Source organism: Patagioenas fasciata, chromosome 3 (genome assembly GCF_037038585.1).
Source record: "Patagioenas fasciata isolate bPatFas1 chromosome 3, bPatFas1.hap1, whole genome shotgun sequence".
NCBI classification, from domain to species: domain Eukaryota; kingdom Metazoa; phylum Chordata; class Aves; order Columbiformes; family Columbidae; genus Patagioenas; species Patagioenas fasciata.
The window spans coordinates 78,373,921-78,498,525 of record NC_092522.1 but is presented as its reverse complement, the minus strand read 5'-3'; the positions used below and the strand labels follow the sequence as shown (position 1 = coordinate 78,498,525).

The following is a 124,605-nucleotide window of genomic DNA, read 5'->3' as shown; positions in this document are numbered from 1 at the left end:
ACACAGTAATGCAGCAATTTCCTTTCTCCTCCACAAGTTGCATCCAGCTGGTGTGTCAGCTTGGGCAGCAAACCCTTCATCACTATGTCCTTTTGCAATAACTCCGCTTAGGACAGTCGCATTTCCAGTTGTGCTTGACTTTGAGACAAAACAATAAAACCCCTTTGTGAATTAATGGGATTTCCTACCTACCTGTATTGCATTTTCTAAATATACCAGTTCTTCATAGGCTGTGTTTGGAAAAAAATGGTCGCATTTAAGTACCAAAAAATTATAGGACCGGTACTAATAAGAGCAATAAGAGTTGTCTTGCAGCCTAAGGGTGAATGATGTAACGTCACAGAATCACAAGATGGTTGGAGTTGGAAGGGACAACTGGAGATCATCTACTCCAACCCACCTGCTAAAACAGGTAAGTCGTGGCTTATCAAATTAATGAAATATTTGCTGTATGGATACTTTTTTTCAGAAAAAAACCAAACAAACAAGCCAAAAAAAAAAAAAAAAGGAAAAAAAAAAGGAAAACCAAACAAAAAAACAACCAAAAGCCAAAAAACGTGCTCTTTTGTTAGTAAATATAATTAGCATTTTCGTCTGATTTTGATTATGTTAACTGACAATTTCTCAATATACAGTTCTTTAGAAGTCAGACTGACTTCATCCTCTACTCTCAGAGCACCTCAAGACAGTGCTCTATCATCAAGACGTCTGCTCAAGACAATGTCTGTCATTGTCTACATAGGCTTTTTATATGCATTGGTTATTTGTTTTACTGGTGGCTAACACTGTTAACTAAGCTATTAGAGCAGCGTGTATGTATATGTGTGTGTATAATTATATATCTATATATACTCAAGGACCTATGAATTGGTTTTGCAATCTTTGTGGCCTGTGACTGCTCCCATGGCCATGAGTTAAGGCTTGGTTAATGGACGTCAATTCTTGAATAATTTAGGAAATTAGTTATTGACATAATGAAGAAATTATCTGAGTGTATCACAACAACCCATACTTGAATACACCTTCGTCTGCTGACCCTAATAATTAACAGCCTTACCCAGCGCCCCAGAGGTGCTTTATAAGGCACAAGGCTGAAGGTTAAATAACTTCTATGCATCTGATGGGCTCATTAAATCACAACGTCTATAAAGGCTTTCCTGAAGCCACAGCAGCTTGTTAATTGATTGTTCTCATTTTACAGTCTTTCCAGGGTTTCCCTGTACCATTACAAAGCTGTGGCCTTATCCTTGCCAGATTGCCTTTTCCTGTTCAGCCTGAGAACTAGTGTACCCTCGCCGAATGGGGACCCACCTGCCACTCCTGCACTGTACGGTGCTGCTTGGGCACCTTCCGTTCCTCTTCCCCTGGCCCCACTCCTCCGCCTCAGCTCTTCCTTCTGTGAAACTCAAAGGCTTGATAGGCAGCAGCCTCCTTTTTAACCATCTGTCACTGCAGTTTAGCATCCAGGCAGCCCTGCGGTTCTCCTCTGGTCCACGGTTTATTCAACCTTAAGTTTTCCAAAATGAGAAGGGGATGATGAATCAAAGGCCAACTTGGTGTGGAAGGGGAACAAGGTTCGCAAGGAAAGCACAACCAACTGGTATACCAGCTGCTCCTCTGATCAACTGCTACAGCTGGAAAGTAAACAGAAAAACTTTCTGCACTGAGAACACCTTTGTCAGCTCATTTGGAGCTGAAGCCATTGAGCTATTATAATGCCACAAGATCCTGCCTATGCCCCAAGTGAGAAATGAGCTGCAAAAGCCTCCACCCTTGGGTTGAAATCCTCCAACATACCTGGGTATCTGGATAGAGTGGTGGGTCCCCACAAAGGAGGACCTGGACTTTAGCACATCTTTCAAGCAGAAAGATTATTGAATTCACATCTTTTGTGTAACAGCCTGAGCAGAGGCTTTTAGGGTGAAGTGAGCTTCACATTTCACATTTTTTGGCTTAAAACAAGATACAATCTCCATTCCCTTAACTCCACAGCTCTTCCACGGTCATGCAAGGAGGTTGCAAAAAGCCCTGTTGTGGTACAACTCTTGGGAAGTTTTTTACCATTTCACTTGGGCTGAGATGATCCTGATGAAGGGAGAGGCAAGACACAGTCAGGATTTGTAGCTCCCTCTCCCCTGGCTTTAGTGTGTTTACCATCAGTGCCAACGAAGTTCAGTGCTATATTTTAAGTGATTTGAGGCACTACTTTTCCATAATCTAGGCAAAATGAGAACCTGGTCTAAAATAGGGTAAGAGGTAAAGCAGTAAATTAGCATGTTTTGTAGCAACAGCTTTGTCTTGGGCGCACCATACGCCATCATCTAGCTCCACCGTGTGTTGGGATCTCTCCTCTCGCCACAGGGGAGAGGATTTATTTTCCTCACACTTTTCCCACAGCAACGAGCAAGCACCAGCAACGCTCTCTCTCTTCAGCGGGGTGTTTCAATAGTACCGAGCAGGCAATTTCACGTAAATCACGCTCATTATTTGTGCTCTTTGGTAGCACTTTCCGTTGAAATGTGTCCCCTGGTCCCACTCACTCACCCTCTCCAGAGCATGCATAGGCTGTTCTCTCCAAGGGTAAAAAAAATAGCAAGCTGGGGCTATAAAATTGTAGATTGGCAACGATGTATCTGGATACCTGTCCTTAGGCTAACAGAAGGAGACATCTGAGCAGTGCATAAGCCCCCCAAAAGCTTGCAAGCACTGCAACTCTGAAAACATGGCCATTTGTTTTGTAGTGAGTCATTTCCCTGACCATAAAATGGACTGTGTGGCCCGGGATGGTGCCTCAGGCTTTCTCCCACTCTGATCTTTAAAATATCTTTCCAATTTAAAAACTACTTTGGAAAACCCACGGTAACAAAACCCAAATCACGGAGGGGACCTGCAGGGAAGGCGAAGGCCACAAGATGGCAGGACCGCACCGCGACACACGGGGCCCGTAACGGAGGTCGTCGCACATGATGTCACCTGCTCCTACAAAGGTAATTCTGGAAATGAATGGATAAGCTATGCCCACTTTCACCTTTCTATCTGGCTGAGAACAAAGTGAAATAAATACTAAGGCCCCTGGCATGACACAGAACGTTGGGTCCCCTTTGGCAGTGGCTCTGGGGCATGCTGGATGGCTGGCTGGGTGCAGGAGCCACGTGTGTGGTGGCACCAGGCACTTTGGGGACACCCTGTATTCCATGTCAGGCCTGGCAATGGCAAAAAAAGGGAGCCAGAGGGATCGTATGGGGCTATGGGGAGGCTGTTGAATAGGGCAGAGTGGGGCAGGTGGGCCGCAGAGCCTCGTGCAGGAGGACTGGGATGGCTTGACCCTCACCAGGACACAGAAGATTTATGGTTTTGACACACAGCCAGTCAGTTATGACTTGGTTTTGGTAAGCGAGAGCTCCCTTGGAAGTGGGGCTGCCTTATACTCAGGTAAATTGCAGCCTTTCAATACTTAGAAGGGGCCTGTAGGAAAGATGCGGACAGACTTTTTAGCAGGGCCTGTTGTGATAGGACAAGGGGTAAAGGTTTTAAACTAAAGGAGGGGAGATTCAGGTTAGATATGAGGATGAAATTTTTTACGATGAGGGTGGTGAAACACAGGCACAGGTTGCCCAGAGAGGTGGTAGATGCCCCATCTCTGGAGACATTCAAGGCCAGGCTGGACGGGGCTCTGAGTAACCTGATCGAGTTGAAGATGTCCCTGCTCGTTGCAGGGAGGTTGTACGAGGTGACCTTTGAATGTCCCTTCCCATCCAAACTGTTCTTTAATAAATACAGTATTTCACATCACTTGATCCTATCCCAGCCTTCACCCCACAGCCAGATTCTGCCTTCTGATGGCTCCAGCAAAATCCTCCCAACCACACCACCATGCAGGACCCCTCAGTGCAGGATGTGAGGCACACGTGCTCCTGAGTAAAGCAACTGGCAGGCCCCCAAAAGCGTTTGGAAAGCCCGGCGCTTCCGGATGGCTACCTGTGACTCCTCAGGCAAGCATATCCTCACCTAGATCCCTGTCTCCAGCCCACCCTTCTTAGTATGTGTTGGCACCACGTTGGCTTGGTGCTGGGAGGCCTTCTCCACCCTGGAGTGCAGAAGTTCTTTGGAGGAGCCATTGCTGCCCGTGCATGTGGAGACTTTTTGGCAAGTGAAGCTGGTGAGTAGTGCCATCTGTGCCTGGGACTTGATCTAATTCTGGGGTGCTCGCTGCACATACCAGTGGCCTTACAAGAAAAAGAGAATTGCTCAACTTCATGTGCAGCTGTGAATTACCCAACTTCAAAGGCAGCTGCAATGACAAGATGTTCTCTGTATCTTGGTGAAGAAATCTCCTTAGCGTCTTGTCCTTCATCTGCTGAGATTCTGTCACTGCTCTCAAAAAATCATGACACTTGAAACAGATTTGGAGCTGATACAGCCTCATCTCTCCCCCAATAGCACAAGCCAGTGCCCTTCCAGCTGGGAGGAGCCTGGCTTTTGAAGCGGCCTGAAACCCCGATGCTCTGAGGTCCAGAGCACTCAGAGGATTTGGCTTACAGTGACCTCCTCAAAGAAAACCCCATGATTATGCTTCTATAAAAAAAGATGGTCTGGGATTGGGCTTGGGCTTGCTGCTGTAAGAGCTTCAGGAAACTCCCCGGTCCTGTTCTGCCACCCCTTCATCGCCACAGCCTCTCCACTCCTCCTCCTCCCACGTGGTTCAGCTTGCAGCAATCCTCCCCATTGCCAGTATCCCAAGGAGAACGTGCAGACTGTATCCTCTCCAAAACATGGACACAGAAGCAAGGAAGATACCAAAGAAGATGGGTCAACCTCTGGTTAACATTTCATATTTAGAGGGTTTTTTCATTTTTATTTTTAAACAAAATTTTATTTTTAAAATGTGAGCAGCTCTTGGCTTCACAGGCTTCCCCGTATGACTTCCCCTTCCAGGCTCATATCTTCTGCTGGGTGGTGCAAACAGCTCCTTGTGCAGTCAGTTTCTGTTCTTTTGAGGCATCCATCTCTCCCCATATGGAATACAAGTGCCCCACATGGCATCCAATGAGCCAGGCATTTGAATACTCAGTGCTGTGGCATATTTAACTATGTTTTAGGCTGCATCTCTTAATCCTCAAGCTCAAAAAATACTAAATTCAAGTGGAAAATACAGATGAACTTGCTGAACATTGGTCCCTCTTTGGCTTGCCTAGAGGTATAAATGATTTTGAGACATTTTCAAGTCAAACTATTGTACAAATAGGGCAAAGGGAGGCAAGTAAGAAGAGACTTTAACAGGAAAACTTCAATCCTATAAAGAATCTCCTGGAACAGAAGCCTGGTAATATGTATTACAGAAAAGTTGCCCCCTTGTTTCAAGAAACAAGAAAGATGATCAGTTCAGCTAGAGTGAAGAAGAAACAAAGAAAGAAAAAATCCAATCAAGCATGTCAGGGCATAACCCTCTCTGCAGATCTCTTCTCATAAGGGTCTAAGCCCACGAAAGAACCTGCAGTCAATGGAACTGAAGGATTAAGCAGGCCATTGATGTAACAGGTCAAGGAACTTTGATGGACCTGACTTTTCTGGAAAATTAGCTGGATTGCCAGGGTAACCAAGTTACAAAAGGACATCGGACAAAATCAACTCACAGAAGAGCACAGACCTTTGCCAAAAAGTTCTATGGGCATGGCAAAATCAAATGAAACTGGATGTCCTAGAAAACACTGTTCACTTTCATCATGGCTCTTGGCTGGATTCTACAACATCGCAGGAACATTTCTATACAAATTAAATACTTCTCACATTCTGGGTCTTTTTGAGTATGGGCTCAGAGGTGAGATCTAAGCCAGCTGGGCAAAGCCACCATCCTTCAATTACATGTTACTATGCATATGACCGAATCCTGTCATCAACAAGCTGAAAGAGAGTAAAAGGATTAGCCACTTATTTTACCTACATTTAGCAGCAGGATGTGCTTATAAAAACAGATAAACTGGAAGGTGACAAAAAGCTAATCTGAGGGAGAACAAAGGTAGATTTTTCCTGACACTGAGAATAACCTTAATCTGACTAGTGACTAAGCAAATGGATCTGAACTATAGAGTGAGGTCAAAAGCAACACCTCTCCAGAGTTTTGAAGAAGTCTTAAACTCACAGTTGGGTTCAGTTCAACATAAAACATGGGTCCTTCGAATCCAAAACTGAATGTTCCCCAAAGGCTGGGAATAGTCTGGATCAGTTCCTCCTTGGGTCTGTTTTCAGCTGCAGACTTTGCAAATAAGACCAGCCATAGCAACACTTCCCCTGGTGCCCAACTTAGCCATTCCCATCTCTCCAACCAGTCTTATTCTTCTTACACCCCCTGTATCTTCCTGCGCTGGAGCATTTTGGTCATGCAAAATGCTTCTACTGCTTAAACCATTTCTTATTTTTAAACAGTTTTTTTTTGTTTGTTTCGTTGGTTGGTTTGGTTTTTGTGTGTTTTTTTTTGTTTGTTTGTTTTTTGTTGGTTTTTTTTTTTTTTTTTTTGTTAAATATAAGCTTGGGGCTCTCTTGTGGCTCTCACTTACTGTTTGGAGATCTCAGTTCAAACCCCTGCTCTACCTCTAACTTGTCATGTTCCAGAGAGTCCATGCACCAGGTTAATGACTTGTGGCTATTGATGACAACTGGTGGACAACGCCGCCCCTTCATTGGCCTTTTTTTCAGCTCTGACTTTGTACAAAATCACTCTCTGGATCAAGGAGCAGCCAGCAGACTTGACTTAGGGTTTCAGAGAATAAAATTCTTGCATCATCCCAAGCAGAGGGGGAGAAAGTGAGAAAGCACAGGGACCCAGGAAAAAGCAACAGAGAATGAGAAATTCTTGATTTCCACCCCCAACCGGTTTTCCAGGAGAGAAGTCTTGTGTTTAAGATGAGATTAGAGCACTTTTCTAGATACAGATTGCAGGTATTTTGCAAAGATACCTCAGCACCTTCCTGTCAATAGCTACAGCATCTACAAGTTCATACTTCTGAATGAAAGGCACTTTATCAAAAAGTTCCTGACAACCTCCTAGGTACACACCACATCACGGATGTATCCATCCTGTGTGAAATCTGTGCAAGAAAGAGAGGGTTCATTTTGCCAAATTAGGAGGAACAAATGGTCTCAGAATGAGTAAGAAGCCTCCAAGATCTACTGCACCAGAGATTCTCAATGCATCACAGTGTACTGAGTCTGGTGGCAAAGGAAAATAATACAAGAAAATGGGTACTAGGGAAACTCGGAGATATGGAGAGCAGGCCAGCCCAAAACTCAAGATGAAATGACAGCATTCAAAAAGGAAACTGCTTATCTGAGCTATCCCATGAGCTGCTGAGCATCACGGATTTTTACTCAAGCTCTCCTCAGATGAAAGAGACGGACACCAATCCATACAGAGCACTTGTGGACTGGAGAAAGATCAGTATTGCAATGGGTGTTGAGAATAAATTGGTAAGGCCTCAAGCAGGCGAAAGACACAGTCCTTGCAGAAACAAAGGGCACATTAGTGTTCCACCGACGGGGCTGTCATGTTGATTTTTCCCTTCTGCTTTCTGCTCAGTGCTGTTTTTCTCAGTCTCTCGGAGGTTAAGGACAGATGGGAACCATTAGATCTTTGTGGCTCCTTTGGGAACTGTTAGTCAGACCTCTTGTATATCACAGCCCTTCAAACCTCACCTGCTTACCTTGCGTGAGACTTGACTACAGTGTCACTCACGCTTCTAACTGTGGTTAGAGCACATCCATCAGAAACATGCCCGCCTTGGCTCAGACACATCTGGAAAACACACCAGCTGCCCTGATAGTTTGTTACAGTGATTAATCACCTTCATTCCCATAAATTTGTGCCCAGTTTTTCATATGAATTTATCTGGTTTCAGCTTGCTGCTACACATTCCCATAATTTACTAGATTAAAGAGCCTTTCAGTACCTGATATTGTTCTCCCAAGGAAGTTCTTCACCATCATAATCAATTCCCTGCTCAGTCTTTTTTGATAAGCTAGAGAGAGCGAGTGCTTCACATCTCCCATTGCAAAGCATTTTCTTCAGGCTCTGAATCATTTTGTGTGGCTCTAATGTTCCACCACCCATTTTTCAACATCAATTTAAAACATCCAAGACATCCCAGTGCGGGTCTCACGAATATAATATGCGCTCATATCCAGTTGCCTGTCCCTTAGGAGTCTAAAAAAAATAAATCTGTGCAGGGTCTTAGGCACATGCAAGCTGGCATCCCTCTGGCTGGCATTTGGAGCACCCAAAAAACAGCCACCTTCACTGGTGCTGCCATCTCAGCAGATAAAGAGAAAGCATGACAACGCTGTCCACCTGCCTGTTCATTGTGACGTTATTCAGCGTTGGAAAGCAAAGCTGCCCCCGCACAAGGTACCGCTCTGAGCACAGATCACCCCAGGCACACCCAGACTGCATCTCTCGGGATAAACCAGCCACTGGGCATGAAGCAGCTGTATCTAGGCTGTTAAACTCTCTTACCCATCAAAGTGGGGTGGCCGCAGCCAGGCTTTTTACATCCATGCCTGGGAATTGTTTGGGAAGGTGCCAGCAGCCTAGGCCAACTTTTTGCAGTCTAGCCATGGACCCAGCTGAGTTTCACTCTCTGGAAGTGCTCTCCACCACCGTCCCCTTCACTGAGATAAATGCTGTCTGAACACAGAACCAGCCTCCAAGGAGGGAGAAAGATGAAGCAACTCCCTTGCTTTCTCATTCTGAACCCTCTTTCTTGACAGCTCAGCAGGACTTGGGATCAGAGAGGTGGCAACAGGCTGGGGCACCATTGTCCTGCCCCTTGATGGTTTAAGGGCTTGCACTGGCACTGGAGAGGCAAGATTTCCATCCCAGCAGAGCCTTCAGCACGCGCATCAGGCCTCTCAGCACAGCCTCATGCTCTCAGCAAGAGAAAGGACGCAGGAAGAAAAGGCAAGAAATAAGGAAGAAAAGGCAGTAAAGTCACTTTTGCGTACGTCCAGAGACAGCTTGTGTCAGCTCTTGCATCACTGTGCAGCTGGGACCAAACCCAGGCTGGTAACCTCAGGTCAAGGTTTAATTGCAAGGCGACAATAAACTGTGGCAGATACTCTCTGTTAATCCCCCTTCAACCTGGAGAAGGAAGAGAGTCTTCGCAGTTAGAAAGAGTCTTGCAAGTTGGAAAAGTTTTAAAGGCTCTACTGACACTACTAACAAATAGAGAAAATAATACAAAATAAACCAAACCAATCTTGAATGTCCCAGGGTAGAACAGCTTTGCCCGATGTGGATTTGGCGTGACTCCAGCAGCTGCAGGGCAGGCACCCAGAAGTCCTAGGTGGGACTGGATCCAGGGATGCAGGACCTGGAAGTAGGCCTGGGATTTGCAGGGACGACAGGCAGGGCCCTCTTCAGGTGCCGGCCATGGTCGAAGAGAGTGAGACCCTTGTGTTCTCTCTCTTTCATAAGGTGTATGACGTGGATGGGATGGAATACTTGGTCAGATTTAATCACCTGTTCTGTCTGCCCCTCCTTGCAAATACACCCCTCTCACTTACGGGACGTGTGAAATCTTATCAGTCTTCTTGGTTGCTATAGCAATAAATCTAAACATGAGCTTCTTCAGCATTCCATTGGTCATCTTATCAGTCCGGAGCAAGCAGCATCTCAAAAAACATGTAGCTAAATTCAGAAAAGTGCAGTTACTTAGAAGGTACTTAGAAGAACTTGGTTGAAAGGAAAATTCACCAAAAGAGAACTGGTCTTGTTTTTAACAAAACCAGGACACCTCGGGTGGGCAGACGATTTAGTCCTGGGGGGTGCCTGAGCTGCCCCTCCTGCATCAAACATCTGCCCTGCACTGGCACCCAAAGCTTTCTCATGGCAGGACCATCCTGCTGTCACTTGTCAGAGCCAAAACAGCAGTCACCCAGGTATCTAACACCAACAAAGTGGATGGCACTTCACACCTGTTATAGGTAGATAAGGAATTCAGGCTGAGCAGAAATACGACTTTTTCTATCACTTTCCAGGGTTCTCAGATGAGGAGGTTGAGTGAAAAGCTATTTGGAGAAAAAAAATAACCACTTCCCCATCTCAAAAGAAGGGAACAAAAATACTTGATAGCTAATATTTTATTAGATTTCAACTTGGAACAATAGGAATTCCTCCTTTTCCACAGAATTTTCCCCTTTCTTATATTCTGTCAGTGGCAGAAAACGCTGACTCACAAACCTGGAGCTTTAAAAAAAAAAAAAAGAATATTTCATATGCAGAAGAAACATATCTTACATCATTTCATGCTTCCTGCTCTGCTCGCTGGTGCTGCGTTCCTCATTTTCAGGCTGTTTTAAAGGTCAGCTTCACAGAACAAATCCTGACCTCAGACATGGGAAATATGCTGCCTCATCACTCCAGGATCTTTTCTCACATGATTAGTCTCAACATTCCTGCAAGTAGAACAGGCCTCATCACTGCTGCCACAGAAAAAAAAAAAAGGGGGGGATGTTTTTTCTTTCCATTACCCAAGTTCATATTCATCACCATCACAGCCCTGTTTCATAGGCCGGGGGCTACTTCAGCAGTGTAATGCTATTGCCATCTACGGGTAAGTAATAGTCTCACCAGCGATATTACAAGTCAGAATACATACCTAAATTGACAATTACTCTCAGGAAAGTTTTAAAGGACCTTAAAGAGCATTTTAGTTAAGATTTTCTAATGACTAAAATATAGGATCTGGATAAGAGTTATTCACAGATGACAGCAATTACTTCTCATGTTATTTGCCTTAATCCTAATTATGTACTCACCCAACTGGCTTCATTTTGCCTGAATAATTTTATTTTGATGTTATAATTTGAGCAGGCATAAGAGGTCACGTTAAGGTGTCGATCCAGAAGAAGCATGTGCACTCTATATATTTTAAACAAAAGATCTGAATTTTTGAAATTACTGCTATCAATTATTAAATGTTTAAAGAATGATGGAAGGCACAACAGTAATGAACAAGCTTCAGTGTTATAGGAAAGCTGAAGATTAATTTTCTTGCTTAATAACTCTTCTAACAATGTAAGATTTCAACCTGAATAAAAGAACCAGTCAATTAATCTACTGGTTATAAATGATTAATATATACTGACAAAATAGTTTGATTGAAGTATAAAAGCTACGGCAAACTCTTTTTTTGCTTGCTTATGCCTCTAAGAAAGATTCTGGCTCTTTTTCAGTAACCTAATGGACCATGTTCATATGAAAAAATCTTGTCAGTAAGAAATACAAAGCAAAACTGAAGCTCCTCACTCACTGGGAGACTCTACAGATGACATTTAAAAGAGAGCACAACATCAGAGGGACCAAAAAAAAAAAAAGGTTTTTCTGTTAAATTATAACTAGCCAGACGGTTACACTGCTCTCAGGTTTCAGATAAAGGCACAGAGATTGCCTCCCACGCCTGCAGAGCTCATTGCCAGGTGGCACGGATCATGCATGGTTAGCTCGTCAGCCTTGGCCTCTTCTTGGTCCCTGCTGAACCAGGGAAAGGGAAATGCCCAGGCCCTGGGAGCAAAGATTGTTCTGTGGCTTGTCATGCAGAAAACACAAAAAACCAAAATCAAAAAACCCAAACAAACAGTAACAAAAAAAAGCATCAGACCCCACCATAGCCCCTTGCTAGAGGAAGGACACTGGGAGATTGAATCTCATAGAAGTTGTAGGAAAAGAACCAAAGCACCAAGTTTTCTTCTAACCACGTCAGAACAAAAAATATTTGATAAGGATTTCTGGAAGAAAGGGCCAGAGGTGTCCGTGAATAAGCGCAAGAATAGGCACTTCCAGTGATCGCAGAACTATAAACAAAAGCACTTTTGTGCACTCCCAGATTACTTGCCCTTAATTTCTCTTGCAGTCACATGCTTATGTGGGCCTGTACTGTTTGAAAACACGATTCATTAAGATGGCTTAAATTGCAACCAAGTATTGTACTATTAATACTGACTTTGTTTTAATTTTCCTGTTACTTAGTATAATTTGTTTCATAACTGTATCTATTACATGACCAAATCCCCACTGAATCCTTTAAAAGTTTTTGTTGGTATGTGCACTACATTTCCAAAGCGTTTCAGATTTATGTGCTTCTCCCCTGCCCCCCTGTCATTGTTTCATTGGTTCAGGGACATCCCCTTCTTTTCAGCAGATTGAAACATCCAGTAATCTGAAACAGATTTGGTGGCCCTATAGCATTAAATTGTGCTTCCTGGTGCTTTCTTCCTGCTACAAAAGACTTTATGCATTAGTGGGTACATAAAATTGCACCAGAGACTGAATACATATTGAAAAGTAATAAATGATTCCATATGGTCTTAATTATTCAAAGCAGCGCACCACTGTTTTAAAGAAAAGGTGTTTAATTTTCCAATTAGGAAGATTTTTAAATAGCCCTTCTAACCCACAGATATGGAAACACTCTCACTTCAGATATTCTCCCTAACTGAGAGATTTGGGCGCACCAACAATTTTCACAGTCAAATGGTGTCCTTGGGTTGCTAGCTAGCAAGGGTACAATTAGCCAAGGCAGTTAATTTCTTCCTTTTATTCAAAAAAGCTTGTGTCATCATTACCGCGAAGACACAGGTCACAAAGCCTCTGTGAGCAAACTGAATAGCATAAGCTTCATGCTCTTGAACATCTGTCAGACCTCAGCTACAGTTCCTCCCTAGTTCTCCCTGTTTATTTCCAAGGAAAAAATCATTTTGATAAACCAAGGCTTATAAAACTCCTACTTAGATATAGTTCAGGTTTAATATGCCTATTATGAGCAGTAGCTACTGTATTTAGAAACAGCAGGTTCTTGGGCAGATCAGTTCTCAGCGTGTATTCAATTACGTCTGCTCACTTAAATGGTACCCACCAAAAAAAGTTAAAAAAAAATCAGGTCTCAATCTCAATGTCATTGTCTCTCTACATGTGAAATGGCAGTGAAAAACTTAAGATGCACACCTTTAACACAACAGTTTTCAAGACTGAAGGGAATTATTTTGCAGGGCAGGCAAGTCGGCATACGAATGGAAGAATTCAACTTTTCAGATTCCAGGAGGTGTCTGCAGGGCAGTTAGCTATAATTGCATGCTCTGAGCATGTTTAAGTGACATTCACATGAGCCACAAAGAATGTCAGGCCTTTAATACCAGAAGCAGGACTGGGGCAGAATTGGGGCATTAAAGTTCAGAACTGCCCTCCCAAAAGCCCCCGCTCAACTGATGTCTAATCCTGGAGGCTCTGGAGTCCTATTTTTAGTCTGTCAGCATCCCAAGATACAGGACATTCTGCCTTTTGCATACCCAGAACCACCCCACGTTGGGCAGCTCCATGACTCTCTTCTCACTGAGCCCAGTGCTGGAATTCAGAGCTCAGACACGTCTCTGTGCAAGACGAGACCCGCGGCCCCGGCTGTGCAGCCTGCTCAGAGCACACCCAACACACGCCAGCGGGCTCCTGCTCCTCACAGCACGCTGCTGTGATCGCTCTTCCGAGACGGGACAGCAGGTAGGAGGTGCCTGTCGCTATCCCATTGCTGGCTGCAGCATGTCTCAGGCACTCAGAAAATGTGACCCCCTTCCCATTCCTCTGGCCTGATGCAGCTCCTGAGTCAGCAGCCTCCCAGTTCCTCCAGGGTGGGAGAGAAAGAGAGAGAGAGAAGCAGCTGCAAATTCTTATCATCGCCTTCTCCACCATGTGCTGAGCTGCTGACTGCTTTTACTTAACACTTCACCAGCTCCTTTGAACCCTTTCTCAGCTCCCCAGGGGGGTATACTTCCTTCCCCCGTCTGCCTTGCAGTGCCCCCCCACACCAGGGACCCAGGATCAACATCTCCCCACTTCTGCCTGATGGGATTCAGATGCCTCTCTCTGACCTTCCTGAAGACTATTTTACCCAGGAGCTAGTCTGGCCTGAAGAGCATCTTCTGGGATGTAGGCTGGCCTAACATGCACTCCATTTTCAACCAGCCTGTTGAACCCATACTGCTGCCTGGGGGAGAGGGTGGTGAATTAGGATTCACAGGAGCAACGAAAGAAAGGCCGTGACCTGGCAATAATAACATTGCCGTGGGGAAGGGAGAGGGACAGCCTTGGATTTCAGTCCTCTTTTCCAAGTCTGCTCTGTGTACCTTACATCCAACATTTGTCAGATGACAAAACACAAACCTCTGGGAAAAGAACCATAAGCCACCTTTTCAGTTTTCTGATCACTGGAGATACAGAATGACGGAGGGAGGTGCTTGGACTTCTTCCTCCAGGAACCACATACAGGAGAAAATAATTATTTGAAGGAACTAAAATAAGCTGTATGCAGGCACCTGATGTCAAAAGGAGAGGCCAGGCTGCGATTCACAGCACAGGGAAATCCTTTCCTGCAACCTGCGTTCTCTTCACCTGATCCCTGAGTAAAGCCTCTGCTATAGGTGTGTGCCTTACATTTGCAGGTAGAGGGAAGCAGGACTGTGACAGGTGGTTATTTTAGGGCCGTGGTGTGTAAGCACCACTACAACAAGGCAAGGATCGAGGCTACATCTCTCTGCACAGCACTATGCAGACAGGACAGCCACCTTGGAGACATTACTTGTCCTATGAAGACAATCAACGCTGCCACAGTTCCAGAGGTGTAGCTTTCAGGTCTCTCTATCAGCACCCTATTTCTAAGTACTCAGCACAAGGGACCCCGCTGCCAGACCTGCACGTGCTCCCCTTTCCCTCACGCCTCATACAGGCCTGCGGGTCCCCTCCAGAGCTGGGCTGCAACTCCGCTTTGAGACAGGGGAACGCGAAAACCGAGAGATCGCTTCACCTGACCCTCGGTGCAGCCGTAGCTTCTGGCTGCAGGCAGTTTTTAGCTTATCACGCTACCTCCAGCAAAGGCTTTTCTCCCCGCGCCGCTGCGGGCACTGCCCGCAGCCTCCCCGCACCGCCCCGCTGAACGAAGGGTCAGCTTCTACGCGACGGAACCCGGGCAGGGCTTGCAGGGGCCACACCATAGCCGCCGGTTCACACCGCGCACCAGCGGCCGCCTCCCCGCTAGCCGGAGCCTGGTGACCCGCGCTCCCTCCGGGCCAGGCCAGGAGCAGGGGCGGCCCGGCGCTCAACTAGCGCTCCCGGCCCGCCGCCGCCTCCCGGGAGCGCCCCCCGCCAAGCCCGCCCAGGGCCATCGCGGCGGGTACCGGCGCCAACACGCTCTGCAGCGGGACGCGCCGGCCACCCCGCCCCGGGACACGGGACCCCCGCCACCGCCCCTCCCCCCGCCTCGGGCCCCCTCCCCGCGCCGCATTTTACTCGATTGTTTATTATTTTCCAAGGGGCGGTGGCGGGGTGGTGGCGTCTACCAATGGGAAGCGCCACTGCCCTGACGAGCGAAGGGCGGCAGCCAATGGGTGGCGAGGGCGGGCCCCGGCGGTCACGCGCGGCTCTAGAGCATGACATCATCTGTTTGCACGGCGCAGCCTAGCTTGGTGCGGGCGGGGCGGTGGCGGCGGGGCGGGGCCGCCGCCAGGGGGCGGGGCGGCGGTGAGGGGGCGGGGCGGGGCCAGGCTCCTAGCTGCGGCTCGGCGGGGCTGGCAGCTGGGCCTGGATCGGCGGGGCGGGGGGGTGTCGGTGTCCCTGGCGCGCCCGGCGGCCCTCCAAGTGGCAGGCGCCGCGTCCCGCCGGCGGGGAGCGTCTGCCGGCCGTTGGGCTCGCGGCATGCAGCCCAACCGCTGGTTAACACCGCCCCCTCTCCCCCCGCTGAGGTAACCCCGCCGCGGGCCTTCGGGCAGGGCCGCTGTCCACCGGTGTGTGGGCAAAGGAAGGTGTTAAATTATAATAATGGCATAATTAAGTGATAAGTGGGTCTAATTAAGGCCGCATGGGGTAACCGGGACGGGTTAAGTGACATGCCCGGGTTGCACAATGAGTCGGTGCCGGGGCAGAACGGACCTGCCCGAGCCAAGCGGGAGAGGTGTCTGTCTGTCTTCAGAGGGATTGGAGGGGTCTGTGTCCTGATGGGGCAGGAGCGGGGGAAGACATGATTAAGTGTCTCCTTGAATCTCTAACAGAAACTGCTGTTGTGAAGATTAAATCCTTTCGTATCATCTAACCTGAATTAAAAGGTGGCATTTCTTGCTGGATCTTAGCAGTTTGACTCATTTCACCCTAATGATATAAATGCAATAATTTCATGTATTCCTAAGTACTTAGAAATTACGATGCAAGCTTTTGAGTAGCATAATGTCAGCTGAAAAAACGTGTTGAAAAAGGTTTTAAAATATGTGTGGTTCTTTTTTCTCCTCCATGCTTTCTTCCTGGCCCTGAGTGTGCTTGGGTCACATCTATGGTGCATCAGGAATTTGGCTATTGGTTTAAATCAGATGCTGAGATGCTCCTTTAATGGGACTTTAAGAACAGGGATTTCAGGCAAACACCAGTATTGCAGGACTCATAAATAAAACTGAGAGAGCTGGCAACACTGCTATGCTCTGCTATTTGTGGCTGTTATTAAATGTATGGAACACTGTTAGAAACCTTCTACTTTGATTCATGAGAAACTGAGAGTCTTTCTTGGCCTACAAGGTGCAGCTTTTTGGTGGGCCGTGGCAAAGCAGTTTCAGCAGACGTGAGGCTGCTTTAATAACAATAGGAAACTGCAGGGTTGAATTCTCCTACTTGCTGAGCTTCACAGCTCCTTACTTGACCAGTTTTTTTGGAGGTTTCATTGTAAACATTGTTTCTGCCAGAAAAGTGATACTGTTTTTAATGTGACTGACCCTAGACACTGTATGTAGTACAGAAATGGGTCAAGGATTCCTCAGCAGTGGGTGCTCAAGTTTAGGTGTATACAGAGATGAATGCTTCCAGCCTTAGGGTTCGGGCCCCAAATTGTGAAGATGACTTGAGGAAAGAGTTTTTCTCTCCAAAATAGTAATATCATCATTACCTTCTGTTACTGCACTTCTCTTCCTTCCCCTTCCCTCCATTACAGCAGTCAGTCAACCAGTTCACAGGCTGAAGTCCAACTTCAATTGATCTTTAAATTGCTGTTCATCACTTTGAGGAAAATTTTATAGTCAGAACTCTGTACCCATCTTTGGCAAACCCTTCATGTCTCCATGGCACAATTTGGACCCTTGCTCTGTGTCTATCTGCCAGTCAGCCAGTCTCCCTGTAATAACTGTGGAATCCATTAGCCAGCTCTAGCCAAATTGGCACAAAAGGTTAAAGTCTTAAAGTATGAAGTTGGCTGGCTTATAGATGACTTTCTAATCAGCACACAGGTTGCTCTGAATCAGCCACACAACCTACTGCCCTTTGCCCAGTCTTTGTTTGAAGAACATAGTAGAGAACTGTGAGAAGAACAAAAAATACACTGAAGGAGCCGCTCTCTCACGAGGTGGCTGGGAGTGTTATTGCAGTGGACAAAAACCTCTTGGAGACCGGGCTGCAGGTGGCTTACAAAACGACCCACCACTTACTTGTTTGTGGGAAGTCCCTGTAGACAACGCAGCCATTGTTTAATGTAACGGAAATATAACATTGTTTTATTGGGCAGCAGTACACTGTACAGTGTACTGATTTCTATAACGATGTAATGACAAGGAGAAGTTCCATGTCCCCTACCTGCCATACAACTCTAACTGTAACCCTGCTTCTGCAGTAAGATATTTGTGTAAGGGAGACAAAGCCAGAAATGTGACTAACACTTCTTTAGCTACCAGCTCAGGAGAATATGGGTTATAGCAGAATGAAGGAGTGACCACATCTGGGTTACCACCATGAACTGGTGCACTCTTATCTTATGGGAAGCTGATGCTCTGAACTGACAAAATGGAAGAATGAGAATGAAAACTGAGCTGGTGATAGCCTGCTGTAGTTGAACAGAGCAGCTCAAAAGAGTTAAACTCCATGCAAAAATCACTTATGAGGACTTCCATGCAGAGTGCTGTCATCTGAACGTTACTTTCCCTGAAGCAGTATGCCACAGGCCCCACATCTCATGGGTCTTGTGTGGTCTGTGTATGGCTGAGATCACCCACAGAGGCAACTCAGAACTGCAAAGCAACCATGACCCTGCCAGATCCATATCATCAGGTACCGTGGTAGGTACACGTGTTCTCAATATAAACTTGAGCAAGGATAGTAGAAAAAAGGAGATGCAGAGGAAGACGCAGTACTGCCCTGAGATGCTCACAGCCTGAGTAGGCACAATAAGTGAGCGAGGCTTTCAAATGGCCTCAGGGCTGGCCTAACTTTATTCCTGTTGAAGTCAGTGATAAAACTCCCATAAACAGAGCCTTTTTGAAAATCCCACCCTAGGGTTACCGAAGTACTTAAAGGAAGAGACTGGAAATCGTGCAAGCTTTAGATTAAATTTTGATCAGTTTTTATATGTATTTCAGCCACAGAATAGCCATAAGAAGGGCTCTTTTTTGTGCATGCACATTTGATAAGTAAAATGTATCAAAACAATTATATTGTGGTTTTAATTCTACCTCTAAATGGCAATATCATGCATGCTGTGTGGAGTTGTGAAGAACTGGTACCGTGACTTATGTGATAGAGGCTGTATGGCTGATATACCAGTGAATTCTGAAGAGAGCAGATAATCTTGCAGTAAAGGCCCAGGGCTGGCACTCACGAGATCTAGTTTTATTTCTCAGTTCTGACATGGGCTTCCTGTATGACCTCAGCACAGTCATGTAATTGCTCAGTGCCTCAGTCCATCATCTCTTTAATAGGGTTACTACTTATTTCCTTTCTCCCGCCCTGGCCTGCCTTACTTAGACTGCAATTCTGCCAGGGAGTGGAGCATTTCTTACCACGTACATCCAGTACAATGAGATGTAATGGCAATGCCTGTAGAGTAATGCAATGCCAATTAAATAAATAAATGAAGATGATAATATCATTTAGGACTAGATTTGGAGCTTGTAATTCAGTCTAAGGTCAAAGTGCTACGCTTCCCTCAAACCTTGGGACCTAAGGAAGCGCTCCACAGGAAGGTTTCTGCACTGGTCAAAATCAAGCAGCAGCAGGTTTTGGGAAGGGGCTGTGTCAGTCACAGCTTTGCAGCCAGCCTTCGCTGGCTAACTGCTGAAAGCCACAAGCAGAGGCTGCCTGGAGACATGGTGTTAGACTAAGTATCTTCTCATCGTGCACAGCTTTGTCTGATCTTGGTTCCCGGCTCTCTTCAATGCTACTGTGGTTCTCCTGTCCTACCAACTCCTAGATCATACGCACGAACGCCAGTATCACAATTGCAGAGTAGCTGGTGTCTTTTTGAGCTGCCTTGCATTCCTGTAAGGGGTCACGTTACAACAAGAGTCGCAGCAGGGCTTGGCACGACAACATCATGACCCAAAATGAAGCTGCAGTGAAAATTATTTCTGTTACTCGAACCTGCATTCGTTCTGATTAATTCAGTGTCTCCTACTATATTTAGATAACTGAGGATTAATTGTATGCATGCTGGAATGCTGTCCCTTGTAATGAAATCGTGCTGAACTATTCCTAACTTGAGTGCCACTTGAATTTGAAACCTAACTAGACCCTGAGGGCCTTAGCCCTTACTTAGCAGGATGTGTAAGGCATGCAGGATCAGGGCCTTGCTGTTTTCTAATCAAACCAAATGGTTTTCAAATCTCATTGCTTGCCTATAATGCTAAATAAATGAGGAATAAATTAATTTGTCTGCTAATGCTACATAGCAATCCTCCAGAAGCACACCCACTTCTCAATACATGCAGTTGTCTATATCTGGTATCAGATACAACACTGGTTTTGTGCTAAATCTAGTCCATAGTTTAGGTCGATACAAAGCTAGGTGAGAACTGATACATATACATTGCTATGTAATGTCTTTATATTAATAGCTCTATATTCTTGGCTTTGTGGGTCAGCCCTTTATCCAACCCATAATTAACTATGTCTTCAAGTGAGCTACTTTGGAGGGCTTTATGCCAGGGCACAGCCTACGAGGAGGAAGGACAGCGGGATTACATTCACGTGTGGACATGTCTCAACATGCTCCCCTATCACCAGCAGATGGAATATCAGTTTCCAAAAAATGACTAAATTGGACTCCAAAATTAAAATTTACCAGAATAACTCCTGCACCAATAATTCATGACTGGCGGAAACAAGTCAGAAAAGAAGCAGCGCTCCATTCCTCCGCCGTGAGTGGCTGCCGGAGCTGGTTTGACGGTGAGGCGCAGGCGGCAAGTTCCGGAGCTGTGCTGCTTCCTGGTCAGGTGGGCCTGGCAAAGAGAAGAGGTACGGAAAAGTGAGACGGCTGCATCTATTTTTGCTGTTTAAAGTCTACTAAGTGCAGAGAGCCAAGGCTAATGTAACCCTTGGAAAGAATTACCGCATGCTTTGGGAGACTTGAGCTCCTCCCGCTGCCGCCGCCTTCCTGCGGCCCGGGCGGCGCCCCCAGGCCCCAGGCCGGCGCGGGACGCACAGCCTCGGCGGGGAGGAGGTGCTGCTGCGGACCTAAGAGAAGGCGAGCGGCCAGCCGCTTCCCCCACCTGCTCCCAGCGGCATCCCCAGGCCGCCCAGCCTCGCCGCCTCCCCCGGCCCGGCCCGGCTCGGTGTCCCCGCCCCGTCGGGGCGGCCCCTGCGCGGCACCGCCCGTCCCCCGCCCGTGGGCGGGCTGTGCCGTGCCGTGCGGTTAGGTTGAGGCTCCCTGCGTGTGTCTATAACTTTGTGTTGCTGCCGGTGGTTGTTAGGAGGAGGGATGTGGAAGTCGGCGGCGAGCCGGGTGACAGGCTGTTCGGGCGGGCTGCGGCGGCAGGCGGGCTCGGCGCGGGCGGATCGCTTGCTTCTCGTCGGCTGCTCGCAGAGGGAGCGGGCGGTTTGCCGCTTTCCCTTCCTTCGCCTTTAAAGGGAAGGCTCCTCGGAGCTGAAGGCGCAGGAGCAGCAGGAACCATGCAGCAGCGTTGCTTCTTCCTCCCGTGAATTCGGATCCTGATTTCTGCCGGTGTGGAGGTTGCTGTTGATTCTCTCCTCCCTACGCCTCCCTCCCCTCCCGATGTGGCTCTCCCTGCCTCTTCTGCCTGCGCTTTCTAAATGACTTGAGTGAAGGGGGGAAAAACTGTCAAGATGGCAGCAGCAGGAGCAAGGAGGTTATGAATGTGGTGTTGATGCTGGAACAAAACCTATTCTCTTGGGCAGCCCTAGGGAGGGCTTAAAGCTTCGGGACCTGTTGGAAGACTGGCCATTTGATTTGTTCCCGCTGTGTTTGCTTTTTCCCTGCGAGAAGAAGGATTTATTATTGTTATTTTTTTAATCGACCAGCCCCGGGGTGGCCTTCTCCCGCCCTCCTGCTCCGTCGGCTGTGAGATTTTGGGGGGCTGCTTGCGTGTGGCTTGGGGGACACCGCAAAGTGACAGGTTTACGCTAGTATGCAGTTGGATGTATGCTAAGACTTCAGCTCTCTTCAGGGCGTTTTGGAGAAGCAGAAAGTCTTTGGCGTAATCTGAAGGACTCCTCTCCCTGCCCTCCTGCCGAGGAACAGAGCAAAAGACCACCCCCCAAAAGGGAAGATAATCTGCGGAAGCGACGAGGAACTAGCTCGGAGGCGCCGGGGGCGGGGGGGTAGGGAAGGTCCTCTCCCGGTTGGATACAGCGCGGTTCTCGCTGGAGCTACTTCTGCATTCGCATGGAGTGAAACATAAACAAACACACGCACCGCGAGAGCGGCCGCTGCTCCGCCGGCGCGGAGGGCAGCGCCGCGGGCACCTCCGACGCTGCCCGCCCTGCACTGCCGCTCCGGCTCCTAATCTGATTTTTTTTTTTTTTCCCTTTCCCTCCCCTCCTCCTCCCCGCTCCGGCGTGCGCATCGCCCGCGGGGAGCGGGGCTCGGGGTGCAGCAGCGGAGAGCCTGCCAGCCCTTAGCGGAGCGCGGCATGCCCGCCCGCCGGTCTCCCGCCTGTTAGGCTCCCGTCGGCACCGAGGAGGCGGCGAAGGAGGAGCGGGGTCGGCGGCTGCCCGCCCGCCCCGTCGCAGCGCCCCGCTGCCGCCGCCGCAGCCGCCCGCGGGAGAGGCCAAGATGGCAGAGGCGTCGCCCCCCGCCCCGCTTTCGCCCTTGGACGTGGAGCTGGACCCCGAGTTCGAGCCGCAGAGCCGCCCCCGCTCCTGCACCTGGCCGCTGCAGAGGCCCGAGCTGCAGGCCAGCCCCGCCAAGCCCGCCGGCGAGCCGCCCGCCGACGCCGCCTCCATGATCCCCGAGGAGGAGGACGACGAGGAAGAGGGGGGCGGCTCGGCCATGGCCGTTGGCAGCGCGACCCCCGCGGGAGAAGCGGCGGCGACAGCCACCGCCGTCCCGGAGGAGGCGGCGCGGCTGCTTGCCCCGCTGCCCGGGGGCGGCCCGGAGGGACCGAGCCTCTCGCCGGGGGGAGCAGCGGCGGCGGGCGCTGGGGGGCTGAGCGGCGGCCCGGCGGCGGCGCCGAGGAAGTGTTCGTCGCGGCGCAACGCGTGGGGCAATCTCTCCTACGCCGACCTCATCACCCGCGCCATCGAGAGCTCCCCGGAGAAGCGCCTCACCCTCTCCCAGATCTACGACTGGATGGTCCGTTGCGTGCCCTACTTCAAGGACAAGGGCGACAGCAACAGCTCGGCCGGCTGGAAGGTGAGGCAGGGTCCCGGGGCCGCGGCGGACCCACCGCGCCCCCCCTCGACGGACGGGCGGCTGGCGGGGGAGGCGGCCGCGGAGGGGGTTGCCGGCGGCTTTCTCCTCGACGGCAGCCGGACGGGCGCTGCTGCTGGCCGTGCTTGTGGTCGCACAGTTGCCTTTGCTTTTATATTATTTTTTCTTCTTCTTCTTCTTTTTTTCCTTTTTTTTTCCTTTTTTCTTTTTTCTTTTTTTTTTTTTTTAAGGGGCGGGGGGGGCAGAGAAGTTCTGTCTCTTTCCTGTTGCGGTGTGCAAGCAGTGAGGACTCCTAACTCTATGAGCAGGAGAGACGCTGGAGCAGAGCTGGCTTATCTGGTGCACAAGCACATAAACAGGGAAAGAGAAAAGAAAAAAAATAAACGGTGAGGTGTTGCTTCGTTTTTAAAGTTATAGGTACCTTCGCTGTAACTCATGCTGGAAATGAGCAGAGTTTCTTTTATGCAAGGTTGGGCTGAGTCTTGAAGCTCAAATACAGAACGGCTCTATTATTTGTGTCAAGAAAAACCCCGGTGGTTTCCCACATGTTCCTCAAAGGCGATAGAGGGAAATTCGGGTCTTGACATTTCTTCATAAAGTTAATCAAAGCATGGAGTTATTGGCTGCTCAGCCACGGGAATGCTTGGTCTGTGTTTCCTGCAGTGCCAGTGTATGAGTGCACCGTCTACTGATAAACTTGTATATCCTAGCATTTTCTGTCCAGCATTGTGACAGTTAGCAGCTAAGATTACTACTGTTTTAATAAGTGAGACCAAAAAAAAATCTGGTTTTGTGGCTTGTTTACTTAGTGCATGCAAAAGCACGTTGCAGGCAGGCAGGGTTTTGCTCTGAGAATCTAATAAGGCCTACCAGGAGCTGGTGCTGCATGTAAAGCACATTTGAAGTGATTTCCAGAACTGCTTTTTTTCTCCTCCTTTTCCATGTCCGTGTATTAGTGTCTGCCAGACACCAAAATGTCACGTACTTGCAACTGTAGAGAAATGCAGGTGCTGCTTGATGTCTGTAACTGTTTGCAGAGGGAAATCCCAGTACGGTACAGTTGCTGCTGAGGGCCGATAACCGGCAGCATCCGAGACCGAGTTTCTGAATGGATGGTTGAACGTGAATTTGCTGGGAAGTTTTGTTGTGTTCCACAGAAATTAAATTTCCTCTTTGAATCTCTCTAGCTTTGGATCAGGGGACAACTTAGGGTATTTCTGACCAATTTGTATACTGTACAATGAAACATTTCTGGCAGTTTTTGTATTAGCAGCCCTGTCTCATATTTTTGAGCCTGAGTAGGACTTGCTGCTAGGAATTGAAGTGCAGCTCTATGATTTTTATCTTCCAAACGGAGCACCGTACAAGCATTTCACTGACAGATTTGTCTCAGGCTGGGGAAGATATAAATACAAAGTTTATCGGTGGGATAGCTAATTCAAGACAAAGCTTTTTAAAAAACAGATCCTTTTTACAGCTTTTGCTTCAATATTAGGTATTGAATTGTGATCTGACTTTTCAAGTGTGACAGGGAGTGTGATAAAGGGTTACATCTTCTGATTACAACCTGTGTCTTTGTAAGTTGTTTGGTTTCATGCAGAAGCAGTGGCTTTAGATGTCAGCTGCTATGACAAATCCAACCTTTTTATCTGATACTTTGAATTTTCAGTAAATTCTCGATACTCAATTCAAAGGAAGATTTAGTGAACAATGGGGGTGATGCTGTTTTGGCTGAATTTGGTGGCTAAACTCCCATTCGCTTTAGCAGAAGCAGAATCCGGGCCATAACGCAAAGTGCTTACATTGATTAGTATGCTTAATACAGTCACAAATTTTCTGACAATTTATACTGTTAATTTGATATTGATTCCTTTGCTCAGCAGCATTAACTGGTACTTGGAGCTAATTAAAATGTTAAAAACTTGGATCCCTTGAGATTTCTCTGATATAATTTAGTTCAGAAGTTTCTCACAAGCCTTTAGGATGACCTTTCTCAGGAGATGCGAGCACACTGGTAGCAGAAAATTCCACCTCTTTAATGACTGTGAGCTGTCTCTGGAAGTTAGGGTGAGGGGTTTGATGGTGCTAATGGCGGGTGCAGTTGTGCGTGGTGGTAGGGGCGTACTGAAAGGGGCAAAGGAGAGGTCAAGAGCTAATAATTTGCCAGGCATCGAAAACTGCAAAATTTAATTCTTGAGCAGGACTAGATTTTTTTTTAATGTATGCATATACATTCAGAAGAGGAATATTTCTGTTTCTTGGCTGGAACATAAATTAGTTAGTGCAGAGGCAACACTCTTAAATGGAGACTCCATCTTAGTCTCCCAATGTTAAAACACATAATATGTTATTATCATCTCTGTTTCCCTCACAGGTAATGAATACAACTCTTCAGGAACTAATGTCAACTTTTCACATCAGACTTTTTCAGACTGCTAGTTACACCGAGATTTTAAATGAACAGAAGATACTTCTGTATCAGAAGGCTTTTGTCTTAATTTAGAATAATTTTACACAGTTAAATTCATCTTTGAAGGCAGCAAGAACATTTACCAAAATTCTGCTCTGACACTGAGTGGAGAAATTGTCATTTTAAACAAAGAGAAGAAGAGAACTTGTTTTTATTATCCTATGTATTATGTATGAAATATTAATACTGTTTACAGTGAGATGTGCTGAATACCATAATCCATAAACATAGCTGGGATTATACTCCTCAGAACAATTATTTTAAGAGTTATAAATTAAACTTACAACTATAACTTTTTTTTTTTTTTGCCTAGGGCATTAAAGCAGAAGTGAATATTTCATATGTGGTTAGGAAGGCATATATTACGTTTCCGCTAATTCAGATAAGGTTTTCCCAATACACACCCCCCCCACCCCAACAATCTTCTTTGCTTCCCCCTCCCCCCGGCTCGGGTGTGATGTTCGCTGACCTAACACTGCCCGGCAGCTTAACTAGGGCAGTAGTGTACGGAGCTGGCGCGCTGTGGACACTGCTGTACGCTTCCAAATCACCGGGAAGGGTTTTGGTGTATGCTTCAATATCCGCCTACTGTATAGGATACTTATGGAGGGTCGGTATTTATATTTATCATCTCTTGGCAGGGTGGGGGAAAGGTCTGAGGCTGAGCTGTTTTCACCCGTGTGACACGCACTGTGCCAGGCGGCTGTTGCAGGTACTTACACAGAGCTCCTCGATCACCAGATCATCCCGTCTTTCCAAATTCGGGTATCCGTTACTCTATGGATGTCCTGCAGTTGCTGACTTAAAAAAACGTGCTTTTTTTCCTAAAAATATTTAGGATGCAGTAACTCACTTCACTCAATAATTTTGAAATGGAAAACAGAAATACCTTTGTGTCGGTGTCTATAGTAGAGGTGCCCAGTTTCATTATAGCTGAAGTACTTCCGTATCTCTTCCTATAATGTTATTTTGTAATTTCTTGCAGCACTATCTTGTGAAACAGTCTTTTCTACATGAAGAGTACACTAGGGGGACTATTTTCCTCTTTGTTGAGCAGTATGGTGAGACAATGAATCTGATCCCTTGTACACAGATACGAGCAATTCCTAAATTTAAATGCAGCTGATTTGCTTTGATTTTTTTTTTTTTTTCAATATCAGAGGCCTGTTTGTTTTACACCTGTTGCATTCATCTTCCTGATGACAGAGGACCACTAGCTGCTGGCATATTTACTTTGGAGGGAGTATTTTTGTAAACTTCGTATATGGACATTTAATCTTTCCTTACCTTAATTTATTGACCAATATGTAACCAAAAGGCTGCAGTCCCTTCAGTGTAGCAAATGCACGAGTCTTTGCTGTAATTATTGAGACTTGAAAAGACTTGAGAAATTTGCCAGCGATGTGGACAGATGTCTAAATCTGTTAGCCAGATGCTGATACACAAGACGTGTTGGACTTCTTTTTATCATCTTTTTGCAAAGGATGTGGGAAGGAAGCAACACCACTCTGTTCTTAGTTCTCCTTCCTCAGCGTGGCACACAGTGTCTTTATCAGGAGTGGCAATGTAAAACTGGAGTTTACATCAGTTTCAATTTTTGTCTTCAGTTTTTTTTTTCTTCCATAGAGACTGTGTTTCCAAGTTAGCTGCTAGCATGAATATTTTTTCCAGCCTTCTATTACATTCTTATATTCTTACTTACCCCCACCCCCCTCAATTTCAAGCTGCCTTGTTCCTCCGTACAGAAGGGTTTGGGTTACAAACTCCAGTCTGATTATTTTAAGTTTTGATCTACCTAAGCAAGCACGGGTTTAAGCACGTGAATGGGTCCCTGGGACTTCACTGGGATTACTTGCATGCTTAAACTTACTGCTTAAGCATCTTACCTGATCAAAGCCTTACCATGTTGTGCTTTAACAAAATACTCAGTAACATTTGTAAGTGAATTTTGTGCTGAGCAAAAAGTAAAGAGATGCGTGGTTCCAGCCCCAGAATTGAGACCGCTGGATAACATGCCTCTTGCATCATAGAGGAGTATACTTTAGTATCTAAGTAACAAATGACTTTTTAAACTTTCCAGTAGAAACCATGTGTAGGTATTAGTACACATTATTATTTTATATCTGTAATATACATCAAAGGTCTCGCTTTTCCCCAGCTCATGCAAGCAGGTGACAGCTATTAGAGGAGAGAGAGACTGAGTAGTTCTTCCAGAGTCATTGACATTGTTTGATCCACAGTGTGACAGCGAGGAGCACCTCCACTGAAGGACTTGTTAAATGCAGATACAAACACATCACCTTGGTGAGTGTCATCAGCTGCAAAGTCACAGGCTCTGATAAACTCAACTTTTGATGCAATTGGGAAATCTCCAGTGAATGATGCTGGACAGTATCGCTGTCAGGTAGACCTGCATGACAAATAATGGAATCAATGTTCCTCAATCTTTTGAAGTCAGGTTACCTAAAACAGTCATGCAGCACAGGCATTGTGTGTAATAGGTTATTAGTGTCAATATTTGGGTATATTTAAAATACAAAACTTGAGAGTCAGAGGTTGGCTTCTACACGTGCCTGTGCATTTGAAAGTACGTGGTTAATGCTAATAAAAATTAAATCACTGCAGTGGATTTTATATCGGCTGTATTTTATTGACTTGAATAAACACCAGCTGAGAGTGTCAGGCTGGAGAAGAGAGGCATCCTGGAGCTCCCACTCTGGACGTCCTGCCTTTGCTCAGTTTTGTCCCGGTAAAGCAAGCGGTGTCTTACACGCGAGGCCGTTTTGTATTCGGGTCATTTTGGTGGTGCTCCACCACTTTGCTGTAATCCTGGGAGATTAGGGGCGGCTGGGCACGTGCTGGTGCATTTAGAAAGGCGAGTGATTAGGGTTAGCCGGGTGGTTTTGTGAAAGCTCTTTGTGCTGACGTGGACAAAGTAGGAACCCGGAGTCGGTGGCCTCCTTTGCAGAAGGGCAGGCAGCGCTGGGAGGGGGGCAGGCCCCCCACAGCCCCCTGCGGCGGCTGGGTTGCTTTCAGCCAGCTTGCATGGGGTGAAACCACCGCAGAAAATTACAGTGGGTGTTCTGGGTTCAAAGGGAGGCCGAAGGGATTGTCTTGGAGATAAGGGAAAACTGCGGGTAAATAGTCCAAGCGTTTCTCTAGGTGGCAGCCTCCTAAAGGTGCCCCTGCGAGATTTTGGCAGCCAACACCTTTGCGTGGAAGTATGGAAAATCTTTTGTGAGGATTGTTTCTTATTTGCAATGCAATTACAGTGGGTCTTAGCGTAGTGGCGGCTTGCCAAGGGAGAAACTGAAAGTGTTTCCTAATGCAAGTTGTTACTTAGACTAAAATCTTTGCATGTTCTTGTTTCTCTCCCACTTTTTAAAAAGCCTTACTACTACCACCCGCACAGAAAACATGCCCAAGGGCAGGGTTATAAAATGGCAGCGTTAGTTTCTTTTAAAGGCACGAGGCCCTCTGCATTTTGAGGCAGACTCTCTCTGAAGGAGGGTGAGCTCTGAGCATCCTCCTGCTGCTCTTTCCTTCCCCTTGCCACAAAACCCCACAATTCCCAAGTCAGCGCTGAGAAGGGGCCACAGCCTTACCAGGTCCCAAGGCAGGAGGCACATCCCGGTCCCGCAGCACATAGTGAGCATCCCGATGAAGGCCTGCCCGATAACATGGTGCTCGGGGAGCTGCAGGCTTTTTTTGATGTGGCTTTTCTTGGGGCTGACAATATGTGCGTAGCACAGTGGTTCAGGAGCAAAATAAAGTGCTCAAGTGATGTGCACAGTCATTCAGTTTTCAGTAGTGCTGGCTCAGCACATCACGAGTTAAGTGAAGATTAAGCTTAACCTTCTATTCGCTCTTTTTTTTGTGCTTTTGCAAACTTAGACTGTTCTTTTCTCTTACAATTTCCTGAACATTGCCACACACTAAGCTTGGAAAATGAGGTGCATTTAGCCAATTTATGGCCTGACATATGTTAATTAACATTAATTACCTGCTTGAATAGTCCATTTAGCACTTATTATTAAAAAGTGGCTTGTCTACAGAGGGGATTTTCCTTCAGAGTGAGGTGTTTTGTTCTAACTTGCTTCAGACAGAGTCAGGATGGGGCATCCCGTGCTTCTCTGGCTGGCTGTACCGGGTTCCTGATGTTCCAGTTGTGTGTGTAGGATACCATTGCATCAATGACAGGCAACAACTCTTCACCCATGTGTATTTGACATTTATTCAGCATCGACTTAGCTTTTCCAAGCAAACCAGACTGTTTCCAAGCGGTTTTTTGCTAGCAGTGGTTATAGCTCTTGCCTCTCTGATTGAGGCAGCTGGGGAAAGAGCTGTGCTTCTCAGCTTGCCAGGAGCTGCAAGGAGATCCAGAGGCCTGTGGTGATGTGCCCCAGGTCCTCTTTAGGGTGGAGGGGTTGGAAGAGCTCAGGTGTGCAAGGCTGGAGGGGGTGCATAGGAGTTGCTGGGGCATGCTGGGAGGGCGTCTTCAGCTCTAGATGGCCAAGGATGATGGGCCTTGAGGTTCCCACAGCTCTTGAGCACACCGTTGCTGGAGCAGAGCATGGTCTTCAACAACATCAGGTTATGTTTTACTGTATTATTCATCAGCTGTGGTATCTATGTTATCTCCTGGCAATGTGTTCTGCAGAGGTTGTTGCAGGTCGTTAGTCTAAAACCTGTGAGATGAGGGGAGTAACAAGCAGAGAGAGCACTCATTCAATTTCCAAATACCAATATTTAAAAAAAAAAAAAAATCCATTCCTCATTTCCCCATCCCTCAGTTCCTCATTCCTCTCTTGGGAGACTCCAGGGATGTTATGTCCTACTTCACCTTCCCCGCTCTTCGCTTTGTAACACCAGCTGGGGGGGTTGAATGGTACATGGAGTGTCTCTGTGGGAAACTGAGGGCTGGCTTGTAACTGTGAGGGTACATTGCAGATTATCCCTGCATTTTTAGCTGTGAATGCAGTGTGGAGGCAATTGAGCTACAGGACTGGTGAAAGGCAATTTCAGGGCACTGTAAGGGCTTGGGAACAAGTGGGAGATTGCATTAGTGCTCTGCTTCATCCCTGTGAAGAAATAGCAAGGGACCTGCCTTGTGGTGGGGCTGGAGAAGAGCACTGCTGTGTTGCCGTTGCTTTTTGCCAGACTGCTTTCTCCTGATGCTGTGCCTACCTGCAAGGTCCAGGAGGAGCCAGTCATGTCCTACAAAGCCAGAGGCCTTTCTCTGGGCCACCCCCCTTGCATGTTTGCTCAAGGACCGACATGCTTGTTATGCTGCTTTGCAGGGAATTTGAGGCAGGTCAGGAGATAACAGCGTTGGTGTCTTGTTAATAACTCTGTGTTGCTTATCGGGGAGTTTTTCTTTATCTGTATGCTGGTACCTATTAAAAATAAAGGCTATTTAAATACTTCTACTGATATAAAACACCTTTGTAAGATTTTACTGACAGAGAAATGCCTTTCTGGAGATTTGTATTAGTAAAGAAATGCCTGTGAAAATTAGCTCTTACAGCAGACTTGTGCTAATGAATTGAATGGATTTTTTACTTGATTGCAACATGCTATGCACTTAAGAGCTGAATTATGGAATGCTGGGTTCTCACTGAACATGTTTGTTTGGCAGGGTATTCTTTTGCTTTTGTTCATTATTTCTCTGCTGCTGGTGAAGTTGCTGCTCACTATGTTCAAAGGGACGTGCGAGGGACGTGTGGGCCAGGACAGGAGGGCAGGGGCAGCCTGCGGATCATTGCCGGAGGTCTGGAGGAAGGTCCACTTGAAGTGAGGAAGGATGATGTGTGGCACCAACAACTTGTCATCAGGGCTTTTGCAGCTTGTGCCCTCCAGGTCTCCCCAAGGGTGCTGGCTGCCAGTTTTGGGGGGCAGGAGGCTGCTGGCAGTGGGTGTGGGGCTCTGCCTGTGTGATCTCTGGCTGCTGCACCCCAAGTGCTGCCGGCTGTCAAGTGCGTTTCCATGGTCTGAGTCACTGGATCACGCCACTTCTGCGTCCCTTCAACCGCTGCCTCTGATGAGGTGAAGGGTGGGTCTGTGCTGATGTCTCCACACCAAAATCCCATTGAGAGCTCCGGAGTGAGGGCAGAAGCGCTGCTAAAGGTGCTGTTCTCCTCCTTTGATACCTGCCTCTGAGGCTGCCTTCACGCTTTGTGTTGTGCTTTTAGTCTGCCTGGAGGCTGCTCATAACCCAGCCCTCTGCCTGGCAGTGCCTTCAGGCCAGCCCGCCCCTCCATCCCTGGCTTTCCCAGACCTTCGGCTCTCCCTGGAGAGCAGTGGAGGCCATGGGGACACCCAGCATTGTGACCAGCGGGTGGGCTACAGTCGTAGCAAAAAGGTTTTTGGTAGGTTTGCTGGCTCTGGTTGTGTGAGCAGAAAAGGGCAGGACTGGGCTCGATGCCAGCACTTGAACAGGGAGGTAACATCTCCTTATCCTGACCCCAGAGGAGTGGTAGGCAGCAGATAAGCTGGGAGGGTGATGAGGATGGAGACTGGTCTGTTGGGGCAGGGCAGATAGAGGAGCACCCAGACACATGGGTACGTGTCTGCTCGGGCTTCATTCTGCCTCCCAGCTGCTGCGACTGCTCAGCACAAAGCGATTCTTAGTGGGAATAAAAAACTCGGTTTGCGCGTATGCAGCCTGGTTTATGACAGCGCAGCTTTCACAGGTAGATTAAGTAAAGTTAGCAGAGTCTGACTCTCGTCCCTGCTAAAGGCCACGTTAAAGCAGCAGAGTGGGACTCTCCTACTATGCCGCAGCAGCGTGCATTTGCATTAATGTAAGCAAGACTCAAGCCAGCAGTGCTTAAAATCCCGGTTGCAGCTGAGCCTGGACTCCTGGTGAGGGCTGAGCATGACCAGAGAGTGTTAGTAACAGTGTTGTACTTAAGTAAACAAAGCATATTAATTACCTAATAATATTCTAATACAAATTACTCTTCTAATCTAGACAGCCAAGTGTAGATCGGGGTGTCAAACTCATTTTCACCAGGGGCCACATCAGACTCGCGGTTGCCTTCAAAGGGCTGAATGCAATTTTAGTTACATTTATATACAGTCCTAAAATTACCTTCAGCCGTTTGAAGGCAACCACAGGGCTGATGTGGCCTCTAGTGAAAATGAGTTAGACACCCCGGTGTAGGTGATTTACCCTTATAAGTTAGTGTTTTCTCATGCTTACCATGTTGGTTTCTGCATTTTTTCCAAAATAGGGTGAAGAAGAATAAATACATTATTCTAAAGAAATAATTTTAGGACAAGACTTCCAGGCCATATTTATTTTATCTAGAATGTGACTAAATTATCTTGACATATATGCCAGTTATGTGTCAGCACTCTTAAAACCTGCTGTATTTGTTTTTTTTTTCTTTCCACGCTAGCTCTTCAAGCAGCTATTTCAGCTCTCCAAAGACACATTATGACCAACGTTAGCTCTGCTTTCTCACATGGAGTTTGCAGTGTAAACATACCTTAAAATGCAAGACTTAATCTAGATCAGAAGTTTCTGACTTCATAGGTATTTATGAAGTTAGGCAGTGAACCCCTATCTTATGTAAATATATTGGCTAGTGCTTCATGGAGCGTTTATCAGTTTCATACATAAAGTTCTCAATATGCTTAGTACATAGAATTTGACATCTAATAAGTGATAACAGTGCTCCACAAAGAATGTCTTTGTGTGAGACTCTCACAGGCTCCCACATTATCACCTTTTCTGCTGGTTGGTTTTGTGCTGAGAGCAGTGATGTGGTTTCCTGAAAGCTTATAGCCTACTGTTTGTTCTGCAAAACTGCTCTGGACCTTAGCTAATTTTCAAAGAATGTTTTTTTCCAGGAATTCGTAGGAGAAGGTGATGCCAGTTCAAGTCGTGTCCTGAGATGCTTGTAAGCTGAGACACACAGAGCCGCTGTCCCTGTTTTTGTGCAACACGATCTGTTGTGTTTAAAAGTTTCACTGTGTGGGGGAACTCAAAACCATTTGTCCGATATGTCAGGTTTCAGAGTGAATGGTGCTTCTTTAACTGTTCATCAAGACCTACAGTGGGAGGCTGCTGGTCCTGCGATGCCTTTGTAGGAGAACAGCTTTGGCACCAAGAATGATGCTGCCACAGAGGAGCTGTAAAAACTCCAAAGCGTTTTGTGAATCTTGTGCAAGCGGCTTCTGCGTTTATGTAGCCTGAGCCATATATGTGGCCCAGATAAATGGGTCACATCTAAACTCTTCAATTTTCAAATGGAAATCATGTCAGAGCTCTGCATGCATTGGGCCAGAGGTTTCCAGCCTAGTTTTTGTAGCAGCCAAAAGCTCCGAACCTAATATTATTTTCATCATTATGTTGACAGTGTAATTCTCACTTCCCATGGCATGTTGAGATTTAATTCTTGCCCCATTGCTCTTACAGCCTGGTTCATGCACAGCAGAAATACTTGTGATTAAAATGTCCTACAAGGTTTGAACGCTGTTTTTTAGAAAGCTCTGGAAAAGGGAGCTGTGTGCTTATGAAGTGAGGCCATTTTACATACAAAAAAACCCAGGGAAGGTGTGTAGGCCATGAGGTAGTGGCATGCAGGGCTGGGAGGAGGAAAGATTCTGTGAGCTAGCATTGGGGACTAAATCAACCTCTGATGTGTGTTCATAGACATCTGATGTCTACTGGGCCTAGTGGGATAGCTTGGAGCAGGTGGAAGAAGCATACTGTTTACCTAATTAGAAACATAAATAAAATCTTCCCAACTTTGTTTTTTTTTTCCCCCCTAAATTAAAATGCATTTGAAGCATATGTCAGACTTCTCACATCCAGGAAAGATCTCTAAAACCCTGCCGTTCCCCAGAGAGGCTGTTTCCAGCCCGCCTTCTTCAGGGCTCTGCCAGGTAGCAACTCCTCCTGATGGGAGGGTGGGGTGGGTCATGCATTAGCAGTTGGAGATGTTGGGGTTCTTCCTGAGCACATCCGTACTCCTCTTTAATCAGTGGGAAGAATTCTGTCGTTTGAGGTGATAGACCAGGGAATTGGGGGGAGAAACAAACAAACACACAAAATTATCATAGTTGAAATAGCTGAAGATAGGATTTCACCTCCGTGTATTTATTGAGAAGTCTGTGATAGTGGCGAGCAGGGCCTGGGCTGCTGTACACTGAGAGCAGCTCCGTATCTCCAGTGTATTTTAGACACCGAGGAGACAAAGATGATGATAATTGCAAGAGAAACTACTTAACTGCTTTGTATTATGTTTGAAATGAAGGGGGAATAACACTGATTGAATGACCTATTTTGACTTTCTCAGTATAATATGTTTAATGTTTTAGTCTTTTTCTGGACAGTGAATTATAATTTTATCAAATCCTTCTGGAAATGAACATGTTGCTGGGCAAAGTATGTATTCTCGTAGTTTTAACCACAGAGTTACCTCTTGCCACTTGACTCAGTGGCAGGAATTTTCTCTTTTGGCTGGAAAGGTCTTTTGCTATGCAATGCAGCGACAGCAGTTGTTTTTTTTTTTAATACAAAATAGGGACCTGTCAGGAAGAATATAAAATAGGGCACCGAAGGAGTCTAATTTAGAAGGAGAAAGGGCATAAATCTCCACCTCCCTCTGATGACAGAAGGCCAAAGTACAGCAGAAACACTTCCCTGCTTGTAAAATGCTGGTCCTGATACCAGATAAGTTGTTCTGTTAAAGGCACAGCTGTATCTAACATCCTTACAAGTTCTTGACATTGTTTTTGGTACGTAACTGGATGTGACATAAGGGGATTCTTAGACCGCGAAGCACCCCTCTTAGGGTCCGCTCTGCTTATTGTGCTGTTACAGGAATTGTTTACTGTTTTGGACTGGTGTCAGGCAGAATAATACTGAATAAATCCCAGATGAATGTGGGTGGTGAAAGGAGAAAAATAACTTCAAATAAAGAGGGGTATTATCAACTGAGCAGTCAGTGTTGGTCTTATGGTGCTGAAAAATGAAAGCAGGGAAAATAGTTCGTTGTTTTGTTGTTGTTGTTTTAAAGATGGAAAATCTTCACTGAAAAAACCTGTTCTGACCAGAGTTTGGTATCCTACTTAAACTCACAGCAACTTGGCATCGGTGCAGCAGCACTGTGAAGTATTGAGAGGGAGAACAGAAGTACAAGCAAGTCTCCAAGACTTGAGAGGGTGCTCAGATTCTTTGTCCATTTAGGACAACATGACCTGTAGCGTCACTTGCAGCTGCTGGATCCAAGAGTATAAATAATGAAAAGAACACTGATTTGGCCAGGATAAAATGTTCGTTTTGGGTTTTTCCAACAGCTGTGTCAGGACTTAACCCTGGCAAAAGCTTCTCATGTGTCACTTTTTATTCAGGCTTGTACTAAGCATGTGGAATGACAATGTTCTCTAGTGGAAGGAAAAAAAAAAAAAAAAGTAGTAAATTAAGAAATAGTGTGGATTTGATGTCCCCTCAGCCCAAAGGAAAAATAGTTTTCTTGAATGGTATGATAGCAGTTGTTTGAGAAATTAAGGATGGATTTCCTTCAATTGTAGTTGAATCATGACATCTTACTAAATTTATCCAGTCTTGAGTGCTTGGTTTCTGGTTTGACATTTTCCTTGGATGGTTATTGGTGGTGTGTTCTCTGCTTTGGTTGGGTTTTTTGTTTGTTTGGGGTTTTTTTTCAAGTATCTCTGCATGGGCTGAGAGACGATAGTTTCTTTATTTTCTATTTTCTGCAGGAAACAGTGTCGGGTATCAAACCACCAGTTCTTCCAGGTGGGTACAGGTGTGCATGGGCCAGCAACTTTCTCCCTAGAAGCACCATAAGGCAGTGGGTGGGTTCAAACAATGCCAGTGATGGGCCTTTCCCATTTTCCAGGAACAGACAGGGAGTAGGAAAGTTGGATTTTATGTGGCTTGACCATTAACTGCAGATCGCTGAAGTATCTGTGTGGATAGTTCTCACTGTTCAGTGAAGTACTGATCAGAAGTACTAAATAAGACCATACTTCATTTATACAAAAATCTACACTGAAAAAATGTTTCAATATAAAAACCAAGTGCTCAGGAAGTACAAAATGTCAGAACTAAAGTTGCCTCTAGCACTTGAAGTGACTTCTCATGCTGGCTGTGACACCCTCATTAGTAACGAGGTCACACACTCCATCCACCCCTAGCCTCCTTGTTGGACTGGATGCTTCAAGGGGTATTCAGGTTTTTGGCTCATCCCCCGTGATCTCTCGGTGGGCCCTGTGCCATATTTGTTGCACTCAGCTCTGAGTAAAGAAATAACACACTCCCTGGCATGCTGATGGGTGTCATTCACCTCTCCAGCATCCATGGGCTTCCCCAGTGGGTACCATCCCAGCCCTGCATCCTTTTCTCCCCTTCCCAAACTCCTTGATCCCCCCGGTCTCCTGTCCCAGCTGCCTTCCCTGCAATTCCCAGTCCCGCTCCATGCATCCCTCCTTCCTTTTCCTGTGATCTCCCGCCCACCTCTTCTGGTTTCCAGATCTGCTCTCCTTGTCTGGTTTGCCTGTTTTTTTTTTTTTTTTCCAATCTCCCTATTCTACATTTTTCCCTTGCCCCAGGATTCCCTGTATTCCATGTCTTGTCTGTCCCAGGCCACTCATCCTGTTTCTAGTCCCAGTTTCAGTTCAGGTTTGCAAAGCTATTAGCAACAGGGAACAGTGTTAGACAATACAAGGTGTAGGTGGGGCTCAGAGTACCACCTATAATTTACAACATCATTTATTTTTTTTCACTAATCCACCCTTAGGTAAGGTGTCCTGGTGCTGTCGGTGTGCAAATCCTTAGTCATTTGAGTAGTTCTGTTCCCTCTGTTGATACTGTGTGCAGAGGGATTGCTCATGCCTGTAAGAGATGGAGGATCTAGCCTTAGAGAGACTTCGATCTCTGTTTTGATGTGGCCTGCACTAGACAGCAAACAATGTCTAAGATCATACAGTTCATAGGGCTACTGAGCTATCCCTAAAATATTTAATGGTATGTGTAGTAGTTGCTCTCATTTCCAGAGTGAGGGTCTGTTCCTTTTTCCTATCCTATTGGTGAGAAGAGACAAGTTCCTCACTGATAGTATCTAAGACATGAAAGTATACAGTCCATAGTAACATCACGTTCTCCATCCTCTTGTAGGTGCCTCTGACTCGTGTGTTTAGACTAGAAAATGTAAAGAGCCTTTTCCTTACATAGCTCCCCAGTTTCCTTATACCTTTTGCCTCTGCTGCTAACTTCATGCCTAGTCTTTAATGATTCTGGTAAATGGCTCCACATATGGGTGAGAAGCTGATCACAGTATTTTTTGTTATCAGAATTAGACTGAGAAACTCATACCGAATCGTTACTTAAAAACAGCAATGTGATGCTTTGGAGTGTGGGAGGATGGACACCTTTGCTGCTTTTACTTGGTGTGACTTTAGCTTCTGTCCTGGCCAGGAGGCAGCTTCCAATGGACTTGGTGCTAACATCAAGTCATTTAATGCTGTAAATAACCTTACGTTGACCTTTTAAAGAGCTTATGCATAGAGTGCACAGTTCATGAGTCCCTTGTGCCTTCGTTCAAAACTTTAATCAGGTAACAGGGTGGCCTCTCCTCTTTCTATTGCAATAAAGTGCGTGCAAACATGCCTTGCAACAAATAGTGCAAAGGCGAGCCTGGCATGCCCGGATTCCTCTCCCACAAGATACATCTGCGGGTTATTCCCCGCCAGTGCTCCCCAAGCTGTTTCAGCAGCTCAGTCGACTGAGGGGTTCACTGGTGGTGGCTGATGCCTTTCAGAGACTGCACTTCAGTTTCCCAGGCTATTGATAACAGCTGTTTAGTCACAGCTCTCTGGGTCATGGTGTGCGGGGATATTTCTGATGGTTGTAGTGACCTTGGGGGGGAATTAGACTGGATGTAATGTTTGCAAGAATTGGAGACGCCTGTGCCATTGAGCTGATGCACGTTGCCGAATCAATTACTAGTACTGGCAGGATTTTGCTTGAGGGGAATCTTGCAGCTACATCACAGTCTTGTTATTAGTAGCTTATTGTTAATCGGTTTTAATACAGAGCCAAATATTTTCAGGGAAGAGGGACTTTAAATAATTGGTTTCTGTGGAGTATTTTCCCTATACACAGCACTGTTGCAGGGCATAATCTGACACTGTATCTCACTTTTGTTTTCGGGAATTTTATCAGCTCCTGTGTGGAAATGCACATTTGTTGTAGAATTGTCATCCTCGGGTGAGGAACTGCGGTGTGGTGCCTCATCCAAAGCCAGTGGTGACAACTGAAACTCTCTACATAGAGATTTTGTGACTTTTTTGTTATGTGTTGAATCCTGTCAAGGGAATTTGGCACCTTTGTAACTCGGGTTGCTGCGACACAGGTCCCCAATGAGTTTTTGAAGAGGGGCTTCCCAGGAAACCTGTCGGTTTTCATGTGCATGCCCAGGTCTAAATCTGGGCCGTTGGCCTCTCCTGCAGCCACGGCAGTTGCGTGTCATGGAGCAGCCATGGTGCAGTGCACTCAGATGCCCTTAATTTATGGCCTCACAGGTTGTGAATGTGCCTCTTCACAGGTGATGAAGGTGCCATGACCCCAGGTCACCAGCACAAGCTTTGAGCCACACGGTTTCGCTCTGCGAGGTCAGGGTCAGGTTTAGGACCACTCCCCTCTTCGTCTTTTGGGTTTTGTGCCATTGCAGCCTGGTGCTTTCCCAGACCTGCTCAGCCGAATCCCTGCTCACGTTAGCCCTTGCTCACACAGTTGCTGAAGTCACCGGGAGCCCTCTGTGGAAATGCATCCCCCCCCCGCCCCGCCAAATTCAGCCAGTTTGTTGTTTCATGTATTGGTAATTGACTGTCAAAGTGTTGCATTTATTTCAAGTGCTGGTAGAGTTTCTTCAAAATGCCTGTGTAGTGTTCAGCCAGTTAGGAGTTACAAATGTAAATATGTTTACACAAAAAACAAGGATTGCATGAAAGCTGGCATTGCTGAAGCAGCCAAAAGCAGCGTGATTATATGCTAGAGGGACACTGAAAATGTAGGTTGCCGGAGTACGCCTCCAGAAGTGAATCCCAACCAGAAGAGCTTGCATTCCCTCCCTTCTAGTGCACTGTCTGATGCTGGGGGACACAGAGGAGAGGGCTCAGGAGTCTGCAGACATCCTCGGGGAGTTTTATAGCAAAGTTTGAAATGCCGAAGAGAAGCGTCGGCTTTATCTAAACAGGTCCTTGTTTTAGACTTTCCTGGGCGGTACCAATATAGCCAGCGATTGGGGGACCTCTGACACTAGTGTTTCATAACTGAAAGTTAGGCGTATTTCACAAGCTGTCCTAGTTTGGGTTGTGAGCATGGGCACATGCACACCCCTCGCACACCCCCCATACACCCCCCCAGCACATTGTTTACTTCCTCTGTAAGTTCTGGGACATTCAGTACTAAGGAGCATGATACGCTTGCATAAACACCCCAGCCAGATTTATCTCTCAAGCCTATCTTTCCTTTCCCATCTTGGAAAGTGATTAATCTGCAGCACACATTTTGTTCTTTGATTGCAGGGCATTATTCTGTAATCATTTACAGTTTTGCAGAGCCGTAGCACTGGCTTGATGGAGTATTTCTGTCATGTAGCCGGTGCTGTCGGCTGAAGCTTTAGCAGTGTAACATGTTTGGAGCATTATTTTGCAGCTCTGTGTCACGTTAACACTGTTTTGTTTTGGTTTTTTCTTACATTGTGTGCTTTCTGCACATTCAGAAAAAAATCAAATGAACATGTTTAAAGTGCAGGTAAGTGTCTCTGCAGCAATACATGGTGAGGGCTGGTTAGTAGGTTTTAGAAACTGTGTCAGTACTGCAGCACGCTGGCTGCCAGCCGAGGCTTTCCTATGCATTCGTGGAGGGTGGAGAAGTTTAAATAACTTTTGTTTTCCATGCTGCACATCATGTATTGAAGCCTACACCAATTAGAAATTGTCAGCCTATGTAGATTCAAGAACCTGTACATATCACTTAGTGTCTGAGGTAAACAGAAAAGTGAAGAGATTGAAGGTGAATCAGAAAATCTGTCCTATCTGTACTGCAGTGAGTCTTTTCCATGTGTCCTTCGTGGTTTTTGTTTGTTTTCTGCGTTTTCCAGTGTGTAAGGAAAGGAGGTAGGAGGGGTAACAACCTTGAGTTAACATGCTGTGGGTTGAGATAAAGCTATCAAGCAGAATTTTGTTTGATGCAGGTGTCCAAGCTGTAAACCAGTTCTTTCAGTAAAAAGGTGTGAAAAGTAGGTAGAAAAAAATGAAAATAAAACCCTACAGTGCTGGGTTCTGACATGTTGGTAAGTTTATTTTTGCCATATGTGTGCACCTTTTTCTCCTACAAAGAAAGGTTTAGTGGACCTGAAGTTGGTGGGTCTGGCCCAGTCACCCATGCCAATGAGTGTCTTTTTCCAGAGAGTCCCAGAGATCTGGCCTACACACCATGTTGGACAAAACACTTTGCTGTCACCTTATGACAAACCAAAGCCCTGTAGTTAAAAGACAGAAGCCACAACCCTAATGTACTGTGTACAAAGACCAGGGAAAACTGAGGTCACTGCAGGTGCAGAATGTCTGTTAAATGAGATGTCCAGAGGATCCCATGCCAGAAGTCATGACAAAAAAATCCTCCAACAGCCTTCCCTGTCAGTCTGATCTTGAGGGCAGGGCAGAGCAAAGGAAGGAGATTTCCTCTGACTACAAATCCAGCAGTTGTTCTTAATAGGCAGGTGTCAGAAGAGTGCCCTGTTCTGCCTCAGGGACCTGAGGGTGCAGGGCCAGGAGGAACACCAGCCTCACATCTCCAGCTTTGGAGCAGGGAGAACAGGCAGCACAGACTAGTAGTGACATGGTGTTTTTCTTTTAAACCCTACCCCCTGATTTACTGATGTATACGGGTATCTAGAGCATCTGATCACAAATTTCAATTCTTCAGCCTAGAAATGCAAGTTTCTGTAAAGTCCTCATACAAATACCTTGTTTATAAATGAAGGGGAACTTAAAAGCAAGGAAAAGGAAGTCTAGGCTCTTGTGAAACAACAGCTGTTTAGGAAAACTACAAAATTGTGTAAGGAAGCAACAGGTTCAGAGTGTGTGTGTTTATGGAGGTATCCAGCTGCTTGGTTGGGGTCAAGCCCAGGGTTAAGGTAGCTGTCCTGTGGTTGTTGGAGGGGAGCGTGCCACTTGGGATTGTGAATTTGCACTATCCGCACTCCAGTGGGACAAGGCCCTCGGTTAGATGGTGCTTGAGGAAGGGACCACGTAAATAACATTTTTCTGCTGTTGTGAATTAGTGACAATGGCAAGAATCTTAGAAACAGGCAGCTTTTATTAGCATCCCAGACAGACCAAAATTACATGAACCACTGCCAGCCACCTACCATACTCTGCATTCCCCCAAAACCAAAGGGAGCTGCTGCTTGTCTCCTGATGTGACATCAGTCGTGCAGCCAATGTTAAGCCCTGGTAAATAGGTGGAAGTGACTCTGTGCAGGAGATAGAGCAGAGCATAGTGCTGCTGAAATGCTGGGGTGGGTTGTGGCTCAGCTTCAGGAACTGAATAATTCGTATCCAGTGCCTCTTGCTGTTCGAACAGGTGCCACGGGGTCACGGAGTCTGAGTTCAGCATTGCTCACCCAAAATCCCTTATCACTTCAGAATGGTTTGTAACAGTTGTATTTGTTTTCCTTTAACAGTGGGAGATGAGCCCTATTAATCTCTGTTCTTTATATCACTGTTCATACAGAGTGCAGCTGCCCACAGAAAGATTTCTAGGACATACTGGGCTCAGTACAAAGGAGCTTCACACTGAGAACTTGAGGCTCCATCCCGTCAGGAAGAAAGGAGCCTTTGCCTCAGTGTGGGTTAATTATTTGTTAAAAGCTGGCTGAGTAGGCAGGATGGTCACAGGCAAGGCATGAGGCTGCTCAGCTATGCCCAGAGAAACGTTTCTGAGAGTGAGAAGGGGTTTTTCTTACCCCTCCAGAAGTGTCAGAACAAATGTCATGCTGAGGTTCCAAATCACGCAAAAGGTTTGGGAGGAAAAGAAGCTTTGAGCTTGAACATATTAGATTATGAGATTATGATACAGAGAACAAGATCCTCTTGAGTGGAACGGGTAACTCTAAGGGAGGTTTTGGATAAGGACCAGGTGCTGGGAACATCTCTCTGAGCATCCTGACCACTTGCTGGCTGAATGCAGTAGGGAGCTGCTGCTTGGAGCTCAGCTGAAAACTTGGTGTGGCCAAGGAGGTGGAGGTGTCTGTTCCTGCCCTCAGCTCTGTAACTGTGATGCTAATACTTTTACCTCCATGCTTGCCTGGTGCAAGGGTGGATGAAAACAAGATGTGTTTGTGTGAGCAAGACCCTTTGCCAAGCCAGACGGGTGAGCTTAGGAGATGATGCTGTGCATTTCAATGCAGAGGAGCCATCTTCCAGATGCAGAGGAGCCACCAGCTCCTTGTGCATGATATCAGTGGAGAACCCTGAACTGTCAAAGTGTCCCAGAAGAGTGGAAGAGCGTGTTAAATTGCATACTACCATTTTATCCTCTTCCAGCACAGGCAAAAAGCACATGTGTTCTTCACTCAAGGAGTTTGTTTTTAGGCAGAGTAAGATTCACCACTGCTGAGTGCAGCTGTTGTACAGCTGCAGCTTGTCCTGTGCAAGCCACAGTAAGATTTGTAATAAACCCAGCAGAAACTGGAACCAACACTGGTGGTGTCTGAGGGAACAGCAGATGACAGACAACTCTCCTCTACCACCTGCCTCGCGCATTGCTGACTTTTAATCCTTTCTCTTCCCTGACCATGAGGCATCAGAGGTCAAGTCCTGCTCACAGGTCATCAACAAGGGAAACTGGTTGTTAAATTCTTAATTCTTTAAATTATTTAATTCATTTAATTCTTCAATTAATTTAACTCTTAAACTGGATGTTAAATTCTTAACTTTAATTCTTTTAATTATTTAATTCATTTAATTCTTAAATTAAACTTCTAACTGGGCTAACATTTTATTTCTGTATTTCATGCTAGAGCTTTGTCCTGGGTGCAGTCTTGAAAGCTTTCCCTGTGCAACATAGAACAGGGCCTGGAGAGAGGAAGTGAAATCAGAAATGGAGAAAAGTTATTTTAATCATAAATAGCTGTGGTAGGAAGGTAGATGTTTATATGTGCAGTAGTACAGTACCTACTTTGTGTATTTTAGGAGAACCTGAGAATAGCAGCTGCGATGAAATACTTGACAGCGAAGTCAAATATAGTTTAGGTTGAAAAAAAAAAGAAAAAAAAAAAGAAAAAAGTTGCAGGGGAGGGTGGATTTTCAGCTTGAAGCCCGTCGGTGTTATCTTCTCCGCATGGCACAGAACAACCTGTGACTCCGGCGCTTGTTTGCGAACGCGCAGTTCCCGTAACGGGATACGTCCCGCTCCTGTCAGCGTGGTGGTGTGCCCGGGCAAATGCTCCCCCGCCTCCCAGACTTGCCCGAGAACCGCAGGAGGCTGACAGCTTAATTCCTCCAAAGGCTGCCTTTGCTGAAGCGTCGCTAGTTTTGCAGCTGATGGACCTGTTGAGTTTTAGATCTATAGAGCTTGGAAGCAGCAAAGCAGCGGGCACTAAAACCAGAGCTCTTGCTAATGCGCTGAGGTCAGAAGGATCAAAACCTAAATTAAACTAGTCCCTGAAATTTGGCTCTGACTCACAAATTCAGGAAGTTGTACATGAAAATCAGTCTGGGCACTGTTTCTTTCTTAAGAGTTCTTCAGCTAAAAATAATGTCTTGTGCTGTAGTTATAAATAATACGGACCTTCCCCCCCCCCCCCGCATCTAATTAAATTGTTACTCTTGCCATGAGGTAGGGAAAGGGAAAAGATAATAACATGGATCTGGTTGAACAAGTATGTAGCTTGCAGGTTTCAGCGAGAGTGTTTGCAGCTGCAGTTGATGCTGAACCTTACGCTAATATATATAATTGTCAAAAAGAAAAGGGGGTGCTCTGGAGAGATATGCAGTGGTTTCTGTGTGTCCATCATTTGGGAAACCCTCTTGAAAGCTCATCCAAACTTGGTTTTTCCTGTGCTGTCAAAATACAGAAGAAGGGATTTTTATCTTAGGGTGTTTTTTTTTTTTTTAAGGAAACTGCTGTGTTTTTTGTAAAATCGTGGTTGAACCACATGGTAAGATGTTTTGATAGACTCTGGTGTCTTACTAAAATGACAAGCAGCGGCCATGGGTAGCTCTGCTGTTATAAGGAGCAGCACTCAGCAGGTTTGCTGCAGGTAAATAGTGGATAAAGCTGGAACAAAGAACTTTCTTACATCATGATCACAGCACCGAGATGCTCTTTGAAAGCCGCGTGGGCAACCTGACCATGTCTGTCTGCTTGCTAAAGAGCAAGCAAGGGCAGCAACCTGGCGAGACGCTGCTTATCACACCTATTGCAGCCTCTTACTTCGTGCCCAGAAAAGTTTTGTGTGTTTTGCTGCTGTGATTTGTCAGTGGGCAATGGTGTCTTTTACAACGTTCGGGGTTTGTGGTGGATTGTAGGGGCCATTGGAGAGGCCATTTAATGGGGTGCAGCTCCTGGGAGAGCACCAAAAATGGTCAGTGAAAGCAGTAATACCAGAGGCCTAAGGGGGTGACAACAGGGAATAACGTGGCTGCCAATGTTTAAGCTTAATCATGACATATTTCAGGTGGCGAGAGGGTTATTTTTCCCCAAATGAGACCATGGCAGGCAGGAAAAGAAGGGCTTTAAAAAGCAGGGTACTGCAGTGAAGCAGGCCTGTGTGGGCAATAGAGCTGGGTACAGGCTCAGAGATTTCTTGCATTGAAATTTGCTGTCACTTTAAAAAAAACCCCACAAATCGAGACAGCTGCATTGTTTCAGTGGCAGTGATGCAATGCTGGTGACACACCAGGACAGGAGGGACCTGCACGCTCTGTGACAGCACGGCATGTGCACGATGTCAGCCCACAGCTTCGACTACTGCTGCTGCCTCGTCTGGGGCTTCATTTTCAAGCCAATATTTATATGTAATAGCTGGCAGCATGTTTTTGGAAGTAAGACAGAGTTACTGCACGTGTACAATTTCCAAAACAACCCCTGCGCCTCTCCTAGTTTCAGTGCTTAAAGGGGTTTAAGACATTAAAAAAATGTTTTATTACAATGCAGACAAGGCATTTACTAATTTTTCGTTCGCTTGTCAACTGCTCTGCAAGAGTGACAATCTCACAGGAAAACACCATGCTCTGATAAGGTGGTAAACGGAAGACAGAAATCCTAGTATTCATTTTATTGGTTTACTGCATCATCTTGAGGTCATCTGCTGCCCTCCAAAAGTTAGTGATGGCATAAGCAAAAAGAATACTGTAATATTGAAATGAAAGACCCCAAAAAAAGGAACTTAGGCATTTTTTAAAGAAAATATGCAAAGAGGATAAGGGAGAAAGCTGGTAAGTGCATGTGTTTGTTTAAGGAATTGAATGGGTAGCAAATACTTTTCCATGTGTGTGGAAACTATGAGTTGGCTTTCGCAATAGCGTTTTATGGGAAGAAAGATCAAGGGTTCAGGAGCTGAAATACTTATTCATAAAATGTAGGGAGCGAAGACAAGCTACTTGTTGTGCTTCTGCCCGTTTGCTGTAAGTCCAATCTAGCTGAATCATTTCTAGGAATGGAGTGGGTAACTGAATTTCCAGCCTCCTCTCCATCCTTGGCTTCCCTCCTGCATGGCTGCCACTGATTAGTACTGGTTATACTGAGCTTTATGTGGAGGGTATGTGCCTGTCCACTTGATTGCTAAAGCTTTTACCACCTTGGGACCTAAGTGCAATGCACTTAAAACTGGATTAAAACCACCAACTCATTTGATGGAGGCTTTTCAACAGCTATTGGGCAGCAAGCAGAAGCTGGCCCAGGTGGGATTTTGATCAGGTGCTGGGGAAATTAAAGGCCCTTCCCCATCACCAGTGCCATCACTGCATTCTTTGTGTACTTTCTGACAAAAGCAAACCTAACCCAAGCATTTCCCTTGGTGTCTGAGGTCTTCCAAAAGGCTGAAGACATAGGATCTGTCATGTGAAGCCAAACTATGCTGCAGGTGTAATGTTTATTAGTTCGGTGAATGTGATCTTTTATTTGTATCTTTGAAGAAATTTGAGGTTGGGCTGCACAGGCTCCTCGCCTGAAGGTTTTTGCTGGCAGCTTCCCCTACCCCATGCTGGCCGATGGATTTAAGCCCTGCTCTGCTGCTGGGGTGCGAATATAGGTCAGTACAGCAACCTGGGCTTGGCCACCGTGTCATCCCGCGCCTGGCTTTGTTTAATCTGGCACCTTCCCAGTTCATCTTAAATATTGCTGTATGCCTCAAGTTGGTGGAGCTCAGCAAGGCTGAGCCGCAGAGGCACAAAATCTTATGTTTTGTCTTCTTTTAAATGAATGTAATGTGGATGAGGTGGGGTTAAAACTAGTAAAAGAACATTTTGAGACTACAGGTGTGAGGCTACACATGAGTTCAATGCTGTTACCAAACACTGTTGCAGTGTGCTGAAGTTTTGGGTTTTATTTATTGATAGTAGGAAAGCAGAAAGCTCAGGATGTGCTTTTGGAAGGGTGTGAGACCCCATGCCATCTGCGGGTTTCAGGAGGGGTTGGTGGCACATCCGAAGACTCTGTTCGTCTATGGGGAGACAAAGGAGCTGGGCCAGTGCCACTCAGTCTGAATTTGGCTCACTTTAGTTAGAAAAGGCAGCCTTGGTTATCTTGCTCATGAATATAAACCCTTTTGGGTGTTAACTAGCAAGTGTTAGTATTTAGTATTTTTGAAACTTGGTTTTGAAAGAGGCACAGTTTGGAGCTTGTGTTCTTTTTCTCCTAGAAGACAGGGAAATGTGTCATTTTAAGGGCGGTTTTGGTCCGAAGTGCAAATTGCTTTTAGCAGCAAGTGAAGGAGCTTTCTAGAGGAAAAAGGTTTTTGGTAAAACTGTCACCTCTGCATTCTGCAGTTAACCTGCGTTAAACAAATGGCTTCGGAGGGCTAACAAAGTTCATTAAAAGCAATTTGTTTGCTCGAACAAAGCCTGTGTAAAAAGGCCGTGACTGAAGGGATTGAAAACCCTCTGATGATTTTGTGGGGAGGGAAGACAGGTTTTGTTGTTGTTGTTGTTTTTAATCTTCGAATGTGATTCCCTTTCACCCCTGGCCTTTCTAGCTCTGCACCCATTTATGTGTGTGGTTATCAGCCCAAATGCGGTTCCAGGGCCCTTGGGGGAGCAGTCTTGCCTTGCCTCATGACTCCGAAAGGGCTCTGCTCAGCAAAATTTATGTTTACCACCCTGTTTTTACTGCGTGCCTCTTGCAGCCTCCTCTGCTGAGGTGATGCTGCACCAGATATGAGACTTTTCTCCTGTTTTGGAGCAGCTGTTGTACCTGGGGGTTATTCCTGCTGCTGGGGGCCGTGAGGGAGGACACTGGCAGGGTGTGCAGAGCAGCTTTAGCTTGGATGCTCACAGCTTTCCACACCCTCTGCTGGGTTCCCCCCACTTCTGCTACAGGCAACCAAAGGAGAAGAGTCTGTACTTCCCAGCACGCTATTGCAAACACAAATAGGGGTTCATGAAGGGCCAGCATATGCTCACTGCTACACGTACTGCTCTGTCATGGTGGTATATGAAATAGCCATCCCCCCATTCCCCTTTCCATTGGTGCTTCTTTCCCTTGCTGGCTGCCTCCTGGCTAGCCCTGTCAGCTGGGTATTTGGGGTCTCAGCACCCTCCTGTTTCTTCCAGCAACATGGCGTGTAGGCACCGCTTCAGCGAGGTTAGGGGGACGCTCACTAAGGCTGAGGGTCTGGCTGCTGCAGCAGGGGGTGATGAATTTTAAAGGGAAGATGATGACCAGTCCTGGGGGCATGAGAACAGAGGTGTCCTAGGCTGGTACACTCTCCATGCAGTTTCTGGCAAGGCCAGGCTTCTTCTCCAGATGTTGGCTCTGCATGTTATCAGATGAAGCCAAGGAAATAATTTACCCTGCCCTTACTGCTCATCTTGGTGAACTTGAGTCCTTCCCTGTTTGAAACAGCATGAATGAATGTGAAAATGGGCCAAATCAATGCCAGAAGGTTTATGATGGCAAAATTAGTGGCTGCTATCTCCTTCTAATGGGCAAAGACCTGCCCTAACATGAGTTGCCAGGACAACCCAGTGTGTAAAACACATCAGTGCTGGGACGATGGAGGTGGGATGGATGCTCAGGACATGAGTGCTATGTCCTCCAGGATTTCTGCAGCCTTTTGGGAGCCCCAGTGAGGGGGACTTCTCATCTTCTTCAGGATTCCCCATTTCTTTCCATAGGCAGACGTCTGAGCGAGGGACTGAAGAGCTGTAAAGGGAAGACTGCAAATGTGTGTGATACTTCAATCAGATAGCATGTCTGTGTTTAAATACAGTTTTGGCTGCAGGAACTAGCCTCTTATACCTAACACTGTAATTTAAAGGAATAAATAGCAAGAGATGGGACTGAATTGTTTTTTAAGTATTTTAAAGCTAGCCAAGATATAGATGCGCTCAAGACCTCTGGCAAAAAGAAATCAAATTGTTTTTAATCTAGTGTATTAAGAGGATCAAAGACAACTTGTCTTTTAGGAACCATCTGCCCCTTTTTCCCTAGCCACCTGGGGAAAGCAAATCTCTTTCTTTATGAAAAAGCATTTATTTACAGTGCTCGGACAAAGTTGTCCAGACTTCCCACCTTTGCTGCTTCCAGTCAGTACTTTATTGAGGGAATTGTGTTTATTCTTTTCAACCTGAGAGTTTGTTTCAAGTTAGTGCTGTTCTTCCACAGAGAGTTAACTCAGATCCTTCCTTATTACCTCTAACACGTGAAGCAATTAAAATCGTTCAGTATTCTGCAAGATGAGCAAAACTGAAGGGGTTCCTCACTCCTCCCAGCCTCTTCCACATTGTGCAAGCAGTTTTGCTCGGAGGCTGCGCGTTTTGGGAGGTTTTCTGACTTCCTTGGGCGAGCAAAATTTAAATCGTACCAAGTGAGAGACAGCTGCCGACGTGATCTTGCAGGTATTGCCAGGTATGGGGTGATCCTTCCAGCCCATTTGAAGATGGAAGGTGCTGACATGGTCTCGCAGAGTTGCTTTAGATCTGTCCTCCCCCAGGCAGGGGGTGCTGGGGTCAGCCGGAGCCAAGTGATCAAAAGGCTCCATTCGTTGAGGTATCCAGGCAGGTAACTCAAAACCCGAAATGTTTCTTTTGCAATATCTTAAAAGTTTCATTCTCTTGTAAGCAGTTAGGTGTATTCAGAACAAACATACAATAGGACACAGATATTGTGCATCTTTTTAGTGCGGCAAATATTAGTAGATTGCCATTATGATGATAATGAGGATCACCCTTTTGATCAGGAGCTACTTCTGCATACCAGAATGAAGATGTACTCATAATTATATCAGTGCATAACATGCTAGGTGAAGTGGTTCCTCCTCAGCAGAAATAATTTCAGAATTCAGATTTAATAGAACGGGTTTGAGAACAGTTTTGTAAATCCCTTGCTTATTTTAGGTACTTCTCACTGCTTAGGTTTATTTGCCCTCCAGTAACCTCTTCCTTTTTGTTGTCTACAGTGATTATTTTTGTGTGGGGTTGTTTCATTAGTCCTGTGTGTGTGGTGGTCATAGGTTGCTGCCTGATATGAGTTACTTGGATTCTAAGCAGGAAAAATTAATTTGTAATTGCACACTAGTCATTTTGATTTTATCCAAATACAGATGCAGGATCATGCCAGAGAAGTGTTATATATACCTAATATTCCATATATTTTTGGTTTAATGCAGAATGTTCTTCAGTGTCTTCTGACTCAGAAAGGAGAGAATGAAAATTGAGTTAATGTCATAATGTGACATTAATTTTGGACTACAATTCTGTGTTCTTCCGCAGACTCTTAAGAAACAGTGCAAACCATTTTCCTAAACAATAAAAGAATATATTGAGAAATATTTTTTTTTTCAGTTACCATGTTTAGGCATCATTTTACAAACTCGTGCTTTAGCCTGACCGTGGCTCTATCACAGTCGGTATGGCTGTGTGTGGGGAGAGGTTTTAGACCGTGCTTAAACAAGTTCTGTCCCAAGAAGTTGGGCACTTTCCCAGGAGCATCCTCTTCTGGAGACAGGAAGGGACAAGAGGAGAAGACATCACTGTGACTTTGGGTGGTTCTGCAGTCAAGCAGGACATATCTGTGCGTGGAGGACACTCGCATTATGGCAGCACAAAAGCTGGTTCCTTTGGTGTCGAAAGGCTCTGCCGCCTGCCTCGTTGTGTCGGGAGCCTCTATGCTGGAGGAGAGCGTCCTTTGGGAGCTGGACTTTTATTATTATTGTTTTCAGTCTGGCTCTGCGTGTTGCTGGAAAGTAGCTCAGACCTTCAGTGTGTTATGACAAGCCGACTGAAATTAATACCATATTTTACATTGTTTTAGAGAGTGACCTCTCCTCGCTTGGGAAACATAAAGGGGCTCATCTTATTTCCTCAGCACTTCTTTCTAAATATATGTTAATTTCCCCTCGGTTGGGCTGAATTTATAATACTGGAAACGAAGTAAAATGCAGGAGATTTAAAAGAGCTGGTTCTTGAACTTTAAAAGTTTCCTTGAATAGACTGAGCACTTCTAAATGTCTCCTTATTTACAATTGTGTTTGTGGTGGTGTGGTGGTTTTTTTTGTGTTTTTTTTGTCCCACTTTCTGGAATTTCTGAATCAGATGAAGGAGATTTCCAGTATTACTATGCTGGAAATTTATCAGTGCTTTCCATGATACTTCAACAAAAAAGATCAGGAAAAAACCCCAACAACCTATGCCAAAACTGTATTTCTTTCGTTTTGCATTGTTAATCTGCTCATTTAAGACTAATCTTAAGACACCTGCTAATCAGATAAAGTATACAAACTGTCTTTGTTGGATTTTTTTAATTGCATTGCATTTCTCAATCACTGGCACCTGAATGAAAGACAAGAGGGGTGACTCCACATCAGTCACCTTCCATCTTCCCTGGCTCGAAGTGGCAGTGGTATCCTTGTACCATGAACTCTCTTCTCTAGGTACTTGTTATAAATTTGCAAAGTGTTCTATATTTTCTGACTGTTTTTAGAAATTACAAGCAGTGGAGTAGAACTGAGTCCAGGATCTGGTATTTTAGCAGAGGGATTATCTGTAGATTTAAATGCATTGAACAACGAGGTAGGTACTTGTGTTCACCACTCAGTTGCCTCTCTGAGCTTTCGTCGAAAGGTTTAGGGAGCAAGTCAGTAGATTTTTCTTACAAAAAGCACATTTAAAAAAATTTCTAAAATTAAAGAACCTGTTATTTTCTCTCATCAGCAACTTTTCTCAGTTAGAACTTGTAAAGGACTCTTTGGATAATTGCATTTTTTCCTCAAGCAAGGTTGACACAGTTGAGATGAGAGCTGCTTGGAGATGTTTCCCAAAGTAGTCTGAGCCTTTGGACCCAAATCACCTAAGTACCGATGTACTTTCTGGGAGTCAAAGGTGTGGTCCTGCAAGGCTTTCAGGAGCTCTTGACTGATTTATATAAGCAAGTGTTCAAGTGTTCATTGGAGAGTTGAGGTCGTCATGTAGCTGGTCTAGCAGCTTTTTGAACACAGTCAACCTTTACTTTTTCTAGCAGATTGGTGATATTGCCTTTGACGCCATATTTTGTAATTTATTTTTGGTGGGAGGACCTGTTAGGCACAGCCCGAGTCTGTGTCTCACTGTGCCCATTGCTCCAGCAGTACTGGAGGACGTCCCCTGGCCTGGACTATATGTTCCAACTCATCCCCTCCAGCTCTGTGGACTTCTCTGAGTACTTTGAGTGGCTGGACTTCTTACTTTTTTGCATCTTTCTGATGTTCTCAAAACTTCCTGGCTTCCAGGACTGTTAATTTTCCCCACCTTTCAGTAATTCAGATTAGAGGGAAGTGAGCAACGGTTGTTGTAGGCTGTGGACTCAGGTTCCTAGTCTCAGAAGGAATTTGAGCAGGAATCCCATTTTGTCAAAGAAAACAAAAGCTGTACTTGCCTTGCCGTACAGCGAAATGGCTGAGCTGAGCAAATCTGCTCATTATGTCTGTGACTTGGTTCATCTCCCTCCCATGCAATTATTCACAGAGAGAAGAACTCCCTTTGCATATTTTCACTCACATCATCCAGGACTTGGTCTTGAGGACTTGGTCTAGAAAGATTAAACTTGAGTTCTATATTTGCTGCCAAGATATTGCAATCCACCAGAGGAAAAAATAAATTCCTTTTTGCTGAATGAGAATTCAAAACTATTTATTAATAAGGAAAAGAAAGCATAAGATCGTTCTCCTTTGTGTCTTGTATGTGTGGGCATGCAAAGGGTACGGTCCTGCTTTTGACCCTGTCTCCCCCCTTTCCAAAGGACATTTCATATAAATCAGCATTAGAATTAGCAGGTTTCTGACACCAGGTATGACAGAAGTGGCTTTAATTTAAATACCTTTAAATTTAAAGTAATTCTTGCTTTCTGATTTTTACCATTTGGAGAGTCAGGAGGAGACTTTCAAGTGTACTAGAAGAGTTGGTCTCTCGACTCCTCTTGGCTTTTACTGGGATATGAGGAAAAAGCTGTTACTGCTGTCCTTGGAAGATCTCCTGTAAATGCCTAGCATTTTGTGATGAGTTGGTGTTTCTCTCCAACAGTCTTTGAAGCTGGTTATTTTCTTGAACTTCTTACCAGTGTTACCAAGCAAAGCTTTATATTAAAATATTTAAAAGATTGTAATTGCTTTAATTAAAAAAAAATGCACACACCTGTATTTGATTTATATTACAAATAGCTGTATTATCAGGTTGTATTTGCCAGAGTAAATACCTGAAAGGCTTTAAGAAGCTCATTACGTTGATGCTCATGGACTGAGCTGGCCTGTTCCTCAGGTTTCACAAGGTTTTGTCCTATCTTCCTATGTGCATGCATGTTTATATGGGTGTAGATGTGTCCTTGCATTTAGCCTACCTATAAGCAAGCAGCCTGAAGAACTGTAATCATCCTTGGTCGGAATAAATACACATTGCTGTGCTTTCTAGAACAGCTCCAAAAGCCGGTAAAATTGCCCTGAATTGCGAGAAAAGATTTGATTTGCTCCCACGTAGGGAGTTTTGAGTCTTTCTCCTGTGCAAACAAAAGCAAAGTGAAAAAGCTTTGCTGCAAGTGAGAGTCCCCAACCCTTTCTGCCTGCGAGTGTTTGTTCCTCTCAGTAATGTCACATGCAGCCACGTGAGGATCGCTGGCACGAATAAGAGATGTGCAGGTGATTTTCTGCTACATTTAAATTTTTTTTTCCCCCTTTGTGGAATTACAGTAGTTGCTTCTGCTCCCACTTAAAAATACGTGTTGGAGGGAAAAACTAGGTAGGAGATAGAATATATATATGTATATATCCTGTTCTATGAGGGATTTAGTGAACACTATTGAACAATATATCTCATCACCTGTACACTTTAGTGTGTATCTAACATATATTTCTATAGCTGTATGTAATGGTGTATCAAAACACGTCATGTAAGGATTTTCAGCTCATGTCCCTGGATGAGTTGAGGACCAGTGTGACACAAGTCACCCCTATTCCTTGCAGGACCTGAGGTTCAAAGCAGGCATTCTTGCACTAAGCTAAAGCTCAGGAAATCTCACGAGTTCAGAAGTTAAATTTCACTGAGAATGAAGTAATGTAAATCAAATAAAGGGCATTTTTTTTTCACCAGAACAATACAATAGTCTGACTGTATATACCTTAAACATGAAAATAGCGTGGGAGGCTCTAAATAACAGGGGTGATGGGTGAGGACAGGAGGAGAAGGAAGGGAGCGAGAAGGTGGGAGCCTCTTTTTTCTTGCTTTTGTCCAAGGAGCGGAGCTGTACTGTAAGGTCTCACTGGATGCATCATGGGGTTGGAACATATGTGTGCAAAATCTGGAAAGAGCTTTCAGTTTTGGGTGCAAAAAACCATCTTTGAAAGTGGTCTTGGGTAGGAGTGGAGCAAACAATGCTATCATAATGCATCTTCTCTTCCTTGGCGTGCGGTTATCACGAGAGATTTGTAACTCTTTTCTTGGCTCATTATTCCACATCTAGTGTGTATTCTCCATTGAGTAGTGCCAGAATTAAGATGAAGCCTGCCTGTTTCAATAAGGCGGCTTTGTTGTCCAAATGGCAGCACTTGTATAGAAATTGGATTGACTCCAACAGAGCTTGCACGATACGCTGCAAAACTGTTGTCATATGATCCTTTTATTACTAAGAAAAAGCCTGTTCTCAAAAAAAAAAAAACCCAGACTAATCCTTTTTTTTTTCTTTTTTTTTTTTTTTTCTGTTTTGTTAGGGGAAAAAATCACCAGAAAATTCTTTCTATTAATAATTAGCTGAAAATTTGAAAACAATGCCTAATGATTGAATATAATAAAGAGATTGGATTAAGTGGAGTGACATTAATGTATAAAGATGATGGAGCTCTCTCCACTTCATTTTACGTAGCAGCATTCTTGATTAATCGACTCACAAGTGTAAGTAAGCACTGTACCGTTCAACCTTAGCAAGAAGGGAAGGGAGGTGATGGCAAAAAATGGAAAGGAGAGATGTTGGAGCGATGCAAAGTGTCACTGCGGTTTCTGAAAAGCACGTTTCACCCACCTGCATTTCCTCAAGATGTGAAGATGAGGTGGCTTGGTCTAAACAAGCTGTTTGAGAGAGTGAGCATCTCTTGGTACTCTGCGTTCATACAGCACCTGGCAATACGAGTCCCTCATCCAGGCCAGGCACAAGGTAGGACGCATCCTTATGAGAAAGACATTAACCGCTAACATCTGCTAGTGCTGATAATGGAAATCGCTATTTCAACTCAAAGTATTTTATTTTCTAGGAATTTTTTTCTCCATTCTGGAATAAAGCATCTATAAAGAGAACACTTCTTATTGACTAAGTAAGGTCCAGGTGTTGGATTTGAAAAGAGAATTCTCTTCCCTTTATTTTATTTCTTTTTCCAATCATGCAGAAAATAGGTGAATACATTTTGCTATAATTATCGATACTAATTGTTAACCAAGAGATGTTATTAAAAAATTGTATGTTAACACTGGTGTAATGTAAGGAGAAATTGCCTCAGGTATAGATGAATTTTATAAAGCATCTCTTTTTTTTTTCTTTAATTTATTACTGCACATCTGTCTTAAGGTACACTAAGAAGCCTCATTTTGCAATGCTTTGTGACATATAAACTGTTTTTTCTTTAGCTTGTCTTTTGCAGCAATGTGATAATATTTGTATAGGTTTTGGTAACTACAAAATGTAATCGAGTTCCTAGCACATACAGAGTAGAATTAATAGATTTTAAAGCTGGGGGGACTCATTATGCTCATTGTCTGGTGTCTGTTTGACACACAGGACATTGAATTTCATCTAATAATTCCTGCATCAAGCACATAAATTCTGGCTGAGCTTGAGGGTACTTTAAAGGCATCCAGTCCTGATTTAAAGACTTGCGATGATAGAGCTCTTGGAATTTTTTCCAGCAGTTAATTACCTTTCTTTTTGTTGTTTGTAAGAAGTTCGGTACTGCTTTTAGACCCTTAATTTGTCAAGTCACTGGTGTTTTGTTTTGTTTTGTTTTTTTTCTTTTTATATTTGGTGTGTTCCATTTTCATGCGCTAACTTCAGCTGATGTCTGCTTAGTGAAGGTACATATGACCAGGTCACCTCTTAGTCTTCTCTTAGATAATCTGAATCAATTGGACTCCTCCTGCCCTCCCTGAAAGGTGTGTCTTTTAGGGCTTTATTCTGGTAGTCCTTTACTCATCTTAATATCATTTGTGTAAGTATTACTCATTATGTTTGGCTGTTGCGGTTTTTTTGGTGGTGGTGTTTGTTTTTCGTTGTCGTTGTTTGGTTGGGGTTTTTTTCCCTATTATGGACACTCTAAGCTTTTTGAAATAATGGAATTCTCTAAAACTCTATTCATTGTTCCATCACGTACTTGTTCCATATCTGTTTGTAGGCACTACAAAGTACAATTTGTGTTTGATAGGTGTGGAGGTGACTATTTATGCATTGAGTGACTAAGAAACTGTCTATATTTAGCTGCTCCAAGAATTGGGAGGGTTGTATACTAGATAGGTGTGCCAGGTGTTGTTTTAGAAAATTCTCTCTAAATTCTCCCCCGCAGCACTTCCCTGGCTGAGAATAGTTATCTAGAGGTTGATAGTTAGGCATAAATTGTAGGTCTAACAAATAATAATTATGTATAGTAAGGGCCAGTCAAGCTGCCCTCTCTAGTGTCAAGTGTTGTGTGTACTGGACAAAGAGTAAATTGCTTCTCACATCCAGGGATTCAGGATCTTTGAATTTGGTTTGATTGCAAAGCTAAAGGTACGAATGTGCTTTCCTTTTGCTCAGTATCGTGCCATGCTGCTACTCCACGGGTTAGTGTCTGCTCCAGAGCATTTCTGTAGTCTTCATCGGAAGAATAACTCTCATCTACAAATTATTTATTTTTTTCTAATTGTGACTTTTTTTGCTTCAAAGATTTCTGTTTACATGGTACGTAAAGGAACAAATACTATTTTATAGAGTTAGTGGAATTCAGTAGGCAGAGGTCAATGGGGTGGGCTCACTGCCTTTTTCTCTCTATCACCTGGTTCAATACCTCCTGAAAAGTGTTTGCAGGGATGCTTCATGTTATTTGAGTCTCTCTTCTCTTGCTCCACAGGTCCATTGGTAGTATCTGTCTTTGTAACTGGAGTGTCCACAAAAGTTCATTAGAAATTTTCTTTTACCAGTAAATTAGCAGTAAATTTTTTAGTCACTATTAGATATTTTTTTTTCCTTTTAAATTTAATCTCCTTTGTGGATTTTTGTTTGCTTGACATTGCAATTGAATATAATTCTTATGTCAGAGTTCCAAAATACCCCCTTCCCTCTCTACACCTCTCTGTAGGGAAAGATAGATTTCTTTACCTACCCAGATATGCCAAGTGTTTTGTTTTGATTTAAGTGGAAATAATGTGGGTGTTCCATTACTTTTTCCATTTTGTTGATCCATGTGCCCACTCTCCTGTGCACGTGCGGAAGAATTTAGCCTTCTTTAGGTGCAGGAGCTGCAGCTCTTCTAAAATGGCTGAAGCTTCAGCCTCTGTTTTCTGCTGCTTTTTCTTTGCCCATTACCTTGGTTTGTATAGGAAGCGCTGAAGCTCTTGAAGAGGAGAAATGGTGAGATCAGACAGAGCAAAGCCACTTGCAGGAGGCTTTTACAAGTGAGGTCAGCAGCATGTTGGGTGTAAAGAAAAATGTCAGAAGAGACAGAGTGTAGTATAATGTGATTTTTTTTTTTTTTTTTCATATGTTGAAGAGGGATCTGCTGTCTGTGTGATGTCTGGCTTCTGTTCCTTGAAGGTTAGCCATGGAGAGGGAAGTGCTTGCATCCACTTGTGGTTACAGCACTGTCTCCGTGCAGGGAAAGGCGTAGACATCTTCTCTCGCCAGCAGGCCACTAGAAGCTCCATGACAATTTTGGTTTGCTTCTGTCTTAATCCAAATCCACAGCTTTCCAAGTACGTGGCACAGGGGAGGTTACTATGGGTCACTTAGCAGTTTCCAAGTTCGGTGAAGCCGCTGTGTAGCACTTATTAAGGGGATGGTAGCATAACAGGTAAGCCGAGTAAATGGATTAGCTGTAAGCAGTCCTATTGTTGGCACTGGAGATGGGTTGTGAACCAAGCAAACATGTCTTGCAAGCGATATTCTTTCATCCCCTGATTAGAGAAGAGCAGCATAAATAGAGTGGCCTACATTGAAATGATTCCTAGAGGAAAGAGGCATTTAAAGCCAGGGATGGTTATGGGTACTTGCAGCAAAGTGTTCAGCCACAATACCCTTTCCAAGAAGGAGGGGGAGGGAAGGGGAGGGGAGAGGGGAAGGAGCATTAAGCCAAGTACCTCTCTGTCCATCTCTGTCTGAATGCTTGAGATGTTAGGGACAAATGATTCCTTTGAGGCATGCAGTGCTGCTGTTGTCTCTGGGACCTCCGTGGAGCAGCTTTTACCTTTATTTTTAGTGCTTGGCTACTGTTGGCTTGAGGGGGAGTTACATGAGAAAGGTTGCCTTTGTGTTTTATTAACAAGACTGGTTGGGGAAGGGTAGAAGCATCGTATGCTTCTAGTAGTACACGTTGACGTGTTTAGAGAACATTAGTCTGCAGCACAGGAATTGCTAATAAAAATCATGATTTTTTCCTTTAGTCCCCTGTACAAGAAGGATATTTCGCTTTCGAGTCCTCTCTGCCCTAAACACAAGAGAACATGGCTTGGCCAGGCAGGTGGGACACCTGTCCACGCTGTGTGGTGGCAGCCGGGGTCTGCATGGGACAGGAAGGCCATCCGGTGTCTGTCTTCAGGCAGATCACTTGCTCTGGAGGGTGAGCTCTCCTTTCCCTGGCTCTGTGGTTTGCTTTTCAGCAGAGCAGCCAGTGCAGATTAGTTTTCACTGGGGTACAGCATGGTATGCTTGGTGGTGTGTTTTTGATGTCTGCCCTCAGTCTCCTGGCAAGGTTTGCAGCATTGCAGGTGTTTGACGGTGTGGCTTGCTGGGATCAGAGGAGCTCAGGAGGCTTAGGGTTGGATATTTATGAATTTGTTTATTACCTACTATTGTCACTCATTATCTAAGATCACTCTAACTGAAAGAGCTCAGGCAAAACAGTCAGCTCCACAGTTTCCTTTACTGTGTCCTCTGCAGTCTGGGCTTCTTTCAGAGAAAGCGGTGTAACCTAGAGCTGCCTCCTCCACCTCAGCTCCTCCAGCTGCTTCTGCATCCTCTGATGTGGGACCTGACAAGGGCTGTGCGTGCATGAGGTCCTCTCTCTGGGCAAGGGAGGAGAAGGTCCTCCACATCACAGCTCACATCTCTGCGGGGTTGAATTGTGCTCTCAAGGAAACTTGCTCTACTCCCCATCTTTCCCACTATGGCACTTAGGTACTCCTTAGCTACCGTGGGTATATAAATCTGGTCTTTTGAGAAAAGACTCCTTCCCAATCCTAGCATCAGCCTGGACTTTCTACCTGTATATAAATAAGTCCTTTCAGGTGGACTGAATGGGACTGTAAATGCACAAGAGATTCTGTGTAGTTCCTGTCCCATCCTTACCTCCCACAACCTCTCTGTTTGTTGTTTTTTTTTTTTTTTTTTTCTCTTTTTCTATTTGATTAAGCTAATGGGATTTTGAGCTGATAGTAGGTCTCTGAAGATAAAAAGACATTTTCTATTGTGTGCCTTAAAGCCTCCTGTAAGGTAAATGACTTCCATGCAAACCACATTGTTTGAAATGTCCTGCTGTTCCTGCCAGGTGGAGTTGCAGGAATTAACACAGTTCTATCATCGATAAACAATCTTTCGCTATCTGCAGGCAATAAAAAGATTCTGAGAGATAGAATAAAAACTCAGGTGCTTTGTATGTGGAGGCTGAGGCTGTTAAGTGTTAAAGGATCGCAGGGACAGCTTCCCTCTGGGACTTGCCCTCTCCCCAGTGTCAACCCTGTTCTGCAAAGACTTGGGCATAGATGTCAGTGAATTGGTTGAGGGAGCTAGGGAGAAATGTGTATCTAGAATACATGCCTATTTGGGATTGGCTCTTCTCCTCCGCCTCATCCACCTTTCGTGTCTGTTGTCAGGGGCTCCAGAGTGATCTTTGTGGCAGGTTTGTCTCCACGTGTAAGTGGAAGAAATTTTGCAATTTCTTCAAGTGCGTATCTATCTTTTGATGTTCCTTCCACTGAGTAACAGGATTGAAAGTCACAGCAGCAATTGAAACCAAGGTAGAAATAGATCCCTCCTATGACACGCTTCTGTCCCAGACTTGACATGATAGGCAGCCCTGACATTAAGAAGGCCCACTGGTGTTTTGTTGGAGGCTCTGTCTTCCATGGCTGCTGCCATGGCAGGTAACAAGCCCCTTCAGCAAGTTAGATTAATGAAACTCCCTAAGAAAACTCTTTGTTGGTGCAAGGGAGCTGGAAACAGGCTAAGTATTTTCTAGTGTAGCTGTTACTATAGCACAGACAGATGATAGGATCAGAAGGAACCATGTAGCTGTGGATCGTATCAGTTTATCTAAACCTTCTTATATCAGCTTGGAATCTGTTGGAAATACAGCACATTTTTTAGAAAGACATTGACTTTAAACAATTGGTCTAATAGGATTACTAATTTTCTGATGCATTTGATTTTAAATCTTAGTAAATCTCCACATGGCTCATTTCACCCTCAAAATTATTTTTTTCCACGTGAAATATTCTGCAGTTACACTGAACAGTATTCATCTTTAACATAGCATGGAAATAATGTAATTTGATTTTTTTTTTTTTTACTTTAAAGAATTTATATTAATGCAGATCTTAAAATACCATTCAACGTTGTTTGCAAATACAGGCATGAAATGACAGTGCTGCTGAGCTCCCTGCAATTCACCAGCGAGGCTGAAGAGCTTTCTCAGTGCCTTGCAGCAGGTCAGAGGAACTGCTTCAGCTGCATTCTTCTGCTGCCATTTCTATGATTGCACATTGCTTCCACCATCGGAATGTTGAAGTGGTATTTCACATAATTTTGCTCCTTTGGCAGTTCTTCACAGACAACCTCGTGAAGGTGCAATGATCCATTTGAACGCCACTTCAAGCATTGAGTGTGTCAAAGAGCAGGTACATGCTATCAGTTTTGGCTTCATTTTACGTGGAGTATTGATGAGTTTCATTTCAGGAATGTTAATCGAGCCATTTGAGTTCAGGTATGAAGTCTCTGCATAGCTGCCTTTCATCGAGGGAGTGAATTCATGTGACCCTGGCTTGTCCCTCCTCACTTGCGTTTCTTTTCCTCACTGCAGCTCTGCTCCTAGTTTATTCCATAATCTAGATTATGTCCGAAGGCAAGGCCTACATAAGCATATGGTGCACATTGCACGTCGCATTATCTGAAGTCGTGAGGGTGTGATTAATGGGCTTAGGGTTTTAATTTGGCTCGTCTTACTCTTCGTGTCTCTCTCCAGTGAGGTTGCAAAGCCGGACCAGTGACTGCTGGGTCCACATGCCAAGTGGTGAGGTGACACGAATTTCCTTGAAGTGCTGGGCAGCTGCTGGAGGTACACTTGTGCTGAGCGGAGGAGAAGTTGGGCTTGCTTCAAGCTGGCCAACCGTTTTTAGACGTTGTTTTGTCAGATCCGAGTGTCTCAAAGCAGCTTGGTCTCTGCCTTCTGTGCTGCAGTGGAAGGAGTGGGTGGTCTAATTAGTGGGTCACATCAAATGATGGCAGATCCCTTTCAGGTGCTGCTTGGCCCTGTGGATCGGCATAGGTGCCGCAGGTTTGTAGGAAGAAACTGTTCCCAGTGTACTTACTGTGATGGGGTTCAACAGATGTGCAAGTCATGACAAAGAGGAGCATGTATGAGATAGACCAGGGCACAAAATCCTGCCTACATTGTCAACACCATTACCCCAGAAGTCCAGTCTGCCTTGTGAATTTGTCATCTGGGATTTGTAGAAGGTCAGTTGTACCTTCTTCATCACATTTATTGCATAAAATGATTTGTTAGTGCAAGACGTGGATGTCCAGGAGAAATACGGTAGGCGTCTGTCCTGCCCAAATAGCAAGAGGCGCTTTGCTGACCTGGCAGCTCTCTATGCTAGAGAGATGGAGGCTTTGTCGTGCTGTTTGGCACAGTGGGAGAGGATGAGTTGATTAAAGCAGCAGGTGCAGAGGCTCCTATATCTGCACTATATTCAAACTGAGCATTTTATTCTGGACTAGATTTGGTGTGGTCCTTTGGAAAAAATGTCCCCACTGAATATGTGTGATGAATCTTCCTGAGGAGGGCAGTGGGGAAGGAGGTGCTGAGCTCTTCTCCCTGGGATGCAGTGACAGGATGCATTGGAATGGCTCAAAGCTGTGCCTGGGGGGGTTTAGACTGGACATTAGGAAGCATTTCTTTACCAAGAGGGTGGTCGAACACTGGAACAGGCTTCCTAGAGAGGTGGTTGATGCCCCAAGCCTGTCAGTGTTTAAGAGGCATTAGGACAGTGCTCTTAACAACATGTTTTAACTTTTGGTCAGCCCTGAGGTGGCCAAGCAGTTGAACAAGATGACCGCTGTAGGTCCCTTCCAACTGAAATAGTCTATTCTATTCCACTTTATTCTGTCCAAGCAACCACTTCCAGATCCTTTGGTCTCTGTTGAAAAACAGGACGGCATTTGGTGCATCCCCATAGCTGAACTTCCCTTCTCTGAAAGAAGTCTAGTTTGGGCCCAGCAGAGCCACCCCATGAACAAAGCTAGAATGCAATTGGAGGGGTGGGCAGGGGGGTTTGCTTCGAAAGTGCTCCAGACTACCCACTTGTGTGGACACAGCCAGGGTGATGCTAATTGAAGACTTAGGACATCTAGATTTCCTTTCCATCTCTGGCACCAATGGGTGCTGCGTGGCTGGTGGGAGGCCTTGAAATGCCCCAACTGTTTCAGGTAGGGTGATGTGAGCTCTCCAGGTGAAAACTGGTTTGTTATATAAAACTGTTGATATATTTCTTAACTGCTGGGGTAAACACGGCGTACGTGTTATGGTGGGAGATGGGGACCCTGCACCGCATTCATCATTCATGTTGTCATCTTTGCTGCTTTTCCAACAAAACCCACACTTCATTCATAAAATCTCAAAATGTGTAGCCCTGAGTATGAGATATGCTTGTCAAGGTATGGTTTGCTGTCAGCCGTGCTATGTCGATGATATTTCAAGGGCAATAGCAAGATTTATGTTTGCATGTAATAACTCATCTTAGAAGGAAAAAAAAAAATGAAGCTTCAGTTCCAAGCCAGCTTGCTTAAGATAGTGAAATTACCTTTAAAGATACAGAAATTTAAGTTGTATCTATTTTATCCATGGTGCAGTGTTCAAACAAACTGAATTAGGAGGTTTTTGTGTGGCCTGATAGTCAGAATTCTAAGTTTTTATTTATCTTGGAAAGATCTAATGGTTTGTTTTTAGTAATAACAATTCTGCTAATTTTTATGTTAGGCAGCCAAATGTTGTTGGCTTAGATATCTGTGTCCCTCAGAACTGCTGTTTTTCATTTTTTGGATTTGGAACAAACCCAGCATCCTAAGTTAAAAGCAAAACTTTTCTCAGCAGGTTGAGACGAAAAAGAAAGCGATTGTATCACAGAATATATGCACTTACCAGCTGAGGGTTTTGATTCCATGGTTACAACAACAAAACACAATAAAATCACCAACTGGCTATATGTGTGTTTTTATTGTTGAGTCGGATGGCCTTTCTTAAAATTAATTTTAATGGACAAGCAAGAAAGAATGTATTGCTGTACTTGTGCAACTGAAGTTCATGAAATAGGATTGGAAAAATACACAGAGTAATTGGGCACATCCTGTACTTGGTGAATCACCGAGCTAGTGCAACGAACGTTGCTGTGTTCGGGAATTTAGGTCTATACCCTGCTTTTGCCAAGAACATTGGGAATTGCTTGGGATCGCGGATGATCTGTGGCACAGGCTACCTGAACTGTACCGTGTGCAAAGTTCGTTTTCTTCTTTGTATATTTTGTGTTCTGAGGTAATTTTTGGTTTTGTGACACAGGCGTTAACCCAGTTCTGTGACACCTCGCATCTGCTTAAACTAACTCAGTGGAAACTAGGGGATAAACCAGGAGACACGTGCAGCAAGACCTCTGCAGGCATTGGTCTGGTAAAAGAAAAAGATTCCTGAGCACCGAAGTATGAAGTCTAACCAACATCTTCCTTCAGAAAAATAGTCTTTTGTCTTCAAAAGTAAAAACAAAAGCTGCAGACATTTGATAGCTTCAATATTGTTTGCCAGATAAGAGGGATAACCTTGTGAACATGTTTAAGAAATTATTGAATTTCCAGAAAACAGGCTGTTATTTAAAGGACATGAGAAAGATTATGAAGCCAGAAACAAACCCAGCATCCAAGCAGGCTGTTGAATACACACGTGGCTCTTGCAGATTCTGAGTGAGCTGCACATGCACTGGCTTAATGGGATCCTGATGGACACCATCCAGGGCTGGAGTCTGGCTCCTGGTGAAACTAGGACTGCTGCCTGGCTAGGACTGACCTTCAGGTCTCAGGCAAACTGATGGAGATGTTTTCTTCCCTCAAGGAAATCTGCGTTTAGTTGTCAGCCAGAAAGACAGGATGACTTGTGTGCAAGGCTTTTGCAGTGTTGCTTAGCGTTAATTCTGGGCTTCTTTCATCTTCTTTACTTCCCTAAATCACAATAGTTCTTTTAAGGTGAAACTTTACTGTTTTTCCCAGCAGCAGAGGTAGTTAACCAGCTGTAAACTGAAGACTCTGCTCCTGTTCTTTCACCCTGTGAGGACAACTGCCATCCAGGAGATGCAAACGTCACACAGTTCTGGTACCATTGAACTGGATGGCAGAATTTAAATTTTCAGGCAAAGCAAACGGCAGTTTCCTCAAGTATCTGCAAACATGGATTGATAAGTTCCCAAAGAGTCTTGTATAGTTCTGCTTCACCTAGGGAACAAGAGGCATGAAAGTAGGAATAGGTGGGAAAAGTCCCACTAGCCCCAGAGAAATGCTTGTTTTCGGACTAGTGGGACAGACAGAAAGAAGCGGTATCACCGAAATGTCTACGTTAGCAGAATTTCTGGAGGCTAAACTTTAAAAGCATAGCTTTTTTTGTTAAAAATGTAGCCTGTCTTGGGGGAAGAGTGAAGTGGATTCAACCAGCAGAAAGCACCTGCTGGTCTTCTTGCCCTCCTGATAAAAGCCATAACAGTTCAGGATGTTCCTGGGGAGAAAAATCAATTTTCTGCACTCCTCAACGTAGCGGAGATGCAGCCGTGACCATACAGTAAGTGACTCATTCTGTGGCCATCTTTTTAATGATGAAACTATTATGTGCTACATCGCCCATTCAGGCATTTTGTTTTCTAGTTCTCTACCCTGGTTCCCAGAAAGATGAATAATGAGGTTTTTAGCAGAGAAGTGGAAATGCCTCCTGAGACACACTGCCAGGGTAGGACATGCTGTTGGTTGATGCTGTGGCTAATATTAGGGATACAGGGGCATAATTGGCTTGAACTTTTGCTCACCCCTAAAATTAAATCCAAAGCTTTTTTATCAAGTTCAGATAAGGTCCCTGCCTGTATTTGACTCCCATCAGAGCTCTGTCCTTCTGTGTAGCTCCTGGTGGTGCCTGTTTCCGTCTGCTTGGGATTTCAGGTGGGGATGGCAGCGCCTTGCAGACGCAGTGGTTGAACCCTGGCCTACAAAACCCAGTGAGCTCAAATGATAAGGAAAGGCAGTTTATTATTCCAAGAGCTGCCTTTCCCCACATCAAGTGGATTTGCATCAGGCAACAGATATTGAGCTTCATTGCCATAAAATATAGCAAGGAAAATACCATTTCTGAGAATCTTTCTACTGTACACAGATCCAGATGTAAAGTGCTGCTCCATGTACAGCAAACAGGCCTCGTATATATTTTATTAATGTAAGTGTAATGTAATTATTCTCTTGTCCATCTGGCAGGTGGTGTTTTCATTAAGAAGTGAATAATCTAAGCTATAGGCTCTGTAGAGGGGGATGAGTATGGAGGAGATTCAGGTCATCTGCTCTGGGACCATAAATAGAAGCTAACAAGGGAGCCCTTGCTGTCCTTGTCTACTAAAACTGAAAATCTGTTGCTTTTATTTTTCCTTTAGCAGACTGCTCGCAAGCTTAGAAGCTAGTCTGTTAGTGAAATCTTTCCACCATCATGCAGTTTAACTCCTCATTTATGGTGGTGGCTGGAGTCACAGTGTGAAAAAATAGGTGTTATATAAGAGAAGGAAAATTAAGTCTTTATATAAAACACTATGCATAGGAAGCTAAGATTAAAATCACGCTTCCAGAGATGCCCAACACATCTCTGGGTGCGAAGCACTCTTAGAAAAAGAAACATGGATTACTTAAGAGTTTTTATTCACGTTGAAGGTCATGTTAAAAAAAAAAAAAAAAAAAATTAAATGAAACACACACAGAACAAGCCTGAACCGTCCTCAGAAATTTTTTTGAGAAGTGTGGCGTGTGAAGCTTTCTAAAGGAAATCTAGTTGTTCTCTCACTGCCTGTGTGTCATCTGCTGTTTCCAGAGAAAGTTTTCTGATGTCCACATGGAAACGGGAGCAATTTCCTCTTTCCGTGTCCTAGCAAGACTTTTCTTGGCACAAGTGGCAGCGCAAGGCCTAGTTTGAGTTTTGTCCTGGAAAGATATAAATATCCTGGCCTGGTCCCAGGAACATTCAAGCAAGGATTAGGTTTTATATTTTATCTGGTAACATTCAGGGAAACCTATCAGGGTGACCAGGCTGGGAGGGGTGTTCATTTATTAAAGCCTGTAAGTCAAGAAGAAAACTGAGCTTTCGAATTTTTTTTTTTTTTTTTTTTAATTCTATCATTTTAAATTTAGGAGGGAGGGGATGCTGAAATGATACTGAGCATTGTTTCTTCATGTATGGTGTAGGTATCGCCAGGCAGAAGGTTAGAGATTCTTGTTGCCCTTTTGTAAAGGCACAGATTTCCATTCAGATGTTTGTATGGTTTGTTTTTGTTGGTTTTTTTTTTTTTTTTTTTTCCACAGAGATTCCTGCTTGTTTTCCTTTCCAGTAAAACTCAGATTCAGTTGGTGTTCAGCCAGGGTGGAGTGTGGAGGCTGCTCGCCACCACCTCCAAGGAAACACCTCCAAGGGTGCTCATCACCCTGGCTGCGGGTAATGGGAAACTGAAACCAGAGCTGAGCAACAGCCCCCTGAAAACAGCTTTAGAGGCTGGGTGCCAAAGAGTTCAGAGCTGTCTGAGGGTACTAGTCCTTCTCATCCTTCTCATTAAGGATGCCTCTCAGCTTCTTTCTTTTGTGGGTACTGATAAAGGAGATATTTAACTACTGTACAACTTCCTCAGTACAAGGAGCAATGGTAGTAGGGGCAGTAAATAGAGCATCCCAGGCAAATGGTGAGCTAGAGCTTTGCCAGGCTTTGATAAAGCATGGGTGACCCTTTGCCAGACATGCTCTTTCTTCTCCGTTTAAAGATGTTTATCCCCCAGACTTCATTAGGTGTTATCTGTACAGGCTTGCTGGGCAGATCTGGCTCGACCATAAGCCTCCTTTGGTACATTTTGCTTAAGGGCGGGGGGGGGAACGATACTCCTTTTTTCTATAGGAGTCATTGATCTCGTTGTTTAACAGTTTTATTGTTTCAAGTGAGAATCCACTTCTCTGCATGCATCAAGCCTCAGTCACTTGTACGTATGTGTGAAGGTCAGTGGGCTTGTCAGATACCCTATTGTAAATCCTGTCACTAAATCAATCTATTTTAATTAAATAAAAATGCGCTGCTCTTCAGAAGAAGTGCACCCTTTCATCTGGACAAAGCCCATTATATCCCAACACAAATACGGTAGCCGTGAGCTCTGTGCTGGTCTCACTTTGGCTGCTTGTCTCAGCTGGTGCATTTGTGATTTGGGAATCTTGGTGGTCAGAGGGGAGGAGGCTGCATTTTCCCTTCCTCTGAAGGAAACCACTATTGCTATTGCTCTGTCACCACCTAACTTTGCAACATCAGAAGTTTAAAAAGTCAATATCAAAAAGCAGGTGACCAACAGGTGAGAGATGTGCAAGCCTGCTTACTGGTCCCCCCAGCAACACGCCGAAGTCTGACACAACGGCTAAGAGCAGGACAGGATTTCACGTTCATTTAGTAATTCCCTTGGGGTTATGCTCTTAGATGACTTAATGACTTAGCGTATACCCTGTCTGGAAGATAAGCAGGCATAATTCATTGCAGGCAGGTCATTCATCCTTTGAGATAACCAGCAACTACACACCATAGGGACCAGGGAGATAAAGATACTATACATCAGCAGCAGTGGTTCAAGGTTTCAACCTCTCCACCTCCTCCTGTGACCCAGAAGTCATTTACAGTTGATTATTCAGCTGTTTGCTTTCTTTACAAAGTAATACACTGGCAGTGGTTGGCTGAAGTGAGTACATTTTCCATTCTGCCCATGCCTTTCAGTGTAGCCGTAGCATATCTCTACCTGGAAGAAGGCATCCTCATGTTGCTTAGAGGCTTTATGGCTACATTAAATGCTGATTTTGAAAACTTACTGTGAATTGATTCCAGTTTTTCTGGTGTTATTTAAGTGGTGACTGTTGTTCACCTACTGCTTGGAATGCTCACACTTCATTCATTTTCAGTTTCAGTCCAAGAGAAGTTTTCAGGGGTCCAGTTCACCTATTAGCAATATATATGGTCTAAACTGAGGCACAAAGAGAGAAAAAGTGTGTATATAACACGGTATATTATATTTCCTGATTTTCTTGTAAAAATAAAATTGGTTTCAGTGTTGGCATGTACATTTTAAAACTGAGCAAGTCACACATCCATACTGCCTCTAAGCCAACAAATATTAGGATCAAACATGTGACACGACCTCTCCTGAGTTAATATTCCCTCCTCCAATAATCTGCAGTCCATAAACAGCAATCTACATCTTGAGATCCCCTGCATTGCAAAGATAAATGATTGACTCAGCAGATATTTTATAGTGACACTCTTGGTGAAACATTTCTTTACACACACAGCAAAAGAAATTGCAAGTAGAAGGCTTTTGATATGGACATACAATGGCCATGGTGTGATTCACAGTCTGTGATGTTGCTTTATTTGAGGAGGAGGGGAGGGAAAGGAAAATCTATTTTTGTTTGTTTGTTTTCTAATGACTTGAACTATTTTTTCTTTGACTCAGCAACTCTGTACAGTACATACTGTACTACTGTAACCAGCAGTCAGGGCTGGGAAGCTGAATGATGCTGATGATAAGAGTAAATATTCTGCATTCTCAGATTAGGAGGGGATGGAAGAATTAGTCTCATTATGGTTTTGTGTGGTGTCACAGTCCATTTCTGCATCAATGTTACCCTGCATGTAATCTTAAGACCTGTATTGCTCAAGTGCTAAAAACAAACAAGAAATTGGAATACTTTTCACATATTTTTTCATTTATGAAACCCATTTATTTAGATGATGAAAATGTTTACCTTGCACAAGAAACCACACTGCAAAGAAAATGAAGGAGTCTTCTTGTTTTCAGTAGTGCTTCTGGCCTGTTTGGAGAGTGTCTTAAGAATGGAGTAGAGGGTGATTTTGGTTGACATGAAATAATTTGATAACTGACGTGAAAAAAGTAGATTGACCTGAAATACCCCGTACCTCTTGATGCGTTCTTTCAGTCTGCATCCTACACAGTAAGAGTTGTGCTCATCATAGCACACTTTGGCTTGTTTGTCTCATTCAAAACAGTTTGAATCCCAGCTTCCAAGGTGAGCCCTTACTACTTCAAAAGGTATTAAACTGTGTTTGTGTTTTCACATAAGGAAACACTCAAACCTGTAATGGGTTGTGAGGGAATTTGTCTGGAAGGGGAAGAAGTGCAGCCTGTGGACTGCTTTGCACAAGAAGGGATGCTCCCTAATGCACTTGGCATCTTTGTGTTCTGTGCCAACCTGCTTCATTAGTGCAAGACATTCGCATGTCAGGATATGTTTAATACAAGACTTTCTGACTCCTTGGGGGAAGAACCTCACTTTAGTGAGAGTCGTTCATTAGAGTTAGTTGGGTGTGAATTTTACGCAGAATATCCAAGCAGAAGAGTTGGTGTTGATTGTCACTGGGGGAGCACGTTCCACAGACCTTCTCCTCCCCTCAAGAACTGGGAATTTAAAAATGGTTCTTACTCTTGCAGGCTAAAAGCCCTGCAAAGCACATTCTTCCCCTTTCCAACATGTTCTTCTGAGAAGTTTCAAGTGATGAGGAAGCTTTGTGGAAAGACAGTGAGGTTCTTGGAAAGGATGGACTTCCCACCCAGGTTCTTGCATGGATAGCATCTGCAATCTGCTTCCTTTCTGGAGGCTGCTGTTGCAGATTTTGGATGCTTTATTCCATGCACTTACTTCTGATGTTCATCACGGTACTAGAAGGCCTAAATGTGTCCTCTGGCAGCCTTTAGTTATGTGACAAAAACCATGTCAGTTTTAAAGCCTGTTCTTTTTCCAGTGAGGGTGATCAGTGGAAGGCATTTTCTTGCAGAGAACTAGGACTTCACATTTGCTGCTGCTGGCTTTCCCTTCTTGTTTCTTACTATATTTTTTTCAGTTCAGAATGATTTTCTGTGATTGTAATTGCACTAAGTACATTCGATAATGCAGAAGTGACCTATTTTGTGCACAGTTTAGCTGATTCTGCAGTTGCCTGTAAGTTTTCCTAGCAATGTTCTTCATCTACTCCTCAGCTTATAAAAGCCTGAGAAGTTAAGCATGGCCAGCATGACATAGTGGAGGCAAGGAAAGTTCAAGGTAATGCAGGAGGATGAGCCATACAGGTGTGAGTGGGTTGTACTGAGTGTTTATAAGGCAAGGTGGAGGCCTCTGGAACCAATTGGGAGGACTAGACTAGATGTCATTAAATGTATTAAACTGTTGGAGGTCCTTTGTCCAGGTTTGTTAATACTCCAGTCACATGGCCAGATAGCGTGCCCCTGTAGGCTCAGCAGTTAATGTGCGATACCTCTGGTATCTGAGGTATGTACTCAACTATAAAAAAATAGATGAGCTGGGATCCATTGCTGTAAACACTGTCTGCAGCCCTCGCCCTGGTAACAGATTGTTCTGTGCCTCACTAAAAAGCAGATAGCACTGTCAGAGGAGTCAGTGCTTCATTTTGCCGTGTTTGCTACATAATCGGTTAATTTTGCTTAATAGTGCATTGTGTCGCAGATGTGCAAAAGGGTACAGTCGCTTTGCTTTCTGCATAAAACCTCCCCTCTGGTGTAGCTGAAATTTTTGTGTTAGCAGGTGAGCTCACCTCAGCCGGTGTCCTTGACTTACCCCTGCCCTGGGCTGTTCCAACAGTGCTCTTGGCCATGCTCTGCGCTTGGAAGCATTCAAGGTGCAAGTTTCTCAGACTAAAAGTTAGACATAGATGTATTAATATATGAGGGTGGTCATTCAATGTCTGCTGTGCTTGTACTTTTTTCTTTTTAATTGTAAATCTTGCATAAGGACTTCCCCATTTCTCATTGGGAAGTACTTTAGTGCCTGTCTTTCATCTAAACATTATTTAGAATATGAAAGTTGGCATTCGTGATTTCTGGCGAGATGAATCCAAATATGTGTATCTTAACGTAGATCTTTACATTTTACTGCCCTTTGAGTGAAGCTTTTGGAAACATTACTAACAAGTCAAATGTGGCAAGGCATACTCTGTGGAGAAACAGAGTTTAGACCGTTGTTTAGGGACAGATTATTAAAGATTACAACTCAAGGTTTTAGAAGATCAGCATATTACACAGTAATATGGCATATCCAACAATCAGTGCTAATCATATACTACTTAAGTTTGTAGTGAAACTGGGTATGTGTAAATGGCTTTCTTCAGATGAAAATTAATATATTCAAAATAAGTAAGTATATTCTGTACTTACACATCCGAGTCTGGGAGTATTATAGGGATCTAAAAATAACTGAGTTTATAAACTCTGTAGTGTGGTGTGAACATCTTGTTTTAAAAAAAAAAAAGCAAAAAGTAATACTGGATGTGTAAATGGTCCTTTTTTAGACAAAACAGGTGAACATATGATTAAGTTCATCTTTATTCAGAAAAGCAGGCAAGGGCCTGTTTAAATCTAAATGTGCTTAAGTTGTGTTTTCTTCAAGAAATACTTAAGCACATTTGAAGTTAATCATCCACACAAAAGATTTTCCCCAGTAAAGACTTGCATACACAAAGGGAGAAACTCAGTTCAAAACTTAAGTATGATCACAGGTGTAAGTGATGGGTTTGATTTTAGAAGAAACTCAAGGAAGTGCACAAACGCAATTGAAATTCAATGAGTCTGGAGCATCTAATTGTCTTTGGTCCCTCTGAAAGCCTCGGCCTCTTTTAAATGCTAAGAACTGAGCAAGGTGCTGGCTCATTTATTGATTTCACATTAGAACACCAAGATTTCACTGGGTGTTTATCCCCAGATGTTCAGTGTGAGAATGTGACTCTCAGTCTATGGTTTCTCAAGTACTGCCAAGTACTAGTGTCACTTTGAATATTTTTGTGAACAAGAAAACCACATCAAAATCCCAGTGTGTTTACAAACTTCAGTATTTATCATCTAGGGAGAACTGCAGAAGATAAAGGGGACTGGGTGGGGAAATGATGATTCCATTGCAGTGCTGTGAAGTTAGGAGGAGAAGAGCCTTTTGGAAGCTAGCAAGGTCGAGGTGAGATTTTAAATTAATATGTGCCTGACCTGACCTCATCCCTTAGTCCAGGCATTCTACATGGGAAGATTTGGATCTAAATTATGTATTTTGCTCTTTCTCCACTTCGGAAAGATGAATCAGAACTTTCAAAACAAAACAAAAATATTGAATTTTGGAGGGCTTGGTCAGACTGATTCCATCTGAAAAAATGGCTGTAACTTCTCAGGGGATGTTCCTGTGCTCACTGAGGCTAACTTCATCTCAGGGCATAGAGAGGAACACTATTTCTGACAGCCACATCTTCCATGGCAATGTAAGCTGACGGGCTTTGGTTGTCCTCCATCCTCCCTCTTTTCCTCATGTCCCCCATGGTTTGCTGTTTCTTTCTCCACTGATGTTTAGCAGGCCAGTTCAGGGAGCTGATCTGGCCAAAATCTGTCAGGAAGAAGAGAAAAGAAAAATAACAAAAACAAAAACAAAAAAAGGACTGTGGAAGCCCTATTTGGACTAGTGCCACCCAACGTGAACGTGCACTCACATCGCGATGGTGGAGCTGTGTGTATGCAGGCAGCTCTCTAGACTGAGCTACTGAGGGTGGAAAATGACACACCAGGGGAAATGCAAGGGTGTTTTTACATTTGGCTGGTGGCATGCAACCACCTAAGCAGCTCCAAAAAGGCCTTGGGGCCAGTGCAGGGACAGGCCTGGGCAGCAGGAGAAGAGACCTGCTTGAGTCAGCGTTGCCTCTGAAGGACGTGTCTCTCAAAGCACGCAGCTACGTATTTCACAGGTGTAGCAGCAGAGGTGGGATGCTGCTACACACAGATTGGAACATGAAGATGAACACCTTTAAGAAAAAGAGGAAGGTTTGGGAACGCCTGGCGTTAGCTCTCAGGACAGTCGGACAGGAGTCTCATCAGTGTGCTGCAGCTGGCAAGGCCAGCCCTGCTGTTTGAGCCCATGGGATCTGTGGCCCTGGGCAGACAGTGGCACATGCTACTTCCAAATTGCAGGTTGCTCAAATCAAAGGGTCTTGTGTAACGGGGCCTACAGGATCCCTGGGATGCCTTTTATTATTATTATTTTTTTTTTTTAATTAAGAATGACTGGCAGCAATATGCCCTTCCGAAGTTGGCGTACTTCTCCATTCACTCTTCCACTTGCACGTAGACACATACAGTCAAACTCGTGCAGCAGCCTGTCACGTGCAATTTGTATTCTTTGTTTGAGAAGCAGCCTATAGACAAAACCTGTTTGTTTCTCCCTTTTGTTGCATTAAGCTATTACCGAGGGGATTTTGGAGGCGCAGATGGGTTGGGCACTGGATTTCTGCTGACTTGAGTGGGAATCAAGGCACCTACTGCTGCCTCTGGTGACTGAAAAATCTCACCACAGGGTTTGGCTCACTGAAAGCTTCTTCATTTTATTTGGAAAAGGATGAATAAGTCTTTAAATAAGGAGTGTGTGCTCCTTGGGGTTGAAGGCCTTGTCTTTTTAAAGCTCTTAGTGTGTAGGCTAAATAAAATGAAGCCTTAAATACTAGGGCTAGTAACACCTTTGTTACATGTTTTTTTTAAGTCATGTATTTCCACTGCAGGGAGTGAGGCAGATGGCCAGGATTTTCTGCTGCCCTGGCCGGTTCCTTCTTTTGTTAAGTTTGGTGATGGTGGACTCTGTTTCCACAGAGCTGCTGGGCCAGGCTGGCTCCAGCACGGGCAGCGTTCACCAGCGCTGGGGGAGAGAGGCTCGCACGCAGGAGTTTGCGTACGGGGACTTCTAAAGATGGATCATACCTGTGCTCTGTGTGTGATGGACACCTCTTTCTGAGCCTCACGCCTTTTCCCAGGTTGTCACCTGCAACACAAAAGTGCATTTTCTCACTTTTTGTTTTGATTAACAGGGTTAACCCTGATTATTATATTTATCAGGGGAGGTGGGGAGCACAGACTGTTAGGTGCACAAGGAGTTTGCAAGTGCTGAAGAAATAATGTAACACAGGTAATAGCAGGTTTTGCATAGTTAGTAGGTTTCAAAAGCTTACACCAAAGCCTATTTTTAAACAGGGAAGTACTTTGAAGGAAACTGAAAACATCTCACATAGCGCAGTCTGCACTTTCTCTAGACCTTTTCTTGTCTTTCTAAAGTAGCCAGTCCTTGATACAGCAAACACACTATAAAAACTTAATTTTCCCTGGGTGCTGTTATGCTTAAATCAGAGTAAGTTAAAAATTTTAATAATTTTAAATTGCGCATGCAGTATAATGGTGTTTCTGTTTTGCTGTCTGCGGCTGGATTTGACACTCAGGCATTTACAAGAGTTCTCTGCATCATGGGGCATGTTCTGCTCTCGCTTCCCTTGGGGAGCTCCTGCCAGTGTGAGACAGAGGTCCTGGTAGAGCCACAGGAGATACTTTTGTTGTTGTTTTGTTGGTTGTTTTTTTTTTTTTTTTTTTAGTAGCTGCTTGTTTTCTGAGGTGTAAGTTTGGATTTTCCAGCACTGACACAGAGGTTAATGGTCAGGATCAGTGCGGCACCTGGGTGGTGGGGCAGGAACAGTAAGTTCTGCCTGCTTTGCTCCCACATGAGACCGACAAATTTCATCTGCTTGTAAGCTGGTTTGCGCTCACTTCTGAAACAACGTATGCTGTGGGCACTGCTTTCTTTTCAGGCTTTTAGTCAAGCAGAAAGGCAACTTTTTGCACTTACTTCCATCGCTTTTGGCATAGAGTATTTTGTCCATGTTTGTAATTGGACTCAGTAATAAGTTTAACCATTTGATTATTGTTGTAAAGTAAGCTCAGGGGAAGGGGAAGGGCTTAGAAATCGTTGTAGTTCAGGTACATAATGAAATATATTTAGTTCAGCTTTACTGGGAGGTGCACAGATATTCTGGGCAATAAGAAATACAGGGGAACTTGCAATGAAATCTTAGGCAATCATTAGCATGGATGATTTTGATATGTAGATTAATATAAAACAAATAATACATGTTCTGTTTTTTGAGCCAAGGCTATCATTCAGCTGAGGCTTGATATAGTACAAATGAAGGTAAGACCTACAACTGTTCTAACCTTTCTTCTGGTTTTTTGTTGGGCTCTCTAACAATGCCAGTGGAAAAATATAAAAGGCTAGCGGGCATAACCTCGGATTTTCATGTCATTCTACCTACTTATATATATATGTTTTGTTTTGTTTTTTTCACCAATTCTGTATATCTTCAGTGGAAAGGAGCTAGCAGCAATACTGTAATTCCCAGGAAAGGTGCTTCCATTTTTCAGTTGAGAGGGCAATGCATTATTACAGTGTATTGCAGGCTTGGAATCTCCCTTATTACAATCATAAGTATTATGATTAGTGTCATGACATGTGAATTATTATTTTGCAATACCAGTCACTGCAAGCATCCTCTGTTGCACTGAATTTGAGGAGCAGCATATTGGGTTGGGAGAACAGATTATCTGAGGGGGGAAAGAAAATGCCGACTGCAGTGTTTCCCGTAACGTGCTGTTTATTTTCACTGCTTACCTAGGCTGACTTTTTCTGGCAAAAGCCCAGCACCTACACCTGAGGACTCTGTGCCAAGCTTGGTAGGTCTGACAAAAACAGTACAACAATGCTGATTTTTTTTTTTTTTGCAGAGATTTCTTTCTGTAGGAAAGGGCAGCATGAAGGCTTTTCACCAGGATTGCTAATGACAGGGCGCAATAGCCTTACCGCTGCCTTATTAGCGCCATAGTAAGAACATGTTTCATGGAGCCTCCATCAATAGCATTGCCAGCTTTCAATATGTCACAGGAGAACTGAGGTCTCCATTAACACCGTGACTCATGGGCGGTGGGGTGAACCTGGCACGTTCCCCAGGCTGGACAGACAGCCGACAGAGGCTGCTCGCCCTGGGGGGAAGGTGGGTGATGTTGGTCCTACTAGCCCTGCCCCGGGGGCTGTGTCGGGGATAGACGGCTTCATCTTGTGGATAAGGCGGGAGACATAGCCTGATCCCGTGGGTGGGGATTACAGCCAGAGGCTGCCAAAGGAGTGCACCCAATGAGTTTATATCCCAGCTGTACACCTGGCTGGCCCGTGGCACCCCTTTGGGAAGTGCTGTTGAGCCGACAGTTGCGGGCTGTCCTTATGGGGTGCCATCTGCCCCCCTCCTGCTAGGCTTTCGCTGCCCTCTGCACACAGTGGATGCCACTGGACCCAGGGTCTTTCTCCAGCCCAAACCCTTCTGCAAGCATCAGCATGGCCTTCTCCCTGTGTTCCATGAGAGAGGCGAGTTTCGGCATCCCCCCCACCAGACAGCATCCCTGAGGAGTGAGCCCTTTATGGGGCTGGGATACCCCCATGTTGGTGGGTACAGAGCCATAGCGTCAGCAGTCTCGGGTGACTGCGTTGTCACTCACAGGCCTGCTCACATCCCCTTGGGTCTGGGCTCTAATCCTGGATTGCAATTTTAAATATTGTCAGAGTTAATTCCTGACTACTTTAGGCTGCAGAAACTGGTCTCTGATAAGGCTGTGTTTAATAAGGATATTGGTGGTAAAGAGCTTTGTTGGCTAGACAGAGCTTTACCTTGCTGAGCTCTGCTCTGGCGGGTGAGGAAGAGGAGGTTCCCTCCCAGCACGCTGCCTTCTTGCAGACTGGCAGTGTGGTGCAGTAGGAGACACAGGGAGGTTACACCTCTTTCCTCTCTCCCCCAGAATACCCACAAAAATACGTTTACACAGTTGGCTGCAAGCAGCACGAGGAGCCAGAGTAAATGCAGTGTTGCAGTATGCCTAAACTCTTAAACAAATGCCAAAAATAAAAGCAGCCTACCTTACTTTTTCCACCTTACATAGCAGTTTCCAACCACATCAATTGAAAAGTCTAGGTGGGTGTATAGTGTTTATCATCACTGAGTAATACACATTACATTAGCTGGGACGTTTGTTTTGTTCCTGACTACTGGTTTTACAATGGTTTTAGTGAGGGCAGGAAAAATAATTTAAGTTTATATTGTCACCTGAGAGATAGGAGGGTGTTGCTGATTTACGGAAGAAAGCTGGGAATGTAAGTAATATTCCTTTTTTTTTTTTTTTCCCACTACAACTGTAAGTAGGTTGAAAGGCAGATGGTAGAAATGCGGAATCTAGCAATGCGGGATTGCTTTCTGTAAGAGATGGTGTTGTAGTGGTTTCTGTGCCCACATTCATCTGTAGCAATTGTGTCCTCCAGTATTTGAAAATTGTTTACATAGGTGGCAGCAAAATTTTCTGTCCAAAGCAATGAAAAGTTGAAAACAGATCCACATCAGAAACTGTACTTTTTGTTCCCCTGTAGTATGTCTTGTGTGAAATATTGCAAGCCTCCCTCCAGGAGACTTGGCCCTGGTGAAGGCAAGTACTAACCAGTGCGGGAAGCAGGTGATAGTGCAGCATCTCCAACCTGGGGGTGGTACCAGGGTGTGTGGATATCAACAGGGGAGCAGCAGGCATGGTACTGCTCTTCTAGTGATGCTTTGCAAGTGAAGAGGGCAGGTTTTGTCAGCTGTGTCTGGGTAAAGCCTGCACCAAAAGTGCTCAAAACAGCAAGAGACCGAGTCATGGCATGCAGAAGTTTTTGATCCTGTATGTTCTGCAAACAGCAGTGCTGCGATGCTGAGGCTGAGTGGTCTGCGGGGGGATGTTGCCGGTACGTGGGAGGAGTGGATTGAGGAAGTCCATGAAAGCAGGGTGAGACGCAAAGACTGAGTCTACCAGTTTTTTTAAGGCACTGAAAGTCAGAAATGTACCAAAAATAGACCCAAAGGATAGATAAAAGCCAGAGTAAGGGGAATGCTGGTGTATCTGGAGGTGCTGGACAAAGAAAACCTTGTTGCCTTGCGGGGCTTTATCCTTTGACACGTCATTTCAGTCACAGGATGTTCAAGTTTAGCCAGGAGTTGGCAGACAGATGGACCGCGAGGCAGTTCACAGAGTGACTCAGTTTAGGCAAGCATGAGGAGTCATCCACATGAAGGTAACCTACTACAGTATTTTCACAGAAACAAATTCTTTTTTTTTTTTCCCTCCCAGGTTTTTATGTTTTTGTGGTAATGCTTGGGTTTTCATTCATGGTAGTTTTCCAGTTGGTGCATTGCTTCCTGCCTGCTCTGCCACCCAGTCATACCTCCACCGAACAGAGATACAGGCATTTTGTTGGCCTGACCCTTCGTGTGGCTGTTGTTGGTGGCCAGGTGGTCTTGCCTTTTCGAGGAGCTGTTGGCAAGAAGTACCACCACTGTAAAAATTGTGCAACATCCCTGTATTTCCTTGCCACCTCCCTGTTCTCCTATGCTGACCGCAGTGGTTGGGCTTTCTTGTGGTAGCTTCGTGGAGGACCGAGAAGCATCTGTGATGTGTGATTTTAAGGCTCTCGTCTGGCTGCTCGTTGCTGGGATGACCCTGTTTCTGCAGTCAGACAAACTCTTTAGGAACAACTGTTTCTCTTGACCTTTTCTTTCTAGAAAGCTGTGGCCTTGAGGCTGCATCACATGGTGATGGTGGTGTTTCTCTAAATGAAGAGGGTAGGAAAAATACTGTATTTATTTATGCTGGATTTTTTCAGGGCTGAGTAGGAAAGTTTCTATTCTGAACAAGGGCAGAGAGATTTCTCCTTTGGATTGAGGTTTATCAGTTTGTTGTCTTGTCATTTGATTCCCGTTAAATTACTGTGGAAGCACCAGAGTGAGGAGCAAGGGATCTTTTCAGATGTAAAAGAAAATAAAAAAATGAAGGATTAAATAGTTTACTCTCTGAGGCTAAAATTACAGGTATTAAGTGCTTTGTGTGTTCTATTGCTAGAGAAACCTTTATTGCTTGTTACAAATCGTTTACTTGAGAAGGGCAAGAAGAAAGTTTGTAGCCCATTTCTGTTGTTTCAGATGAATTATCTGGTGTGTCACTAGTAACAATTTGTCTTCCCATACTTCCCTGCTTGCCTGCCTCCCCCCTTGTTTGAGGCATGAGTGTTGTGCCTCCGGTCTTTTTAATAGAAACACCATGGTCTCGAGATATATTTCCCTTTTTCAAATGCTATTATTATAATTTGGTTTATTTCTCTGGGCATGCAAAGATGAGAACAGCTTGCACAGAACTTGCAATCTTAGCGATGAAAAGGGAGAAGCTAAAAGAAAAAATAACTTCAGGGAGAGAGGAGAAAATTATCACAGTCTGACTTCAGGTGTCTCTGTGCCGCACATGAGCGATGGGGCAGTTTTGATCTCTGGTGCTCTGAAATGAGCCTCAGGCCTTGGGATGCATCAGGAGCCTCAACTCCTAGCTTGGACGTCCAGGATGCCTAAAGGTGGGCAGTGGGGCTCATCCCACTCTTCCTCACCCTCCCTCCCCAGCATGGTGTGCATCTCCTGCCGGGGACAGAGAGGGTGTACGCCCCAGTATTGGGATGTTTACTGTAGGGCTATGTGGGGCTGGTTTAATAGCAAAGTAGTTTTAAAAACAACCAGGCAGACAAGACGGTGGCTGCTGGTAAAATGACTCTGGGAAGATGCCTGAGGGGGAATTAAGATACAATGCCAAAGCTATTAACTCGGAAGATCCTACCTCCTCAGCTCCAGCTTGCTATGCCAATGTTGAGAAGGAATAGATCAAAGGAACTATAAACAGTTAAAAAAAACTCTCCAGGCAGAAGGGAGGCACTTGTTTGGGAGCTGCTCATGGGGAGCAGACACCTGCCTGCAAGTTTGCAGGAATCTCAACTTCTCAGCAGCTCCTGAAACGTGTGGTGGCACAGGACTGAGCTAGGAGAGACATGCGTCCTCTTTTGTAGTGGTTTTAGAAGATGTTGTGCTGCCTCCCCTTCTGTTAGTAGTAAACTGTATTCTGATTAGAGAAAGCTGTTTCATGGGGCTGCTGGCACCAGGAGCCAACAGGCCCTGGTGATCCCTGAGTGCTGCCCTGCAGAGATGTGGTCCCCAACCCCAGTGGGTGCTTTTGAAGCAGGAGAAGGGATGCAGCCGTGCCAGAGAGCACGTCTGTCGCTGCTCGTCACCCTGTTGTGCTGTGACTCCTGCACACCCTGGGGAAAGCAGTAAATCCTTGCTGTCCAACTGGGGAAGGAGGGTGAGATGAGGCTTGGACAGGTAAGGCCAGGCACCTCCCAGCCCTCCAGCAGCAGCGCCGCATCCTTTTCAGGAGTCAGGTATGGCCACGGGTATGGGCACAGCCTTCAGCTCGCAGCATGTAGCCCCAGGAAGCCTGAGCTTTTTGAGCAGTCATCTCCTCAGTCTGTCCTGCCTTCTCTGAGAGTTTTAAAATTCTGTTTTTCCAGTAGGCAAGTCTTGGTGTTCCCCCTTGTGCTTCCTCACCTATCCCACCCAGGAAGAAGGAGTTGCTTGGCCTTGCTGACAGACAGCCTCTCATAAATATGCAAGGGCTGGATGGTTTGTAATTTCTTGTCCACCAACCCCACCGAATGTTTTCAAATGACTTGTTGCTTGCTGGCCTGCCTTTTGCTGTCCATTTTCTCCTTCTCATTTACTGAAATATTTTTCCAAGGCCTTTCACACACACCTGAAAATCCTGACTTTAGGTGCATCGGTTTTGAAGAAGTCCATCTCATGTGTTGTGGCTATGGTTCACCTTCTCGACTTTGACTTCTCAGTAATAGGAACTGTGTTGTGGAGGAATCTGTGGCTGTTGGGCTGCCTCCCCCTTGAAGCACCAGCCACTGAATTTAGGAGGCTTAAATCGTGTCCTTACCTGGATCTCTCCTGCCACATGTCATTTCTCGTACATGAAGTTGTTTATTTGGCTAGGTGATGGCAGTCTCTGGCTTTTGCTATCTCTGCAGACGCATATGGTCCTGCTGATAGAGAGTTCTGTGTGTCAGCCTCAGAGTTGCAGGTGACAGTGGCATGTGCAGAAAGAAGTGGGTGGAGTTGGCCGCCCTGTGCAGGGTGCAAGGCCCTGCAAAATCCCTATCTGTGGGAATTGCTAGTCAGCTCTTATCAGTCACGTCCCGACGCAGTGAGTTCTAGAAATCAAATTAGCAGACAAGTCAATTGCTTACGTCAGTCAGAAGTTTTGCACTGGGGACGATGTGATAGTCCAGGGCCCCTGGCTGGGCTGGGTTTGATTATGAGGGCTGTAACAGAATAAAAACTTGGCAGTGCAGTTTTGTTTCTGTCTTGCCTCTTCTCCCCAACCTCCTTCCCCTCCCCTTCTTTCTTGCTCAAAACATTTTTTCTTTCTGTCATTTGGAGCAAGCAGAGCAGAGAATCTGTCCTTACTATAAAAGTAGAGAAAGCTTTGCCCTGTTATTTTATAAAACAAGTTGTTGTGACATACCACACGGTTCCTCACATCACTCAGTAGTTCATTAGTCTGTCACTGTACAAGCATATTAAATGACAAGCTAAAAAAACAGAAGACGGTGCAACGACCCATTAAAATTCATAAAGGATATCAAATATTCAAAGTAAGGGATGTAAAAAGAAGCCGTTTGCTGTAAATACTAATACCTGTAGTTGCATAAACATAATGAAGAAGTGCCGTGCACTGCCAAGCAGCAGACCGCTGCTGACAAATCCGCGGCTGCCTGGGAATCCCTGATGTTATTTATTTCCAGAGAGCTGCTACTGCTTCAGCAAAAGGTCTCCTTCAGAAGCTCCAGCCTGTCATGTGAACCTCTTCTCCTAAACAAACACCGCGGTGAACTTGAAATCGGAGGCAAGATCAATTACTTTCAAGCTTTCCGTGGCACAGAGTAACAAGACATGATGTTATTCATTTCTCTTGTCAGGGGCAAAGGCAATGAACCCGTGGCTTAATATTTTGGAGGGCTTTCATTTTTTTTTTTTTTCCCCCACACGGCTTTCCCTGGAGTATTTACATCATATGTTGTGATATCCTCTAGTAATTCTTAACTTTTTCATAACCATAAATGCATTTATTAACAAAGTAGAATTCAACTGCCCGAGTACAGGCAGAAGGCAAGTTTTAAGGGCACACCTGCTGCATAAAGGCTTCAGAGCTCCCATCAGTTCTTTCCACAGCAAATCACAAATTCAATATCAGCTGCATCCCACTTCTTGGAAGAATGTGTGGCCTTAAATGCAAGAGGTTAAAGCAATGGAGCGTCCACCCCGCCTTTAAGTGTGTTTTTCAAAAGATTAATGACCTTCACTGCTAATATGTATGTGTTATTTCTGCTGTGGTTTTGGTTTCCAAAACTTGGGCCTTGTTAAGGCTTAGTCTACTAGTAATACAGTCCCCAGTCTCTTCTACCCAAATCTGTAACAAATTACTTTTTGAGGCCTTTTTCTGTAGCGATTCTAAAAATAATTTCTTATTGGAATCCAATTGAATCCAAGGGAAGGGAGGTGATAATCAAATGATGTCACCCTCACGTCTTGCACTGCATCTCACCGCCTGCCAATACTAGCAACTGTTGCTATGTACCCAGGGGAAGGTGATACTCCCAGCCTTTTCTTGGTGCTGGGAAGTGCTCCTTTCCAGTGCTTGCCAGGCCTCTGAGAGCTGCTGACGTCTGTCCCAGGCTTTTCATTTTAGCCTTACTTGTTGGGATAGCCGTGGAGGAACATAGATCCTGTCCTGTTGGATTCTTCAAAATTTTCCTGTTCCTGGAGAAGACAGTTTCCCAAAACCATTGCCAGTCTGGAGGCCTGATGTGATCTGGGCAGTGAAGTGCCTGTATTGCAGTGCTTGGGAGAGAGCGCTGGGCTCTTTGGGAGAGAGCTCACTGCGGCGTGCGTGGCCATGCCCAAAAACCTGTGTATCAGGACAAGGGCGTGACACCACTGCATTTCCCAGCTGGTTTGTTTCCTTCTCTCAATAGTACCCCTGAAAACGTGACTGATGGTAGGTCTCCCCTGCCAGCTTTTCTCTGGGTACTTCAAAAAATAAAACCAAACCAAACAAACAGAAAACCCCACCAAACAATACAAAACAGCAGGCTTCATTGTCATTTGACACATCGCCCCAAAAGTTCCTCAATAGTGAACTCAATCCTGTCGTCAGCAGCGGGTAGGTAGGTGATGTAGCAGGTTGCTTTTCTCTCCAGTAAGAGTCAGCATGGACTGGGGGGTTCAGTACCTGACAGGCGGTGTTTAGCAAGCCAGAGGGACCAGTTGTCAACAAGGCTAAAGTTGTGGATTATTTTTTTTCTTATGCTTTCCTAGCAAAACATGCTGTTGGGCTGTCCCGGATCCACTGTTGATAAGACTTTTTATTGACAGTGTGTGCTCATGAAAGGGTAGATGCCCCTCCTGATGAGCATGTGACAACTATTAATACTCACAAGACCGAGTCTATGGCGCTGTTATGACCTTCCCGACAGCGCTGCTCCTTTGCAAGGCAGAGCCTCGGCTTTGCGGAGATCTCTCCACCGTGCCTAGCGTCAGGCTGACCTCTCTCGGTCTGCGCTTGGGACGGAACAGACAGGCCTGGCCTTATTCCCCCTGCTTTGGTGGGTTGTTTGCCTGGAGTCACCCAATGTTGTACCCTCCTCCAGCTCTGCCAGCTGGCCCCTTCCCTGGCAGGAGGGGAGCGGCAGGTGCGGGGCTCTCCCGTGCCCGCCTGTGTCCCCAAATGACTTCCACCCACCCAGGATTCGAGGTGGAAACCTGGGAGCAAAACAAGTCAAATGTTCATAAAGCCCTGGTTAGCGCCAGCACGTCTTGGCAACCACTCCCTGCCCGGTCTTGCATTTAAAAAGGATTAACAGTTTTTGTCTTAATTTTGCTACAGTTGTTATCTAAACTGGCAAGCTCTGACTTTGTGCTCTAGGGCAGTGTAAGGGTGCTGGATCGCAGCATGTGATCCTGATTTTGTACAGGATTTCAGTTTTTATTTTCAACATGTGTGGTTTCAGGAGGATTGTACCCAGTTCCAGCAGTGTCCTAAGTCTGGGGAGGGAGTGGGGGATGGAGAAGGGGCAGGGCAGAAGAAGCCACTCTGTGTGTGTTGGCCACTGTGCCTAAGCGATGGGATTGGGATGGAGCACTGAGGTGTTTTACAGTGGTGTAATTCCCAGAGACTCTTTTCCAAGCATGTACACCGTCCCAATATGTAGCAGCACTGCAGCACTAATTGATGTGTAAGTGTCCATAAATGGTGGAGGAAAGTTATTAATTTTGCCTTTCACCAAGTGAAAAAAACCGAAATTGTCTAGGTGGAAAAAAGGAGAGGAGGAAAAAGCCTCCAGAGTACCAAATTGTGACTCGTTCATAGTAGCTTGTGAAAGTATCTTGAGGTTGTCCATCCTGAAAGCCTTTGAAATTCAAAGACTATGGCCTCTTGCCTCTTGGCACACAGACCAATTACTTCTCCTCCTGGCAGATTCTGCCTAACAGTTGCCCTTTTTTTTCCTCTTTTAAATACTCCTGAATCACAGAGCTGTCTCATTCTGCTTTTCTTCATTCAGGTCTAAAGCCTTAAGGAGACTGTGTTGAAGTAGCGAACAGGACAGCATGTACTGGATGCTAGAGCCAAGGGAGAGGGGGTGGGCAGAGGGAAGAGATGACCCTGTCTTTAGGCTTCGGTCCTAATCCTGCAAACTTTTTTTCTTGTGAAGAGTCCTGCAGAGGTCAGCCAGACTTCTTGCATGAACGGCCATTATTTGCTATTCAGCATCATGCTCAGACAATGCTTAATAATAAAAACAGGGCCAGGGCTTGTAATAAGGCATGGATAGGGTGCTTTAGGCCATCTGAATGGAGAGGCTGCTGAAGAGAGGTGTGTGATTTATTAAATAGAATTTTTTCTTGTTTGGCAAGCAGGGCTGAGTTATAACAAACTCTGGAACTCTGAGCAAGTGGCTCCCTAAAAAGAACACACAAATTCAGTGCCACCGGTGTCCAACATGTACTCCCTAGCATTGGCCCCAAGGAGGAGGGATAGTTCAAGTGCGCATGATCTTTCCAGGAGTTGCCTGCGCAGGTCACCCAGTTCCCTATGTGCCGGTATCTTGTGTGCTCCCATGTTTGGCACTGCCATCGGATCAGGGGACAGCATTTAGAACTGCCCCCTACTCCCCTTGTGCTTGTGAATATCTTGTTGGCTCTTGCAGTGGGAACCATTTTTTGGGGCCTGGAGCTGCAGAGCAGCTCACCCAGTGCAGCCCTGAGACAGGGCCATTGCTCACAAAGGTGATGCTGGAGCAGCAGGAGGGAGGTGAAAATGAGCAAAAATGTCACCCTCTTTTGCCATAATGCCTTACGAGTAGTTTTAGGGTCTTCCGATACAGAAGGCCTGTTAGGTAACTGCAGTTGGTTTTGTGGAAAATCAGCTTCAGTCCATATGTTTTGCTGGAGAGACATTGTCTGGCAAATGCCTATATTAAGCTATTTCACTAAAATGCACCTTATTAAAATGCAACTTATCATAGAATCATTTTGGTTGGAAAATACCTTTAAAGTCCATTGGAAAAGTTCTTTAAGTTCATGGAGTCCATGAGCAACATGGAGTCCGAAGTGCCCAAAAATTTTGCAGCATTGGAAAAAGGATGCTTCTCGATGCATATAGCTTTAAGACTTCCCACTGTCCTGAATTAAGTCGCTTTTGACACACTCATTTAAGGGGGGTCGGGGGGGCAACTCTTCAGCCTGAGTTAAACAAGAGGAACCCAAGTGCTGCCTGCTCCTGCCCATGTAGGCAGAGAGCCACAGGAGCAACAGCTGATGAAGATGGCAGCTGCTGCAGATGCAGGGAAAGACAAGTACCCCATCTGCTCCCTCCCACCATCTTCCCCTTCTGTTGACGCTATTGCTGTTTGTCCTGCCAACACCTCATGTGGCTGTCTCTACCTGTCTCTCCAAAGCCCCAGAGTATGGTGAAAGGCTGGGCTGCCTCCAGCCTCTTCCTCCTTATTTATGTGTCACAAGAGGAAAAAACCTAGACGGAGATAGGTTGTCCAGGGTCATGCTGTTGTACTTACAATGATAGCAACAATTCATAGCTGAAGCATTTGATTTGTTAACCTTATAAAAGGATGCCATTAAATACTGTATTTAGCTCCTCAGGGGAAGTAGCCTAGTTTCTTTCTCATTTTCCTTTTCTCATCCCTGTTTTAACATTAGTGACTCAGCTGTCACTCTGCTTCACAAGGGCCGCTGGGGTTATAGCTGTGATTGGATAGCACCAAGAACCCATTTCTGCTGAAAATAATTAATATGGTGCATTTTCACCTCAAAAAGTGCCTGACAAAAAACTACTAGAAGGTTTTCATTAACTTTTGCAAGCTTTGAAACTTGCCTGTGAACAAAATTGGAAATGTCTGTGCGTCTCCACACATTTATCCATGTCAACAAAACAAAAGTCTGGCAAAGGCTGGTGAATATCTAACCCTACATGTTGAGGACATTCCTGTTCAAGTCCACAAAGCAGATCACAGGGTATCCGTTTGGATACATGCAAAAGCCTTTGTAGGTGAGAATCTCACTTTGCAACAGGGCACGTGGTCAGATCCTATCAACAAAATGAGTTTCCACCAGCTGTGAAAAAAAGTCTGACTAGGGACAAGTGTGAGTTATTCCATCCCCTTAACTTTTTCCATATCATGCTTTGCTAGTCTTTAACCAAGAAGTAGCCTGGTTCATTTCTGCTTTTCTAGATACCCATCTCCTCTGAGCTTCAATCACAGGAAAAATTAAAAAAAAAAAAAAAAGAAGAAGAAAAAAACCCCATAAAGCTAGTTTGTATTAGCCTGTTTTATATTTTGTATATCAGCTCATATTATACAAGTGTTAGCAGACCTGCCATAATGTATGCTTATACGTGTTGCTCAGGGTGTTCAGTAGTGGGTCCCCTCCGTTTCCCAGAAGAAGGGTGAATATCCCCATGAGCATTTGTCAATGTTCCTTTCTTTGTGTCTTCTTCTGTTCAGCTGCACCTCGAAGGTGCTTGCTTCTTGTGTACCTTTGTTATGAAAATGATACCTGGCATGCTCAGGAGGCCTGGCATTCTTGAGCTATGAATACTGTGAACAGTGTCGTTAAAAAATTATGATCTACAGAGACACCATCATTCTTAGCATTGTCCTTTAAAATTTGTTCTGTGTCTTGAACCATGTAGGTGTTGAAAAAGGACTTATTTCAGGCAGTGTAGTTCCACTAACGTAACTCACTGTTTTCCCCCAAAAAGCAGGATGTGACCTGTGTCACCCCCACCTGGGGTCTATGACCTGTTTCTCTGAGAAGCAGAAATTCGTCTGCCTGTCCAGTGCTTTAAAAGAGCAGCAGTCTGCAGGGATTTGTGGGGCCATCCCAGAGTACATACAGCTACTGCAACCCCAAGATACATAGATTTTTGATTCAGCGAGTCAATACTTAAAATTTTTCAGAGCAGGGGGTGGTGTCTGTGAAGTGACACCATCTCAGGGTACTGAGAGGTTGCCTCTATGCTTGTCCTGAAGGGCAGGTAAGCCAAGACTGGTTAGTACTAGCAAATGAAACCAAAGCAACCCTCTTGATTTTATGTTCTGTAGCATCTTTATTGAATTAAGGCTGTTGAGGCCGTACACTTTCAGATGCATATGTCTTCTACTTGTGTAGTCCTTCCCACAATGTGAACTCAACTAGACTACAGCCTTACAGGGTCGGTAATGCTTGTCCAAGTACCTGGTGATGACCTTGGCTGTTGGCGCAATCAAGTTCTTGAAACCCATCACCCTTGTGGCTTCATAGCTGTCTTTGAAAAATGCCCTAGTCTATGTACTGAGTGATACAAGGGCCCCACCATGTCTCAAGTGTTGGCTTCAGGAGGGATTACTCATGTGTACAGGTTCAAACTGGGAACATGAAAGGGTTCCTCCACTCATCGTTCTGCTATTCGGGTTCCGGTGTCAGGGTGGGGCACTAACAAAGCACCGAGACGTGCTGAAGCGTTTCGATGCAGCCTAACTTTAGGCTCAACATTTAGCACTTGTCATTGTGATTATATCAATGACAGTGATCTTAGTTTCTTAGGTTAGGTAAATACCTTAAAAAAGAAAAATTACTTTTATACCTGTGTATTTACCTGGGTTTTGAGGTTTCTGGGATGGTGCTGCTGCCAGTTGCATGTGAAACAGGAATGTCCTGCTTACTGTAGCAAAGGGCTGATTCATTGGCAGCATAATAGGTGTCATCTTTCCTTTTGTCAGCTCCCTCAGGTCTATTTTACCTCTGCAATGAACAGAAAATAATTTTTTTAAAAATCCAGTAAAACCAGCAACATGCCAGTCATCCCAGTGAGATGAGGTTCGATGAAAACAACAGTTTCTAAATGGAGCTAGGTGAGGCTGAGATTAATCCGAAGGGGCAGAGGGGGAGTTTTGTGAGTCCCAGTGGGGGCGAGCTCTCTGAAGCCACCATGCCCTGGGAGGTGCTGGGATCAACTGTACCAAAAGGGGCCACAGTCCCAAAGGCTCCCTGTGCAAAGGGTAAGATCCACCTCCACCAGCAGAGAGGGTCAGGCACTGGCAGGGGAAAATGGGAAGATGGGCTGGTGGGCTCTTTTGCTGGAGGCACCCGTTTGTCCACACTGACTGCCAAGGGGAGGATGGCATCGCTAGCTCAGATGTCAGGATCTGGTTTGGAGCTGCCCAGTCTGGGTAAGGAGAGATCAATTTTAAGGCTCTATAAAGCTTCCTCCATCGGAGAAAAAAAAAACGAAACACAAAACTTGTCAACTTGAGATTGCAGACAGGGCATCACAGCGTGGAAACAAAAGCTACGTGCCTTGGCGGTGAGTCTGTGGGCAGGGCTGGTTTTGGGGCTGGGTGTCCCAATGTAATGCGTCTGTGGACGTCAGCTTAAAGAATGGGCTGGGGAAAGGTTCCTGAAGTAAACCCACCTCGCTTCTCTTCGTGTAAAAGCAGTGAGGAGATGGATCTTTTTGTCCACCCATGTCATCTGGCACGTCATGAACTTGGTTTGTGTATACAGAAGGCGAGTCTGTATAATTTTTCAAATATGTTCCTAAATGTAGTGTTTGAAATAGATGCCTCAGCACAGAGGGAATATGCAGCAAACCAAAAGAAATCAAGAGGCTAGGTAGGACCCGTATGTTAATCTCGGGATGAAAGCAGAATGTGCATCAGAATACATCAAAAGGAAAACTGATCACTTTCCACTTTCAAAAGGCATTAATATTTTACAGCTACATTTTGAAGAGCACGCAGGTATTTATTGGTAGTGCCATAGCTACCCAGTCCCGAGTCGTGAAGGAGGAGATACCAGTTTTTCAAGTTGTTATGTTCGCTCACCCCTGTTCTCCTAATTCATACCACATCTGCACTGGCACCGCAGTAACTCCATGGATACCTGGAGTCGTGGTTGTATGTTCCCACACCAACTACTCTTTCCATGAGGCTCCCAAGGGGTTTTTTGCCCCTAAAAATCAGTGAGTCAGACACTGGTGTGTCCTTGGCTTTGCCTGGTGCCCAGGCCCGTGGTACAGGACCGTTTCCTTTGCCATGTCAGTTGCCGATGGAAGCGCATCATATTTTAAAATGCACTCTTTTTTTTTAAATCTTCTGGTTCAATAATAGACTAACTATGTGCTTAAAATAGCATGGGAAGAGGGGTCCTGTTTCAGATTAGTCTATGCAGCAGAAATGCCAGAGGCTGTTTTGGAGGTTGCTTGAAGGCTTTCTCGCAAGAAGGTCTCAGGTGCCTGTGCCAGCTTCTGAAGGCTTTGCTTAGGCCTGATCAAACTCAGTCAGACGACAGCGTATCAGATCTGTTCCTCTCATCAGTCACACGTCAGCTGTAACTGTCACCAGATTCACAATTTAATGTGCACAGCTCAACACTTCCAATTAATCCGGCCTGGGTATAATATTTAACAATCTATCATTTCAGAGCTAGCACTTTACCAAGCCACATGCAAAGCAGCCTTGCACTTTGGTAAGGCAGGAGCCCCGAAAGGATTTCTTCATGCACATGGATTTTACTCCTTCCCTACCACTGTGCACTGGAAGGTATTGCTGGTTTAGTTGCATTTCACAGGTTTAGGAAGTGTTAAAAAAAAATCAACTCGTGACCACAAAAAAATTTCAAAAAGTAGAGATTTATAATAGGTGATTCAGCAATGGGAGGCTTTTGTGATCTTTTATGGGAAGCTACTATTTTTAGTGAATTAGTATAAGCAGTAGCATCACTCACATTTATTTATAAAGGCATGAAAGAACGCCCATACATATTTCTAAATAGTCTGTGTATAGTAATGGCCATATGCTGAGAATGAGCAAAAATAGAATTGAGCACTCTGGTCTCCACAATGCTGCACGAGGGTTGTGCTGGGATCTTTGCATCTAAGAAATTAAAAACAGAGGTTTGTTGGGTTTTTTGTGTGTGTGTGTTTTGGGTTTGTTTGTTTGTTGGTTTTTTTTTCTTCTGGTGCTTCTTTCTAGCAAAACAAACCCAAAGCCTTCAGGGTGAAAGTCTGCCTTGCAGTAAAATTGCATTGTTTTCACTGAGGTCTAACTGGGTGACCACTGAGGTTTGTGAAGAGTCTTCCAGTAGCTTCAACAGCCGGTGGATTGGGACTGTGCTGACAGTGGTAGCTATTTTTATGAGAGTTACTGTACATATAATATTCGGGTTGATTAGTTGTGTGTGCTTGCACTTCTCTTGGGGACCTGTGGCACAGAGGAGGAGAAACGCAGCAATACCCTGCTGAAGGGGCCGCACAAATACAGCGTGGTGTCGTTTCTGAAGTTCCTACAGAGGAAACGGTTTAAATGCTGGGGTTTCCATTAAGAAAAAAATAATAATAATAAAAGTTAGCTGCTGTTGACACTGCTCCTGAACAGAAATAAGAGGTGTTTTGATCTGGCTCTACAAAATCTAGCCATGTGTGTCCATTGCAGCTTTTTTGTATGCAACTCCTTGTGCTTAAGTTCAGTAAATGGCAACATCTTCCCTTCTCTCATGAGCTGCATTTGTGTCCCAGTCAGGCTCACGCTGAAGTGCCTTGGGATTCTCATGAATTAAGTTAAATCTTTTGATGAAAATGAATCGTGTTCTTGAATTTTGGGCAGCCACAACACGAAGCGGAGTGAAAAAGGTGACTCCTGATGAAGTGCCTTTAACAACCGCCTGATGACGATGCCTGTCTCCAGATGCCCAAATCCTTTTTTCATATGGAAAAGTGTTGGCTTAGCATGCAGAGGCTAATGCTTTATTATTTAGGGGGTTTCCTATAGGACAGGGCACCGAGGTACATGGCTCCTGATGCCAGGAGGAGTTACTGAAAGAGCTCGAGCTTGTTCTTGCTCCACAGCTGCATCAGTTAATATACCAACATTTTCCTCGCTCTCTGCTTCCCGTCTCCCAACACCCCATGGAAAAAAAGAAAAAAAAATGGTAACCAGCATGCTCTTCTCACAGCAAAACAAATGTTATTTATTAGAGTCCTCCTGTGGTCAGAGGATGTCTGACTGTAAAATAAGTGGAGATTTTTCTGCTAACTGGAAGCGTGATGCTCTGAGACAATTTCCAGGCAGTGTGTATTTTCAGCTAAGTTTTATTTACGTCAGCTTAGTGATTTGCAATATCACTGTTTGCAAAGAGTGAGGCAGCAGTTGTTTTAGCAAGGATTATTTTTTAGTGGTTTTGTTTGGGTTTTTTTTTAGGAAAACTTTTGATTAAGTTGTGACTTCGTTCCCTTAGCTTCACGTGTTGACATGCTTCTCTTTGCAAAAGGGGGGGGGTATCAACCTCCTTGGCGGGCACGTCGCTTGCCGCCTGCCCTTGTAGCAAGGAGCAGCTGGGGCGGGGGGGGACGGGGCGCCCGTCGTTAGGGAGGGTTTGTTTTCGCTGCGCTAATCACCTTCTCCTGTCATAATTTGGCACAACGTGGCGCCTTGCGTGCGGGACGGAGGCAGATCAGCGTATGCTCTCCTATCTGAGCCAGCACATTTCAGAGGATAAATCTTTGCTGGACTTAATGTTCTCTCAAGAAGCTTTAATATCCCCCAAGGCTCTCTGCTCTTCCTGGGAATGGGGGACAGTGGGCGGGCAGAGCTAATTACAGCAGAGGCCTCTTCTAGCCCTCCCCTACCACCAAGGTCAGAATTACTCCTTTAAAGAGAGGATGAGGAGGGGAATGCACAGAGCCACCCTTCAGATGCTGAGCTCACTTTTTCGCCCTAAATCTGTGATTTGGTTGGTTAGTTAGTTAGTTTGTTTGTAACCCTTTTCCTGCAGGAGGGCATGCTTGAGTGGCAGGACTCAGTGCATGTCATCCCATGTGTCCTGTCCAGGGCTGTTAGGAGGGTGGACTTTGCCAGCTGCATGCAGAGGGCTACTGGATGTCCCTGACGGGACCCTGGTGGTTTCTCACCGCCTGCTTCTGCTGAACAGCTGGTGGGATTTGCAGGAGCTGCCTTAGGAACTTGAAGATCATAGAATCATAGAATAGATTGGGTTGGAAGGCACCTTCAAAGGTCATCTAGTTCAACCCCCCATGATACCAGATGATACCAAACATCGAACACTGAAAGTGTTTGGATGTCAGGAAAGAGTTGTCTTTCTGCATCTAATTTGCTTAATGCTTTTTTTCACCTTGCAACTTCCATAATTTAGGGAAAATGTAACAATCCGGAATACATAGTACTTAGTTTTATGTGGCAAAATATGTGTATCAGTACAACATGGCTGAATAGATGTTGTGGGTGGACTTTCCTTATGTTTTAGTTTTTGCTTTTCTACATCTCCAGAGCATCCTCACTACTTCATTAAATTATATTTCTGGTTTGCAAAAACTCATGGGAAAGAGAAAGAAATTCTGAGACCTGTTTGGGTTGGGGATTTTTAAGTTCCTTGGGAAAAGCGGTACTGCAGCCTTACAGAGCTAGGCAGAAGATGACTGTATAAAACGAACAGATTGGTACATCCTAAAGATCTCCTTGCCTAGACTCACAAAACCCTTTCACCGGAAATTCCTGCGTACATGCGCACAATTGGCAACTTTAATTATTTGTATATTGGGGTTACTGTATCTGTTTTCTTGTTTACTTGCATTTAAATTTCACTGGAGACTTGAAAGCAAAAACTAAAACTGGTAGTTGAAGCAAATTTTGAGTTACTTCATGAGAAGGCACAAACACTGGTCTGGACAGGTGGGCAAAATGTGTTGGATTATCCAGAACCTCCTGTGTTGGCGACAACTGAATGCAGAGAAAGCAGTTTGTTTCATCTTTTGTTAGATTTTTGTTAGAGGCCCTCTGTAAGGGTGTTCATCCCAAAGGAGATTTGTGCAACAACTTTTTGAGCAAGGTGACATGGGATGTAAACTGAACTTCAGGTGAGCAAGCAGAGCTGTGGAGAAGCAGGGCTGCCTCTGGTCACCTGGCGGCTCACAAGCTCAAGTTATTTTCATGGCTTCTTTCCAGTGGTATGAGATGTGGTGCCTTTCCCTACTGCATGGCTACCAGACAACTTCATATGGTGAAGTTAGAACGTTAAATATGTGAATACAGTATAAAATAAAGTATAATTCTCCCAAGTGAGCATTAGCAGCATTTACGGGTCTGCAGATAGCGTTTTTCTCCTATCGTGTCCTGGTATCCCAATTGTTAAAATAAACAACTACTTTTGATTTATAGGGATAACTTTACAGCTTAGGAGCCTGTATCTGAAGTAACAAATTAGCCACTCACTACAAAACACTGAAATAAAAACAGACCAGTGTGTAACTTGGACTCAGCAGCCACCAGCTGCACCTCGTCTTGCTAATCTTTAAACTTTTTTTCTTTTTTCTTTTTTCTTTTTTTTTTTTTTTTAAAGCAGAGGCTTTTAAGAGTTAAGTTACACAACTCTCTTTTTATTTTTAAAGTGAGTGGATTCCTTGTTGCGTTGTTGAGGATGATAAATTGATACCACATGTTACTTCCAGACAAAGACGACTCTGTACTGCAGTGGAAGCACTTGCAGCTGGTGTCTGAGTTAATGGACGGGCTCCACAAGGTAAACACGGCTTGGAAGAGGCCGAAACAGGCACAGGGAAGGGGAATTTTCTCCGTTTAAAGGCTTGAGCGTTTGCTTCTGTTGCCTGACCAGGACAGAGTGTTGAAATCACGTGCAGCCCAGCATTTCTGGGAGACTCATTCAGTTGTTTGTATCAAATCGGGTATATAGCACTTTGGAAATGTTTGAATGTCCTCTCTGGGAACTTAGCTGTTTGCAGTCTAACCAAAATATCAGGAGAGACACATATAATTAGGACGTGGTAGCTGTTTTCTTTTTTTTGCAAGCAAAATGTGGCTACTTCCCTTGAGGGGTACTAACTGAACGAAAAGCGGTGCAATGGATCGACATTCATAAAAGTTGAAAGCATGGCCTGAAGTTTGGGGAATGTGCTGTCACCCCACGTGTTGCTGCCCTGGCTGCCAGCAGGTACCCAGCTGCATCAGCCTAAGCTGCAGTAGGGCAGCAATGCTGCTTGCCGAAGGAACTGTACCACCCTCTGCTCACATCTAATCTGACCTGCCTCTTGTTCCTCTGCCCTGGATCTTCCTCATCTCCAGGGGCTGGTCATTCTTCCCTGCAGGACCACTTCACGGGGGAAGCGGGACCTGGCTGGGCTGGGCTCAATCCTGCTCTTGATCTTTTCTGCAGGAACTTCGGTCTTCGAGTCCAATATAAATAGCAACACTAGTAAAGGGAGAAGCTCATCATATTAGTTTTCTACTCTGCTCTTGCACAGTCCATATGTTGTACCCATCAGTGGTATCTGAGTTCTTTCGAAGGTATCTGCAGCCTGACTAGCATCTGTCGCACCTACATATGGTCTTCAGGACAGATTGATGGAAGTTCCTTTCCAGACCTTTGAAAGTTTCTCATTGCATTTTGTCATGGAAAAATGTGTTATATTTGCCTCACCATGGCCTAAAATGTCTTCTCACATAAGTCAAAGAAAAATCCCCATTAATTTGATCAACAGTGGATTCAAATGATAAACTGTATTTTCTTTGCTTCCTCACCTCCTTTGCGGCTTGTTGTATGGTCATATAGTACTAATGCACGTGGTTGTGAGCAAAGATTGTCTCATGATATTTTCCTGTATTTTAAGCAGATGGGAACATTGTTTGACAGCTCAGAAACCAGGTAGAAAATACAGTTATTTCCATCTAGATTGCAGCCTGGTAGCACAGCACAACAAGCCTTACTGATGTGAGCTGTCAATCAATCCCAGTGACTTCTGTAGCAAATCTTGCATGTGAAAGGATAATAGGATCCAGCCCTAATTTGGTTTGGCAGAGCATCCAACACAAGGGGAAACCAAGAAACTCAGATACTCTTGCTGAAGAGGTTAGTGGAGGAGGTTACATGAAAGAAGTGGGTTTTAAGGCAGTGTTTGAACAGAGGGTGGAGACGGGGTACACAAAAATAAATTGGCCCATAATTATGCTTAAGAAAACAATCTTCCTACAGAAGAAAAGTAAAGAAAAGCAGAAGCCAGAGCGTAAATGGCATATTGCGTAATGTAAAGAAAAACAAACTGCTTGGATTTTTTATAACCACCAATTTTCAATGCAAAAGTATTATTACATTCTTTCATTATTTGTGCAATACCAACACTGAGCAAAAAGATATAAGAAGAAAATTACACGTGTGCACACATATGCAGGAGCCCTCATCCTGAAAGGTGCCTCAGTCTCACAATTTTACCTTTTAGGATTTTTCATGGATTTAGGCCAGATAGTTTCATACTGTGGCTACCAGCAGCAGAAATAAGCCATTTCATGAGAATACCATAGGTTGAAAACTGTCAGCTGCTGGCACTTTGGCTGAGTGGTTTTATATCTGAAGCTACGTGGCATGCTACCTGTGCCATCTTGAATGTTTCTTTTCTGTGTTTTCTAAGATTCTTTTCGTTAGCAAGAGTCATGGTGCTGTGTATTCTTATATTCAGCATTTTTAGGTGGGGAACAGCATGGTTTCTGTGGCTCTCGTAGCCTGGCTTGGTGTGGTGCTCTGCATCTGGTTGTCTTTGTCCTGTTGCTCGCTCTTTGCAAGGAGAGATCCCCATGCGAACGTTCTTACAAGTGGTTGTGCGTGAAAGTCACAAGTGGTTGTCTGTGAATGTGACAGCTACCTGCCTTGATGCAGTACAGGCTGGAAATTTTTTTTAAAAAGGTTATTAAAAAAACAACAAACAAACAAAAACACCACCAAACCACCACCACCAAAACCCAACAATTTTCCAGCCAGCTGGGAGAAACCTGAAGAAGAAAGCAGTGACGCCTAGTTATTAGAAGTTAGAAACAGACTGTTGCCAGACTCAAAATATAGTTAAAATGTCATCAGTTAAATAATAAAAAGCTCTTTCCTTCCTTAGACTGAAGAACTATTGTGCTGCAACTCAATCCACTGTATTTTGATGGCATGATAGTCCCTTAGAAATGTACAAGTTTATGGCTGAGGCACTGACCCAAACTTCTCTTGAGTATGTCTGCAAAGTCTGGTCTGCTGTTTGTGCAAATTGTTTAAAACATAACAGTTGCTATTTTGAACCGTAGTCCATATGATTTCTCTTTTCATTAAGTGATAATCACAGCCGCGTCTGCTGTCTGCGTACGAGAAGAACTTCAGGCGTGTTTTCCATTTCACAATCTGACAAAAACCACAACAGGGGAAAAAGAAGCATTTTATACTGAAAAGAATAGCTTAAAAAAAAACTTGGGCTGTGCTTCTTTATACATCAAATGTGTCTCCAGTTCACTTATGTCAAACATGCATTTATCCTAAGGATGCAAATGTCGAGATGCTGATGGATGATTTGTTGATGGATTTATTCTTTGCCTGTTTAAATCTGAAATTTCTTCAGTGCTTTGTAAATGAAGGACACTTATTTTGGATGGTTTGAATGTGCTGTGATCCTGTTGACTTTGTGCTTTTAAAACATGCTGGTAGAACAAATACATTTTTTTTCCTCTTTAAAGATATAACTGGTAATTGCCAAAATCTAAGAAAAAAGAACTTATGCAACTTTTAAAATATCATCTTTAACCTGGAGGGATAGCACAACTGTTTTTTCAAAGGAATGTGGGATAGCTCCAAAAATCTTTGGACTTGCACATGGAGAAAAAACAACAAAACCAAACACACACACACACACACAAAGAACAAAACCCAAAAACCCCAGAAGCATTCTCACTAACAAATAGTACCTTGTGCTTCGTTTGAGCCATATTTGAAGCCCAGGATCAGCAGGATGAGTGGAGTGGGATTTTCATCCCATTTTGATTTAAATCTGTAATCATTTCACTAGTGCTGCCGTGGGCTGGTTTTGTCTGCCTCTTTCTCTTTCTGGGGTGATTACCATTGGTTTGAGCCAACATGGGTTTTGGATGGTAGATGTTGCTGATTTATGCAGGCGGATAATATGGAAGGGCAGACTGTGCCCGGGATCCCCTGAAAGCCTTGTATCTTGTAGCATCCTGTACGGCACAGCATGTCCCACTGTGTACAGCAGCTTTATACAGCTGTATCTAGCACCTTAGAGAGACAGGGATATTGCCAGATTTTTGCTTCATCTTTGCAGTTTTTATTTCAATGAACTGATGACAAGATTGTTGATAGTATGGAGGTTTGTCCTGAGTCCAAAGTAAGGGAGATACTTCTAGCTCCTTGCTAGCAGGAATGGAGCTGTGTGACACTCCCTTCCTTAGGGTGCAACTTATGGGGATGTAGGGATGGGCACCAGGAATGCACAGCTAGTGCAAGCGTGGGGCTTGATTTGCAGCAGCCACGCTCCAGCCCTCCTGTATCCACCACCCGAGAAACCAGTGTTCATGTCCAGCAGGGCCCAATGCTTTTATCCATATTGCTGTTTTCATGTGATGCTAGTTTAGTGATTGAGATTTGGGTAGCAAAACAAGAGGGGAGCTGGTCTTAACGTTTTGTTTTATTCCTTTCCCACAGAATTCGATCCGGCACAACTTGTCACTCCACAGCCGCTTCGTCAGAGTGCAGAACGAAGGCACTGGGAAAAGCTCTTGGTGGATGATTAATCCAGATGGTGGAAAAGGTGGCAAGGCGCCTCGGAGACGCGCTGTGTCTATGGACAACAGCAACAAGTACACAAAGAGCAGAGGGCGGGCGGCTAAGAAGAAGGCAGCCCTGCAGACCGCCCAGGAGACGAGTGAGGACAGCCCTTCTCAGCTCTCCAAGTGGCCAGGGAGTCCCACCTCCCGCAGCAGCGACGAGCTGGATGCATGGACAGATTTTCGTTCCCGTACAAATTCAAACGCCAGTACGATCAGTGGCCGCTTGTCACCGATTTTGGCAAGCACCGAGCTAGATGATGTTCAAGATGATGACGCTCCACTTTCTCCCATGCTCTACAGTAGCCCATCGAGCTTGTCCCCATCAGTAAACAAACCATGTACTGTGGAGTTGCCTAGGTTGACTGATATGGCTGGGACAATGAATTTGAATGATGGACTGACTGATAACCTCATGGATGATCTCTTGGACAATATAACACTCCCTCCCTCCCAGCAGTCGCCTACAGGAGGGATAATGCAGAGAAGCTCCAGTTTTCCGTATGGTTCCAAAGGTTCAGGGCTGGGTTCCCCATCAAGTAGTTTCAACAATGCCGTGTTCGGGCCCTCGTCCCTGAATTCCCTCCGGCAGTCACCCATGCAGACCATTCAGGAGAACAAGCAGGCCACCTTCTCTTCCATGTCTCATTACAACAACCAGACGCTGCAGGATCTCCTCGCCTCTGATGCACTTAGTCACAGCGATGTCATGATGACACAGTCTGACCCACTCATGTCACAAGCCAGCACAGCTGTGTCCGCCCAGAATTCCCGCAGGAATATAATGCTCCGCAACGACCCCATGATGTCATTTGCCGCGCAGTCCAGCCAGGGCGGTCTGGTCAATCAGAGCCTGCCTCATCACCAGCACCAGTCCCACAACTCCTCTCTTAGTGGCAGCCGTGCCTTGTCCAATTCCATCAGTAACATAGGCTTGAGTGACTCGAACAGCTTGGGATCCTCCAAACATCAGCAGTCACCTGTCAATCAGTCTATGCAAACACTTTCTGACCCGCTCTCAGGCTCCTCTTTGTACTCCTCTAGTGTGAACCTCCCGGTCATGGGACACGAGAAATTCCCGAGTGACTTGGACCTGGATATTTTCAATGGGAGCTTGGAGTGTGACATGGAGTCCATTATCCGCAGTGAACTCATGGATGCAGATGGGCTGGATTTTAACTTTGATTCCCTCATCTCAGCTCAGAACGTTGTCAGTCTGAATGTGGGGAACTTCACTGGTGCTAAACAGGCTTCATCACAGAGTTGGGTACCAGGCTGAAGGATCTTTGAGAACAGGGAAAATGGGCAAACAGGTCAGTGCCCCGTAGATGTGGTAAAATACTTGGAGTTTGCGCCAAATACTTAACAGTTAGTGCACACTAATAGTATTAATTTGCCTTGTGATGGCTTGCTTTGTGTTGGCACGTGCAACAGGAGCAACCAATAAACATTTGGAGGTGCGGAGGGAAATGAGACGAAGCTATAAAAGCTGTTCGGCTGCAACACTGTCAGCACGCATCTGATGCTATGCGTCCTTCTTAATTTAGCCATGGGAAATGTTAATGACAAATCAGGCAAACCAAGGTGGAATGTTTGTGGGGTTTAGGAATCACAGAGTCTCAACTTGTCTCCTTTGAAGTCACAACAGATGAATTATTCTCTGTAGCTGATGCTGCACAAGGCCAAGCTGTGTTACATAGGCATGGAGCAAGGGGCTTTGCAGTCAGTGCAGCAATAATGCTGCAGAGGAGGAGGAAGAGCATCTTTGCAAGATCAATGCATGCACTGAGGATTGGGTGTGTGAGACAAATTTGGACTGAATTAGAGTTGTATTGCTGCTGTACAGCAATGCTAACGAAGTTGTTTGTTTTGGTTTGGTTTCTTTTAAATTTTTATTTCTTGGAAAAAGAAAGACATAGCAAAGGGAGGAATTATATCTTGAAATAGCAAAGGTGGCATTCTAGTCCCAGAGATGTGCTGTGTTTCATGTTTTAAATATGCAAAAATTGTTGGTCCCTCCCTGGACTGGGGTGGCTATCATTTTCTTTTGGACTCCACCAACAGAATATCTGTAGTTCTGGGTTCTGGCGTACGTGCTTTTCAAATGTTAGCCTCTTCAGATTAATTTTTTCCAGATCTATGTGTTTTTTTCCATTGCTTCTTTTCCACAGCTGGGGGCATTTGAACTTATAAACATTGTTTCTGTCATCCTTTGTGATTTTGCAGGCTCCTGCCCATGCCGCTGCCTGCTCACACGTACATATCCACTGACTCATAGGGTAGGTGCAACACAAAGTGCCCTTTCTCCTTTGTTTATTTATTAGTATAAAGGAGTCAATTTCAGAATTTAGTAGGATAAAAGGTTAGCTATAAATTATTGAAAGTGTTCTGTTAACTTCAGAATAGTATGTAGGGTATCCCAGTGGTGAGGTTAAATGAGGTTAAATTCATTCAGCTTGCAGCTAACTTCCAACTTCCTTATTTTCTGGATGAAGGATGGAAAGAAGGAGTTGGTGTCATTTCACTTTACTGTTCATAATTTGCCCCTTTCATCTTTAATTGAGTTTTCATTCTCTGTTTCGCAGTTAGCTGTTCGTGGGGAAACTTAGCAGTAGATGAGCAGCAGTGGTGAACCTCCTGAAGGTCTTTCCTAGCATATGGAGTACTGCAGGAGACATCTACTGTGATCTGCTGAGGGAGAACAAGACGACACAGGAATCCTCCTTTCAGACATTGTGCAAAGCTGCCTCGCTCCAGTGGAGCAGTTGGTTTGCTTTCTCTGCTAGTGGGAGGATTTTCTCTGGTTCTTTCACTGCTTCTCATGGAAAGCAAGAGGGTTGCAGTGCATGGCCAGGAGATGGGCTGTGGGAACAGGCTGTACAGGACGACATATCCCACTGACCCTACACAGGACAGCAGCTTGACAAGGCCAGTGCCACAGCTGAATTCTGGTTTTCCTTCAGTCCCAGTGCTGCAGAATTTAAGAAAAGAGAGGGGAAAGAAAAAGGTTTGACTTGTGAGCCAGGAAGCAAAAACTTGCAGGTCGTCACGCTTCCTGATCAGTTCTCTCTTCCTCCAGGTGCATGAGCTGTTTGGATCTAGAAACCATTTTTGCATGAGGTAAAAAAAAAAAAAAAAAGTCCATAAGAATTTTATTGCTGGGAAACATCCAACAGTGCGGTCTGCCAAATGTGGCCTAAAAAGTAGATTTTATTGACAGCTTTGCTTGATACAAGGCAAATAGGGCGGCCTCCTACTTTCATATTTTTGTTGGCTGTGCATGGATAGATGGCTGCAGGGAGACCTGCCTGGGCAGCGTGGAGGAGGCACACCATGCCACCTCCTCACCAATGCTCGCCCCTGCCTCTTCACCCCAGCCTGTGCCATTCACGGAAAGTGTAGCCTCCCTGATCTTGTTCAGGCTGCTCCCTCAATAACGGAACTGACACATCTGTGTGAGTGGAGTCTCGTTGCAAAGGACAGATTTATTAACGAGACAGCTCTCCTCAGCGGATTACTGTCCAGTCATCTGTGGAAGCCTCTTTCCCTCTCTCTGACAAGGGGACCGGCTGCTGCGGGCTGCCTCCGGTATCAGGTGCAAGTGCAGATGATTTCTGCTGAGCTGGTTCATCATGCACCATTCCTCCTCCGTTAAGCAGCGCTGTTTGAGAATCTGCCTCTCTACGAGCATCTCATGTTTTCATAGGGGTGCCTCGTGTGACATCAGATACAGTCATTCTGAATTGCTTTTTCTGTTACTTCTCTATTTTGGTGTAGCAATAGGGACCCTTAAATTAAAATCTTTGCAGGCTTGGAAACTGGGGAATGCTTTCAAGCTGAGGAGCCTGGTGCTTGCTTACGCTAAATCCATTTCACGAGGGTGGCCAGGTGTGTTTCACAGACAGACTGAAGCAGTTACAATGGGCTATTGGCATACCTGAGAATAGTGAGTGCTGTGTTCTCCATGAAAAATAAAAGAAATGTTGGAGTCAGTTTTCAGGAAGAAAAAAAAAGAAGCCAAATACAAGGTATTTAGCTTATACATACCCTAGGTGTAGAGAGGGGGTTTACTTTGGAAGAAAATCAACTACAGTTTCTTCATAGGGGAAGTGAAAAACCCGTGCAGGAGATGCCACCGTTGCTGGTTTAATGGCTGTGCACGTTTGCTGCACACAGGCCTGTGCATGGTCCCTGGAGAGAGCCTTGCCTGGTCCCTCTGTGCTGGCCGTGCCCAGCCTTTCCAAGGGCCATCATTGAGGCATATAAATGAATTTGGGGTTGTTTTGTTTTGTTTTGTTTTCTCTTGTAAGAAGGAAAGGAGAAAATCAATATGCTTTTTTCTTGCTTTGTTCACCCAGCCATAATTTTCCCCTCTTAAGCTGGCTGGGGCCTCTGTTGCTCTGTCTCTGCCTCCTTCCCAAGAGCACTGGATATGCCCTCTACCCACTCAGATAATTATCACCTTGTTTTTTTCAGCTTGTTTATCAATAAATAAAGACGTCTCTATTCCTTCACCTGTGTCTAAAATACCTTTTATTTTGAAATCAATGAGTCCTCTCTTAGCCTGGGGTTCCCATAGCTCCATCCTTTGCTCCATGGTTCTTCTCAGCCACCAAGTCTCAAGGGACTTGGCATTCACCAAGGAGTAGTTGTGAACAGACAGGCACAGTAGACCATTTGGGGCATTTACTACTGCTTGAAATGTCAGGAACCTATGATCAGCTACCGCTTGGACAAACATTTTCTTTGATATCAAAACCCACCTGAGAAGTTTTTCTTACCTTGGTACTTTCAGTGATGCAGTTTACAAGGGCACTGCACAGGCAGCAATGCTGGGAGGGCTTGGGTGGGGGCTGGAGGGTGGCTCAGCACAAGCAGGGCAGGAACTTCTTGGGCTGGTTTCACCATCTGAAAAACTCATCCAGCTGCATCTTACGAGACAGATTTCAATGTGCTGTTTAGGGGCATGTCTCTGAGCTCCATAACAGAGCTGGCCTGGAGTCACGTTGGCTTGCGAATTGTGAGTAAAATACTTCAAAGAGCAGTTAAAGTCACTCATTTTGCCCTATCATCATCTAGGTACTACATGATCTTCCTGTAGCAGTAGAGTGCACAAGATGCTAATAGCAACATCTTGCAACGTTCACACAATTTGGTGACTAACATCTCTCATAAAACAAAATCCTATGAAATATAACAAAATGCCTGTTGATATTTCATTAGTCCATATCGGTTTGAACTACCTGGCGATTTGTTAACTGGCGTTCAACCTGTTTCTGGGTGAAATTCATACCGAAGATGAAAGCACAGTTTTGAGGATGACTTACTATTTGCTACACCACCATCTTAAAAGTTGAAGTAGATAGTGAAAAGATCTTCATTTGGATGGAGTTTTGAATCAGAAAGCTCTGTACAATATGCCACTAGGAAGATTATTTTTATGCTTTACCAGAAAGCTTGTTTTCTGTTCTTTAAGGCTGAATTGTGGAAAGCAGAATCAGTGGAGCTCTTTCCTGACGATGCTGATGGCCTCAGCACCACAGCTATACTTCCTGCTCTCTAATTTTCAAAAAATGAGGTCTTAGGAGTAGGGCTGGTAGGTTTCTTACATGGAGCCAAAATGGGGCTGGCTGCCTTTAAAAAATCTAAAGGAAATTCAGGAACAGCAAATTCTTCTGGTCCATTTCTAACAGGTTAGCGGTTAAGGCAGTGGCACGCTCTTAAAGTTTAAGTGTTGTTTCAGCCAGCCCAGGTTCTGAAAGGTGGTTTTGTGACTAGCTCAACATCATGCACACCAAGCTTAGTCTTTGAACAAAAATATGTAGAAAATGTATTTTGCTGGGAACAAGGATGTCATTAACTCCAAGGAGAGCCTGCCCCAAGCAGGTTCCTCGCTGCCTGGGTACACACCAGTGACAGGGGAGCAAACTCAGCACTTGTGGTGGCTGGGGAGGAGGGGGAAAAGCCAGGCAAACCCCACTTGGGTTGCCTCTCATGTGGTCCTGCTGACCGTGGAGCCCCTTGATGCCCCTTCCACTCGGGGACCGGTCCCACACTTGCAGGGATGTGGTGGCTTTTGCTGCATGAAGGCGGCAGGAGCTGACAGACAAACATGATAAATCACTCGCTCCTTCTGGGAGCAGGGCTTTTTGGTTTTGGTGTGCTTTTTAATTTGGGTTTATGTTTTGGGGTTGTATTAACCGAGGAAAAAGATCCATATAAACCAGGATTGCCTCTGCAGGCTTATGTTGAGAGTGTACAGCAGCTGAAGCCAGGACAGTGGTCTGATCCCGTGGTTTGGGTGTTCTTCTGTTGGTGTTTTGTATAGATATATTTTTTAGTACCTCATGCTTTGTCATGTGATTCAGCAGCAATAATTAGGCAGAAACTTGCTGTCCCTGCAGATGCCAAGATTGCAGGATGACATACTCTCACCAGATGACAGCACAAACTGATATTTTTAGAATGACTTGCATCAACTGGTCTCCCCAGTGCTTTCCTCCCTGGATCAGCAGCACGCAGGTTTTATTACAGAATGAGTCTCCACATATCATCTTTTTCATGTGAATGAGCCGTAATGATTGTTTAGAGCTGCAGATCAGTGTTGGTCCCCAGACGTGCTGTTGCCTGATAGCCGGGATGGTTACAGGTGGTTTTTTTCTTTTTTCTTCTTTTGAGCCAGCCTTTTAAACAGCCCCTCCTAAAAATGTATTTTCTTGAAGAAGTGCGTAATAAGAGATCCTTTTTAGAAACATAGCATCATGCAGCTGAGGAAAGGTCGAGATCTTTTTTCATAGCAATTCAGCCCTCAGCCAAGGTGATGAACTGACAGCTGGAGAGGTGTGAGTGCTGTGTTGATGACAGCCAAAGAGCACAGGTCTAGCGTGGGCCAGCAAGATGCTCCCATCAGCGCCACCCCCAATCGAGTGCCCACACGGTGCGTGGGGACACTGACCCCGTTAAATCGGGTACCTGCGGCTGGGTGGTGGGAGTGCTGCACTCTGGTCCAGTCCGTGGGGGCTATTTAATCAACTTTTCCACTCAAATTACCGTGCAGGGTGGCGGCTGTTGGAGTCTGGCAGAGCGGACATCTGCTGAGCGGTAATCGGATGGAGACGCTGCTCAGCTAACGGAGGCCGCTGTGTAGCTGCGGTTGTCTGTGGTTACTCCAGGAAAAAAACCTGCTTTTCCCAGATGATGCTGTGGAGAATGGCTTGTGTTAATGCACTTTTGCAGCTGAGCTGAATATCTTGCGCATTGTTTTCCCCTTTACTGCCTGCTCTTGCAAACTGCTTCTCCTGGCTTTCATGAGTAATTTATTTCATACAAATGTAGAGAAAATCTGGTTTTGAGGAAGGACCTTCCCTGTCTTGCCTTTTCTGCCACATGTTAGTCATGATAGAGGATCTCCTGCCTTGTATCAACATGGTGGAAATCCTCTTGCGTGAGCAGTGTGAGCATTATTGGCCTGTCATTTTCAACTTAGTACAGAAGAAAATGAGAAGACTCCATAGCAGGGAGAATGTTTCTAAAATAGGCTTGGTACCTGACAGAGAGAAACTAACTCTATGAGGACATTCAAAAGAGTACGTAGCATGTTTCCATAGCACTGTAAACACATAATTCGGGATATTTCCAGCCATGCAGGTACTTTTTACTCTAAAAAGCAGCTCTTATTCTTCAGATTCAAAAGTGAAAGCAAAATCCTTCTCTGCTCTTGCACAGATGCAGTACTTATCCGTTGTTTTCTGATCCGCAGTAGAGGTCTCCTTCCCAGTCCTCCCAAGTGCCTAAAGAAAGCACCATTATTTCAGCCAATGTGCTTTACCCCTAATAGAAGATGTATTTTGCAAGCATTTTTGGCATTCTTCCTCTAGCGCAGCAGCATCCTGCATAGAAGTTGCTGTGCTGAGCACCCAGGCTGATATCTTGCAATCAATGGCAGTGTCACTCATAACTGGCACCTCACTCCTCAGGCCCCCGAACAAAAGGCCGGGAATAAAATTTACCACAAGGTTGTCAAGTGAGAACCCTGGAGACCTTGTAGAGTGATAATGTCCTGTATCTACACTCTTCTCTGTTGGTCAGGGCAGAGGATTGAACACAGCCAGATGTGATGGTTCTCAACGCTAATAAGGTAGTTAGCACAGTGCCTGTGCTGGAAAGCCAGCATAACTGCACACTCACATGCCTGTAGATGTGAAAACAAGTGCGACTGCATATGGTCTCCTTGTATGGGCAACAACACAGTGACATACGTAGTGGAATCTGCATGTGTTTGCTCCTCTTGCAAGCAAGCAAAGAATTCCTGTGAATTTGGTTGTTCAGCATCAGGTCCCAATACATTAGGAAAACCTGATCTACTTTTAAGTGTGTGAGCATGGGTGAACCAGTTTCTCTCCGAGTATCTCCTTTTCATCTGCAAAATGGGTAGAAGGGACCTTACTCGCCTTTGAGGGTAAAGTGAACTGTGTGGAGGAGTGGTGGATTCTCCCTTGCTGGAAATGTTCCACACTTGGCTTTACAGGGCCCTGAATAACCTAATCTAAGGTCTTGCCTGCAATAGAAGGTTGAACCAGAGGATGCTGAAGTCCCTTCCAGCCCAGACTGTTCTGTGATTCTGTAGGCAACTTGGATATCAGAATAACACGCATATCAATAGTTGTGGGACCTCACTACAGTTCTGGGCAAGCCTTTCGCCCCAGGGAGCTGATACAGTGTGAGAGAATGATCTGATGTCTTTAGTTAGATTTACTTCCAAAATCCTTGGTTGTCTGCTATGGTTTGCAGTGTTTCTTCGAGTGGAAGAGCAGCAATAGAAGGAAAACAGACACTTCCATGCTTTATGTGCCTGCGCAAATACCAGCACAGCAACTTTTTAGCTCCCAAAAGTCTCACTTTTGTACCGGCGTTCTTCCTCTTTCCATCCTTCTCCCTCACTCTCTGTCCCTGATTCTGAGCTGGAAAAGGTCTGTTTTTATGAGTAGAATTTAAACAGAAAAAGTGAAGTTGCAACATGCCTGGAAGCTCAGGCCTTAGAAAGAAAATACGTTCTAGCCAGCACTTTTTTTCCCCTTGGGCTTCACACCCTGACCTCAGCGTTGTGTCTCAGCACAGAGCCATCCTAGTGCAGCATACACTGTGCCTATGGGCTCTCACTATGCCACACCTGCCACGGTGTCAGCATTCCTGAATTTTACTCTGCTGAATAAAAAAATCTAATGCTGCAGTTTTGTCATTATAGAAGGATTTGCCACTATAGTTATCTTCTTTATTTGTTTCTAAACAATTTGTGTGTACTCTTCAGTCTCGAGCTGTGAAAACCTCAGACACATATCAGCTTGTACCCACATGTAATCAAGTCTTGCTTTTTGAGCCTACCCCCATTTTTGGAGTAGATGCAGCAATGACAAGTCAAAGGGAGAGGCACTACATCAAATGGACATTTGTCACCAAAGGATTCAGGTTTCCTTCAGAATGTTTGCATCCTCGATCTCTGGACAGATAAAGTAGTTATTTGAATTTCCTGTCCCTAGGGAGTCATTATGGAGTGGCAGACAGGGAAAACACTTGTTTTATAGACCTCTAAGTGGTGATATTTTTCAAGATGTGATCCACTCAACAAGCCTTCCAGCCAAATCAGGGAGTCCTTGGTAGGCCATCATACAAAGGACCTGTGCGCTGGTAGTGTGGTTTCCAGTGCCATAATTATGTAATGGAAAACATAACTTTTCTTTTAACAAAAAAATTTATGGGCTGTGCATTACATTAGCTTACTGACAAACTTACCACCCATGTACATTACCTGTTCCTTGCTCTTGGGGAGCATCGATGCATCATCTTTCTATTCTGAAGAAATTTCTGATGCTGCATAATTGGCACTGGTGGGAATCAAAGGGAGAAAGCAACAGGCAGTAGAGGATCTTTCAGAGCTCTTCTGATGGTGCATGGGCTGCCATGGGCCTTGGGTGATAGCTATGCAGTTAAGTGGTGTAATAATGTGAGACAGAGGTGAAGAAATGTTGTTGCTGGCAGGGAAATCACAACCAAAAGCTCATCTACTGAGTAGAGCAAGAGTAGCATTTATAACTGGTCAGTAGCAAGATAAAGGATGGGAACGCAGAGAAAAGAACAGAAGAAAAGGGGCATCTTATTTCCCACATAATTGCTTGCAAGCTGAAGAATTAGACAATACAGAAATATTGGGGTTTTTTTGTTTTACACTCTTCCACCGAATAGGATAAATGGATTTAGCATCTAGGGTTCAAAACGTCTGTGGGACGTGACAAAGGTGGAGTTCCTCCTCACCCCTCACTTAATGTTGTTTCTGTTTTAAAGTCATTATATTCACCACCCACATGCATATATGCTTGAATAAACTATAGCTTGATATAGTAGTGTGGATTCTTCTAATGTCCAGCAGATGTATCTTGTTTCCAGCCTTCTCCACCCAGGGGGTCAAAACAGCCGTAGTAAAATTGCCTTTAAGTGTGTGTGTGACAGAGCCCAGGTGTCAATGCAGTTGTGAAGACCGCACTCCAAAGAAAGCCTTTGCTTTCTTCAGGAGAAAATCTTAAGGAAGTCTAAGAAACTTCAGGAGAAAGCCTAAAATTCCTCCTTCCTTTCCACTCCCTGATGATTGAAAATGGGCTTCAGGTTTGACAGAGGAGCTTTTTGAGGGATAACTGATAATTTTCCAAGGAGTGGCTTATGAAATACAGCAAGAGGATGTTTTCCAGTAGTGTCCTTTTTGGAAGTTCCCCCCCAACGTAAGAAACAAGAAACCATACCACATGTGAGAGGGGGCTCCACGACTTTGCTGTGGCTTGTTACCAAACATTGCTCTAACCCACCAGCCCTGCTAGACTTCACCTTTCTTGTATCCCTCCTTGACCTCTATTCTATTTATTTTTTTCATCACTCCCTGTGCTCATACTTCTGCTGCTTTCACCTCCCAAAACAGGACCCAATGGTACAGGTCAGGGAAAAGGATAAGGTGGGGACTAGGCTACTTTACCTGGAGAACTGTGTGTTGTCCTTAGAGGACAGCAATGTCCTGGCTCACCAGAGGAGAAACCCTGTCTGCCTCTGCAAATTCAGGGTGACGCTCCAGAGGATGAGCTTTTCCGATGGCCATCAGGAATGGGAGAAGACCTCAGGGTTGCTCAGGATGCAGCTGGCGATATTTGGGGGTAGGAGGTGGTGACCACTGGGGAGTTGTGGTTGAGGACCACTGGTAAATGGAGATGTATCTAAGTGTTTGCTTCCTTGCCTGATATGGTTTTCATTGCTCTGAAGCAGCAGGCCACTGACTCAGGGTTAACAAAGGCTTTTTGTGGTGAGGCAGAAAGTGAGAGTGTGTGGGTCTGTTATGGGCTTCAGTGGGTAATTTGAAGGCAGGCAGGTTAAGACTTTGATCTACTTCTTTTCATTTTTTAATCTATTTGTGAAGTCTGTGTAAACAGAGCTGTGAAAATTGAGCATGTTTTGGTTCTGCTACGAGCAAGTTTCACCTCAGGTGCATGTCTGTCTCTTAGAGGCTGGCCACAGTCTGAGAACAGGTGTCCTCAGGAAAAAATATCAGGCAGTGCTTCCACAACTGGTGCTCATGAGCATCCGTCCTCCAGTTTTTTCCTCTTGAAACTTTGTTTCATAGTATAGCATTTTACATACACTTTTAAACATTAAACTCTACTCTGGTACTTCATTGGGAATTTTTGTAGTCATTTACTGTTAATTAAATAGCTTCATTTGAAGTCAGCAAGGCTTCCCACTCCGGCTGGGCTGCAGCTGTGGGACCTGAGCCTTCCCTTCGGGTGAGGTTGCGCTTGGGGAAGTCACCCGTTTCCAGCTCCCCTGGTGCTGAGGCTTTAAGGAGAAGCAGGGAAAAGGGCCTTCTCTTGTTTGAGCTGCATACAAGCCACTAACCAGGTTTTACTGGGGGCTACCAGGCCTGTCTGGGTATCTTCTACTGACCTTGTTACAGCCATCAGGACACACCAAATAGAGTTGTTGCCAGGCAGTCACATTAACGAACAGCTAGTGTTAATTTGCCCTTTGAAAACGAAGGAATCAATATGTTGATCCAGTCAGAAATCCCTTTATTCACAAAACAGTCTACCCCAAACCCCTCCACATAATTAAGGCTAAAGCCAAATTTTGTTTGGGTAAAATGCACAATCTGTCTGCTCCCTAAGCTGTGCTGAATGAAGTTCTCCCTTAATGGCGCAGGGAGCAGCTGTCATGCTGTTGCTCTAATAACCATGAGACAGAATGATTAAATTTCCATCAATCATTTAGCATTATCAGAACAGGTCACTTCGATAAAATGTTATCATAGGATCAGTGTCTGGCACCTTAAAAAGGAGAGGGGCAGTGATGGAGAGTCATCTCATGACTGCCTTTGGGTGATCCCCCTTGCAGGAGATGCTGGTCCAGATTAATCCAGCCGTTCCCCTAAATCCACCATTTTTCATGAAGGTACCTGATACCACAGTCTTTTGAGAGTAAAGATGTTCCTGTAATCAACTCAAATAGCTTTTTGGTTTCAGCAAGTGCCCCCTTGTTCTTCCACTGTATAAAAAAATCACCAGTCATTCACCTCAGGGAAGATCCTCAGCAGGTTGTAAGTGATATGAGGGACTAAGCCCTGTTTTCAGGAGTCATTTCAGAGTCAGAAGTTACATGCCCAGCAATGCAGATGGCTACCCAGCAAGCTTCCTGAAGATGCATTCTTTTAAATGCACATACTTTCCAAAGTTTCATAGCTACAGAATAAGCTGGATGCTAACCCTGTTTCTAAAGCCCTGCTTCTTGATGTGTCATATGAGCAGGAAAATGGAGAACTCCAAAGTCTGAACCAAAATTGCTGGCTCCTCGCTGTTTCTCTTGAGGAGCCTTCTTCAACTGTCCTTCAAGGATGGTGGTTGATATCAAACCATGACAGAAGATTTGTCCAGTCTTTTGGTGATGATGGGAAAGGGTGATCATTTTGGAGAAAAGCTGGAGGATCCTTCTGTGCTTCACCAGGAAATATGCTTAACAAGTAGATAATGCACTGGGCTTCTGTAAATCAGACTTGGCTGTTGGGTTTTTTTGGATAGGGGAACAACTGCTCAGATTCAACTAAACCAGCGGAGAAGCACGCTCAAACCGTAGCAAGGTTTAAGTATTTTCAGGCAGGGTCATGGTGCAATTTATTCCTTGCTATGAATTTGAAGCTTTTGGGTGCAAACAAATCAAAATTGCTTGTCAGTGTAAGGTGTTGTTGGGTTTGGGAGTTTGCTTGGTTGCCTTTTTTTATTGTGTTTTTTTTTTTTTTCTACATGCAACAGTCTCACTGTCTTCTCTTCTTCCTCTCCAGGCCCTCAAACTGACACGAGATGTAGAGAGAACCCTTTGCCAAATCTGCTGTCAGCAAGTGGACAGTGATACTGTTTACAGCTTACGACCTTTGTGAACCCTGCATTATTTTCCTAAAGAAGCAGACTGTTAATAAGCCCTTAATGGAGTGAAGATCCTCCTTTTTTTTTTTTTTTTTTTCTTTTTTTTTCCTCTTCTTTTTGGGAATTGAACTTATTCTGAAGTATGCAAAATCTTTCTTTTCTGGGATGGCCAAGCACCTGCTGTGGAGACCATGTTCAGCACCATCCTGTTGAGAACACACTGTGTAGCCTTTACAGTAGTTACTTGTCAATGAGTATGTGGTGTTTCAATATATTAATGGTTTATGGGATGTTTTAAGTTGGCTTTTCTTTTTTGGAGGTTTTCCCTGTCTACCCACCCTCCCCCGTACAACCTCCAGTTTGATTTCTTTAGATTTTTGACCATTTTTGCTCTCTCTCCCTGGGGAATCTGAAGTACTGCGCACACGCAAGGAGATGCTTATAACCCAACACTGCTCAGACGTCAGGGTTTTCTGAATATACAGTGTTTGTTACGCCAGTCCGCGGGCTGAATTCCAGAGAGGGGTGATGTGCGTGGTCTGTTTGTTGGGTTGGTTGGTTTGTTTCTTTCTTATTTCTTTCCTTAAATTTAATGGTACAGCCCTGTTTGTTTTTGTTTTTTCTTTTTTCCCTAAGCATCAAACCAGGGTTGATTGCGGGAGAAGGGAAGCCGGTGGGTTTGCCTCGTGGCTCGTGAGGACAGACTGACAGTGGGTGCATTGCCTGCATGTGCACCCACCAAGGCAGGAGCCCCTCTGCTGCCCGCCCTTAGCAGGGCTGCCCCTCCTGCCGCAGCCAGCCAGTGAGGGGTTACAGGCCGAACTGCCACCTGTAAACATGTGTTTGAAAAAGCAAAAGTTAAGGGAAATACGCCATTTTGCCGAAAAGCGTAGAGGCTGGGCATCGGCAGATGGCTTGCAGTGGCAACGCCACGAGCTGAGGCACAGGTCATTGTGAGGGGTGTTATTGCATCAGTGATCCTTTTTGTTTGTTTGTTTTGGACATATCCTTGGTTATTTTTTCCTTCTCATTATGTATAATCTGTCGTGGCAGAAAAAGCAGGAGAGGGAATGGCAAGGTGAACAGTATCATACAAATGGCTTTTCATATGAGCACAGATAGTAACAGGATAAATGACACTGAAAGAAAAGGCAGTTTTATATATTTTGCTTCTAAGATTTTCTTTTGTAAAATTAATAATAATAATAATAATGAATAAAAGGTATGGTGCTGTATAGATCCTCTCTATAATCTGGAAAGTTTGATTACTTTTTAGTAGTATCTTGGTGGGGAGGGATCCGAAAAAAGAGGGGGAAACACCATTGGTACATAGGAACTCGATAGGAAGACGTTCTGAATAGGACAGTGTATACATAATTCTCCAAAGTGATAAATGAAGTTTTTTTTCTTTGCATAAAAGCATTATGCATATAAATATATAAATATATTTTATTATGTACAGAAATGGATCATTATGCATGGATGTTAGGAAAACAAACTAGCATTTTAACCCAAAGTCTCAGTGCATGAGTTCCCACGGACCCGTGTCCCATGCAATGTGGAGTGACATCCCTCTCGCCACTCACACGCACGCACACACAAAAACAAGCATTCATGGGCCCTTCCTCGCCCCTCACTTTCCAGGTCCCTGAGGTGATATTGGTGAAACAACAGCTCCTAGTGTGATGGACGTTTTGTTTTTGTATTGTAGCCCCCACGCTGTTCTCTCGTAAAGATGCACCTCTTGGTTTCTCCCCACAGTTATAACTGTGTAGACTCTGTGCAGTTGTGGTTATCGTAGCCCTGTAGCATATCGACTCTTCAAGCAGCCAAGGGTTTGTCATTCATCTTTTAAAAAGCTTATTTTTTCTTTTTACACTGAGGTGGTCTATTTGTCAGCGTGGGGACTAATTTATTACATTTGTTGGAATTAGATGATCCTCATTGCCCATCTCTACCAGCTGCCAGCTACCCAGGTTGCTCGTGTGCCACAGTCACCTGGGCTAGGGGTCTCTTTTTATGGAGTCCAGTTGCAGGCACCTTTTACCAAAATTGGTCAAGAGCTTTATCTCCAACCTCCTCTGAGCGTGTAGCATTAGCTCTCAGCTTCCCAGTACACCCCAAAATGCAAGTGTACGTTGAAGGACTTCTCTCTGGTGCTCCTTTCCTTGAGGCTCCTCTTTGGCTGCTGCCCTACAGCTGGAGTCGTCCCCCTGCCCATGGTTTCGGCCACCAGCAGAGCTCACGTGGTGGCTCCCCGTGCCAGGGTGGAGCATTTGGCCCCTGCCATGGGTGAGTCCTCCAGTGAGACCCAGGGTGCCTGCCCAAAAACCAGCACCAGTATGGCCTGACTTGATGGTATAGCCGAAGTGACAAAAATCCATCATTTTACTTTTTTTCTTGGTACGAATGCAGTTCTTGTCAAAGGCAAGGGAAGGCCTGGTAGCTTAAACCAAATGGGGGCAACTTCTGCTCTGCTACAGCAGCCTGGTCCCCTTGAGTGCAGCGAAACCAGCTCGTACTGGCAGAAATGAGAGGGAAAACTAAGGTCCACTCTGTTCAGAAAATGGAGAAAAACCAGTTGGTTCAGATGCAGCCTATCAATGACAGATAAGGGGTTTTTTCTTAAAAAAATAAAAGCATTAGCGGCTGAAAGGCTTAACCTGCCTCCCAGCAATGCTGAGGAAAGCATTTCCAGTGGTGTGTCTGGGACTCACTGGGCCCCTGCTTTGGAGAGTAGCCCAGCACTCGCCTGACAAGAGTGGACTTGGCCAACCTCTTCAGGGTTGGTTTGCTTTGTGTTGCTCCTTTTTGTGGCCAGAATTTTCAAATGGAAGTGCCTGGTGTCAGGCACCGAGTGTCGGGGACTCCATTGTGGTGGCAGGGGACGAGCCGCTCTGCCCTCGTCACTTCTCAAAGGAAGGAGAGGAGTGCCAGGTGCCCCAGGCCCAGGGGAAGGTCACCACCATCTGCGCTTGCTGAGGTGCCCAGTAAACACCCTCCTCTTCTGAGGTGCTAAATAAATCTTCCTGAATTCAAAGGGCCACTTATTCAGGTGTCAAAATACAGACTTGACTGGCTATTTTGGGGAAAATACCTTTTGAAAACGTTCGCCTTTGGGTATTTGAACATGTTTATGCCTAGAAATTTTACTTCTGAAACCATGTAAAATGGATGAAGGTCCAGAACATTTATATAGGTATCATTTAAACATTTGATCTAAACAAAAGGTCTAAAAGGGTGACATTTGTGCAATTCCTAGTCACAAGTTTGGGGCTTGATTTAATAATTTTGTAAAAAAAATTTCTCTTGAGGAAAATTGAATAGCTGACCACTGCTTAACTCCAGAAATGTTTGTGCCACCTCTTCAAAAAGTTACCTTTTAGGTCATGTATTTCTCTAAAATGATGTTATTGCTTGGCAATCGGTGTCCTGTGTGTGTTTTTAGTACACAGTATACCTTAGGAATTGGCAATGGATGTGAAGGAGGACCAGATACATTTTGCTACTATGGGTTGGAAAAAATGGATTGTACATTTGGCTTCACATGTTTAACTTTTTTTTTAAAAAAAGTTGCATGATTGGAAAAAATATGTATACAGTATCTGTAAAACTGTTTTATCTGTTTTTGTTTCAAGCCATGTAAATTGGAAGAATATTAAATCCACAGCCTTATCACGCATGGCCGTCTTTACATACCGAAGAGCTGAACAGTTTATACTTTTCATTTGGGCTATCTTGTACTTTCATTTGAAAGCAGACACTCTCATGTTGCAGTCTTACTGAGGATTTTATATTAAAAAAAAAAAAAAAAAAAGATGCTGCCCTGGAGGAATATACTACCTTACTACACAGAGGTTGGAAGGAAGTTTGTTTTGGAGCAAAACCTGCCCCTTTCCAAATGAAGTAGAGGCGCATTGCTTACTCCACTTGGTGTTAGTAGATATTGCCTTGTGTATTCCATTTTAAATTGTAATCTAGTTTGTAAAAGAGATGGTGACGCATGTAAATAAAGCATAATGGATCTCTACATTGCACATTTGCCTTTGCTCTGTTTTATCATGCCGTGGATGGACATCTAAACACAGGACCTGGAAAAGGGGTGACTTCTGAGCTGGGTGAAACCACCTCGTGGTGATTTGGGGCTGGGGAGAGGACCTGATCCTGCATCCACTTGAGTCTATAAACACTTATTTACATGGGCCTCTGCACTTCAACCCTTCACCCAAGCCTGCCTGGGTTTGGTGATCAAATAACCCCCAATGGGATAATTTCATGCTGCTAAAAATCACAAAGTTCAGTTGATTTTGGGAGGTGGCAGGGGTTGTCCCCTGCGATGGTGGCTGCAGCTGCAGCCCGGCTTGCCCCTCCTGGGAGACAACCAGCCCAACTGCATATAGGTTGGGAAAAGAGCTGTACCCCTCTGTGGGCTTGGCTGGGTTTCAAACTGTCTTTGAAGAATGTCTGGAGAGCTTGAAACCACCCATTGGGGATTTGGGGTAAGAAAACCAGCAGCCTGACTCAGTAGAAAGTTATACAGAGAACTCTGGCCAAGGCACGTGAGAGCATGCTCAGAAATACGAGACAAGTTGACAAAAAAATCTTCTCCGACCCTAATGGGAAGCCGCAGGTGTACATGTTTTTTTTTTTTCAAATAGTTTTCAAGGGTAAATGATGTCTTCAAGAAAGAGTAGCCTTCACACACAGCAGGGAGGGGTTTCCCATGACTCTGAGGGGACGACCACTGTGTGGTCCATGCAAAGCCCACAGGAGCATTGGGCTGAAGTACTGCAGTATAAAGAGCAGCTTGGGGATATCCCCTGTGTAACATAGCAAGAGCTATTCAGGGATATCCTGAAATACTACAAGACCAGTCAGAAAATAGCCTTTGACTGGGATAAGTGTGTATGTAGCCTTCTCAGAGTGAGAGTGCGCTTGTCCTGCAGCAATTACAGCTTCGCCTTGGAGCTGTTTTGCTCGATTTTTCTGAAGGCTCCTCCAACAGCGATCTGGCAGGGAAGGACCTGCGTCCCCCTTCTTTTTGGCATCACCCAATGGTATTTAGGATAAATGATGAGAGAGTTTGGCCTGGTGAAGTGCCAGGTGGAAGGGCCTCAGCCTTGACCTGACTTTAGGTAGGGGCAGCAGCAGCGACAACGAGCTATCAAACCCTGTTCAAGTTTTGTGCTGAACCCATTTGGTTGTGTTGTGCAATGCTTTAGCGGTGACCTTCATTTCACCCGGCCTTGGAATAGATCATTCTTATCTTTCTGAGTACTTTCAACATAAGTCCAAACATTTAAAATTTCTCCCAGTTGTCACAAAAGACAAAAGCATTTTCGAGCTGCTGCTGAGACTGGTGAGGCAACTGACAGCTATTTTGGGAGCTCCCCACCACATATGCTGAGTTGCGAGTTCAACCAGACCAGGGAAAACAGTGTTTTACAGCTCTTGTTTGGCTACTGCTGCCAAGGAAGTTCTGGGTGCTTTCAAGAAGACAGAGATAAGCAAACCTGGGAGGCTACCTCTTTTTCTGGTGGAGTCACTGTGACTGGTATCTGCCTGTTCAAAAGGAGAAGTTCTTGGGTGAAGTGGAGCCCAAGCCAGATGGAGTAGATACAGCTCTTGCTGGCGCAGAGATTTATCCCGCTGCCAGGGACTCCTGCACTGTCTCATCGCTTCTCTGTTTGCCTGACCCAGCCCGCAGAGCTCTTTACCCCACTGGCTCTGCCTGTGGAATTTTTTAAATGAAAATACTTTTATCATGTAAACACAAGACACAGAAAATACCATTAGAACAACAACAACAAAAAAACAAACAAAAAAAAACACACTTTTTTTTTTTTTTTTTTAATGTCTAAATCTTTAGAAAACTTTGGAATTGTCTGACAAAAATTCTGAAACTCTGGTTTGGGTTTTTTATTTTCACACTTGGATATTCTTTTCATAATAATGACACCAGTAGTTTTGCATGTGCCACAACATTTACTTATTAGAACGAAGTGTCTCTTGCTCTTATTGTTAGATGCTTTGATGACATACCAAGAAATTGATGTAAGCTAGAAAACAAGAGAAAATATCTTGATTCAGTAGTAACAATTGGCCTAAATGAGGGTCACTGTTGTATGCCTGTGTGCCATTCAGGTTTAAAAATATCTATATCCTGTGGATGACATGTGGTGAAATGGGGGAAAAAACAGTAAAAATATATGACATCTCATAAAAATCTTTCCAGCTTCCAAGACAACTACTATGCTGATCAGGATTCTCTCCCTCAATTTTCACTATCTTTTTAGGTGATACATTAAAACTCTGGTTTTGCTGTAATTCAAAGCACGAGGCAGTTCCCAAGTGCTGCCTTTCCCTGGATCAGTGATGCGGCGGTGCAGGCTTGCTGCCACACTGCCCCTCTTCACACACCCTGATGGGCATTGAGGCTCCTGCTGGCACCTGTGGAGCGTGACCCCTCAGGGGTATCAGGATTTGGCTCCGTTTCGTGTCCTGAGGGGCCACTGTTAGCCCTGTAAGGGCTAACTGGTGCAGAGAGGTGCCAAGGCAGGAGGATGGTGAGGACATCAGTGGGGGCAAAGCATGGCAGATGCCGCATGGCACCTCTCTGAAGCTTCATCTGCTGCATGGATAATGGATCCTTCTTCTGTTTGTAACCACCTTGGAAAAGGATGGCATTGGTTGGAAAGTGCTAATTAAGAAAGGCAATTGTACTCTGACCTCCAAAGAAAAACATGGAGGAAAACTTTGCATTGACACGGCCACCTCAGGATGTCCACCCTGGGGAGCAGCAGAGGATGCTGCTCCTGACACCTTCACCTTCAGGAGGACGAGGTCCAGCCTTGCCAAGCCTCTGCTGTGAACAACGGGGCTGGTGTCTGGGCAGCTTCTCTTGTTGCATTTGTTGCTTCAGAAGAAAATTCATACTTCACCAGCACTTTATTTTAAATCTCCATAGGCTCCTCCTACTTAAGGCTATCCAGGCTTGTACACCATTAACTAGTTCATGGACGGATGTCCTGGAGAAAAGTCACTGCTCAGAAAGCTATTCATAAAATATATAAAATAATAATAAAAAACCCCTTTGTCCCTATAGTCGTTAAATGAACCCCATTGTCATTCACACTTCTCTTGAGAGTCATACTTGGAATATCAAACTGTGTTATCAACCTCAGTGTGCATCTGTTAAGCAAAATTTACGGTGAAGCTGTCTTATTTATACAGAAGTTCTTGCTATGCACTGTCACTCAGCCTAGCAGACTCCTATGGAAAAACCACAATTTAAGTCAAATCTCTACTGTGCCTGAGCAGTTATAAAATTACAATGGCTTTCAGAGTTAGGAGATATCAGTCTCTTCCTGAGGAAGGCAGCTGCCTTCTGGTGTCTGCTCTGAAGCTTCTGCCTGTAGGACTGCAGCTAGAAGGAGAAGGTAGCACAGGGAAGGTCAGGTGTGGATGTACAGGGGGTTTTTACTTGCAGTTGAGTTTTTTTTTACTCTGCAGTCCAGGGAAGATGTGCTAACTTGTTGTCACCAAAGGGTCAGTGCAAACAAGCTTCCCATAGAGTAAGAGCAGGTATGTGTGAAGTTATCCTGGAGTAGCTAATACAGGCAAAAAAAAGCCTTGCTTCTCTTTTTCTATCTGATCCATAGCTAGCACTTCAGGGTGAACCCATTTCACTTTGGTTTTAGCTAGAGGACATGAAGGTGTCAAGTCATCTGCAGAAAGTGCTCTGAATTGCTGAGTCCTGGGAGACTCGGCTGAGACTATGTCACTACATTTCCAGCTTCTTAAAGCTCCTGCTTGAATATCTTTGCTTTGCCACAATCTCTTCACCTACCTTGCCAAAGCTTTGTTACTTTCCTAAGAATGGGCCCTAGGGACAGTGATGTGATGTTGCTGTTAGCAGGTGCCTATCTCAGTTCGGCTTTCCCTCACAAATGCATATGTGAGGACCAGGGAGGCTTTCTCCCCACTAACCTGTCTCTCAGTCTGTGCCTCCGAGTGGGCTTTTCTTTGCGTGCAGAGGAAGCTGCAGGAGATGTGAGTGTACAAAAATGGCCAACAAGAAGGCACAGGAAAAGCGTCTAACTGAATGCTACCCTTTGAGTGATAACATTGCCATGGGGTGCCTGAACCACTCCTTCATGCCCTTCAATCATTCATCAGTCCATGTCTGGAGTCATCAGTGCTTCCATTGCTGTCAGCGATGGTCTTCCTCGCTTTTGATCCCCTTGAATCTTTCTTTGAAAATAAGGGTTGGTTTTTTTTTTCCTTTTTTTTTTTTTTTCATTCTCTGTCTTTTTTACCATTCTCTGTTTTTCTAAGGCCAGGTATTAAAACATTTGTAGGGTCAGTATTGTCAGTGGTGGATATGACTATTTTTATGATGTTTTTATACAAGAGAAGCCCAGGTAACACAGCTATCTGGCAAGAGCTCATTACCACTACAATGCACTGCATTCCAGCTATGCTGGCAAGAAGCTCTCCTTTTTTTGCTGCTTCAAACTACCTCTGAGTCTGAAGACACAGTTTGCTGGTCTAGCTACGTCAGCCACCTTTTCCTAACAGAGGATAAACCTTGAACATTGCTTCACGCAGAATAGCAAGTTTACAGCCAATGTGAACTGGTGGCTGTATTCAAAGGTCTGCTAAGGTCAGGAGATGCAGAGCTGAGTGTAAATACAAATGGTTTGTGGATGTCTTACCAGATATGGCTGCTCAAAAGGACATGAGCAGTCCACTTCAGAGCAAATTGCTACAGCCAGAGGAATGGGAAAAAATGAGTGCCTTGCTCTTTCTAAAATTGCGTCTTTTTGTTCAATGCTCTGCGAAGTCTTTCTGTGAGAATTGGGCATTTTGAAGTAGCTTTGCACAGCCTAGATGCAGCCTTGAACAACCATCCACAGAGCCAGCTGTGGTGTCTGCCCTCCGGCCTTGCTGGTACTTGTGACCTGTGATACTTCCCTAGGCCGTAATCTGCAAAATAAAATTGACAAACTGGTTCTGTGTTTCAGTGCGTCGAGAGTCCTACTGATTTTTCCTCTTAAAGATTAACGGAATTTGAACATTTTATACTGATCATCCCATCCCTAAGCTAACAAAAGGCTTATCTGTTTCTTTTCTCCTGTAATTGACGGTTCTCTGTAGATGCATGTTCAGCATTTCGAGACTAACTTAAAGGTCAAATTTATCATACAGGCAGACTGGATGAGTTCATGGATGAGGAAAGACCATCGAAAGGTGACTTGTCTAGCATATCTGTACACACACACACACACACACAGAGCCCACACCCATTTCTTTTTGGTCTGGCCTTGTCTCAGACATTACTTGTGTGCCAAGAATCTCAGGATGAAGCTGTATTAGAAATGTTAAAGGTGGGTTGAATTTGGCACCTGGAATATAAGATAACAACGGTCTGTATCCCACAGGCTTTTTGGCCAAGTGTCAGTTTTCAGCCTCTCCCCCTTCGTCCTGGCAGAACCACAAGTGGTGGCCATAGGAGAAGAATTTGGAAGTAGAAACCAGTTCTCCACCAGATACTTCAATAGCTATCAGCTCTTCCAAGTGTGTTTCCAAAGCAGGACCTGCATGCTATCTCCCATCCCACCTGTCTCATCTTCCTCCCGTGAGCCTAATCTCCTGCCACACTTGTCCCCCTGTCCCCATGCTGCCTGCCCTACCCAGCCTTGGCCGGATGCCCATGGCCATGAGGCCCTGGAAACCCAAAAGTTGGCAGCAGCCACCGGCTGCTGGTGTGTCAGCCAACCTAACAGCTGCGGGACACATGTCCCACACCCTAAGCAAGGCCCTCATGCAGAACAAGGAGTGCCACCATGAGGAAGTGGGAGGGGAGATCAACCAGATAAAATGCAGTAGACAAAAGTGTACAGCACCGTGCTAAGGAAGGAGCGATCAGCTGTTCGTACACCAAGTAGGTTGCAAGCAGCACCACTGGAAAAAAGGTGTTGTGGGCAGTAATGAGTCAGAAACTGTCTGAACTTCCGCTGCGGTGTTATGCCGCTGGAGCAGTCCTGCAAGAATGAGTAAAATCAGCAAGAATGGGGACCAATGAGAAAAGGCTGATTTTGTTTGTTAGAAGAGGCTGAGAGGGGACACAAGCTGCCCTTCACACAGAAGATTACTAAAAAAACCTCCCTGCCCACTAAGAAGACATAGCTGTATTTCATCTGATGCAAGTGTAGATTATGTTCTCTTAGCTAAAAGGGTAATTAACACATTTCTTAGAGGTGTGGACTTTTCTTCATTAAAAGCGGTTTTGGGAGCAAAAATGTTTGCCTAGGCTTTTGTTGGCCCTGCGGCAGTGTGAGCGGATGATCTCCTGAGGTCCCTTCTAACCTCGTGCTCCTATGACTTGCCTTAAAAAGTTAAAACAGATTTAAAACAACACTTCTCTAACAACAAAATCATGGAGGCTTCTGTGAGGCACAGGTCTCTGTGTACAGTATCAAATTGTTATCTTTCCTCCTGGTTTGAGTGTAACAGGTATTGGGTAATGCAGTCTCGGTGTGTTGACACATGAGCCAGGGAGTGCCCCAGACCCCAGACAGGTATTGATGTAGCACAACTGCCTGCTAGCAGTTTGGTGTTTGGTTTCCTTCTGCTCTCTAGTCCCCAGAGAAGCTGCATGTTGTCCCAATTTGTTCTCCGGGCATGTCTCACTGCAAACAGCAGTTGCTCTCTCCTGTTCCTGGTGAGACTGGAAGCTCTGAGGTGACATCCTGCCCCATAGGTTTCCTTTCCCTGATAAAAACCAGTGCCAAAAGTTCTCCTCTTGAAGCACCACCACATGCTCCAGAATCTGTTGTGCCAACCCCTGTTGTGGCTGAACACCTGCAAATCTGAAGCACCGAAGTATAAATACAGGTGAAAAGGCAGATATTCCTGCAGCATATTGGGTTTGTTTCAGAGATGGCCAGCTTCCCCTGCTGAGAACATGTGTTGGTCCTCCCAGCAGGGAGGGTGGGCTGGACCAGGAGAAGGTGCAAACAGCAAAGCCCCACCAACCATGAGCAGCAGAGCTGGCATAGGCAGGGAGGTAGGAGGCATGTCAGGGAGAGGCAGCTTTGGGTGAGCACTTGCTTATCAGAAAACCCAGGCCTTGGAGAAAGACACAGACTGAAGCCTTTTGGGGTGTCCCCATCATTGCTGCCAGGCTGCCAAGGCTGGTGCCTGAGAGGGTGTCCCTCTGGGTCAGGAGGAGCCAGACAGCCTGTGTTGGCAACCGTGGGCAAAGCTCAAGTACCCAAGCTGTGCCAGAGGACAGCAGGGATGCTCATGGCAGGATCAGCCTCCTTTCCTGCCGACAATGAAGAGCAGCTGCTGCCTCCTTGCCCTGCAATGGGGCCAGCAGTAACCTCCCCATAGGGTCCCACCATAGTCAGCCAGTAACTTGAACCAGACTTGGGCTCCCAGACAGAAAAAACAAACCACTGTGTGTTCGATGTTTACACTAGATGTTTATTTTACAGTTCATTTCACAAACCGTTTCTCTTCCCCCTTTGCTGTGAGTTGATTTATGGTCCTGCAGATCCTATCTGCCTGCCCTGCCCAGAGCACGGACTTGGAGAAAAACCTGCCAGGGGACTCTCCTTGTCCTTGTTTCTGTTCTGTCTACAACTGCCCTTACCTATGAGTTAAGATAGAGCAGTTTCTTCCAAACAGTGACAAATTAGTCTCATACTTCCCTGTGCTTACCTTGCTATTTTGAGGGATGGGCGGCTCAGGATCTCAGGAGAAAACAAGAGCAAACAAGCGTGATGCAAAGGGCTGACCTCAGCTTCCCTCTGACTGACTTCTCCCCTGGCTGGACCAGTGGCTGTTGAGGACTCCTGGCATGATGTGGGACTGCAAAACCTGCACCCCATCCACCGTGCTGCCCTGCTGACAAGATGTCATACCTGGCCATGGGGCAAGTCCTGCGGCTGTTGAGATGGTCAGTGACCACAGGAGGTGACTGGTCCCTGCCTGCCCTGTGCCATAAGGGACTCGCAGGGGTTGCTGGGATTAACAAGGATTACTTGCTCCATGGTACATTTAAATTTTGATTTTTATGCTGCTAGGTCTTAGCTGTATTTGGGAGGTGGTTTAGATTCACTGGTTCAACCAAGGCCTTTCCTTCACAGCAGAACATGAAAAAATATGTGCTGTATTTTACTGAGAAAACAAGAGATCTGGTGGGAAATCCCTGAGTAAAACTTGGCCTTCCTCGCTGGCTGCGTGCTTTGGAGGAGAAGGATTCACCGCTTCCTCATACAGAGCCGAGTGCTCCCCATGAATAACTGGACCCAACCTAAATGCAGAAGGAAGTATATTTAAAAAAATAGAGGTGTGGTAATGACACTATCATGTTTGATGTGCATTGTGTAATCCATGACGCACGTGGCTCCTGAAGAGCCCGCTCCCCAGTCATGGCTAAATCAAGCCTTGAAAACAACAATAAAATCCTAATAAGTTGGCTGGCTAGAGAGGTTTGTTCCTTTTCCCCAGGAAAATGATATTCACCAGAAAAAAAATGTGTAT

At 44.9% G+C, this 124,605-nt stretch overlaps 1 protein-coding gene and 1 long non-coding RNA gene across 6 annotated transcripts; one reads left to right on the top strand and one right to left on the bottom strand.

The window, feature by feature from the left end:
* Window positions 1-10,173: 10,173 nt before the first annotated feature.
* Window positions 10,174-21,479, bottom strand: LOC139827603 (uncharacterized). 4 transcript variants are annotated; one of them, XR_011738429.1, is made up of 4 exons: window positions 20,385-20,644; window positions 20,118-20,274; window positions 10,379-10,446; window positions 10,174-10,237 (listed from the first exon to the last, which is right to left on the bottom strand). It is a non-coding gene; the product is annotated as an uncharacterized lncRNA (long non-coding RNA). The 4 variants fall into 4 exon arrangements; XR_011738428.1 differs by having other exon boundaries at window positions 10,193-10,446; window positions 20,385-20,628; XR_011738427.1 differs by lacking the exons at window positions 10,174-10,237; window positions 10,379-10,446 and adding an exon at window positions 18,279-19,386 and having other exon boundaries at window positions 20,385-20,627.
* A 465-nt stretch (window positions 21,480-21,944) lies between these two features.
* FOXO3 (forkhead box O3) lies at window positions 21,945-116,087 on the top strand. Of its 2 annotated transcripts, XR_011738425.1 has the most exons (4): window positions 21,945-22,646; window positions 98,484-99,918; window positions 100,832-100,884; window positions 111,969-116,087. XR_011738425.1 is itself a non-coding variant. In XM_065833436.2 (3 exons), exons 1-2 carry the CDS (start codon window positions 22,068-22,070, stop codon window positions 99,882-99,884), a joined length of 1,980 nt encoding a protein of 659 aa, XP_065689508.1. In that variant the 5' UTR covers window positions 21,946-22,067; the 3' UTR covers window positions 99,885-99,918; window positions 111,969-116,087. The 2 variants fall into 2 exon arrangements, 1 of the variants encoding a protein (XP_065689508.1); XM_065833436.2 differs by lacking the exon at window positions 100,832-100,884 and having other exon boundaries at window positions 21,946-22,646.
* The last annotated feature ends 8,518 nt before the right edge of the window (window positions 116,088-124,605 follow it).

Bases quoted from the DNA above. Each gene is read 5' to 3' on its own strand.
- FOXO3 (XM_065833436.2), top strand. From the start codon at position 22,068: ATGGCAGAGGCGTCGCCCCCCGCCCCGCTTTCGCCCTTGGACGTGGAG. The intron at 22,647-98,483 runs GTGAGGCAGGGT...CCTTTCCCACAG, and splicing joins ACAGCTCGGCCGGCTGGAAG to AATTCGATCCGGCACAACTT.